Raw genomic sequence first — 142500 nt, forward strand, 5'->3', positions numbered from 1 at the left:
AATCAGGAAGAAACCTGAAACAGAACCACTGGGCTATCTGCTTGAGGGTAGAGATAGAAAAAGAAAGGGGGGGTGGGGGACAATCAGGAGCATAGCAGAATAAATTATACATGTATCATGATGAGCATCATGGTAGCATAGGTGCCTAGCATACACAGCATGTATGGGGTAAATGTATACAGCATGCATGGAGTAAGTGTACATAATACATACAAACTGATATGGTACATACATGATAGATACAAAATTGCATACATAGTCCGATTGTTAGGCTCTATTAAGCCTCTAGAAGATGGGTTTCTTTGGCGTCTCCTTGGGCCAGACACAGAGTAGCTCCCCCAGACAGACACAGAGTAGCTCCACAGAGTAGCTCCTTGGGCCAGACAGTACACGGAGGAGCTCCACCAGACAGACACAGAGTAGCTCCTCAGAGTAGCTCCACAGAGTAGCTCCTCCAGACAGACACAGAGTAGCTCCACAGAGTAGCTCCACCAGACAGACACAGAGTAGCTCCTCCAGACAGGACACAGAGTAGCTCCTCCAGACAGGACACAGAGTAGCTCCTCCAGACAGGACACAGAGTAGCTCCTCAGAGTAGCTCCACAGAGTAGCTCCTCCAGACAGACACAGAGTAGCTCCACACAGTAGCTCCTCCAGACAGACACAGAGTAGCTCCTCCAGACAGACACAGAGTAGCTCCTCCAGACAGGACACAGAGTAGCTCCTCCAGACAGGACACAGAGTAGCTCCACAGAGTAGCTCCTCCAGACAGACACAGAGGAGCTTCTCCAGACAGACACAGAGTAGCTCCCTTAGACAGACACAGAGTAGCTCCCTTAGACAGACACAGAGGAGCTTCTCCAGACATAGAACTGGAAGTCTTTGCCTTTGTCTTTCTCTCTGCACCTTCTTCACAACAAAGAGTTTGTTTCCTTTCCCAGAATTCACTTGTCTTCACTGTTAAATGAATCTGGTTTAAACTATGACCTAAATCTATTTTTGCTACTAGATAAATGCAACATTATCAAAGAGTGTGCATCTATATGAGAGAGAACGTGTGTTGATAACAGCCTGTTGTTGTTGCTTTGTTTCAAAGACACAGGATTAGTAGTAGCCCATTCACACATCAACCCATACATCTATCCATCCATCTGTCCATCCATCCATCCATCCATCCATCCATCCATCCATCTATCCATCTATCCACCCATCCACCCATCCCACATCCCGTCCCGGTTCACTCTTTATCTAATCTCCTCTCCGTTCTGTTTCTCTGGCTTCTCACAAGGAAAGGCCTGTCAGATCTGGGTGCTCCCACGCAACGGTGGGCAGCTGAGCAGCTCCTGGGTTTCTGCTGGACATCACTGCCCAAAACACATGAAAAAGCCCCAGTCTGATGGAGTGCTCCTCATTCCCAGCACACCATTGGGCTGGTGAGATTTAACTTGACAGGACACATAGTGATTCATTTCTCTCATTTGTATGTCTTACCTCAATGTGGAAAATATGTTTTTTTAATTTTGGAAGTGTATTTATGCATTTTGTATTTCTGATGCCAACACTACCAACCAAAGCTGCACCAGGACTGATAAAATGCACTCCTTCATTTGACTGTGACTTGGGATGCAATTTTAAAGACAATATTTACTGATTCTCCATCCATTCATAACATTGCTTCATGTAAAGTCATTGAGTTTTGTGGCTCAAAACCATGGTGATTTAAAATACCTGAAGCGTGTGGAACAGGTGTGTGTGTGAAAGAGAGAGAGAGAGAGAGAGAGGGAGAGTGTGTGAGAGAGAGAGATAGAGAGAGAGATAGAGAGAGAGAGAGTGTGTGTGTGTGTGTGTAAGAGGGCACCTACTGTGGCTAAAAAAAGGAAAAGTCAGGGGTCAACCAGAGGGGTCCCCTTGCTCTCAGAAGACTAATGATAATGCACACACACACACGCACACGCACACGCACACGCACACGCACACGCACAGGCACACGCACACACTGAAATAAGTTTGCATTTAACACATGTTTATAAGAGAGTGTGAGATGTGCATGGAAAACAAAGCTTGAGACAAAGCACACTGACCTGATTTGTTGTTTTCGGTCACACACACACACACACACACACACACACACACACACACACACACACACACACACACACACACACACACACACACACACACACACACCAGTGCACCACCCAATCCCTCATATACTCCCACCATGACTTTTTTCCTCCTTTTCACAGAGAGAGAGAGAGAGAAAGAGTGATAAATAGAGAGGTAGAGTGAGAAAGAGAGGGGAAGTGAGAGAGAGAGAGAAAGTGAGTGAGGGAGAGAGAGAGAGAGAGAGAGAGAGAGAGAGAGATGGTGATAGAATGTGATGATAATGACAGTGTTAGGCAGACAGTGATTGCTGGATAGAGGAGAGAAGAGCTGAGGGGAGAGAGCTCTGCTAATAACACACATGAAGCCTTTCCAGGTCACCGCTCTGCTAGAATTAACAAGCCCAAAAGCACCGCCTCACCCTGCACACCCTCTACTTTTGCGTGTGTGTGTGTGTGTGTGTGTGTGTGTGTGTGTGTGTGTGTGTGTGTGTGTGTGTGTGTGTGTGTGTGTGTGTGATGACTGGTCATTACTAATAAATATGCTGCACATTTGGTAGAATTTCCTTTTGGGTGATATGAGAGACAAGGAGAAAGGGTCATTGTGGAGAAACATCTGCGTACATGCCTGTGTGTGTGTGTGTGTGTGTGTGTGTGTGTGTGTGAGAGAGAAAGAGAGAGGGAGGTGAGGATGGAGGCTTTTATTAGGGCACATTTAAAACTCTTTTGTGAATGTTTACCAGTGTGAAGCTATTGCTATGTGTTAGTATTTCTCTTCCAGACTGACTATCGAGTGTTTGCCCTAAGTGCACGTATTCAACAGCAACGTGATTTATATTCAACACACTGCAGTATATTCACCTCCCCTCGCGCGGACACAGAGGTGCGCAGCTGATCTCCCTCCTCCGTTCCGGCGGGGCCGTAGCACCTCCACGGATCCATGACGTCGCAGTGCAAACTCTCTGCTCCCGAGCGCAGGCCCCTCCGCCTTGTGTGTAAAAAACACAGACGTTTCAGAGGCCGGGGAAGGCCACGCAGATACCCCACTGTTGGGTAATTCAGTGCAGCGATAGAAAACTTATGTGGTAAATGAAGCATGAAATAAGTCGGCCTCCTGCTCCTTCTCTCTCGCTCTTGGTTTCTCGCTCTCGCCCCCCCTCTTTCTCACACCGCTCTCTCTCTCTCTCCCACTCACACCCACTCTCTCACACACACGCACTCACACACACACACACACACACACACACACACACACACACACACTCACACACTCTCTCACACACACACACACACACACACACACACACACATTCAAAGAAACACCTTTCTCCTGGGCCAGTGTAGAATGTGAGAGAGAAAGAAAGGGAGTGATAAAGAAAGAATGCTGTTTTGTCTGCAGCTGTGCATAAAGGTTTGATGCCGTGAAGATAGGAGATGGATAGGCAGGAGAGCTGCGGGAGCACCGAGCGCAGGGAGAGGGCAAGGGGCTGCGGTCACACTACTGCCATCTGCTGGTGACTGGCAGCAATGCAGGTACGCCTCGGGTTGAATCCCCCAGACGCTCTGCTGTGCCTCCTCCATCTGGAAAACAGGCCAGTGTGACTGATAAATATAGCTCCAGAGAATAGAATTTACCATTAGCTATGCTTTCAGCCCCTCAGCTCCCCCCCCACCCACACACACACACACACACACACACAGCACACACAGCACACACACAAACAGCACACACAGCACACACAGCACACACAGCACACACAGCACAGCAGGTGGCCATGTGACTGGCACATCAGCATGCAGTTCGGAAGCAGGTGCAGTCTGAGCAACACTGAGGAGCGTGAGGATTGAGAAGGACTATCTACTGTATGCTCGCCTGTGTGTGTGGTTTGTGGAGTGTGTGTGCCTGTGCATGTGTGTGCGGTGTTTGTGAGGTGTGTGCGTCTGTGCATATGTGTGTGGCGTTTGTGAGGTGTGGTGTGTGGGGTGTATGCGCCTGAGCATATGTGTGTGGTGTTTGCATCCGTGCATGTGTGTGTGGTGTTTGTGGGGTGTGTGCATCTGTGCATATGTGTGTGTGTGGTGGTTGTGTGTGGACGTCCGAAAGAGAAAGAGAAGGAGAAGGGAGAGGATTTTTGATTACAGTATGATTATACTAGTTCTATATGTTCTATTCTATTCTACTAGTATGAATAGTATGCAAGGGAAGAGGGATTTTGTAAGCACAGTGTACAAGATGTGAGCTACACATGGATTATTGCTACACTGCAGCGAAAGTGTCTGATGAAGCACACAGCAAACCCTGAAATTATTTCAATTCATTTCTTCTATTGTACCCAGTGGAACCATCTTGGCCTGTATGGATTGTTAGCTTTGATTAGAGGAACTGCTTGTTAGATGGTTCCTTCATTGTAGCACGTGTTAATGTATTAACATAATTAAGCAGAACTGATGAATAGTCATTAATCGGAAATAAGTCAGATTAACAGATTCCAGCAAGAGAACGCGATGACGCCAGGCTCATGCTTGCCTTCTCGCACGGTGTGAGATATCGTCTCACTAACTCTCACTCTCCAATTCATTTTCTCTCTCTCTGGCCCTCTCAGACACGCACACGCACACGCACACACGCACACGCACACATACACACACACACACACACACACACACACACACACACACACAGACACACACACACACACACACACACACACACACACACACACACACACACACACACACACACACACACACACACACACACACACACACACACACACACACACACACACACACACACACACACACACACACTGTGCTGCTGCCTTCATGTCAAAAATAAAAAAAATTTGCACAGCTAAGTGCTGTAATCTTTTAAGTCACGTCACCTTTGATCTGAGGCGCAGTTCTTTATGTGCTTCCTTAATGACTTCTCTAGCTCTGAACCCAAAGGTCCCCTCTGCAGCACTTCATGGTGTCCACATTACACCACACACACACACACACACACACACACACACACACACACACACACACACAGGTCCTCTCTGTCTCCCACACATGTATACGGGACAAATGCATGAATACAGGCTCACAGAGAGTACACACACGCACAGAGCCTCCCTCTGTCCCCCACACAAGACAAAAGCATGGGAATGCACACGCTCACACATACAGTGCTATCACACACAAGCACACTCATACACACACAGTTAAGATGGTGTGCTCTCTTCGCCTGGGTGTGTTATTTAAACCGGTCCGTCTGAGTGCTCTTGTCTTCACGAGTGAAACCCAGCACTGGCCTCCTTCACCCACACAGGCTCTCTGTTGACACAGGAAGTGCATTGTGCCAGACACACCATGTGCCTGTGTGTGGGGGGCAAGCCCTGTGTGTTTGCGTGTGTGTGTGTATGTGTGTTTGTGTGTGTGTGTGTGTGTGTGTGTGTGGAGGGGTTAATCGAGTGTACTCCCTAGTCTCACACATACACAGCCACACTCTCTTGCAGACAGCCGATAACAGCATCACCTCCCCATTCGATCTGATAATATCACTACACAAACAAGTGAGAGAGGGAAAGAGAGGGGAGTAAGAGAGAGAGAGAGAGAGGGAGGGAAAGAGAGGGAGTAAGAGAGAGAGAGAGAGAGAGGGAGGGAAAGAGAGAGAGAGCGTGAAAGAGAGTTCAGTGGGTGTGACATAGTTAATATACTCAGAATCAGAGATGGCTCCTAAAGTTAACATGCAGTGAGAGCGAACAACAAGCAGACCCAAGATGAAGTGCACTGGAAGTGAAGACATGCTTATTCACGCATTTGTGTGTGTCCCAGTTTTGGCAACTCTAAGAGATTTAAGTGTGATCTCTGCTTGCAGTAAGCCTACATATCTTGTTTACAGCTAAGCTTTTATTCTGACGTCAAGTAGACAGACATAACTATCACGAGATTAACAACGCTCTGAATCTCACTTCACTCTCTCTTGAGAAAACATCCCAGCTAGTGTTGAGTGTCAACACTAAATTCCAGCACGAAATAAAAGTTACTGTTGCTTTGCAAATATTTACTGGTACTTAAAGCAGTCTGTTGCTTTCTTAACCCCTCAGCAGGTACTGAACTGAACTTTCTAAAGAATATTTGGGTCCATCGAATATAATGTGGAATTTTCAAATCTTACTGTTGACAAACACATTATTTTATGTGGTATTGATGTTAAAGCTTCCCCTGCCGGAGGATTCAACTACTTACGAGAGGACGTCAAATGTGTGGGGTCAGGCTAGCATTTGCCAATAACGTACAGATTGCTTAAAAGATGGTTGCAACAAGCTGTCAGCACTGTGTTCATGTTCCCACAGAGGAATGGAGTATTTGGCTCTGTCCTAGTCCTCTCAGTCACACAATCTCTCTCTCACACTCTCACACTCTCAAACACACACACACACACACACACGCACACACACACACACACACACACACACACACACACACACACACACACACACACACACACACACACACACACACACACACACACACACACACACACACACACACACACACACACACACACACACACACACACACACACACACACACACACACACACACACACACACACACACAGAGGTTAGAAGAATGAGCTGGGCTCTGGGGAGGTTGTTGAGGCTGTGTAATAGTATTAGGCAATGTTAAATTCTGTAACCCTGGAGTGCAATGTCATAACAGGAACTCCCCTGGTAATATTTTACCTAGACCTGTCAAACTGTAGACCTCTCTCTCGTCTTAGCAGATAGAACAAGATAATAACAGTCCATCCAGGTAACAATAAAATATACTAGAATGTACTAAAAATGTACAATACAAGTACATTACTAGCATATTATTGTTTTGTATGCTTAATATAAGTGCAAAAATATATCACCAATGCACATTTCTACCACAGTATAATTGAGCAGCCCTTCTCTGAGAAGACATTTACAAAAGCATGAGATGGCACCATGCCCATTCAAGAGATGTTATTGCCGCACAAATGCATACTCATCAGTTAATAATATTTCCTCATAAATTTTTACTTTTGTAGTTCTCTATAAACTAATGTTAATACATTAATCAGTTCAATGTTGTTTTTGTGAACTGGGTAATGCACACAATTGTTCTGTATGAAAAAGGTTTATGATTATGTTGTGTTTGTTGGCTGGACCTTACGCATGTTAAAAAAGTAGTTCAAATGATCAGTACTACTTACATTGTACTATTTACAACATACTGACACTGTAGTTAATGTATTAATAATGTGTAATTAGTTTAACTTAACATCCACTTTACCTTACCTAGCTGCACTTAAGTGACTGTTATTTTGAGACAGAATTAAGGTGTACTAAAATGGATATAAATAGTCTTTCTAATTGCAGACCCACTTGAAACTCATGCTCATAATCAAGTTAAAAAAACACATTATTTTTCTCATACTGTACATCTCTATACACACACACACACACACACACACACACACACACACACACACACAAACACACACACAAACACACACACACACACACACACACACACAAACACACACACACACACACACACACACACACCACACACACAGCTATTGTGGTACAGGCAAAAAAGATGATAGGGCTAGAGTCACTGGTTAAAAGAGATGGGAAACAAGCACATTTCCAGTTTTGAAATAAACCATGAACACCACAAAACCACAACACAAAAAAACTATTATTTTAAAACCAGCCTTTCGGTGTAGTATTTTTGTTTTGGTATGTAAAAACTGAAACTGGAGCCTATGTTGGTCAGAGACCTGCTGTGAGAGGGACAGCGTGAGTCTGCAGCTAGTCTTCATTGGACAAAATGGACCACTTTCATACTACTGGGCCTAGGGCTAAGGTAAACTCTGACACTGAGCTGCGCAGGGCCTCACTGCGGTGAGATGCTGACAGAGAGAACACGAGGATGGCCCGTGGATACTGATGACAGCGGTGTAGAGTCTGCTTTTATAGTCATGAGAACACCTTGGGAGACTGTGTGGGAGAAAAAACCTCCAAGACTCTTAGATACTTCTCCGTGTAAATAACTGTTTTTCAAATCATTTTTGCTTCTGCGTGTGACATCTTTGCCTCTGTGGCATAAAGAACTTCAATCTCTATAGGAATCAGCTATCAGCATAATATACATTATGGAATGATCTTTTTGTATATTAAGGTCTCTCTTTTTCAGGGATCTCTATGTATATTATGGCCTCTCCCCCAATCTTATGGTCTTGTGCAGTCATCTCTCCGTATCTTATGGTCATATGTTCTAGTCTCTTGTGCAGTCATCTCTCCGTATCTTATGGTCATATGTTCTAGTCTCTTGTGCAGTCATCTCTCCGTATCTTATGGTCATATGTTCTAGTCCAGGGGTGTCAAACTCAAACACACAGAGGGCCAAAATTAAAAACTGCGTCCAAGTCGAGGGCTGGACATCTTCAATTTTTAATGGAAAATAAAGATATATTTTTTCATATGCAAACATGAATTTAAGTTTAACATACGCCAACTGAATCTGGGACAAGCAGCCTTAAGCTTATGCCTTTTAGTTATTGCCTATAAACACAGAGATCTAATTTTAAAATAAAATAAACATCAGTGGCATTCATTTCTTATGCCTCTCTTTTGCACCTCACAGTTGCTCCATCTGTGGTCAGTCCAACAAGTTTGTCCCAAGGCAGGCCCATTTCATTTACACATTTGGATACCTCTTCAAAGGGATCTTTCCCCGTAGTTGTGCCATGCATTGATTTAAATCCCAAAAGTTAATCTATAAAGCACAGTCAAGTTCACTCTACGGATAAAGATTGACAGATGGGCAGTATCAGATGTGTCGCTGCTCTCATCCACAGCAAAGGAAATATTTTCCCTTTCCCATCAGCTGTTGTTGTAGATAGCAAGCTCACATACACAATCAGCAATGGTGTTTCTGCTCAGGCTCACATTTAAAAATTCTTGTCTTTTATCAGGGCACACGATGTCGCAAACTTGTATCATGCAGTCCTTGACAAATTCTTCCTCGGTAAAGGGTCAGCCTGCTTTGGCGATCTCACCTACTTCAATAAAGCTTGCCTTCACAGCAGCCTCACTTTGTGATTTGGCTTTTACGAACACAGTCTGCTGTGACACCAGCCATCTTTTTGAATCCTCCTGGAGCGTCTGTTTCATGTCCAGATGTTTGTAGGTGTCTTGGTGTTTCGTTTCATAGTGCCGTCTTAAATGATATTCTTTTATTACAGCCACATCGGCTCCACACACAAGACCAACAGGTTTGACCCTTACATCACAAAACATATATTCTGCCAATATTGGCCTTTTTTGGTGGCTAGACAGGCCGCAAGCTAAACTTTGACTTCAAGTGATGAGGCTGCAGGCAGTTGGGCAAGGGCTTGCGCGCCTAAATTGACGTACGCTACCAACGCGGTGGCAGTGCATTATGGGACTTGAAGTATAAGTGTTGCGTGTTGTGTTGGCTTGTCTCCTCATTCAGAGTCTCTTAGAATGTTAGGATGAAATTAAGCAGACGTCCCACCACTGGGTTCAAAGGTCACCCTAACCCTTTACCAAACACCCACTCTGGTCATCAGCTTTTCCTCCAGCTTATCATTTCAGTTCCCCATCAGCAAACTCACCACTAGATCAATACATGAACATTATCGGTTGTTGCATTACAGTTTCAGCGATCAAATCAGTTTAATTTGATCTGTGTGGCATCTGTGCAGCAACAATCAATCAGAGTTAGCTGGAGTTAATGAGGAAAATAAGCACATTATACCTCAAGCTCTATTAGTGCTCCAGTGGGTCTTGTGTGCAATGACCAGCACGGACAGTGCATACACTGGTACTGTAATGATGAACTCTTAAACAGACAGATAGGATACTGGATGTTGCACTGTGCAATGTATCTGAAATACAGATTCTCTTCATGGAAGGCATATTTATATTCCTGTTCAACTGACACACTCTTCCTCGCATACTCACACACACACACATACACACACAGCTGCGGCAATTTGTGACAACGGGAGATCAATACAGACACATTGAGAGAGAAAGATCCCATTTTCTGACCCGCTACCTTCAAGCTGTCCACACCAATCAGCCGCCTCGCCGTTACCATGGCAACCAGCACTCAGCGGCCACCTTCTTCTGCTCCTTGCGCATTCAATCCATTGAAAAAAAAAAGAGGGAGAAAGAGAAATGTGTGTGCTATTCTAGATTTTCTTAGAGATTTGAAATAATAGCTTGAAAGGCGCTGAAAACTAAAGGGGCTTTTGTGATTTACTCGCTTTATGAATATTATCGGGAAACTGGAAGTGTTCTTAATGCCTGTGAGAGGACCTGACAGAGAGAGGGCGACTGACATTTCATTCTCACTCCACTCCCTGGAGTTTAAGTCATGGTTACAGTATTTTCAAGAGAGACCAAGATGCCATGCTCAAGATCACTATACACTGAATTACAGACAATATGCTTCAGGCAAACATGCCCACTCTTGCTAGGGGGAGGGGTTGGGGTGAAGATACTGTACACATGCTCCTTCTTTTGAGAGTTGTTTTCAATCATAGCATCATGCTAGATGAATGCAGATGACCAATAAACCGCACACAAGAGCTAGAGGGAGTGTGACTAGGACATTGATATGTAGGTTTGGGTATGGACAGACTTGCTTGGCTGCAACTGAAGGATCTCAAATGAAACCCAAGGGGAGCGAAGACTGAATCTGAGCCTGGATCTGATTGATTGAAGTGTGCTTGAATCCCTGTCGGAGATGTTGCCTATAGGGTTTGCCAATGGTGCCGTATGGAGTGTGACAGAAACTGATAGAGAGGGTGTGTGTTCCACATACGGCGTGGCTCAACAGATAGTGAGAGAGCTGGAGTGGCCAAGCGACAGAACAGACCACGTTACAGTGAGCACAGAGCACAGTGGGGGAACAAGCAGAGCAGCAGAGCGAAAAGATGAGTGGAAGAACAGACAGAGCGACTGTCAGGAGGAAGAAAGCAGAGTTCACAAGGGGAGGTCAGAGAACATACACACCGCTGGCAGCTATCGCTACCATGGAAACCGAGGGGGGGGGGAAACTTTGAGCACCTGAGGTGTGTTCACTTTTGGCGAACAAAGGCGAATGTGTTTTCTTTTGAAAGTTTTTTGTGTAAATGTGTGAACATTCCAAGTTGTTCGATTTAAACTGTAACCCTTAGTCCAGCATCCATGTCTGTTTGCCGAGAACTACCTCCTCAGACCGTTTGTGTGTGTTCACAAACGTTCACAGTGAACTCGAAGCAAACAAAAAAACTGTTTAAAAATGTTGGCAAACGCTTGCCTTTGTTTGATATTTTAAACGCACCTCTGGATGACTGGAGTCAAGCACACTTTCCCCGGCATGCTTACCCAACCCGATTCAGCTCACGGCACTACGAGCAGTTGGATGGCAGAGAGAGCATGCTGATGAACACTTGCTCTCTTTTTCGTAGCCGAATATCTCAACGCATCACAAGACTTCCATGCTCCGATTTCTGGGTCGATGCGGTCGGTGAGCAACCTTGATGTCACCAAACGGTTGGCCCACATGCCAGTGAAACGGCCAACCGCCTTAAGAGTTCAAGGATGAAAAGGGCCGAGTTTGAGTGAGTGAGCAATTGACTGTTAAGTCAGTGTTAAGCCAGAGGACAGCAGAGAGAGGGAGACAGAGAGAGATTGAGAGAGAGAGAGAGAGAGAGAAGAGGAAAGATGAGGAAAGGAAAAAAAGAATAAAAATAGGGAAGGAGAGAGAAAAAAGGGCAACATGGTAGCAGCATATATCTGCTCGTTAGGAGGAGTCGGGAGATAATTGGCTGACGAAGCGCTGAGAAGGGAAAAAGAAAAAAAAAGAAAAAGAGCCATCTTGCTTGACACTGTATGACAGCTGTGAGTGCAGAGCATTTTAATGGAGGGCTTTTAGTAACAGCAAACAACATGTAAGGCAAGCAGCTTCTGTGAAATAATGTATGTGAGAGCCGATGTGCATCACAGATAACAAAACCTTTCACAGATATGGTTTGGATATGTTTGTGTGTGTGCACATGTGTGTATGTATGAATTTTGTTAATAATAATAATAATAATAATAACAACAACAACAACAATATTTTGCCTATATTGCACAGTTAACAAATCCAGCTGGCACCTGCACATTCAAAGGCTTTGAACAAGCTTCTCCTGCACTCACACAAACACACACACACACACACACACACACACACACACACACACACAAACTGGTGATTGTGTGCCTTAAGGAGGTTCCATCACCACAGTACAAAGAGGAAAAAGGTGCGCAGCTGATTTCTGTTGGACGGATTTTTTATTTCTTCTTAATTTGTGAAAACACACGAGCCAACAGCCACCGAGGCTTCCCACCCAAAAACAAAAAAGCCCCAAGGTGGAGGCAGATGGCAAGTCATGATAACACTCTTAACTTCAACAAGGTCTAATCAAACCACACACACACACACTCACAGATACTCACACACACACACACACACACACGTACTGACAGCGTAAACACACAGGCTGATTGCTCAAGCTGGTAGCGTACTTGCACTTGGCAGAAGCCGGCACAGTTCTTATTTAAAAAAAACCTGATTAGCATATCTGTGCGACACCCAAATGACAGCAGCTTAAAATGTATAAAATAAACATGAAATAAGAAAGGTGCCAACGTCTGCCTGCGTCAAGGCGCACCCTGACAATGACAGCAGAGTGTTTACGATGCACACACACACAACCACTCTCTCAAACACACACACAAACACACTGGAGTAAAAGTGGTATCTGGAGTTTTGAGTGCGGGCCATCATGAAGAAAAGGTAGTGCTGGACGTTGGTCTTCCTGTTCCTCATCCGTGGTTGACCATTGTGTTCTGCAGGAAGAAGAGAGGACACGGTAGTTATAATGCCAAGGCTGGACATGGCCATCACCTTCGTCTCACATTTACACAAGCTTCTCACATCTCAGATATGCACAGTGAGAAATGACACAGACACACAAGTTGCAGCACTGCAGTCAATCACTGCTTATACATCCATGCATTCATTCTCTCCCAACACACACACACACACACACACACACACACACACACACACACACACACACACACACACACACACACACACACACACACACACACACACACACACACACACACACACACACACACACACACACACACACACACACACACACACACACACACACACACACACACACACACACGCCCCCGTCCCTCCTTTTTATAATACCCTGACACCCAGAAGAGGACGGCCTCATTAAAGAACTTCCATTAACTAAGTGATTTCATTTGGCTGCAAACTCCCCTGGAAGGCGGCGAGTACATTAGTGTGATTCGCTCACAGCGTGAGAAGGAGGGATGAGCATGGGATGTTTAGAGGTGAGTTAGAGGAGAGGAGGGAGACGGAGAGAAAGTGAAAAGGAAAGAGAGAGAGATAGAGAGGGAGTGAAAGGCTGGGACAAGAGCCAGTGAAGAGAGGAGGAAGACGTGAAGAGAGGGAGGAGAGGAGAACCAGGAAGTGAGAATAGAGTGGGATGAAGAGCAGCAGGAGACGAGGGGAGAAGAATGAGAGTTGGAGAGACGAGGGGGAGAGGAGATGAGGACCACAGAGACACAGAAACAGAGAAGGAAAGTTACAAATCTAAAACAGATGGCAAGAGCTAGAGGAACAGATACAAGGATGACCATGAGATAGACACTAGCAGACAGCAAGTGCCACAGAGTGAGTGACACTGAGAGAAAGAGGAAGAGAGAGACCGAGATGATCCTGCATCCTCCTCCTCCAGCACGGCCACGCTGTGACCTGGGCTGATGTGGAGCGGTCGGTTCTCTGTCAGGGGCCGGGCTGAGAGCTGAAGGGAGAGGTGCGTTGCACCGCGCTGATGGGGGCCCAGGCTTTATTGCATTATCAATTCAGCGCGTCCCGTAATGACATGTCACCCGTCCACCCCGGTCCTAACTCGGCCCCACCACCTAATGAGGCCGCATTAGGCGCCGACACTGATGGAGCCTGACAGGGTGTCTGTGCGTGTGTGTGTGTTCATAACATATTTATATATATGTGTGTGTGCATGCACTGGTCACTGTCCTTCCTTGCACGGCTGTCCAGGTCACCTCCGAATGAGAGATGCGTTTAATTATGTGTTCTTCCTCACCTCAGTAATGATATGGAGTTTCCTCTGGAGAGACTGTGACGGAGTACCGTCACTACAGATGAGTATGTGCTCTGACTGCCATACTACCGAGCCAGGCTCTTTGGCGTTGCGGTCGGAGTACAGGTTTGGTACCCTGCAGTCCCGGGTTCAAGTGTACCAGGTGGGGTGACTGCTCTCTCCCTTTGCTTCAGTGAGCCAGAGACCAGGTGCTCACATCACCTCACCATCCAAACTGACTCTACAGACCACCACTGCCTGCTGAGTGGTAACTTATATGCCACTGGTCACTTTCTCATTCCTTCACTAAAACTGAACCAGCTTAATTCCCTTACCTTTACAAGCATGTACAGGTACCTACACTGGTGGTCAAAAGCCATGCAAATGTAAAAACATTGAGCCAGTGTTTTGGTTTGTCTGTTTTCAGGTCAAGTAAACAGAGACAATAATCCAAAGTTAGAGGTAATTAAACACTAATGAAGACATTATTATAAAATACACCCTGAACCTTTAAGAGCAGCACACAGTGACACATACTCTATTTGACTGCATGCTTAAAAATGTGAATGAATCCTAAACACACTAAACATGCAACAATAAAACCAACTTCTCTTCGGTGCATTCTTCTGAAACCCAGACTGAAATGATGTGTTGACTCACTGGCCTCCGTCTTTCTCTCTTTTTTCCCCACCTCCGATCCGATGCCTCCCATTCCCCTAGTGCGTCATTCCCTTTCTCGCTCTCTCTTTTGCCATTGTTTTGAAAACCCAAGAGGGCAGTGAATCTGTGATCCCCCACACTGACTATCGTGTCGTCACTGAAGGTGGGTGTGTATTTGTGTGTGTATTTGTGTGTGTATTTGTGTGTGTGTGTGTGTGTGTGTGTGTGTGTGTGTGTGTGGGGGGGGGGGGTCATGAGGGATAGATACAGAAAGTGATTATTATTGAGAGATGTGTGTGGGATGGAGGTCAGGGAGACGGTGGAGAAGAACTAAATGGCGTCTTTAAGGTGTGTGTGTGTGTGTGTGTGTGTGTGTGTGGGGGGGGGGGGTCGGGGATAAGGGATAGAAGAACTAAATGGCGCCTATAAGTGCTGAGCTGAGCTGCCTGCCGCAGCATGGCCCTGTGTGCAGAGGGCAGAGACACGCGCACACCCAGAGACAGAGGAGGAGAGAGGACGGTAAATATCACCACAGCACAGCGCTGAGAGAGAGAAAGACACGAGGGAGAGAGAGAGAGCGAGAGAGATACAGAAACAGACAGAGAGAAAGACAGAGAGTGAGAGATACAGAAAGAGAGAGAGAGACAGAGAGAGAGAGTCGTGACAGAGAAATAACAGAGCCTGAAGGCTAGAGTGCAACAATTGGCGGCTGAAAGGCATCTGACTGGAACATTGTGCTTTGTAAAACTATATGGGCGACAGACACTTGCTTGTGCTGACAGCATGACTTCAGGACCTTTATGGGCAGCTCTGAGAAATAAATGTACATGAGTGGGTGAGAGTGTGTCTATGTGTGTGTATGTATGTGAGTGTCTGAGTGTGTGTCTATGTGTCTCATGAGTGAATTTTTATATGTGTATGTGTGTGTGTGTGTGTGTGTAGTGTGTGCGTGTGTGTGCGGTATCATGATGGAGCGTGGTGGGGTAAAAGGGCAATGGTAAGTGGGTGAGTGAATGAACATGTTTGAATGAGTGTGAGTGTGAGTGTGTGTGTGTGTGTGTGTGTGTGTGTGTGTGTGTGTGTGTGCTTGTGTGTGTGTGAGTGTGAGTGTGTGTGTGTGTGTGTGTGTGTGTGTGTGTGTGTGTGTGCTTGTGTGTGTGCTTGTGTGTGTGAGCCATCCTGTCCCATTCATGGACAGTAACAAACATGCTTATGGATAGACTGACAGATGGTGCACCATTGTGAAAGCTTTCAGTAATCACTCGGCCCGGGAGTGACCCTCCAATCAATACTTTGGTACACAGGAGAGAGGCTCTATTCTGGTACCGCTGGTTATTTTCAGAATTACCTCCTTCCAGATTGTGTGCTGTTCTCTGCCATACAGAGTCTGCTTTTAACTGGAGTGTGCAGCACTGTGTGGTCCTTTTGCAAGGGTGGGTTTCTACGAACAGAGGAGTCTCAAGGGTCAATCCCATGTGGCTCGCTGTTCCACGGGAACCATGGAGACGGCTAAAACTTGCTTTGCGAGTTCAAGACACCTGCATGAAGACTGCACACTCGTCAGTGCAGGATCCTATTAAAAGTGCTGGAAACTAATTGGACTGAAAAACAGACATCTCCTGGACCAAACTCCCTTCGTGTGGACTTGGAAGGGAAGGCGAAAGAGCAGCAGACGACAAAAGGCTTTACACTCCCTCTGTTCGACTGACATTTTCCTCTTGGCCTGCAGTCAGCGTAGCCTATAAGCATGACAATGGCACTGCCAGGGCAGGGGACAGGCAGTGCAGGGCTGGAAGCTTCCAGAAGGAGAGGGGAGATGTGCCAGCGAGGCGAGGCAGGTCAGAGGGGACGCTGCGATACCCTTTAGGAAAGCGAGCCGCCGAGGGAGGGAGACCATTCAAACCGGCGGACGAGTAGACACCGTTCACATGAAAACACGGAGGGAAAGAGAGACAAAGACGGAGACACAAGGACTGGGAAACAAAGTGATGAGTAAATGAATTTAAAGTCAAGGAAAGAAAAAGGGAAAGAGGAAGAGACAGAAGCGCTAAAGTGATTCAGCTGAACTAAATATAATGGCTAAATGCATTTCAGTTGATAAAGAAGCGACTAGAGAGCAGATCTGCATAATGGCAGCGTTGCAGAGGTGTGTAACATCTCACTGCTCCCACACATCAAGAGTGCAGAGCTGCTTCACCAACCTCTACCAGCCTACCCACACCCCCTGTCACCACCACCAACCAGGATCCCAATCACGTAGCAGAGCCAGGCCAACGCCCCCCAGATAGAAGTCAGCCGAAAAGCTCTGCACTTGTTAGCTGGAGCCTGGGCACTGGGTAGATCGGACCAGGCTCGTTAAGGGGAGCCTGGGCGCTGGGTAGATCGGACCAGGCTCGTTAAGGGGAGCCTGGGCCGCCGGGGCCGGTCACTGACCACCGGAGCACGACAGCTTCTCTCCATGGGTCTGCCGCAGTGTGGAAGCCGGAATTGGGCGCTTGTCAGCCAGATGAAGAAAGGGATAGAGAGAGAAAAGCTACAGGGAGGGGGAGAAGTGAGGGGTGACTTAAAGAATGGCGCTTGCGAAGGGCAAAGGGGACGGTAAAAGAAACTGTGGCAGACTGTGTTGACGTCGCTGGTAAACCTCTTGGCGACACCCTAGCGGCAAATAAAGATGGAGAGAGATGTTTCACATACACCTCCTAGCTTGTTCTCGCTAGCATGCTTCCATGCTAAGACAATCCATCCTGCACCAGGAGCGTTCTGTAGTGTCGGACAGCTAGTAGAAATCTCCACTGACATACCAAAGCGCCTTTTATTAAAATGGACACCAATACTGTGGTTCTGGATAAGATCATGTGCTAAATGAACACTGTGGAGTTAAATCTATCAATGCCAAACGCATAACCGCAGAAAGCTATTAGAGTTGTTCTGGAGGCACGGCCCCAGCACGGTGATACCTCTCTGCAGCTTAAGAAGCAGAACGTGAGAGCACGAGTGATTAGCCGCTGAGGGACACTCCGAGAAATCAACTCTTCCTCCGCCTCGGCCGGGGCGCCTATCTGATGGGCAGCGGTGCGGCCGGTGCGCCCGGCGGCTGGCTGGTGAGATTACGGAGAGTGGAGCGTGGGTCTCGGGGCACGGCGCCAGCTCCAGTTGGAGGGGCGCCAGCTTTGCGAGCGCTCTAGGGTGCAACCAGTCACCCACTCCCTAGTGTTTGTGTGTGTGTGTCTGTGTGTGTTTGTGTGTTTGTGTGTGTGTGTTTGTATGTGTGTTTGTGTGTGTGTCTACATGCAACTGCACACCTCTTTGTTTGAGAGGTTGCCTGTGTGTGTGATTGTGTTTTGTGTGCATGAGGACCTACAACACACACACACACACACACACACACACACACACACACACACACACACACACACACACACACACACAAAATCGTGTGAGCACTCACACTTTTAATAAAAGCCTCTGCTTTGTACTAGAGTGCGAGATGCCTGAGTGAGTCTGAATTAAAAAGAGCCTTATGTTTTAGAAGGGAACAAAGTAGATGCACACAATGAACAGAGCGCATTCACCAAGCTCCCAGACGCATTTACAATACAGATTCAGAACACAGGCCACTGCCTCTCAATATCCTGACAGACGAATCGTGTTTTATTAAGACTTGTGCACAAACACCAAGGCCAGCTCCATTAGCCAGCCTCTCACACACACCTACACATGTCCCACACAAGCCTACTTTACATGCATACACACACACACTTACACTCACACCTACACATGTTCTGCACAAGCCTATATTACATGCATTCATTTTCACACACACACACACACACACACACACACACACACACACACACACACACACACACACACACACACACACACACACACACACACACACACACACACACACACAGTTACACTTTCATGAAAGTGCCTTTTTTCCCTTAAACGAGCTTTCTCTTTCAGCGTGCCAACTTAATCCGTTGTTTGTGGGGTTTTTTTATTTCGTTTTTTTTTCGGTTGCTGAGCTGCTCAGCTCTTCCTAAAAGGAAATGGCAACAATGTGAAAATTGGTTTCTTCATTATGGTCTTTGAACGAAAAAAAGAAGGGGAGAGAAAAAATAAAAAAACAAATTGTTTGAGGATTAATGCTGTGTTTGAGCAAAGGATTGAGTACGGACCGGCACAAAAAGAACTAGATTACTGAGGCGCGGCGTCTGTGTCTGCACGTGATTCTCGGGCCACTAATCATCCACCGCTAATCTCTTTGGTTATTAAATGTTCGGAATATAACAAAGAAATATCAGAATCCTCAAGCAAACGGTGGGCCGGCTCCGAAACACGAGCCAATGAGGTGGCGGTGCTGAAGAAGGGTGAGCAAGGGCTGCAGGTGGGATCGAGAGATATCTGCGCTTAACGTACGTCTCTCTCATTCTCTAGATCTACTTTTATCTTTTTGTGGCTCTCACCACTGATTATGTATGCGTATAATTGAGTAATCTGTTGACGATTAAATGGATGTTCCGTCTTTAAATGAATTTTTACTGACCAATTTTCCAGATCATCCAGAACATTTTGAAGGATTCAAAATATATTACTGGAAGACCATACAGCTGGGATGAAAATGAAGAAGCATCGTCTTGCATAGTGATTATGGTGGAAATTAGCCATTCTGAATCAAAGCCAAATGAACATGCGAGCACACACACGCACACACACACACACACACAGACACACACACACACACAAAAACTGACAAGCAGATCATTGTCTTGATAAGCTGGATCCCTTCTTCTAAACGACCAGTTAAAATGAAGAGAGCTGCATAATGTTTCCTCTCCATAACAAAGCCTGAGGTGATCACAGGTGAAATGATACTCTAAAGTATAAAGTATATAATATGAAAGGTATTATTTAAAAATATTACATCTTTATTACAAATGCTGACTTTAAATTTACCTTTCATGAATAGATGCATAGTAATCAGGACATTACTACAAGCCTACTGATCTCAGCTACGTATATAACTTGACAAACTTTCAGGTGTAAATTATTGTGACATCCCTAATCTAAGCATGGATCAGGAATGACACTCCTTGCGGATAGCACTTATGAGAATGACTGATGAGAAATCATTTAATCTGACCTTCTTTATAGCACTCATTAATGTCATTTGCCTCCAAAGACAGATTACAATGAGTTCATAAATCAGACAAACACAGATGCACACACACAGAAAGAGGGAAAGACGGGTCTCTCTCCCTCTTTCTCTCACACACACACACACACACACACACACACACACACACACACACACACACACACACACACACACACACACACACACACACACACACACACACACACACACACACACACACACACACACACACAAACACACAAACACACACACACACACACACACACACACACACACACACTCTCTCACCTTTTTTGCAGTGTTGATGCAGTTCATGTACTCTTTGGCCAGACTGGAGCAGAGCAGGGTCTGGTGTTGGTTCTCCTTATAGCAGTTCAGCACCTGAGACTGCAACCCAGGGCAGATGGGAAGCACATGTCGTGGCCTGGGAGAGAGACAGAGAGAGAGAGAGAGAGAGAGGAAGAGAGAGAGAGAGAGAGAGAGAGAGAGAGAGAGAGAGAGAGAGAGAGAGAAAGAGAGCAAAATAAAAAGAGAGAGAGAGAGAGTAAGCAAGGGCCTTAAAGCAAATACTTAACTCTACAGGCATTCAAATCTCATTGAAAAACAAATCATGGCATCCAATTCAAAACCAAACAGTGGTAAACAGCCAATTACATACACATAAACATACCCAAACCCAACAAAACCTGGCAAGTGTAAGCGCCTTCATGTCATATCTATCATTGAATCTTTAGCACCATACCATGTGCCATAATTTCACCTAAGATAACCTGTTACTCAGACATTCTACCAGCAGATAGTCGAGACAGACATACACACCCACACACACACACACACACACACACACCCACCCACCCACACACACACACACACACACAAACCAGGGATATAAATTGTGTTATTCCCAGTTATTTAAAATGGCATTGCGTAGCATTTCAGAGAAAGGGGTTTGAAGCAGAAAATTGCCTGTGCAAGTCAGGAGCTCTGTGTTCAATTACAGGTGAGATGTTCCCATTAAAGCATCTCAGCTGAAATACTTCATTCCTCTCTGACTTGGAGCAGAAACAGGGAACTCACAGCTGCAGAGTCATGAATCAGGAGGAGGGGGAAAATACTGCAAAATGTGTAGCCTTTAATGAAAGATTGAAATTCCAATCATTACCTTTGGCAATTATTTTACTCTTTCAGCAGCTACCTCAGTCAGTCACTCACACACTCACACACACACACACACACACACACACACACACACACACACACACACACACACACACACACACACACACAGACACACACACACACACACACACACAGACACACACAGCATAATCTTTAAGGCTTACTGCAATATTACATTGGTATGCTGGGCTGAGCTAGGTGTTATACAGAGAGAAAAGCTACTGAGCCACGTCGAATCTGGTATCAAGAAAAGGGAAGAGATTAAAAACAACGCCAGAACTTCTGCCAGGGGTGAAAGAACATTGTGAGTGCAATCCTTGCCTTTTTTAAAACAAGAAGTGAGAGCAGAAGTTAGCCTCTCTGAACAGGCAACTGGGTCTTCAGAAACAAAATGGCTGCCCTTTCCACCGTAATCAAAACCGAGCACATTCTCTCTGACAAAGAAGAATGCAAGCTTCTCGTTTTAATTAACCTTCATTAGGCATTCCTACCCACAGACAACAGCGGTTTGTGTTCTGACCCCACGTGGTAGCAGCCATCTGAGGCACTGAAAAAGCCCTTCAATCTCGTCAAAGGCCAACTTCTCAGTGAGCGGAGCCGTGCTCATCCCTTCTGTTAATACAATACCAACTCATTCCTCTCTGAAATGAATGCATTTACATCAGTTCCAGATCAAATGATCAAAACGTTTCGGAGACAGACGGAGCAGAGCTTTTCTTTTTCTTCCTACCTGCCTGCCTTTTGGCTTCTATGCTGCGAAGAAAACGTCTATGTCTACAGAGCGTGCTTCGAGAGCGAGAGCGAGAGCAGCGTTTCGGGCCTGCTTCCACTCGTCTGATGACCTGGGAGCCTCGTACCATGCCACTGGGAGCAGCAGGATTACAGATGGCTGCAGATGTAAAAAAAAAAACAAAAAAAAACAAGAGCCTTGCACAGGAGCAGGTTACATCCAGCAGATAAGGGTCCTGTGTCATATCTGTAGCCGATAGGCTGGTTTTAATCTGCTAACTCGATGTTCCTTGCCAGGCCCGGAAAAAATCGAATGCTGTCCATCCAGAACAGGATTCCTGTTTCACCAGGAGAACCACAAGATGGATAGATAACACAAAGAGAGGGGGAGAAAAAGTAGAGGAGTGAAAGAGAAGAGAAAAAAATACGGAAAGGCAAAGTAAACCAGCTATGTGTGGAGAGAGAGAGGAAGAGAGAGGGGGGGGAGAGAGAGAGAGAGAGAGAGAGAGAGAGAGAGAGGGATGGGAAGTGCCAGACAGGGAGGGAGACAGGAGGAAAGACAGACAAATAATGAGGATCAAGTGACGGGTATGTGGGATAACTAGTATTTATCGATTTAGATCCCATCAAAATGTCAAAGCAATGAGGCATATTTACATGTCAGTGAGCAACCCTGTGCATGCCTGTGTGTGTGTGTGTGTGTGTGTGTGTGTGTGTGGGGGTGTGCGAGATAGAGGTTGTTGTGTGTGTGAATGTGGTTTTGTATGGGTATGTATGTCTGAGATTGTGTGTGTGTGTGTGTGTGTGTGTGTGTGTGTGTGTGTGTGTGTGTGTGTGTGTGTGTGTGTGTGTGTGTGTGTGTGTGTGTGTGCGAGATAGAGGTTGTTGTGTGTGTGTGAATGTGGTTTTGTATGGGTATGTATGTCTGAGATTGTGTGTGTGTGTTTGTGTGTGTGTGTGTGTGAACGTGGGCTTGTGTGTGTGTAAAAAATAAGTGTGAAATAAGAGTGGAGGACAAAAAGACAATGTACAGGAGACAGAAAGGGAGGGAGACATAGAGACAGAGAGAGAGAGAGAGAGAGCAGAAAAACAGAAGAGTGAGTGAGCACGAGAGGCAGAGAGCAGAAGGGAGAGGGAGAGGGAGAGGGTTTGTGCTCACCACTCTGATGAATGTATGCTGTGGTATGGCTGGACAGGCTGTGTCCGCTATAATGAATGCTTCTGTTTTTGAGAGAGAGAAAACAATGGCCTGGCTTCCTAATTGGCTCCAGTTGTCTATCCGCTCCAGCTATGAAAAGTACACCACAACAGGCCAACACACACACACACACATACACACACAGACAAACTCAAACACGGACACACAGAAAACAAACACACACGCACACGCGCACGCACACACACACACACACACACACACACACACACACACACACACACACACACACACACACACACACACACACACACACACACACACACACACACACACACACACACACACACACAAACACCATGTACAAACTGCACCATATATCCAATCACTCACTGCACCATGAACAACACCTCCTAACTCCAAGCATATAAATGACACATGACGTCTAACATGCACCAAAAACATCTTTCAAATCATGACTCTGAAATTCATGAGTTGAAAAAGACACTGTTCAGCTACCTGAGAGGCCGTGTACACCTGGCATTAACATGTTTCTTAACATGTGATCCGATCACGAGCGGCCATCTCTAAGTACATCAGTTCACACCTGGCATTAGAATGTGTCTTCACATGCGTCTCAAGTGACCACTTGTGATTGGATCTCACTTCCCTGCTCCCTCCAAATGCACAAAGGGGCAGTGCCCCCTAACTATATTCACTGTGCCCCCTAACTATATTCACTGTGCCCCCTAACTATATTCACTGTGCACCCTTAATATATTCACTGTGCCCACTAACTATATTCACTGTGCCCCCTAACTATATTCACTGTGCCCCCTAGCTATATTCACTGTGCCCCCTAACTATATTCACTGGGCCCCCTTAATATATTCACTGTGACCACTAACTATATTCACTGTGCCCCCTAACTATATTCACTGTGGCCTCTAACTATATTCACTGTGCCCCCTAACTATATTCACTGTGCCCCCTCATGTTTAAAAAACAAAACTCAAATAATTTTCATAATGATGTGGATTAATATCTATAGTATTGACATGCATATTCACATAACAATGAAACCTGAAGATCGAATAAAAAGCTGAGCAAAAAGCAAATACACTGGGTGAGAGGTAATCAGATTACGTGATAACCGTTTAGACTCAACGTTGGTATCTCCCAGTTAAAAACTGGTCTTTGCACAGCACTAATCCTAACATAGGCTGGTGTTGTGCAAGCACTCTGATCAAATGAAATCTGAATTACTGTTAATGCCAGTTGTTTTCCTTCTCCTGACACTGCTGATAGATAGATATATAGATTGATGACAGATAGATGGGTACTTAATTATTCCCGAGGGAGATGTAGGTCACCCAGTAGCTTATGTAAGGGATAATGTATAGAACGCAGGTCATTGTCGGGAAAATAAGCCCCGACAGGGCGAACAGCACCCCGACGCGAAGCGGAGGGGTGTTGATTCACCGTGAAGGGGCTTATTTTCCCGACAATGACCGGCGTTCTGTACATTATCCCGCTTATTATACGGCTAAAACTAAAACAATTACTTAACACAGTGTGTCTTTTTACAATGTATTTGTTTTTGTTACTATACGTAGTGTTAAAAAGCAGAGAAATAGTTCGCCAAAGACGTTGAACTTCAAAGACAGTTGAACATTCTTTAGAACACAGCTGCTCAACCGTCCGCTGAAACTCCCTTGATAAGTTACCGTACTACTTGCGGAGTGCTACGAAAGATGTGAATCAGAGGCAAAAAGGCCACTTTCCTTGACAGCGGTCATTAACTGCATAGCAACGGTCAGTTATCGGAAAATAGTTGACCGCAGAACGTTGGGAAGCCCCATTCAAGTGAATGGAGCATTCTACAGCATTAAGAAGAGCCGTGTAATAAACACTTATATACTTTTACAACTCAGAGACATACAGTACATACATTAATGTATGTTGATGTGCTGCTCACCCACTAGCTACGGATGTCTCTTACACCTCACCTGGATTAAACATTAAAAAAAGACAACGCTTGTAGTCCTGTTCAAGCAATGGCTTGTGAATAAGATGCATGTTAATGCCAGGTGTGAACAGGGCCCAAGACTATGATGAAGTAAATCCAGCTCTTTCAGTGCCATTAAGTAACTACGGAGAACACACTCCTCTAGACATCCTTAAGCAAATCAGCCAAGCAGGATTCAAATGATGATCTCTTTAACAACCTCTATCTCGCACACCCACACGCACGCACACACACACACTCACACACACAGAGCTGGACAGCCATCTGAATGTGCCAAAGGCCCTTCCTACTGCAGGAAAGAAATGAGCAGAGATGAGTCATTTTTCACATGGCAATTTATTAAAGGCCTCCTAAATCAACTCATATTCAATTACAGGATGAGGCCCCACAATCCTCCCTCAACGCCTCACATTTAAATACATTTATTACACGGCTCTTCAGAATGCTGCAGAAAGTTCCATTGAATTGAATGGGCCATCCCAGCGTTCAGAGGTCCGATATTTCTTGATAATGACCGCTGAAAGGAATTAATGACCGCTGCCGTTGGCCTGGGGTTTTGGTCTCTCTGATTTACATCTTTTATATCGTTCCGGAAGTAGTCCGTTCACTTATCGCGACGGAAATTCAGCAAGTAATACGCTTCATAACACCTGAAGCTTTCAAGTTTTTTTTGCATGAACAACTATTTTGGTATTTTGGCAAGTATAATAAGCGGGATAATGTATAGGCCACTGGTCATTCTGGAAAAATAAATCCTGACCGGACAAACAGGACCCTGGCACAAAGCAGAGTATATATTATCCCCAACTTCACAGGGAAAGTGGGGAAGGAGAGAGAGAGGGGGATTAAACATGGCAGAAGATAATACAATTGAAGTGAGAGAAAAAAACAAATGGCTCAAATATGATTACAGACCCAGATTACGTGGTGTTTGAAAATACCAAAACAAAAAAGAACCCTACACGAATGTTGCCCATCATTTCAGGCTAAGTTTTATTCATCATTCTGTTTCATAATGACTTTGTGAAATAGAGGCTTGAGTGACCTGCACCCTTTCATGAACAGCGTTTCTGCGAATCAATCTGTGTACTACTTCGGCTTGCCAGAGGAGCTTAAGCCAGAGTGTGTCAAATTATACAAGAAGAATTTTGTATATGGGCCATTCTACCGAATTCGTGTAATATGCAGTCCCTCAACAATAAAAACTATTTACAAAACAATTAGGTATTTAGGCATAGATATTTAATTAGAAAATGTTATGGTCTATATAAACCCAATGCATTACATGAGATAGTGATAAGCTAAATATATACAAAATCATCATTTATAGGGTACTTTCTATTGGGAAGTAGCTGTCCCCAACCCTGACATCTAAATTTCAATGCCTTTAAATAACACTTTTCAATTTTTTTAGATTTTTTTCAATGATTTAATTTCAAAGATCTTTATGATTGGGTTGAAACAGAACTTGGAATATTCAGATTTATTGTGGGTTTAATTTTTAAATCAATTTTCTATACTCAAAAAATCATGTCCCTAGTTTTCATGTCACTACCGAAACACAAGAGTTTTAGTCCATTGGCTGAGCCTGTGTTTTAGCCACGACTCTGCATTTTTGACCATGCAGTGACACTGCATCTCTGACCCTCATGGTTGAATGGTAAGTAGCTAAATCCCATAGTTTTTATATAAATGTGTTCCAAAGTCTGAAAATCGATGTGTAACCTTAAGAATTGTCACTACCGAAACGCATGTTTTCTTCAATTAAGTAAACTTTTTTGGGTTTCATGGAAAATCTTTTGTTTGTATGTGTGTTCACCTCTTCAAATATGTCTTTGCATGCAGTGTGCTTGTTAGAATTCTTTATTTATGCTTAAAATTAGCTAGAATTGTCACTACCGAAACAGTCACTACCGAAACATATGGTAGTGACCTGATGATTTCAGTAGTGACAAAATGAAATGGTAAGTAGTTCAATCCGATAATTTTTTAAATAAATGTGTTGTGTGGACTAAAGGGCGGCCCAGAGCACCTTTTGGAAGATTTTGGGAGAGAAATTAACATCCATCCAACAGTGCAGTCACTACCGAAACACTGGATGTCACTACCGAAACAGTGCAGCACTACCGAAACACAGGATGTTTTGTAAAAAATTAAGTATATTGAGTAATCAACTAAAATGTTATGATACTGATTGGATTAATGTATGTTCAATTTCATTAATCAACAACTCTGGAATCAATATGATCAGTATTTTGCATTTTACAAAGAAATATTGCACTTAGATTTTGATGAATTGTATAAATTGAACTTGAAAATTTGGTAAAAAATTCATTTTTATGGATATCATTGTGAAAACCTTCAAGAAATATTTGTAAAAATACTCTTCAGAGAAGGGAAGGAAACACAATCTGAGCAGGTCAATAATAATACTTTTTTACTATAGTAAATGTGATGTTTCGGTAGTGACAATTTTTGGAAGAGGAAAAACATTCCAACACATTCTGAAAATACAATATAAAAATTGACTGTTCTTTTACTAGATAAGTGTACTTTAGATATGGTACAATATACATACGGACAAAGTTTTGGGAATAAAACATCAAAAATCAAAAAAAAAATCAAAATATTTCCGACCTGACTTTGCACCAATTCGGTAGAATGGCCCATATATGAATCTCTTTATATTGTTCTGATGCTGTGCTAATGTATTGTATATTAACATTATTTATATGTAGTAGTTAAGACGAATAAAGCATCAACAACTAAAATTACTATAACTATCGATCAATGCTGAACTTCATTATTTGTTCATGGTAACTACAGCAGTGAATAATGTTAATGTAAAAGTGCGAGATTCTGGATGTTATGTGTAATTCTAGTGAATATGAACAAACCATCTAGGTTTATTACTGGGTGTTCATGGTCTGTTCACACTAACTAGTCAAATGACTAGCATTCGTTTTGGAAACCCTCATATTTTGCATGACCAACCTTTATACTAAAATCTTACCATAGCTTAAGTGTTGAGCTGTGACTCCCTAAGTCACTGTAAATATCGCTGCCCTACATGGAGATCTGTTAACCAGAAATGTAGGAGCTGCTGTTACTAGCCATCGCTCTAGCTAGCCCACTCAAAGTCTGCGTCTCCTAATACAGTGTCTCTGACCGTAGGTGGGTGAGACGCCTATAGCTCCACCTGTACATGTCATGCTACTGGTGCGTAATGTCAGTGTTAGTGCACAATACATTCAATGTCACACTTTATTTTGGACATACCAGCTGCGTGCTGGCATACAATTATCGCACACTTGTGACAGTATGATACGCCCCATGTATTATTGCCAAATTAATCAGCTTTGCTTTTATTTGTAAATAAACAGAGACACCATAATGGTATGCTCGAAACTGGTTTTTTTTTCTTAAACATAGCACCACTATGAACCAATATGAAGTGAATCTTTGTGCGTCATTAAAAATCATTGTCTTACAATATTTGCCATTAAGCCAACTTAAGTAGTAGCCCTAGTTCTAAAGTTATAAAATATGCATATGATTAACATTATGCTATAATACAATGCTATAGGACAGTCAAATTTGGCATCTAAATGAGACATAATCAAGATGCTGCTGCACTTATTGTAGTCTTTAAAAGAACGGATAAGACGAAGCTGACTTGCTGACCTGCTTAATTCTGCACTCAATTTGACAGGTCTGAAAGACATCCTTACCTTTAGTTCCATTGATTTAACCTCATTTGCCCTTATGCCAACCACTACAACTACAAGGCAAACTTTTATGAAGGGGAAAGAAAGAGAAAGAAAAGAAGTGAAAAAGAAAGAAGCAGACCAAGTGAGACTAAGAGAACTGACCACATCCTTAAGGCGAGATGAGGACACAAAGACAGGCAGCATGAGACACAGCGTGAGTGAGGGAGGATGGGGCACTGGGCAGGAACTCTTTGCCTTGCCTCGCCTCGCTTTCCCCTCAGTCCAAAGGGGTCGGCGTTATCCGCTCGGGAGCTTCTGCCCTGATGCACCGGTCCAGGCAAAGCCCTGCAGTCGCTGTCTGCAGGCCGAGTGACTCAAATCTGAGCCCAAACCTCCCTAACAACCCCCCCCCCCCCCCCCCCCCCCCCCCCTAAACGCTGCCTGTATTCAGGCACATACGCCGCTCGAAAGGTCACCAATTATTCAAATACAATAAATCCAGTAATTATGCGCAGGATGATGTGGAGCGTGGGGCAGGAGCGAGGGTGGCAGAGTCGGGTGGGGAGAGGGAGGAAGTGCTCTCAGGAGGGGAGAGCTGGGGCAAATCCCAGCCTGCTCCAGTGTGCCGCATCGCCCTTAATAAAAGCCACGCCGATGGTCACGCCTCACACCTCGCTCGGAACAAGGAGGACAGGGGGTGAAAAGAGGATGAGAAAGAGAGAGAGGGAGGAAGGAAGGGATAGAAAGAGGGAGGACGAGAGAGAAAGAGAGTGGCTCTGAGGGGGAGACTCCATCTTAGGCACAGACATTGAACACTTTTGTGCAGTGGCAGTGGTGGCGTCGGGGTGAATCATAGTTATTCTGAGTGACAAATCTGTGTCGAGTGAAAGCGATTCCTCTTCCCGTCACCCCTGCAGACTCGAGAGCTCCGGTGGAAGGAGAGGTGTCGCCGCCACAAGATACATCCTGCCTCTCGTTAGGGGCGCTCGGTAACGGGAGCGGTTTCTGTACCGTTTATCAACAATGATTCAAACCGAAAAAGATTTCTTGAGAACACGCATTGTCAACATGACAGCTTTAAATAATAATAATAATAATAAAAAAAAAAAGGTTTCATCTCGGATTCAAAATTAGACTGTGGCTGGCTGAGCAGTGTTCAATGGAATGTTCTAGTGATTGAATGTATGTATATAATTAAGTATATGTGATTACGTTTGAGTGTGTGTTTGTGTGTATGTGTTTTCCATAGAGTTAGTACTCGGACCAATTGTGTCTTCTACTGTACAGAAAACAATCCTTATCCTGGCACTGACACACAGATGTATTTGTGCTACCTTAGAAAAGACAGAGAAAATGTGAGTGTGATCTTGAACATGAACTGTGCATTACTTACTGAATATGAGCTTCAGCTTTGTCTGCAGCCTGGTTGTACTGATCAGCTGTCTGCTGGTAGAAGTCCATATTCTATATAGAAACACACACACACACAAAAGGAGAATAAATGCACATTGAAAGGTGAGTGATGACTGGAGTTTGTTTTGTTCTGAGTGCTGTCACTTAAACACTGTTGACGAAATCAGTGAGTGACAGCAGCATTTTTCTTCTTTAAGTGGATGCAGTGGTTTACGTCACGGGGGAGACTTTACATGCAGCCTAGTGACATCATGGGTTGTAGCACTATGGACATCCCCCTTAACCACCCCCCTCCACCCCCCGGGAAAAAACCCACACCAACCTTTTCCCTTTCAGTTCTTCCAGGGTTTTATAGACTTTTGCCCAACTTCATTCCCTCAGTTTTAAACAGATGTAGACAATATGCTATAGACTTGACATTAAAATGTTATGGGGAGAGTAAGGGGCTGAAGATGGGGGGAATAAAAACATAACATAAAGGAGAAAGAGAGAAAGCGGTGGTGGCGTGAGCGACAGAACACAGCTGGACCTTCACCACAACCCTGTTAAATTAAAGGCAATAAAGACGAGCGTGTGCCTGTCGCTTCGCGTGCTCGTCGCAGGGCTTCCGCAGACATCCGCGCCACCCCATAAACTTTTATTTAGTGCGCCGGGCGCTGGCATTTAGACAGCAATTACAACTCCGGGAAGGCGGAGCGCTGCGAGACGGACGGAAGAGGGGCTGGGAGAATTCCACAGGGGGCCCCCCGTGCCCTGCTGCTACCCGCCGCAGAGGAGATGCCACTCCATTAAAAATGCCACTGACCCTGCTGACTACTCCCCCAACCTGCAAGGACCACGGCAAATGCTACGAAACTGGCACACAAAACAACGCAAGCAATTAGGAAAGGATGCCGCCAAGCTGCTACAGTGTAGCTCTAGCAAATGCAAACGCACACACAATGATTAAGCATTCAGGGATAAAGCTTGACGAGGGCTATTTTTTTTGTTGCAGAGCCGTCTGCAGCCGAATTGTGAGGAGAGGAGGCTAGCGTAGGGTGGCGCGTCCAACCAACACAAGCGGCTACCCCGGCACACCGCCCTGTAGAACCTGATAATGTAATAATTTCCTGATAACGTAATAACCCTGATAATGTAATAAAAAAATCCCTCATAAGTCCCTAAAAGATGTAATAAAACCTGATAATGTAATAATATCCCAATAATGTAATAAAGTGCATTTCCCAATAATGTAACAATCGCCATACCAATAATGTAATAAAATGTTACATTAATTGGAAGTTATTACATTATCAGGTTAGCCTCAATTTTGCAGAACCTGATAATGTAATAAATTCCTGATATTGTAAAAACTTTGGTCAGTGCTGAAATGTTGGGACACCAGTTATTCAGACCAAGTAGTGATGCTGTGTAGACAACCACCCACTATTGTTTTGCTCATATTTTGATCCCAATGGTATAGGCCTTTAGCCTCGCAAGCCAAACCTGTACAGCAAGAAGCTGTACAAGGGTCTGACACAACACGATTTTCAGTGTGGGCGGGATTAACGGTTGTCTGTTAAGTTGCCTCTGCACGCAATGCCACGCAATAGGAATGGCGCTACAACCAATCCGAGCGACTGACGAATGACAAAAGACGATTTGATTGGCCTGGTACAGTGTAATTTTTAAGGGACATTGCCACACAAAATCAAAAGAGAATTTGATATAAATCAAATAGCGAAATGTCAGCTATTGATGATCAATGAGGACTTAGAAACTCTATGTTCTATGTGCCCATTAGCTGCCGGTCTATAACATACCAAAATGTTCTCATTATTTCTGTATTAGTTGATTACCACTGAATATCCCTTTCACCATTGTAAAAATTGTGCATTCGCAATCATATAAAATATATACTGTATCTGCTAATAGTGAAGCAGCAGGTCTCTGGACAGCTTCACTGTTTGGACCTCTGAAACTGGAGACCTGATGCTACAGCACCAACCAAAGTTATTACAATATCAGGTAATTATTACATTATCAGGTTTTGCAAAATTGAGGCTAACCTGCACTTTATTACATTATCGGGGTATTATTACATTATCAGGTTTTATTACATCTTTTAGGGACTTATGAGGGATTTTTTATTACATTATCAGGGTTATTACGTTATCAGGAAATTATTACATTATCAGGTTCTACACGCCCTGCTACGGAGACAGCCCAAAATGCCCTGCAGGCATTACCATACCCGCAATGTTCAGCCGAGGGGGCATTTGCAGCGATTAGTTATTTTCCAGTCTTGCTGCTGAATGTGCTCGTTCTAGTCAGAAACTGCAGGTGACAGGGTGGCAGAGGTGAGGCTCAGGGTGTGTGTGTGTGAGTGTGTCTGTGTGCGTGTGAAAGTGTATGTGTGTGTGTATGAGAAAACCAGAGGGAGAGCCTGCGGACCTACTCGCCTCGCCTCTGCAGGGGTTGCTGGGTAATGGCAGAATGCATTCTATACACAGCCTCCCGCAGGGAAATCGTAAGCGGGCCGACAAACAAAAACAAATTTCCGAAATTGCTTATTAAAACATTTTCCTCGATATCCCAGCGTGCTGCATCCGACAGCAATTTATTTTATTTTTGCATGCTTTTAAGGTTTTTCTAATACTGCTCTGTGTCTCGCTCTCCCTCGTTCTCCCTTACACACACACACACACACACACACAAAAAACACACACACACACACACACACACACACACACACATTAAACAAATACTCAGTCTCGACTCGAGTGCACACAAGAAATGTGGGCAGGAATTAAACCATGCGTTCCACACACAAATAGGTGCACTGTTGCTCTCAAACATATACACATAAACACACACACGCTCTAACTCAAACAGTTCTGCTTTCTCCCTCAAGACACAAATATTCACAAATCCCTCAACACACATACACACACACACACACACACACACTCCTTAAGATGGTGTAGAAGGCAGATAGAGTGTGAACCGGAGGGCGGAGAAGCGTGGAGAGAAGAGACAGGAAGAGAACGAGACAGACAGTGAGAAAAAGAGAAACATAGATACGACTTTGTGTGTGTATATGAGAGAGAGAGATTCGGTGTATGTGCATGTTAGGGAGAGAGGGAAAGATTGTGTGTTTGTGTGTGTATATGAGAGAGAGAGAGAGAGAGAGAGAGAGATCCGGTGTGTGTGTCAGTGTGTATGTTAGAGAGAGAGGGAGAAAGATTTTGTGTGTATTTATAGACAGAAGGAGATATTGTGTGTGTGTGTGTGAGAGAGAGTGTGAGTGTGAGTGAGTGTGTGTGTGTGTGTGTGTGTGTGTGTGAAAGTGTGTGTATGTATTCGTGTGTGTGCGTGTGAGTGTGTGTGTAAGAGAGAGAGAGAGAGAGGATGCGATAGAGAGGGGCTGTGGTGGCGGATTAGCTCGGTGCGGCTCCCTGCTCCAGCAGTCTCGGGCTTCAGATGGGCCGATGTCAGGGGAGTGCTTTTCACGCTGGAGCAGCCGCACACCCAGGGATTACTGGAGTTTTTCCGACGGTGTGTGGCAAAAAAAGACACTTAACAAAGGGAGGCAGGGGGGGGATTAACGTCCGTATGCTGATTTCTTATTTATATTTTTTTCCTAAAAAAGGGCCACTGTTGAGTCAGTCAGTCACATACAACATCCTCACAGGCACACGCATACATGTGCCACGCGCGGAGAGTGTCAACCAATAAGACGACACTCAAGTTGAATTAAAAGAAGAGACAGAATGCTTGTGTGAGTGCGAGGGGGGGTGGGGGGATGAATAAATCCTTATGTGATGCCATGTGCTTGTGTGGGTGTCAAAGTGTTTCAAAGTGGTGGTTTGAACAAGCACATTTGTCCAAATCTGCCCAGGTTTGAGCCGGTAAGTATGAGCTACATGCACAATCGTGTGTGTGTGTGTGTGTGTTTGTGCTTGCTTATGTACGTATATGTGTGCTTAATGTGGGTGTGCTTATGTGTGCGTTTTATGTGCAGGCTTTCGTGTATGCATGTGTGTGCTCATGTGTTTGTGCTCATACGTGTGTGTTTGCATGTGTGTGTGCGTGTTTGTGTGCATTTATGCGTGTGTGTGCATGTGTGTGTGTTGGGGCATGGAAGTGCCCTGCTCTGTAATCCCTTTGGCACACCAGCCTGTGTGTTTCCTTGATGAAGTAAACAGAGGGAGCTGAGATGCTGCGGTATCAAAGGACAGCAGACGCCAGCGCACAGACATAGGTCACGGGCCACACACTCTTAATATGTTTACTCAGAGCGATCACAGGGCAATTACGCCACAATCTGTTCTTATCTGCTCCCCTATGTTTATAAACACAAATACAGTATGTGTGAGAGAAGACACACAAACACACACACACACACACATAGAAATATCAAGATGAGGCTGCAAAAGCTGTCACATGTGAAGCTTCAAAGGAACACACAAATGTCGGCCCCTTATACTCAAACTCACAAACACACTGTATGATTAACATTTTACACATGATGTACAAAATGTGTTCTATGTGTACGAGATACATATTTACAATATTTAAAGCATTCCAATAATACATAGACAGCCAAGTACTTCTCGGTCTGATCATTTTTGTTTTATCTCTTTAGATTATCTCTCCAAATATAGTGTTGATTGCCTTTCCCTCATTTATGCAATTGTATTCACACACAAATAAACCCATGGCACCTACATCATCTCCTAAACTAAAGACAATGTTAGGTGCAGTGGTTAATCAGCTGTGTAGAAGAATGCCAACCCTCAGTGGACTTCCCAGAGGATCACACACACAGTGTACACCAGAGTGATTGAAAAGATTGATGGCTTATAACAAAAGCGAAGGAGCAGAGAAAGTGAGAGAGAGACAATGAAGAGGACAGAGAAAAAAAAAGAGAGAGAGAGCGAGAAAGAGAGAGAGAACATGGCAGCTAACATGGTCCACTGCGGCGTGTAAACATTTCCCTCCCATGTTAAATAAGCCATAAGTGTCACAGCATGATAACAGCTCGGGGATGACAGCCCTGCAGCCAACGGGAGTTGAAGAAAAAAACTCTAAATTACAGAAAAAGAACACGTGTGTGTGTGTGTTTGTGTGTGTGTGTGTGTGTGTGTGTGTGTGTGTGTGTGTGTGTGTGTGTGTGTGTGTGGGGGGCGACGTCTCTCCGAACGTGCCTGACTGCGGCGTCCATCCGTGATGCATGCAGTCTCTAGTTGGTTCCAAGCACATTATACAGACTTTTCCCTCCTGCCTCCTGTGTTTCACAAGCCATCACAAGCATACTGCCCATTCTAAATGTTGTCATGGCTACTGGCACAGCCATCCCCTGTGAAACAGATGAGGTGGACGCCACGTGCAGCTCTGTCTGCAGCAGTACCTGAACAGCAGCCACAGAGCCATCTTTACCCTGAGCCCCCATGATCAGAGCTCCGACTACTGAATCAAAATGGCGTTAAAGCCAGAAGCGTGTACTGATGGAGCTCTGACATCTTCTACAGGATCTCCACTAAATGAGACTTGCTTTTTGTTTGTTGCCTGTGTTCTTCTCATTTCGTTTTCACTCTGCTACCTTTTCAGTATTTCTATAGCTCCTCACTGTCTTATGCAGCCCTTCCTGTGCAGAGGACTGTCCTCTCCTCCTCTGTCCACTCCTCCATTCCTTTATTGATCGCTCACTCCTACCTTTACCCCTCTTCTCCTGCAAGAGCTTGTTTAGAGTAATCTTCTGCCTGAAAGTAGCTAAGGACCAACACATTAGACAGCCAATGTGTGTCATGGGTGTGCGGGGTGGTGGGTGTGTGTGTGTGTGTGTGCTGTGCGGATGGTGGTTAGTATGTGTGTTCTGCATTGTGGATGTACGTAAGGTGTGACATTTGGATGTGTATGGGCAGGAGTGTATGTGTGCAACTGAGTGTGTGTGTGTGTGTGTGTGTGTGTGTGTGTGTGTGTGTGTGTGTGTGTGTGTGTGTGTGTGTGTAACCATCATGGTGACTATGGCTGTCCAGCAAGTGCAGAATAACTCACCCACTATTCATTTACTTAAACCGCACATTACTAATATTCGCATGTGTACTGGGGCACTGAGTGGATGTGTGCGATTGTGTGTGTGTGTGTGTGTGTGTGTGTGTGTGTGTGTGTGTGTGGAGACAAGGTGGCCCCCCCTGGCAAATAGTTTTGTTACTGTTACACATTCAAATCAATTTTGTATGTCCTTGCACGTTCATGTAAAGATGATTAACTACGATGACCAGATTTGAGTTTGTGAAAAAGAGGACATTTCATTGCGGGACCCCACCCCCTCCCCCGCAATGGAGTTTTTAGTTTTTGGACATCTTTTTCACATGCAGATGACCCCCACATGCAGAACCCTAACCCATCAGAGACCAGATTTTTCTACCGCAAGCAAACGCTATCATGTTATTGTTGTTAATATTAAATTGAAAATTGAGAGTGAGAGTAAACAGGCTTTGTCGACTGAATAGTGTTTGGGGACATTCTCATTACTTGAAACTTCTGGCTCTAGAAAAGCTAGGCTCTAGCTGGCTAAGGGGAAGGAAGGGGATTGGTCGATTTCGCTTGTTGGACATTAGGCCTACTTGGTGCGTTATTGAAATCAACTTTTATCTGAATATATTACACTTAATAAAGAAAAGTATCCAATTGTAGCTAGGTATTTTCAATTGGGCGATGTTTTACCTGACAGCAACGATATGCCTATTTATCTTAACTGAACTTGAAGCCTGTATAGTGAGTTTGGGAGACATTTCTACTACTTCCTTCCTTCTGGGTGGCAGTGAGGTTATGGGGGCATAAAAGGGCCTATTAACACAGCAGCAGAGCGAGATGGAAGCAGAAACATCATTTCTTAAAAGCCCACAAACACATCTCTCCCCCATCCTCTCTCTACTTCTTATTTGCTCTCTCATTTCTTATTTCTTTCTCCGATGCACCCTTTCACACACACACCCTCTTTTCGAACTCACTCTTCTTTTCTCCCCCCCCCCCCCCCCCCCCCACGCCCCTTTCTGAAACAGCCACGAGCCCTAACACAAGGCTTGATGGCAGGGCAAAGTGCTGCTGCGTGCAAAAGATGGAACCAAATTGGATTAGCTTCCAAATCAGAGACTTGGGATATAAATATGTAAATTAGAAATAGGCTTAAAGGACTAAAACAGAAACAAAACAAAAAAAAGAAAATAGAATAGAAAAAACAAGGACAAGAGAAACTTTAAGCTGGCAAATGAAACGGCATGAGAAACGAGTGGAAGGAGCTGGGAGCTGATGTCTCCACAGCAGTCTGCGGTCTGCAGGCTCCTCCATCTCAGAGTGGGCTGAATGAAAGCTCTGAGCTCTGAGCATGTGGAGCAGGGGTCTAGGCCGGGCATTCACACAGGAGGCTGCTTTACCCTCCTTCTATAGAACGCAGCTGTGAGGATGTACACCGTGTACAAAAAGAAAAATCTGAAGAATCTGCTTAGCTGAACCAAGCCGTCTGCGTGTGTGTGTCTGTGTGTGTGTGTGTGTGTGTGCGTGCATGTGTTTGCACTGCGGACTAACCTTCCTCTCCAGTAGCAGCAGCTGCTCTTTGTAGAAGGCAGAGAGTTGCTGGAGTTCTGCCTCCTTCTTGTTCAACTGTTTAGCCTGAGAGAGCAGGAAAAAAGAGACAAGTCAAACACCAGTGTGCGTGCGTGTGTGTGCGTGTGTGTGTGTGTGTGTGTGTGTGTGTGTGTGTGTGTGTGTGTGTGTGATAGAGAGAGAGAGAGCATCAGAGCAGGTAAGAGAGGAATGAAAGATGGGCAGAAGGAGAGAGAGTGCTCGCAGGTGAAGGTCACACCAGCTGTTCTCTGCAGAAGATATGTGTTGCCTTCATATAATATTGATGGCCTTATTTGCCTGCCAAATACAATGGCCACAAATAGGAGAATAAGGCAATAAAATGCAAAGCACATGGTTAATTCAGGAGTGCATGTTTAACCTGACGTGACTGCTTTGCCCGAGAACTATTTGTGGGTTTACAGGCGATATATATATTACATGCCAACGGATCTAAACAGGCTTGATCGGGTTGACAGTAAGTGCCAGGCCTTTGGCTGATCTCATGTTGGTAGAAGCACACACACACATGCTCCCATAAATTCTGCAAGACAGATATGGTGCCTGATGGGTCTCCATCCTGTTCTGCAGACTTTTATGGGACCTGCTATGAATGTTCATAAATCTATGCTAAGAGATGCTAAAATGGGAAAAATCTAACATGAGTTTAAACAGCCAAGCATGGGAGGAAGGGGTCAAATTGATGTGACTTCTGGCTTGGATGTTTAAGCCTCACAGCCTTAACACAAGAGGCAAATTATGTGTGCTGATAATGTAATGATAGGCGTGGGTTGTTTTCACGCCAGCGATTGCCAATCCAGGCCAAAGATTATACTGAAAACAGGCCTGTTTACGGCAACATCACACCAGGCAGGGAGGCCAGGGAGAACTGACCCTCACCCCAAACCCCACTCCCTGACATGATCATTATTCCCAACCACACAACTCATTAGATGGATGCAGACCATAGAGAGAGACGGTTCCCAGACTGCTGGGATAGGTTGGCGGGGTTAGAGCTCATGCCTAAAACATGTTATGATACCATTATATCCATTATACCCATTACAAGACATGTGGTTAGCGATTGCTACTGTGAAACTGCCATTACTGTCCCATCCTGATAATAATGGTGTTATTTAGCAGCAGTGATGCTGACAGCACTAATTGCTATCTCAAGGCTCTTGCTGCTATGTAATGGCTGCTATGCTAGAGGTGGCTACTGCAGTGAGGGTAGAGTGTGTGTGTAGCGTGAAGCTTGAAGGACTGATACCTGCGACAGGTCAAGGCTGGAGCTGAGGCTGAGGCTGAGGCTGAAGCCAGGGTGACATCAAGCAGCCGCCTGGTGAGAGCTTTAGCGCCATGCAGAAGCAAGTAGGGAAATAAAAAAGCATAGAAAATATAAAGCAAACATGGAATGAGAAGCATAAAATGGCTATTAGAGCACAGCATGGATGTTTGGATGGAAGGAAGGCTGTAAGAGGGTGAGATAGGAGAAGGACAGAGAAGGGTAAATGGTTATTAAGCACAAGCATAGACAGAGAAGCTCTAGGAAATGCTGTTTTTTGCAGCCATCTTGTGACACTTAGGGCCCCAATTTGATATATGTGCAACGCGGGTTTTTACGTGCAACAAAAAAAGGCATAGCGTAAAGCTATTTTGATTACTAAAACACACTCATTTGGCAATGTCATGTGACACACAGACCTTAGCACCTTACAGGGTGGACCGACAGCTCATTTGTAAGTGTCTGATCAAAAAGGTAGGTGTTTCATGAAAAGGGATTTGAGGAAGGAGTAATCCACTTCCCTCTTTGAAATGTAACCTCCATCTTGGTATTCATCGTCTGGCAGGCGCCTCTAATCTAATCTCTACACAGTTTGACAGCATAACAATGACCACCCAGTTACTAAACTGACTGATCATTTACCTCAACAAAACATTTTCTCAGTGGCTATGTAGGCTATGCAATTACGCTCAACACCTTACAGAGTGTGAGCATTCTAGTATCGTTCATCGGGGCCTTCACTCTGCAATAAGAAGTGAGAAAGAAAAGTAATATACTTTTGTATTGTACAACCTAGTTAACAACCAAGCTACCCAGTTTAGACCATTAATTAACGTGTTGTTCTCCTATTTACTGTTATAAAATAGCGTTACACACAGCTTGTTGCCCTATGAAATTAGGGCCCTTGGTTCACAGGGCCTTGCAGTGTCCAGTGAGGAGCTCTGAAGCAGGAGAGGCAGTGTGCTGTTTCCGTTAAGTGCACAGATTTATATGAATGGAGCGGCAGGAGGCGCACTGATCTATGACCTTGGCAACACTCTGATTGTTGTCATGGCATTCAGTTGGTTACCATGCTCACCAGACACAAAAATGCGCACGTGCCTGGCGATTCACAGGTTGCCGGACCCCGTTGGAATGCAGAGTTTTTAACATGTACTCCTGAATGTCACCGTTGCCATGGAGCTACTCCAGTGCTGTTACGTGACCGTGAGCAGATTATCGTGACTTCCAGCATCATTAAAATGTTCACAAGTGTTCAGTGAGATAGAGTTGAGCACAATGGTGTGACAATGCCTTGATCACTGATTGAAGCTTTTAAAGCAAGGGGAACAATTCAAACACCTGCAAGTCACGCACACACTTACTGACGGAAAGACCTAAATGTACACTCAGGAGGATGATGAGAGGCATATAGCACATTTAGAGCAGGGGGGTTGCTTTGTGGCACTTTGTTTGTGTGTGTGTGTGTGTGTGTGTCCTGAGCGGAAGCATGTCACATGCAGTGTACACCACAGGGGAGCTTTTAGCAAGCGTGAGGACCCGCACATGCATTATCACACACAAACACACACACACACACACACACACACACACACACACACACACACACACACACACACACACACAGACAAACACACACACACACACACACACACACACACACACAGACAAACACACACACAGACAGACAAAAGCACACCTTAGCCAAGAGCATCCAACCAAACACAAACACTCACACAAACTTACTGTTTCACATTTGGCACTACACTTTTCCCTCTCTCACACACACACACACACACACTGACCTGCAAACTCTTAGCCACCAACACACCCTCACACACACACACACACACATTCTTGAATTACATTCAGTGCAATCATCCCCCCTTTCTTCATTCTGCCAGTGTCTGCAGGCAGGAAGAATCCCCTCAGTTGGCCAGGCAGATGATATGTAATTTTCTAGCTGAATAGCTCTAAAAGTGTTGTGATGTAGGTGTGGTGTGTGTGTGTGTGAGCGCGCTCAGAGATGTGTGTGTGTGTGCACGCTCCCATTCTGTTTTAATGCACAATGAAAACATGACATTTGAATACAGAGAGAGGGAAGTAAGATTAACAGCGAACAGCTTCTGCTTACCCAAGCATCCAATTCTGCAGGCTGGGAAGAGAAGGAGGAGGCAGAGAGAGGAAAGGGGGGGGGGGGGGATGTAAAGAGAGTGAGAGAAGGAGAGAAAACAGCAGAAGAGAGTAAAGGAGATGATAAGGACAAAGAGTAAAAGGAGGGACAGGGGGGTGAGAGAAAATAGAAAGAGAGGAAGAAAAGGTAGAGGAACAGATATGGAAAGAGAGGGGCAGCAGGAGAGATATGAAGAGAGGGAAACCAAGGAGTGGAGAGATAGACCCCCAAATTGAAGCCATGAGAACAGCAGAGAAACAGTCACCACAAAAACAAGCAAACCAAAGCCGAGACCAGAGACAAATCAGAGGAAGTCAAGAGATGAAAGAAAGAAAAGGGGGGAGATGAGGACAAGGAAAGAAGAAGATGATGAAGAAGATGACGAAAAAGACGTAGAGAAGAGGCAGTTGGTCAGGCACTGATTCATGGGCGCGGGGCGGTTAATGTGGCCGGCGGCGCTGGCTTGATTTAGCGTTGATAAAACATAGGGACGAGATGGAGCAGGAGCGTCATTCCTCATGATTAAACAGACGCCGCCGCCGCCACCACCACCGCGACTCTCCACCACGCTCCTCTGCCGCCTAATAAATAGCAGAGCATAATGTAATCTTCAGCCCAGAGATTTCTCAGCAGACAAAAAAGAGAGGAGAGAGGCTGCGCTAGCCTTATTATCACTAGCTAATGCTCACAGAGAATTACAGAGAGAGGGGGGGGGGGAGGGAGGGAGGGAAGGAGAGATAGAGAGAGGGAGGGAGAAGGAGCATCTGCAGTTGTTAGCATAACCAGTGAGCAGGAAAAAATGGACAGACTGGCACGCCGCCTTGTTACAGTGCTCGCGGCTAACGTTGTGTTGAGGAAAAATGGGATCATTTAACTGTTGGAGTGTGTCTGTGTGTGTGGGGGGGAGGGGGGGGGTGGGGGGGGGGTCAGTCTGCAGTTTATTCTATGTAGACACACGCGCCAGAATCCCAATGACATTTCCTCTGATTGTGCAGTGGGCACGTGCTTGACAGGGTCATTCATACTCGCTCCACTGAAACACTCTTCACCGCCCAGACTCGGCTAAGTGTGATGGAGAAGCGCACACCGCCAATCAACTCACGGAGAGCCATGAGCTCAGCAGGCAGGCCGCAGTCTAGTCAGGATGTGGCTGGATTAAAGTGGGGCCCTTTGTACAGGTCCCTTCATTACTCAGCCCCTCCAGGATCTTGCCAGGGTTTGTTGTTATTATTGGGGGCAAAAAGGGACTGAATTTGCTTCAAGACTTCTCAAACATTGCAGTTAAAATTTTGGTGATTTTGAGTTAAAAAAATCAATCACAGCTAATGTAGAAATTCCTTGACAGAAAATTCATTGCAGAAAGATTTCAATAATAAGAGAAAACTGCAATCCGCAATTGCAACCAAAGAGAAATCCTTGGATTGGCAAAATGGCAAGTGCCAAGTCAGTTAGGTTCTCTTGTAAGAAACAGACATGGTCTGTGAATCTGAGCCCCTGGCCAACTGCACAACAACCATTCCATATGGAAAACTGTAAAATGAATATGTTCATTATACACAATAACAGTGTATTAACACACATAAGTATGTTCCAAATCGTATGGACTAAATTAGAAAAAAATATGCTTTATATATAACCTTCCTTGCATGTTGAAGTGTGTTGTGCCATTTTAGTATGGAGTATATGTGCAAGCTCTTTATCACATATTTACCATGCGGGTATTATACCTGACCTGTGTGATTTGTATGTTTTTTTATAGACCTTTTCCATATGGGATGTTGCAGATAGTCCACTGTCAAGGTTTTTGCTACACCCATCTTTTTGGGGTATTAGTTCGGCTAAAAAGACAGAAAGAGAGGCCCACTGCTGCAATTATGATGCACCTGCTGGTCACTTCCTAGGTTTCCATCCTTTATACAGTTAAAGTTCTTTATGGAAAATCTTCTGTTCTTAAAGTAACAAATGTGCTGTCTGAATGGACTGTGCAGTGATAGTGATGTACCGTCTACAGTCTCGACATGCCTGCCCAACTAGAACACCCACCTGAATAACCAAGAGATGTCACACCACTGACACAAATCAAGCTTAAAAACAAAGACATACAAGTTTACACAGAAGAGAGATGTTGTCGGTGTATGTGTGTGAGTATGAGTGAGAGTGTGTGAGTGAGAGTGAGTGAGTGAGAAAGAGTGACAGAGAGAGAGAGAGAGAGAGAGAGAGGGGGGAGTACCATTACCACACTGGGCCCTAGTTTGAGGGTGACAACAGCAGGCAGAAACAGCAGCGCATGTGCATGTGCACTGTTGCACAGACAAGGAGATCGTTCAGAGAGAGAGGTAAATGTGTGGTCAAAGGCACTAAGTGGGCAGAGCCAGAGCGGGGTTAATTAGGGAAAGGTTCAGTTTAAGGTATGGGGTGAGCAAAGCCAGGGCGAAGGTAATTAGGGAAAGGTTTAGTTAAAGCTGACCAAGAGCATTGCCTAGCAATCCTTTTAAAGTGAACGCGTTAGACGAGATTACAGTGTAAGAAGATGGCAGTATCGCCAGGAGTTCTGGACGTTTGCCGCTTACATGGAATAAGCCGTAGTGATTCTTCTATTCTTCAAAACAATTAAATGTGTTGACACATAATTGTAGCTTGTCAGACATCTTTTCAAATGCCCTAGCCACATACATTTGAACAGACTATTGTAGATTATTATTGTTGTTGTTAATCAGGGTATGTGTTTTAAGCCTGTAAAAAAGGAAGTGTTTTGCTCACTTAGATTCCCTGACAAGCTAACGTTATTTTAGTTGACATCAATATAGCCTCTCACATGTCCATTCTGGAGAATTTATTTAGGCATAGAGTATAAAATGTCCACACTTAATACATATATAATTTAATATTTTTTTAAACTATATGGCTCTTCAGAATGTTCCAAAAAGTTCTGTTGATTTGAATGGGCCACCCCAACGTTCGCAGGTCTGTAATTTCTTGAAAATTCACTGCAGTGAAAAAATTATGACTGCTGTCACTAGCAACAGTTTTGTGCTTCTAATTCACATCTTCTATCGTTTTGGCAGGTAACCGTATAATAAGCGGGATAATGTAAAGGCTGGCGGTCATTATCCCTAACATAACACTAGCACTTGATGCAATTCATGGGAGCAGGAGGTCAGCCTTGTTTAATATGGAAACCCGTGTTTTGCTTAGAAGGCTACTCTCACGCCTTTCCACAAAGGGATAGCCTACATACTGTGTGGTGATGTAAAAGAATGATCTTAAACTTTTACTGCAACAGCATATCAGGTTCATCTCAGGTAACTAGGGTATTCAGCCTTAATTCGATTTAAATGTTCTCCTATAAGTGGCTTTTTTACTCAAATTATTCTAGGAACAGATTGTAGGCTATTTGGTGGAGTCAATGCATCCAAAACCCCAGCCAGACCAAACAGGTGAGCAAAAGCCTGTTTAGCTGAGCACTTAGTCGACGTGAGAGTGCAGACATTTAAAAGGTATTCATTTGTGTAACACAAGGCTACTGGTGGCTGTAGATGTACTAACAATATGGAATATGCCCGAGACAGGGAAAGAACCTGATGCATACAACGCAAGAGCAGCAGTGAGCAGTAGCCTACATGAAGGGGGAGTGCATAAGATATTGGAGGCTGCGAGCTATGTTTATGCTGATGAATTTGAACACCTGGACCAACCTGAATGCAATCTCTCTCTGCATTCCTTTGCTGCCAAGACAAGAGATTTGTTTTTGTGGAAATTGCACTGGTGTGGTACGGCATTTCCTTTTCTGCCTTAGTCTAATTAGAATACAATGTGAATACAAATAATAAGAAAAAGTAATTCATGTGTATTTACATCAGGGATGACATTCATACTGCTGACTGAGCATTTAATACAGGTCAGACAAATTAGACTCAAGTCTGGAGTTTCCCCTTTAAAACAAACATCTTATTCTTTTTAAATAAGCCTGCCAGGATGTGTGTTAACTTTGAGGATCTTCAAGTTTAATTGGATTAATAGTATTAACCCATAACACAGGTTTGCTCCAGCTTCCTCACTAATATAGCAATATGTAGGCATTATGCACCACTCTTCCAATGAAGGAAAGATAGATAACTCAGACTTGGAGCAGTAATGGTTTGTGATTGGTGCCTGCAAATGTTCTCTGTCTGAGAAAAATACAGTATGTACCCACACCTATATCCAAAATCCATGCCTCGGAGAAACTTTTAATTTATCGCGACAAACCCGCACGGATGGAATAGGTCGTTTTTCCCTCACCCGAGATTCTGCCTCCAAGCTAGGGCCCACTTAATGAGCCCAATAAAACAGACCCAATGGGCCGAATGTAATTCCAGTGGAGCTCAATCCTCAGTCATTTCTGCACACTAGACTTATGACACTGGACTAGTATAACCTCCGCTTTGCGTCAACATATATGCCTTAAAGAAACACAGATCATATCTGTTGATTGAGGGAGTGTGGGTGTGTGAGAGAGAGAGAGAGAGAGAGAGAGAGAGAGAGAGAGAGAGAGAGAGAGATAGAGAGAGAGAGAGAGAGAGAGAGAGAGAGAGAGAGAGAGAGAGAGAAAAGACAGAGATAAAGAGAATTACAGACACAACAATATTAGCAGGATTGGGCAGTCCAAAATGAAAAGCTGAATTTGGAACATATTCCAGTCTGTTCTGCATGTGTGTGTGTGTGTTAGGCATGTTGAGATGAACCGCTTTGTAGTAAATCTCAGTTTTAAAACACTTTTCTCAGCTGCCTGAAATGCCTCGTTGGAATTCCAGCCCTTCCCCTTTGTGACAAGATGACGCAATCTCGTAACACAGTCCTTATTGTCCGTCTAGCTGACCAATCAGAGCACACTGGGATCTGGGAGTGGGGGCTTAGACACAGGAGCTCTAACAGAATGTTTGGGTGAATGGAGATGTACAACATGAGAAAAATAACATGAAAATCACATTGAAAATCAGTATAATAGGTCCTCTTTAAATAACATAAGATTAATATCATAAATTAGGTCTACATGACAGCTAAATGTCATTTTTGACACATTTTGCCATTTTTTCACATGGCATAGGCTATCCTAACTCCCATGCAACCACACTTCACAATCATTTCTTTGTAATGCAGGCTAAATAACTTCAAAAATCTGACTAGCCTAACGCATTTTTAAGACTGTTAGGTGACTGGTATGTACAAGCAGGGTGTTAGATAGAAGATATACTTGCACCATTGCTCCTTGTTGGGTTTCAAATTAAAGGTCCTCTATGTAACAGTCTTTAAATTAAAGGTCCACTGTAAAATGTTTTGTTTACATTTCGTTACATGAGGGCTATTGAACACGATCATTTCCTATCACATAGAATGTTTGAAATGGCAGTTTCATATCGTAATTAAAGCAAAAGCATTCTTCTTTTCCTTAGCTGATCTGGCTCAATGCATATAGCCTTGTCAGAGGGGAATTTATTCAATGGTTTAGCATTCCAATGGGCCTTAATGAAAAACAATAATTGCTCAACAGAAGACCTTAGCTACTCCCCTTACCTGTTTTAGCAATTTATGCAGAAATAGTCAATTTAGTTCATTTTGTTAATAGCAGGAGACATGAATTCACAAGACGGATGTGCCTGAGGCAGTGCAGCCATTGTTTTTTTTTAATGTAATTATGAGCTAAAACCGATTTGTACATCTATGATGATGAGGAATCTGAGGAATCTTCTGGATAGGCCACAACCACTTCGGGGTTATATCCAATCAGATTGTTTAATATTAAACAGACACAGATAATAGCCCCACCACCCACCCTGTTACCTAGTGAGGATTGCGGAGGAACGTGCGGTCCCTGAATTGTTCAAATAGAAAATAATCAAGATAACCGTGAAACCGTTGTTATTTCTTTCACAATTAGACTACCCGTGACACGTCATTTCATCTCTAATGCGTATGTGAGTGTGTATGTGAGTGAGTGAAAAGGAATGAGAAGAGCCACACACACACACACACACACACCAGTTATCCTCACTGCTGGTGTTGGACTCCTCATTTGTCCGTGAGGACTAGAGCCACTGGATTAAAATCCAGCTTTCAGCACTTATCCACTCTGATTGAGGCTTTATCGTTTTCACAAGGGCCTCCAATCTCCCTCTCATCCCTTCTCTTTTCCTCTCTCTCTCTCTCAACCTCCCTCTCCTCCCTTCTCTTTTCCTCTCTCTCTCTCCCTCTCCTGCCTTCTCTTTTCCTCTCTCTCTCTATCTCAACCTCCCTCTCCTCCCTTCTCCTCTCTCTCTCCCTCTTATCCCTTCTCTTTTCCTCTCTCTCTCTCTCCCTCTCTCATTCCCCCTCTTGCATGTATATTTCCATTCGCTCTCTCTCACTCACTCACTCACATCGAAAGTGAACTTTTTAAATACTGCTTCATCAGGTTACAAGCAAACAACATGCATATACCCACTCATTTTATACACACACACAAACCCACACACAATATAATTATGTCTTCTAATCTACACTATCAGCTGCTTGTGCTAATCACTGCTGGACTGCCCCTCAGATACACAGTGACTGTGTGTGTGTGTGATATGAGAGTGTAAGAAGGAAAGCGGGGGAGAGAGAGAGAGAGAGAGAGAGATATGGACAGCTGAAGGAGGGATGAGCGCCTTTGCTTCAACCAAAAAAACAAGAAGCTGTTGTGTGTGTGATTACAATTAATGATAAAGGCTGGTTATCAGCAGGCAACTATTCAACACAGGCAGGATTACCACTTCCCCAGGGGCCTTATTAAAATAAAGAGAGGGATGGGAAAGAGAGAACGAGAGAGAGAGAGAGAGCAAGCAACATAGAGATGAGATAAAAAAAAAAAAGCCAAATCTAGAAAAAAAGTCTCATGTCTCATTAAGTACCAACACAGACAGACTGTGGCCAGTGAATGACTTCAAGCAACAGGCTGTCTTAACAGCTAAGAAGACAAAGAAAAGGATGTATGATTCTTTGCACCGAGCTTCTTCTTTTCCTGTCGCCAGCCCAGTCACCAGATATTAAGATGGGTATAATCTGGATTCCCAGCCATGCCTACCGGAGTGTTTGTGACGTGCAGGCCAGCGCCAGTCTGAAGACACACAGCGTGACCTGAGGAGAGGCTTTGGCCCGCGTGCCACTGGGGCCTGTGGCTCACTAATAAATACGCCACATCTCCTAACAGCCCGAGCAGCAGCCAGTGTTTTTCCTCATGTCAGCCCCGCCGGAGAGCACCAGTCTGAGCTGACACCATTATGTCGCTGGCAAGCAGAAAGCCGTCTAGTGTCCTGACCTTGCACCCCCCCCAACCCCCCCTTCCGCCCCGCTCCCAGAACCACAACCACCCGAACAAAACTTGTGTTGACGAGGAGTGCTCCCGTTTGCGATGCTGCTCGCCCTGAAGTGATCTCTCTCTCTCTCTCTCTCTCCTGCTCTCCCCCTCGCTCGTTCTCTTCCCCCCTCCACCCCCCACACAGTTCCATGCTCACAGCTCTAACGAGCAGAGCAGCGCGCGGCGACGAGCCAAAAACATTCACTCTGCATTCATTTAAATCTCATCAGCCTGGATTTTCCCTCTTCTCTCTCTCCTACTCACACTCTCTTTCCTTTCTTCCTTATTCTGTGTCTCTCCCGCTCGAAAACTCACGACAATGCTCTGGTTGCCACAGCTCAGCCATGTTACCATATTCTTCAGGTTTCTCCCACCATCACCTCTTGCGCACGCACACACACACACACACACACACACACACACACACACACACACACACGTGCACAAGCAGGTTCTGTCAGCAGCCCACATAGCATTGGAAGATGATGCCGATGAGACAGATGAGGCCAACCACTGGAGAACCTCACAGGAAAGGGGGAATGTGCACTAAGGTTGTCCATAGGACTAACCAATGGTCGGTAAGACCATTGTTTGTGTGTGAGTGTGTGTGTATTTATATGAGAGAGAGAGATAGGGAGAGAGAAAGGAGAGGGAGGGAGAGAGAGAGAGAGAGAGAGAGAGAGAGAGAGAGAGGGCACACAAGGGGGAGCAGGTGTTGTATTTGTTTCCAATATAAACTCCTCATCCAGTGTTCACAGTAGCCAGCCACAGTATGTCTTTGAGTGTGCTCTGCAGCTCATGTGGTTTCTTCACCCTGCTACCCTCAGCACAGTGGCGTGGCGGCCATGGAACTGGGTGCCTGGTGAGTATCATGGTGGAGAAGGCAGCTGCTCATTATGGCCAGGTTGCATGAAGAGGCAGGCTCTGGAGCAGCAGATAGCTGCCTCGACACTGGCCCTCCTCCAGCCCTTGGCCTGCTGTGTGTGTGTGTGTGTGTGTGTGTGTGTGTGTGTGTGTGTGTGTGTGTGTGTGCAAGTAAATGTTGCCATGCAGAAAGTAACTCCAGTGATAGATTTCCCTAAGGCCGAGAGCCCTCCTCACACCTTGAATAATCTATACACCCAACAGAGCAAAATAGAGAGTGAGACAGAGAGAAAGAGCGAGAGAGAGAGACCTAGAGAGAGAGAGAGGGGCACAATAGGGAGAGAAAATGATAGAGTGCAAAGAGAATAGCCCAAGCAAAAGAGAGAGGAGGGTAGCCAGGAGAGAAAAATGTAGGGAAGAACGCAAGAGAAAGCACTACAAGAACAACTCTGCATCATTCATTGCCACAGCATACTCCTCCACCAATCAATAGGGATCCATAAAGCTTGTGGTGAGACGTAGCGGGAGTGCAATAAAACTTCTCCTGTAGCAATGCTGCCATCAGGTGGATAAAACGTGCCACTGCACAATATTCTCCCCTACTATGAAACACCATAAGGAGAAGAATGTTGTGTTGCCATTCCAGAATATGTTCTACATGAAATGGAACTAAATGTGGTATTCGTTATTTCAGTTCAGAACAATAATTAAAATCAAGAAGGAAACACACTATAAAACTCATTGAATAAGTACATAAATAGTCTGATTACTGATTAAATTAATGTAAAAACTTTCACTTTGCATTCTTTCCGTGGTAGTCTCTACAAGATGTTCCCCTTCCTTATTCTACTTGGTCTCACCTCAGTCCATAAACTTTCAAGGCACACACACACACACACACACACACACACACACAACTTTGCATATTGACACCCATGTATGTAAGGGAAAGATGGAGATAATCAAACAGAGTAACAGGGGCCTCATTATGTCCTCACATCATTAAATGTTTTGGTGGACCTAGATAAGAACACAACAAGGCACACGCTCGATACTCATTACTCTCACTTAACACAAAGAAAGAGGGAAGGCACGAAACCAATCAATCGGCAATGAAGAGAGAGAGAGAAACGCTCAGATGGGGGAGTGAAGGAGACGTCTGCAACAAATCAATCCTGAGGCAAGAAGACTTTAGCATTGCGCTGCAGACAAACACTGAGATAGTTCAAGCTAACAAGCATGCCTCCTCATATACTTAATGAGTGTTTGGGGGAGAGTTTAACATTTTAAGAGCTGTCTCTGTGTGTGTGTGTGTGTGTGTGTGTGTGTGTGTGTGTGTGTGTGTGTGTGTGTGTGTGTGTGTGTGTGTGTGTGTGTGTGAATGTGTGTGTGTGTGTGTGTGTGTGTGTGTGTGTGTGTGTGTGAATGTGTGTGTGTGTGTGTGTGTGTGTGTGAATGTGTGTGTGAATGTGTGTGTGTGTGTGTGTGTGAATGTGTGTGTGTGTGTGTGTGTGTGAATGTGTGTGTGAATGTGTGTGTGTGTGTGTGAATGTGTGTGTGTGTGAATGTGTGTGTGTGTGTGTGTGAATGTGTGTGTGTGTGTGTGTGTGTGTGTGTGGGTGAATGTGTGTGTGTGTGTGTGTGTATGTGTGTGTGTGTGTGTGTGTGAATGTGTGCGTGTGTGTGTGTGTGTGTTTTTGAAAGTCTCTCACCAGGCCCAGTGCTTTCTCTTGCTCATCCCTGGTCTTGGCACGCTCTCTCAGCAGGGCAGAGCCCACGTTCTCCTGGCCTGCCTCCTTCTCCCTGCGGGCGATGCGCGCCAGCTCCTCCTGCACTATTGCCTGCTGCTGCTCGAACCTGGCGGCCACAAGCACACAAGCAGACACCACACCACCTCAACCTCATGAAATCTCATCAGGACCGCTATAACAAACCACAGAGCAAGTGTTTACAAGAGACCACATAAGGTATGGTTTAGGACCACCATATGAGGACTTGTCAGGATGACATGGGGTTAATCCAACAAAGCTCCTTTCTAACTTATTTATTATACGGCTCTTCAGAATGTTCCAAAAAGGACCGTTGATTTGAATGGGCCATCCCAACGTTCTACCTTACATTCATTCCTGATAACAGACCGCGGCGAAAACTATTTATTTCTAAACGGGACTCATGAAACGGCAACTAAATCATTAAAAAGAGGTATGTTGGAGGAATGTCTTCTATCGTTTTTAGCAAGTAACCGTATAATAAGCGAGATAATGTATTGTCCGTCGGTCATTATCCAAAAATAAATCGCTTCAGGACAGACTTCACAGTACTTCCTGATGCTGATCATACCAGCCATAACCATAACAGATTAAACCAGAACAGCTCAGATGTCACCACAGACCACAAAGACACCCACAGCTGCCAGAAGCACATCTGAGAAATAACCTCAGGCAACCAACTTGTTATCAACACACTCACACACACACTGGTAACTGTTCTTTTAAAACAGCAACAGAATAAATGTACACAAGGTTCCCCTCGAAATACCACAGACCCCAATTCAGAGCTGATCTGTTGAGAATACGGTAGGCCCTCATTACCACACAGAGAAACCTGATAAGATGACTTGTGCTGGGCACTTACACCCTTATTGTGCATAATGTGTCTAGTTTAGCAGATATACCCTTGCTCAGCTGTTTCAAAAGGTACACAACCTCTAATATCGTTTCAGGCCATATTCAGAGAAAGATTATTTAATGCTATCTAGGCCTTCAGCCATTGTTAGATAGCAAACTGTAGTGACACCTAACTGTATACACAATTCCATGCAGGTGACATAAAAATTGCATTAAATAAGTTCCTGTGTACATGCCATTAAAAGCCACCACTAAGAGACTTCCGTATTCGCTTACTCGTTTTGTACTGCATTGTCTGGGAATTGAACCTTCAGGTACCCACTGTTAGCCTGGCCATTACCAGCCTGTGACTCCATTTCATTCCGTCTTTCAGTCTGGGCCAACCCAATGCATTTTGGTTTCCGAGATGGGCGGGTGCTTATCTTGAGGTTTAAAATCATTGGAGTTCCCTTAACCAATCAGCAACGTTTAGTAAGCATTCGGTAGATTAAACTCTTCCCAAAGCCAGTTGGGAGAAGAGCTACGACGTCCTTTCCAATCATAAAACTTACAAGAAAATACTCTTGTTCTCCTTTTAATTTTCTGATGTTCTCGAGAGTTGAGACAACTTTTCCGATAGCTTTTCGTGTCTTTTCCTCCAAGGCGAGTTTTGCGTCACAGCTCTGAACTGTTCGCTGATTGGTCCTGCAAAATTTTGAGTTCTGGAGACGATTGTCAATGGGGTTGGGCCAGACTGAGTATGAGCTTGAAATCAATTCAGGCGGAAATACGTAGGCTGGTGTCACCAGGCTAACCCACTGTACCACCAACACTGTGTGGGACACCTGTTACATATAGCCAGTTAGCTAGCTAATAAAGCTATCTCAAACTCTTTAGAAAAGTCAAATTAAGTATTGTACGGCTCGATATGAATGTACAGCTGGAACAAAAGTACACCTTGTGTTTAAAGGCACCCAGTGCAACTTTATGTAAACATTCAATGAAAAATAAACATTAAATTTCTAGTCTTTTTTACACGTAGTAAGTTTCAATAACTCCATACCATTACATATCGACATTCAAGGGGCAAAGATGAGACGTCGTTGTGTGGTGAGAACTGATAGAAAATCGTAAACAACAACAATCGCCGGTGGGGAGAAGCCATTTTTCCATTGACTGGAAGCCTGCTTTATTTATTGTAGGTTACAAAAAATAAAGAAAATGGCGGCGATTGTTGTTGTTATCGATTTTCTATCAGTTCTCACCACACAACGACGTCTCATCTTTGCTGCTTGAATGTCGGTATGTAATGGTATGGAGTTATTGAAACTTACCACATGTAAAAAAGACTAGAAATTGAATGTTTATTTTTAAGCCTCGAAAGTTGCACTGGGTGCCTTTAAGAGATAATTGTTGAAAATATGAGCTTTGTAGAAAAATGATTGATCATCTCTTAGTAGACAAGCAAATTAAATTAAAAAATAATTAAAAATTAGATTCACATTTTTGTGTGGTGATACAAAAAGCAAAAAGTACTCAGTCTTCAATTTTTTATGTCCCTGGTAAAATAAAATTAATGTAGGCCCAGGGACAATCAGGAAATCAGAACTCACCTCCTCCGTAGTTCCTCTTGCATTTGAGCAGCAGATGGTCCCGGCGGAGGTCCTGTGAACACCAGTCATTCTAGTCACAGAGGCTTTTATTAAAACATTTGATTTGTTTTAAGAAGATTTTTTTTTTTAGTCTGACAAATGTATGTGATTATACACAAACGAAAACATGCAAACCGACGTGGAGGTTTTTGGCCATACCCGGGGCGTCAGGTTTGCGGCTCTCGGGTTTCGGCGGCTTAATTTCAGGCATCGGGTCAGGCTCCCGCATCCTTTGCATGACATCTTCGGAGAGCTGATATCAACAGACAGGTTTCACTTAACAAACCGCACGTCCTGTGTAGTGTATCCTATCTGCACTTCACATAACCATACTATCTACATCTGACCCAGTCACCACTTGTGTCTGAGGGTCGAGTGGGGACAGGGAGTCTGGCAGTGATGGAATGTAAGGGCAGCCAAACCCATCATCCCACCGGCTCGAAAGCTGCGAAGACGTTTGAAGCTGGACTATTTAATTACAAGTGAACTACTGTTAATTGATCAAATTCGTAATAATCCTTTACGTGGAAAGATGTGACAAACTACTGGGAAGAGTTTACCTAAAAGGACAAGCCTATGACCAGTCACGTGATAGACTAAACTTTACTCTTAAATATTTAAAATCCAAAGCTAGTGTACCCTCAATGATGTTGACAGACATGCCTTGTGTCACATGTAGCCCATTTCACTCATGACCTTGCTGCCTGTGGTTTTCCAATGGGCCTACACTTGAAGATTAACATTCCTACACAGCATGTGACCTAGGCTACTATCCGGCCAGGAATGAAACCACGAATTTCTACACAATCACGAACATACACATTATGCATTAATTGATTCATTTCGGCGACTGATATTTCAACATGGCTTTTGATTAGGCCTGGTGTACTGCTTATATGCTACAACACGTCACTTGGGCGTATATCGCCGCGTAGCGGGTAGAAGTGTTCCCTACCAGTTCATTTGAGGACACTGACATTATTAGCATGCTAGTCTGGCAACAGACGTCTCATTTTCATTATCATTTAAATTAACTCAACTGGAATAACAGTTACTTCCCTTAATAATTCCATATAGGGTGAATACAAAATGTATCTTACGAGTCACGAGTCATTAGAAGTTCGTTCCACACTCAAGTCTTTTTAAAGCAGCTTGAGGGTTTATTAACGTTACCTTGACTCCTTGCAGTACTGTCACTTTTTCTTCTTCGTCCAGACCGAATGACACCTTCCTTGTCGTGCTTTCCCTGCCTCCCATGTCCGTTGATATGTAGAGCAAATAAGCTGCCTCAGTGAAATAGTGCTGTCTGCTTGAAATTTAAATTAAAGTCTTTCAGTCAGAGCGACCGTCTCGCTGAGTGCTATTCGGCGGTCAACTCTGATAAGGTCACTTTTCAGTACGGGACAGTATACTCGACGCGTATAGGCTGATAAAATAATAGAAACCCAATTGAATTGTATGTGTAATCACATGCTCACAGAGAAACCTGGGAACTGTAGTCTTCCTTACAGTCTTCAATCTTCCAGATCTTTGCTTATTATTTTTTAAATTAGACAGCATTTATACAAGACAAGTGCGCTTGGGAAAGAACAGGAAGCTCAAAACGTTTCTTTTCCGCCATACGGATAAGCATCAGTGAATTAAAAAAGAAAACTATGCAGTACCATCAACTACCAGTAGAGATCGTGGCCTCTCCAAAAATAAATAAACTCTTCAATTCATATTCCTGAAACTCATTCTCTGTTAGTTGAAAATATTACAAATACCTGAATATTAAAACTGTGTCATATTCAATTTACCATAAACTAATGCTTTCGTAATTTACTGTCTAACAGACTTATCTTGACGGTAATCATATCCAGCAAGTTTACTAAATGTATCTTTTGAGCCTACTTCTACACAATTCTGCAGTTAGGTAGCCGACCTTAGCACATACCTCTAACATTGTCATATTAGATTGAACGAAAACATTAAGTAGGCAAAAGAAACTGCAGAATAAAGAATGCCTAGATAAAAGGCCATCTAAGGTGAAATACTGGTAGTAAATGCAATATTGTAAATCTTGGAATGGGAAACAAATGCCCCAGAGTAAATTGCATCACCTGCACCCCAAGACAAAGTCTCCTAAATGGCATTGGATAGCACAATCCTTAGTCAGAATAACGAATCGCTCCCTTGTACGTTGCTTTGGACAAAAGTGTCTGCTAAATGACTAAATGTAAATGTAAAAATTAAACACCACAATATTTGTTTCCCCCCAAACACATCTTGGGAAAACCTATTTTATGAATGAAAAAACAACAACAGATGTTTCACCCACAACATTCAAAATATATACATTATTTGGTCACAAAAATACCCCTTTCTTTTTTCTGTGTCAAGTGAAACAACTGAATAAAACATTTGAGATACATTAAATATAAAATTAAGAGGGTGTTATTAGCAGAGCAAACATCTGAGCTGATGGCAAGGTTAAAGAGACATAAGAGAAGCGGTGACAATGTGATTCTCGCTGTTGGCTTAGAAATAAAAGACAAGATCACTAGAATAAATAAATATTTGGAATTTAAAAGCCTAGACACGCAAGCATTCCACATGACAAGAGTCCATCCTGGAGTCTGACATCACCTGTTCCTTACTCCATTGGAGGGTTTAGAGCATCACTCCCTTCATTAGGGCAGGAGCGGGCTCTCTGGTCTGAAGGGTGAAAGAGGGCTCAAGCTTCAGCATTCGACCCAGAACTATACTGTATTCTAAATACAGGGAGTAGCTGAACCAACAGTCCCTTCCACTGTGCAGTTGAAACTGTAGCACTGGTTGGCAAAAATCTAAATACTACAAGTCAGATGTTCAGGCTTAATTCTGAGAAAAAGGGAACTGTGTCTCAGGATCAGTGAATAGTTACTGTACAGGCGATTTAACACTGGTGTGTGAACTGACATTATTGTTTCTGGGAGAATTATTTCTCAGCAGTATGGGTTATTTCTGGGATCTTGACTCTATCATAAGCAAGCAAGAGACCATGCTAGCATACTAGCTGCAGAGATTTGAGCATCGACGCTACGGGTATGGATTTAGGCAAGAGTATGGGTGTGTGTGTGTGTAAGTGTGTCTCAGTTTCAGTGTGCAACATCATACTGGGAATGGTCCCTCTGATTACCATAACATGGCCGGACGAAAGACAGAACACAACATGACTCCTAGCAGTCTACAGTCAAGAGGCAGCCGCAGTTGGAGACCAAAGACATCCCATCGTGAACAACCTAACGAACAAACAAACAAACAAACAGGTAGTACGAACGCGACATCGGATAAAAATTGAACTATGCTGAAAAAAATAAAATCTCAGCTTGCCTGTGCTTGGGAAAAGAAAATGTGCATACGCACATCTACAAACCAAAAAAAAGGGTGCAAGCAATACTTTAGGTAGTAGTGGACGTCAATCACAATCAGCCTCTTGGTTTGGTATTTATCACTGCAGCTCTCAATACTACAGAAATACACTGGAGGGAGGGCAGACTGCCAAATAATTGTTCCCCTCGAGCACCACGCATACTTCTGTCCTTTCTCCTCCCCTGCTTCTGCCTCTCCACCGGTGCTCCTTTTTTCTCTCCCTTCTTCCTGCCTGTGCTATGCTGCCCAGTCCTCTCTGTTCCCTCCCTCCCTCCTTCCTGCTAGCTCTCCTTTTTCTCTCCACCCTTCCTCTGCCTGTCTCTTTCGTGTCCGTCATCCGCTCTCCTTCTCAGGCGTTGATCGCCCTCCAGCGGTCACTGTCGATGCTGTTGATGCTGCCCACGCCGTACGGTCCTGATGCCACGTCGTCCAGGTAGGACCCGGAGCCGTCGATCTGGGTGCTGGAGAAGGAGCTGTGGTCCAGGTCCTTGCGGCTCATCCCCGCCGAGGTGTGGGGCAGGTGCACGTCCGTGTCGTCAGGCTCGTCGATCTGAGACTTGTAGGAGAAGAGGATCTTGGGTTCGGAGCTGAGGGCAGACAGGAAGGAGATTTATTAAGCACAAACTAAATTAAGACAGACTATCAGACCTCAATCGGAGATGCACATTTTATTATATTCAGTTAGGTAATTTATATGAAATGAGACACCAAATATAGCTAGACTTTTCTTAAATTGAAATGGATTGTTAAAAATGTGTCATAAGAATTGAAATGACACTAAAAACAAATTCCAAATGTCAGAGATCAAGAGATGCTGGCTTTTCATTTGCAAGCTTTGCCTCTGCAGACATGAGTCTTGTTTCAGGGCGAAGACAGATGTGTAGCTAATGCCAGAGCGATGAGCTATGATCTCGCTCCCATCCAATATCCCTCCATTTATTACCAGCCCAATCTGCTGACAGGCTGGGAATAGTAATGTCTGCGGGAGGCAGGCTGTCGCGCTCTCTACGTACCCGAAGAAGCCTTTGAGGAATGTCACATAGATAAGGGGAGCGAACATGGAGAAGTAGAGGAATGTGGTCACGTCAACACAGCTGCCCATAAAAAAGGAAGAAAAAAGAGACAGAATCCAATAAGGTTTTAATAAGACATGACCTGATTTATAGCAGCAAAACAAGAACAGACGACACCGGACGGAGAAGGAGACGGCCAAGCTTGTCATATTGAGCTGTAGGGCCTCAGGTTAAAAGTGAAGGTAAAAGTTTTTTTTTTTTTACTGAGAAAGTTTAGCTGAGCTATGGACCTGCTGCTCATAAATATAAACACAAACATTTCAAGGTCCACTACTCCCTAAGTCTTATCTTAGATATATGAGGAACAATTATAAATACAACATGCATGCATGGTGGCAGTTGACCAATGTGAGTTATTCAGTCAACAAAATCAGGAGCTACAGAGCTGCACAAAGGCCTAAAGAGAAAGCTAGCCAGCGTCCACGGCAGGTAGAACTGGTGGTCTTACCAGAGGCCTTCAATGATGTCTGCACAAAGCAGCGCGCTGCCAAGGCCCTGGACCAGGTTAAGGGCAGCCAAGATGCCAGCGTACACATAGAAGCTCTTCTTGGCTGGAAGGGAGAAAGACAGAGAGGAAGATGAGGATATTTGAGGGTGAAGTCTGTTGGGGGAAATAATTCTTTCAAAATAAATCTGGACTGACTTGAATTTATGGGTAGAAAAAACATCCACGGGTCACAGAGGGGAGAACAAATGAGGGGGGATGGGAAAGGAATGAGATCTCAGCCAACAGATAAGTCAAGATCCTGATTTTCCATCATCTCCCAGGACCTCAAGTGGGAGCTGAACATCAGCTCCCTCACCAAAAAAGCAAAACAGAGGATGTACTTCCTGCGGCAGCTGAGGAAGTTCAACCTGCCAAAGACAGTGATGGTGCACTTCTACACCTGCATCATCGAGTCCATCCTCTCCTCCTCCATTACCACCTGGTACGCTGCTGCCACTGCCAACGACAAGGGCAGACTGCAGCGTATCATCCGCACTGCTGAGAAGGTGATTGGCTGCAATCTGCCATCTCTACAGGACCTGTTTGCCTCTAGGACCCTGAGGCGGGCAGGTAAGATTGCGGCCGATCCCTCCCACCCGGGTCATAAACTCTTCGAGGTTCTCCCCTCCGGCAGGAGGCTGCGGTCCATCAGGACCAAAACCTCACGCCACAAAAACAGTTTTTTCCCTACTGCTGCTGGTCTCATCAACAAGGCCCGGGTCCCCCACCTGTCTTGGACTCTTGCCCCTCCCCCACTCCCCAAATCTGAGTTATGTTAACTCACATCTCATTTCACTCCTTTACATTGCACATTCACTTTTGCTCACCTGCACTGCTTTCTTTTGCATTTTACCCCTTACTTCACTTCTTTATATACACTCTATTTATATATACATCTGTTTACATACTGTGTTCTGTAGTACTTATGTTATGTCTAGTACTTAGTGTGCTCCTATGTTTTTATGTTATGTTATGTAGTAGTACTTACTTATTGTGTGTGTATGTTTTGTGTTTTTATGTTTTTATGTTTACTGTATGCACCTATGCACCAGAAAAAATTTCAAGTAGGCGCATACCTACGTGACAATAAATCTGTTTCTGATTCTGATTCTGATTCTGATTTTGCAAAACTGTCTGCACAGCTCGTGGTTAAGATATTTCACACGAGGAGGGCACGGTGGCGCAAGCCGATAAGTCCCCGCATTTACGGGCTTCGTTGCCCACGGGGACACAGGTTCAAGTCTGGCCTGATGTCATTTCCCAGTCCTCACCCCCACCTCGCTTCCTGCCATAACACTTCACTGTCCTGTCCAAATAAAAGCCTAAACATACAAATCTTAAAATTTCACACGCATACTCACATGGCAAGTATATCCTCTCCCTGATCGAGGTTTTGGGAAGGATGACTATTAGAGAATAAACCTAAGGCACAAAAAATATAAGCAAAAATAAAAAAGGGGGGCATTCACCCAGCATATACAGTCCACTGCATTAGTAGTGTAAAACTACTCAGTGTTTGCTTAAACTGCATTGGATAATTACCAGGAAGAAGAAACAGGAGCTGGCCAACCAAAAGTGGCGCCCTCCGTGGCCATATATGTTAAAATCTTCAGCAGAGAGATGTTCATCTGGGTAAAGAATCTCCAGAGTCCCCTGAGGGCCAACAAGTAACATAACTCGTGATGTTATGTTTTTCATACTTTGACACCAACATGGTTACTGACGCCATGGAAATGTAGCAATATGGAGGATCAGAGACCTAGTCTGAATGTCTGGCTTTACCTGTGTGATGGAGTAACCCAGCGCCAGCACTGCAGTAATGGCCAACACACGTTTGATACTGGATTTACTCTCAAGATGACCTGGAAGCAAGCGCAACAGAACCATTGAAGGTAAATAATAAGCTCTTAGCATGGTAGCATTTCAGAAACAGTTTGCTTTCATATTAGAATCCAAATTATTACATATAGAAAAATAAAATATAATATTTTATATATATATATATATATATATATATATATATACACACACAAAACACACACACACACACGCACGCACACGCACGCACACACTCTCTCTCTCTCAAAATATAATATAAAACACAGAATTCAGACCACTTCAAGCTCAAAATAAACCTTAAAACTAACATTCAATTCTCAATGTAAAACTCAAGGCCTACCAAATGCCAGTCCTAATATGATAACACTGAGCTCTATTGTCAGGAGGAAAAAACGCGTTATCTCCCACAGCACCTGTGAGAGGACACAGAAAAGAACAATTTACTGATAGAGCAGCTTATTTCAACACATCCGCACTGGAGCATGTATGGATTGCTGCCTTGGTTCTTCATCCACCACATTCTACATCTCTGTGCAGTGACTTAAACATGCTCTAAATGACATTTCCCAAAAGCATGACAATCTTCCAATGACTCATTCTGCAGTTAAGAGCTGTGTAATGCTTGTCCAAATTCAGGCCAGCATTGATTGCTCAGCAGACATGTGGAATCATGTCACAGATGTTTTCAACAGGATGACAAGTGGGTGAGTCACTCCCTTCTAGACTGAGACATAACATGTGATGCATTTATTAAACGAAAATTCTAAAAAGTTCTGCATCAGCATTGCGAAAACAACATTCTAAGTCAAGAGTCAGCTAATTCAACCCCCAGAGAAGTCAGTCAGCACTTCGACAGGGTTCTCACTTTGACCATCTAAACAGTGCCGTTTCAAACCTAATGCTTACCTTGTCTATGATGGTGGCAGCACTGGATGCACTTACAGTCATTGACACTATTGCACGGGTGATGCCAACTGCTGCTACCACAAATACCTAGGAGATGAGAATTAAAATACATTAGAAAAGGACCTTGTACTGAAATGGTTTGTGATTGTTAAAAAATATACTCAACCAATAAAATCTTTAATATGGTCTTAACTTGTGGTCTGTAGTATCTACATCAAATATGCAAAAGAGCTTACTATGATGCCAGTTTGTAATAACAGTATGAGGCTGAGTACACCGCTGGACAGGAACTCACCAGTATGTAGAAGGTGATGAAGATGGGACTGGAAGTTAGGCGGATCTTGGCACGTGCCGATGGCAGCTTCCAGAGCAGGAACATGAAAAAGGCCACATTAGGTACCAGAAGCAACAGGTCCCAGAAGCGCACTCTGCACAGAAAAACAGGGGTAAATGTCTATTCTTTTCATGTCTCCACAGGGGTTAATAATGGCATTTAATCAAAAATATTGCAATACTGCTGTTCTACCTTCATTCATAATGGAGTACAATGACGATGCCAACATTGTTAAATTTAAACGATTCTGTTGAACTATTAACATCGACTTGAAACAGTAAATGGTCAGTAGTTTATGTCCTGGAATGGTGCGCATTAATGCTTCAGTTATTTCTTTTCAATTAATACAGATAAAATATAATTCAACAAAAGAAAACTTAATATCCAGACCTCTTTCGACAAGAAGGTCAGTTAGTGACATAGTAATTACACACAAAAATACACCCTGTATTAGGTCAGCTGTTAAGTAACGACCTGGGAAATTACTAAAAAGGGGAAGTCAAAATGGGGGAACAGAGACTACCACAAATTTCCCATCAACACAACTCAGTTGATTGTACATTAGTTGTAGCACTCTAATGTTGTTAGCAAGTACTGGCTGCGCTGGTACCAAGAAGCATTAGGACTTGATGCACATACTATGGTATTATGAGTGACAGAATAGTCCAAAGGTCTAACAACTCTCTGGATTTTCTTAGTTGCCAGTAAACACACACACACACACACACACACACACACACACAGTCACACACACACACACACACACACACACACACACACGCTTACTTTGAATGCAGTAATAGTCCATGTTAAGTTTACCTAGAGTCGCCGATGTCTTCATAAAGGACCTGAAGGCACCTATGTGGTTTGGTGACGTTCGTCTCCGTCGATGGGGGCCAGGTGGGAGCCACAGAGGTGTTTTCAGGTGTAGGGATCACTGTGAAATTGCCATACACGGCAAATCTCACCACCTCTGCGCCAATGTCCAGCATAATTCACTCAAAGCCTTGACAGAAGAGGTCATCATGGTAAATACAACAGTAAAAGGCCTCACTGCTAGACCTACGTGCTTAAGCATAGAAACTTTGTCTTGAGTTAAACAGAGACACAGACCACAACTTCAAATGTATTTACAACTCAGACACATTCATCATTTGAACTAAGCTTTGGCGTGTAGTTTGTCATTCAAAAAAAAAAAAAGACTATTTTTTTGTCCAAAATTATTAATTTATTTTACAAACTACGCATGAGAATGCATGCACGAGCATTTAGTTACAGAGGCATTTGCAAACGGCACCTTGAACGGGAGTGTCAGGCCTATATATTTATTTTGTACAAAGATTCACAGAGAATAAGGTACACACTCGTGGCACTTCCTCATACTCATTGACAACTTTTTGTTTGTCTTTAGCTGTCGTTAAACGAGGACATTTCGCAGAACTAGACACGTATTGCCTAATGCGGTGTACAAAACACATGAAATGTCAGCAAAAACATAGCCGTGAATTCAGCGCCGTTCACAGAGGCGAGGAGCACCGACGGATCAGTAATTACGACCAGAGAAGGGCTTTAACGACCAGCATAATGATAGTGGGTTTTAACTAATGTTAGCTGTCAACTTCGACTAAATGACGACGAGTGGCTTGCTAGCTTGACGTGGTGACGTTACATAATCAAAAGTTAGCCAACCGCGAATCGATATTATTCAACGTGAGCTAGTTGGTGAGGTTCATAACATGTTACTTATTATTACCCCTAAACAAATTATTATCTATACTTGCTGGCGTTATCTTACTGCAAAACTAGCTGCACATGCATTAATAGTAGCATTGAAGTCCTTGGTTTATCATGTACACTTATTAACCTTCACGTCATGCTAGCTAGCTCTAATACCCCCATCAAATCAATTTTATTTATATAACAATTGAAATTACTCAAGCCGTTTTACAACAATTGCAAATATTAACGTTACTACAACATTACCGTTAGGCATATGTTAGTTCTCGCTTGTTACAAGTAATCGGCAAGGTTCAGTTAGCCATCCAGCTAACAAATATTGTAAAGTGGTAATGTGGTAGTAAACATTTTAATCAGTGTATAGTCATACTTGCGTTTGGCTTTATTTACGTTACTATTTGACAAGCTATTCATACACTGCTAATGTGGACTAGCCATCTTTCTAGCTGGGTAGCAAAATCAACCCGAGTTTGGTGTATACACCGAAGTCTGAAACACACTAGCATTAGCCTGTTATCCTTAAAACCAATGTGTCTTTTACCGTTCAGTTTATTGGACTAAACGGCCCTTACCTTGTGATTTAATTCAGGAGCAAGTATTTTCCGCAGCTATGACAGCCGATGTAAACGCATGCGACATAGCAGTTTCTTGTTTCTGTTCCGCTGTTTACAGCAGAAATGGACAAAACAAAACAACGACCCAGCAGTGTATAATAGCCCGATAAATTCCCAAGTCACCTGACTGCCCACAGAGAAATATCCAGGCACCGCCTACCTTTTACAACATTATAGCCTGCCGTGTGGGTCTAACGCACGAATAATACCATATTTTAACTCTTGGGGAAATCGATGTATCAAATCACATACTCAAAACGTGTACCACAATAAAAAATACTTACATATTTACAACAATAACATTCGCATTTTTCGTCAAATGGCCTAAAGTGGCGCAGCAGCGTCCCTTAATTGCAAAGCATCATGGTAGTCGTAGGCTATAACGGATAGCCTTTGTCAGACAAGTTGTTTCAAAAGACCAAGAACGTCATGGGCCCTTTATTTTCATTGCTGATGCAGACAACAAATTACACAAACTGTATTTTACTACTTCACTAAATGTACCATAAATAGCTATACTATTATATAATTTAATAGCATTATATCATGGCTTCTAAGGACATCTATAATCTCCATCTATTCCCTCCACACCCTCCCACCAAACATGGTACAAAGAACTGGTCAGTGGTATTTGAATGTTTTATTATATAATTGTAAAGTCTGCATACATAGCCTTCAAACTCAGTTTACATCACAGACATTTACATAACATTTTGATTAATTTAAATAGGTCCTCTAATTTGAAATAAAAGACAATATAAACCCGGACCACTTTAGGTGTTTCAATAAAATAGCAATAATAAATGACAGCATGTGGGTTAACAACACACAGTAATGCGTGCCTTTGGTTGACCCGACATCATTCTGATAGCCAAGTGCACAGGTTCAGTAAAGGCAACTTCAGAAGTATGTAGGTGCGTCTTCGTAGCATCAATATTACTGACAGTATAAAATGACACAGATTGATTCTTAAAGCTGACGCGAATCTGAACTCTGCGCAGAGAGGGGGTGCGTTTCAGCTGTGTGGCCCGTGTCTGCTCATATACCCTCAGCAGGTTATCACAATACATTAGGCACCAGCAGCTAGGGCTGCTCTCCAGGGCACTGGCCAGTCCACTACGGGGCAACCCTTCATAACACACCCCCACCACCCACTGGCAGTTCTCCATCTCCAGCTCCCAACAATGCTCCCCGCCAGCCATCCCAAACGACTCCCCAAACGACTGGGAACTCAGGATCTGTAGGAAACTGCTAAACCTTTTAGCATGTGAGGGATATGCTCGTTTGGTGGTGGTGCTGAACGTCACAGTCTTCAGGTCTTCAGAGAGAACGAAGCTAGGGTGGGCTGTGTCTGGGTCAAAAGTCACCTCTGACGGGTTCAGGAGGTTTCGCAATGCTCTTTGCACTGAATTGAGTTCTACCCGGAGCTGAGCATTCTGCCGCTCCAGCTTTCCACAAGATCCTGCCATGTTTGGGTGGGTGTCCTCTGCACTGTTCGCTGTTCCTTCCAAAGGAACTCCCATAAGCCTTATGATCAGAGGTTCAATTGTCAAGAGACCTTGACTGAACATGGCTTCATCTTGCTCCTCTAGAAGCGCATCACCTTGAAGTTGTGCCTGCTTTAACTGAGAGAAGAGGTCGGAGACATGTTTGACATGCCTGTCAATGGCCTCCTGTCTGGCCTGAAGTCGGGCCTCAATCAGCTCTGTTCCAGTCATGCTGTACTTCAGGATCATGTCTGTCATCTTTTGAAGCAATCCAGTGACTTTTTCCCGGAGGTCAGTGTAAACAGCTCCTACCTCTGCCTGTTTCTCAGTCTCTCTTCGTAACAGGGCCTCTGCAGTGGCAAGCTTGACCTGGAGATCTTTTGCCAATCCAGACAGCCTGATCCTGCCTTCATCAGTTTCTCTTTTCAAAGCAGGGTCACCTGAGAGACAAGCTGACTGGGTGTCCAGTTCTGCTCCCAAATTGATGTAAAAGATTGATGTAGAAGAATTTTTTTGGTCCTCATTGGTCTTGGTGGAAGCAAAGTCAGGGTATCTTGTGCAACACTCACCAGTCTGAATGTCCGGTTCCTTACCACCCTTTGGCTTCTGGTTTCTTTGTAAAGAATTAGCTGGGCCCTTTTGACTCCCAATGGTGTCTTTGTAGCTTTTTACGATTCTGCAAAGCGTGAGGTTCTTTGGTTCGGTTCCAAGGCCCTGGAACCTCTCGTTGCACTCGGGGCAATAGTGCCAGCCACTCTCACGGTTTGTAGAAGTCATGGCCCCCTCTAGACAGGCCCCACAAAATGTGTGTCCACAGAGTAGGGTAACTGGTTCAGAGAGAACACACTGGCAAACTGGACAACTTAATGCCAATTCTAAAGAGCTCTTAACCTCGTCGCAGGACATGGTGTATTTTGGCACCGTCTACAAAGAGGTCTGTGGAAGGAATAGAAAAACAACAGAGAATAATAGATCCACAAGTTTAATAACTGACGCTGCCACATGGTCTGGTTTACAGAACACCCAGGTCTGCTCTTGTAGTTCAAAACATGTTATTAGTGTAGTCCTTAATCTATTACAGAGAAACAAAGAGCTTAGTTTGTCATAGCATAAAGGTCATATCACCCACTTTCAACAATATGTGATGTGTAAGTGTGTGGGCATATAAGTGGCATTTGTATATGTATTCTGAATTGATAAAACTATATCATGTCAATCCGTTTTACGGTCAATCCGCAACTGAAATTTTGAGTTTCGTTTTCCCAGCAAGCGTGACCATTCTGCAAATATCGTTAAATTGCGTCATGTGTTCTGACAAAGAAAGCTTTAACATTCATTAACAAGCATAAATTAATTTTAAATATATCAAACGAACTCAAAAGAACAAATAAAGAAAAAGCTGAACATTACTTTTCTTTTCTCACTCTTGTGTCCAAAGGTTTCTCGTCCGTTGGCCGTTCACTTCCTCGTCCCTCAGGTTGGTCTCCTCCTCATAAATCAATAAAAACCTCATTGCCGTGTTTTAAAGGGAGTTGCTTCATTACGACACAGCTGCAACATGATTACCTTACTAGACGAGCTACAGGTTGTAACTGCTGAATGTATTACTTTCAGTAAAACATGATTTGTTTTGACATGAGATGCTCACATTCTAACAAGCGAAAACATACAAAACATGTAAGTGAGGGTTTGGCATATTTGTTTTGTATTAACATACTAGTCCAATCGCACACCTACACACTTATGCAAAGTACACGCTCCACATCTGCCTTTACAATCACCATTTATTATTTTCAAAATAAGATAATAATTTTAAAAAGGTAAATAGACAGTCATTGACTCAGTGACACTGAGCAGTAACAGAGATCTCCATTTCCACATTGGAATGTGTTTCAACACACACAGACACACACACACACTTTTTCTGGGTCAGTTCCAGTCCAAACCCTGTCAAGCAAACCTGTCCTGATTGAGTTTCCACACACATAATGACAATGGGGACATTAAAAACCATAAGAATATTGATCATGTTTGGAGTTGATGTACTGCCCTGGCTGAGAAATGTTAGCTTAGAGAACGTCCAGCTCCCTTTCACATTGCGTGAAGCTGTCTCCAGGGTCATCACCACCCAACATTGCTACCTTTTCATATGAGAGTGAGAGTGAGAGTGAAGGTAGAGACTAAGCTTATTGTTATTTGGTAACTGAACATTTTTACATGGGCAGCTTTTAGTGTTTTGAGAGGATCTGGTCAGTGGGATTGAAATGAATAAACACACACACACACACACACACACACACACACACACACACACACAATATCACCATATTGAAAGGATATTGTCGGAGTAGGCCAAAGCTATGATCCAATGCCATGTTCTACGGTCTCCTACCACTATTTACAGTCACTATTTAAAGTGGAAAAGCTTGTCAATTAGAAAGCCCTTTTGGTCCAAGTTTTTAAGTTCAAGTCAGCAACCATTTACACCTAAAAATAAATAACCACCTTCCTCACTTGAAACCACATAAAAACATAAATACATGGGAACACATTCTTGCTTGTTCACGAGACCACAAACAGACAATATTATTTTAGTATTACATTCACGAAGACTACGTTAGCATATGATTGAAATTGTCCTTAAAGACAGTTCTTTTTTTGTCCAGGGAGATGCTTTAACATATTACAATAACTGGGTAATGGCAAAAGCGAAAGTAAAGCCTTGCAGAATGAAAGGCATCATAACTTCTTCTGAGGTGCAAATAAGAACCACCCTGTTGAAATGTCTAAGGCATGTTGGGATGTGTCTGTCCCTAACAAAGTGTTAAAATCAAATCTCATGTATTTATGCATTGTCTCTGGAGGACTGACAAAGGAATTCTAGAAGTAAAAATATATATAAAAACCGTGAAATCCATTTCTTATAAAATTAATACAAGTAAACCCCAGTTTGTCCCATGGTAAGGCAGTCACAGGATCACTTGAGTGGTAATTTCTAGCAGTTTTGTTGAAGGCAACTGGGAAGACGAAGACAGCAGTCCACAAAGAGACAGGATTGAGCTGGACATTAGGGAGGAGTGACGAGAGTGGATAGGTCTAAACTGAGTCCAGGTCCACAGGAGGTAGAGGCTCCCTCCAGTAAGTGAAGTGGCTGTACTCTGGGCAGTGGAAGCTGACGGACGTCTGGCCTTTGCAGATGACCGGGAAAACATGTTCCACCAGCTCACTCAGATGAGCATACCTAAGGAAAATAAAATATAATTTGACACATACAGTATGTATATTTATATGCACACGTCCACGTCCACACACGCACACACGCACACACACAGGGATGAAGAGGGAGGACACACTAGATGGAAATGAAGCAATGACCAAATGTAAGAGCTGAGAGGTTGTTGTTCATGCTTTTGCTTTAGTGGTCACTTACGAGGAAATGTTGCCTTTGCTCTTCTCCCGAATGAGCTCTCCCTTTGGATTTACAGTGAAGATACGAGTCTCTGGTACTCCTACTTCCTTATATGCATACGCATCCTGCACAGAATGACACACACACACACACACACACACACACACAGAGAGATCAACAACCCCATACAATTGAAAGTTGGCTGGAAACAGGTAATAAGTCATTAAGTGTGTTTCTTAATAAAAACCAGACGAGGACTCACATTGGTTCTGTTGCCGAAGGCTGCATAGAAAGGCTGCCGGTGTGGATTGAAGAGGTCCCTGATGTCATTAAGACAAGCGATCTTAAACACCTCTGGCTTCTTCTCGATCACTTCTCTAAGAAGCAGAACAAACACATAAGATCATTAGAAGAGCATTATTACTGTGCACATCCCTTTAGTATTTATATCTTTGCATTTGTTTATGTTCATACTGGCCAGAAAAATACAAACAGATACAATATATGTCTTAAAACACGGGTCAAGATGTGTCCAATGCACAGGAAAACACTTATAATATGATTCCATATCTATTCATCATTCTTTTAGAATTCTGTCATTGTTGTGTCGATCGAGATTATTTATTATATTTTCACAACACAAGCAACATACAGCACCAATCGTGTATGTCAATATGTGTGTGTGTGTGTGTGTGTGTGTGTGTGTGTGTGTGTGTGTGTGTTTGCCTGCGCACATGTACCTGTGTAGAGCAGAAAAGAGGCTGCTGGGAGCTAATAGAACCGGCCCCTTTGGAAGGACAACTCCTCCATCGTTCACCCACTGCAGGTAGCCTTTAGTGATGGCTGCCATGCCGATAGCCCTGGCAGAGCAGTACAGAAACCTATAGCCGTTCCTACAGGAGAAGACCAGGCACATGACTACCGCATACAGTGTTGATATTCGGCAGGTCTGTGGATTTGAACTGGCTTCAAGCATTACATAGTGATGGCTCTTACTTGTGGATTTTGTGGTAGAGTTTAGCTATTCCATGATGAGTCCAGTCTTTGCCAAGCTGAGGCAAAATGTGCCCAAGGGCATCAGACCTTAAAGAGGAGCAGGTACCACACAAGGTTTAATGTTAGATATTTTTGTTAAACTAGGTCAATAGCAAACTCTTAAGAGATAAAAAAAAAACAGCCATCGATCACATTGGGACCCACTTCCACTACTTTCAAGCACACGTTTAAGTAGTAAGAAGAAAATGATTTGCAAATGTGGTATAGACACGTCAACTCACTTTGTGATAGTTCCATCGATGTCTGAGATGATGACCCTGTCGTCCCAGTGCCACAGATAGATGGCAGCCTCACAGCGGCAGGTGCCCTGGTACTGAGTGGTCACGCTGAAGACCACCTTATTGGCCCCCTCCCTCAGGTTCAGACGCCCCTAAAAAATAACACCAACTTTTCAGAAGTGTTTCAGGGAAACTAGACAATGTCACGTTCACATCCCACCGGCAATCGCATCTCCAGCCTCTCATACCCTAAAGGCTGGGTGAGAGAACGTTTAGAATTTGTATTCCTTGCTGTTCAAAGCGCCGTCATTATTTATGACAGGGGTTTGTGGGTCATGTAAGGCAAGGCGAGTTAATTTCTATAGCACAATTCATAGATGATGGTAATTCAAAACGCTTTACAAATGATAAAGAACATAGAAAATAAAAGAATAAAAAAGGCAAAGTGCTTAAAAACATTTTTAAAAAGGGGGAACACGTCAGATCAGCTTAAAGAATAGAAAAAAAGTGGCGCTAAAAAATCAAAAAGCATCTGAGAAGAGTTGGGTTTTAAGTCTAGATTTGAAACTGGCTACAGTTGGAGCAGCTTTGATGTCTTCAGCAAGTCGGTTCCAGAACTGAGCAGCGAAACAGGTAAAGGCTGCTTCACCATGTTTAGTTCTGACAGTAGGAATTATCAACAGATTTCTCTTCAGTGATCCGATAGATCTAGCAGGTGTGTACTGCTGAAACCCATCTGAGAGGTATTTTGAAACTTTCCCATATATTTAGTGGTAGGGCTTCCTGAGAGCCAGTGTAAGGACTGAAGTATTGGATGTGGTCCAATGTGGTCAGTCGTGTGATGAGGTACTTACTATCTGCTCTGTGGTGAGGCGGAGGGACTTGCGGTACATCTGGCTGATGCACTGCTCTGTGCTCAGGGTGTCAGATGGAGTGGGCGTCCCGCTGGTCCCAGACGGCCTCTCAACAGGGGACTGCTCCTCAGAGTGCTGCCTGGGGAATGACAGGACGACTCAGGGAGTTAGACACTACACTGTCATAGGTTTCAGGAGGGGTCTCATAGCCACATGGCAAACATTAAAACTGGAGGGTTTACTCCACATCCACGTTTAGGGGTGGCTCCAAGAGTAACAGCCTCAGCCCTGGGGAATGGGGGTCATTCCCAGCATCTAAGTTTTTAATTTTTAATTTTAAACAACTTCCTTTTCAGGTTTAAATTCCCGTTCATATTATAATTTATTTACTTTACATACGACACACTTTATACAGTGGTTTGCGGAAGTATATTATACATAATTTTCCCAATCAGTATTGTCATTGGGTCACATTAACGCTGTAGTACATTTCTGAAGGCTAAATAAATAATTTAAGAACAAAAATATTCTGCTTGCCTAAGTATTCACCCCCTATACATTAGTACCTGGTAGAGTACCCCTCACATTTCAGTCATGTTAACTTGACAGGTACGATCAAAAAGACCAAAGGCTGAAAACAGATTTGTGTATTAAAACTTTCTTTTCCCCTTCTTCCCTCTCCAATTAATCATCTCATGACCCCTCAGCTTTATCTGGTGTCTCTGTATATAAAATCTATCTAAAATAATTTAAATTGCTCCATCTTCAGCCGATACTGATAATATTATATCAGTCAGAGGGACCAAACCATTACTTTTACTTTAATATTTTAACTACATTTTGCTGCCAATACTTTTACCCAAGTAGGATTTATGGGTAAATGATAATGATTTTCAGGGGGGTTGAATACTTTTGCAAGCCACTGTATATTTATATATACCCTCATATTCATATGATTTCGGTTCATAATATCATTTATATACTTTACACACTACAAATGACATGAAATGTAAAAAACTTGAGTACATCCACACTCACTTTGGAGTTGAGGGACCGGTCAGAGGGTCTGTTGATTCAGTCTGTGCTTGCTGTTCTTGCTTTAACCCGGCCTGCCACAGACAACATGAGAGGAGGGTGGGGGGGTAGAGAGAGAAATGGAGATAGAAAGAGAAAGAGAGAAAAAAAGAGACCGAGAGAAAGAAAGAGAGAGAGCGAGAAAGTTAATGGGGAGTGAAACTAAATATCATCTTTGTGGACTTTAGGAAGCGGCAAGGGGTGGAGCATATACCGCTTCACATCAACGGATCTGAAGTGGAAAAGGTCAGCTGCTTCAAGTTCCTCTGGGTTAACATCAGCAACGATCTCACCTGGTCTACCCACACTGACAAGGTGGTCAAAGCTGCCCGGAAACGCCTCTTCTTCCTGAGGAGACTCCTCACCAATTTCTACAGTTGCACAATAGAAAGCATCCTGGTAGCATCTCAGTGTGGTGCGGGAGCTGCACAGCCATGGAAAGGCTCTACGCAGTGTGGTCAGATCCGCTCAGTTCATCATCAGTAGGAAACTCCCATCCCTTCAGGCCATCTACCACACAAGATGCCTCCGAAGAGCTGGCATGATCCTAAAAGACTGTCATCACCCATCCTTCAGACTGTTCACCCTGCTGCCACTGGTAGGCGGTACGGAAGTATCCGGTCTCGCACCCGCAGACTGGAGAACAGTTTCTATCCTAAGGCCATCAGACTTCTAAATGGACAATAATGCACTCTCGTCACTTTACACTTGCCACCTCACACTCGCCACTTTACTTTACACAGGCTCACTTTCACTGCTGTTTGCACTACACTTGCAATATTGCACTACCCACATACATGAAGCGTCTCTGTGTTTCATGGTTAGTATAGGTCCTAGGTTAGTTTAGGCTATTATGTGTATTATATGTTCAGTATAGCTCTAGCAGTAAGTGTAAGACATGTGTATCTGTTTAGTATGTGTATTTATGTTTAGTACCTATATTGTATATTTATTGTTTATCTAGGTCTACTATTTTGTCTTTCATAGGTATATCTTATGTTTAGTACTTATTGTTAAGTTATGTGATGTTATGTTATATCATGTGGAGTACTTATATGTTATGTTATGTCTTGTTATGTTATTGTAGTGTGGTACGGTGTCCTGTCCTAAGAATTTCAGTGCCCATACCGACTCTGTTGTTCTGTGCATCTGCCAATAAAAGACTTGACTTGACTTGACTTGACAAATGTCAGATTTGCATTATCAAAATAACATGGGAGATGACCGCAGAAGCCACCCCCCCCCCCCCCACCAAACACACACACACACACACACACTGCGCAAACACACACACACACACACTGCGCACACACACACTGCGCACACACACACACACACACACACACACACACACACACACACTGCGCACACAAACACACACTGCGTACAAAGACACACACAGCACGCACACACACATTGTGCACACACACACACACACACACACACACACACACACACAAACACACACAGCACACACACACACACACACACACAGGCAAGGTGGCCCGCAGCACAGGCTGCCTCCATCCGTCTGTGTACCTGGCCGGTGTCCATGTCCTTCCTCCTCCAGGAGAACCACCACAGGCCAGACTTCTTTGGCATCTTATCTTTCACCAGCTGCTCGATGGTGCTCTGAAAAACCCCACCGTTAGCATTAAGGTCACGACACTCCGGTAAACACAACATTCCAGGCAACTCAGGTGTGAGATTTCAGCAGATAAGAGAAGGATATGTTTATGATTTTATAAACACATAAAAGGCCCACCTTTGGAAGATTCCTCTGGAAGGCTTGCATGGACAACACCATAGGAGCTGCCACAGCCCAGTTATAGTACCTGCAGAATGACACCCATCATGTTATTAAAATGTTTTTGTGTGTGTGTGTCTGTGTGTGTGTGTATGTATCTCGGTGTGTGTGTGTGTGTGTAGAGTCTCCATTTTCTCATACTGCACTCATTGTATGCCATTAATAACCAAATAGAGCGGTCTTACAATCTGTTCTGATTGTGAGCTCACTTGTTGTTGATGCAGATGACAAGGTTTGGATCATCTATGATTCCTGGGTTGCTCACAAAATGCTGAAAAGTGACAATGTGCTCCATGAACTTCTCTGTGGGGAAGAGAAATGAGTCCCTCTTGAATTATGGTCGGTCATATATGTGATACTACTGTCTGAAACATGCTGGTTTTTGAAGAAACCCTGTATCCAGGACTTGAAATACCTTTATATCCCATTTAAGGTGATGGAGACAGGAGGTGTACAGATGATTTAACTCTATGTATTAATAAATGTATAAATGTTTGATCGCTCGCTCTTGACTGCCTCTCTTACCCACACGTTCCATTCAGTTACTTAATGTACTACTTCACCCCCTCCATGAATTCCTCCTCTCTCCTCCCAAGGGGTTACCTTTGTTGATCTGGCTGTTGCCTCCGTTTCTCCCACACAGAGACAAGGTGACGTCCAAGGTGTCAGCGGGAGCGTCAGACAGGTAGTCTGAGCCACTGTCCATGTTGGCACTGCCAAGCGACTGGGGGGACTGGTTCCCCGACTGGGGGGACTGGTTTCCCGACTGGTCAGCATCTGGCCTGGAGGCTGACTCAGTCTCACTGTGTGGAGGAGAGCAAAGGAATGAGAGGGGATGAGAGGCCAGTATGGCAGCACTTAGCTCAGTCACAGTCTCATGTTGCATTTCAACAACTCTCTGAATCCTATGATTATTGAAAAGCTCATTACTCCTGACCATGAGTAGAGTAAAAATAGTTTTCTCATCTAAGCCTCAAGAAAGTGGACAATAACACCCGAAGGAGAAGGGCTGGTGGAGAATCACACAGCAAAATGAAAAGATGCCCTTTGCTCGACAGCCCATAAGACAGTAGTCACAAAACTCTGCTTATATCATAAGAGGATACATCCTGTGAGAGCTCATCAATACAGAATGTGAATACTTTTCCTTTCAGGAGTTCAAGTGTGCTACCGAAAGGTGCTAGATTTCTCACCTCCTGGGGAAGTAGAGAGCCGCCACCTCAGGGTCCAGCTTCGTGAGATCATCCAGGTAGATATCGGAGGGTCCCAGGTGCTGACTGCGCTTTCCTATGCCAAGGCAGGGGGAGATCACTCATTTCTTTACATATGATCTGTTCATAGTTTATAAAGCTTGTAAACAATTGCAGCTCAGTATCAAACTGAACAAACGCAGGTAACAAATACAGTACATGAATGTTTGGTTTGTGGGTGGCTGCTTTTAGATGAAACTGCTTCTCAAGTAAATTAATATCAATATATATTGTAACTATCAAGAGATCAGGGATAATTTCCCGGACATGGATTATGTTAAACCTGGTTTAATTTCAACTCCTAGAATAAAAACATACAATAAAGAATCAGTGTGCAAAAAAAAATACAATAAGGAAACCATCTTTTCTTCTACTAACTCCTGTGACCAACCTTTCCTCTTGTCCTTTCCATCTGCTGATTTGGAGGGAGGCTCTGCAGAGCCGGAACGCTCCTCTGATTGGTCCAAATCTTCACTAGTCTCTCTCTGTCCAGAACAGTCTGCATCCTGATTGGCCTGCGATCTGACACTCTCCTCCCTCTGGTCGTCCTCTTCCAGTCCCTCGGCACTGCGCTCTATCCCACTGTCTACCTCACGAGAGCCGATTCCCTCTGCAGTGTCCAGGTCTGCCGGCTCTGGGGATCCACTGGTCGGGTCTGTTGCGACATCTGGGCTCGGCATGAGGTCTGTCTGGCCTGAGCTGGAACAGCTGGAGCTGCTCAATGTGGCAGAGGAATGTTGTGTGTTTGCTGAAGACACTGCAGTGTTGTTCTCAGCGTGTGTAAAGCTCTCCGAGTCAATTGCGGCCTCCAGTGACTCTGTACCAGGCTGGGGGTGCTGGAAGTGCTGCGTTTCCCCGGGCGGTAGTGTCTCCACCTGGGCTGGCGTAGGCACGAGGCACAGTGGGGTTTCCGGAGCTTGGCTCGGGGTGGAGTGGGTGACGAATGGGAAGGACCCGGGGGAGTAGGAGTCCGTTAGGGGTGTCCTGGGCCTGGGTCTCACCACAGTAACAGGCACGAAGGAGGTGGCGGCGTTGTCTGAGAAGTCCAGGTCAAAGGAGTCCTGCCGGTGGATGGTTCGGAAGTGGGAGCTTTCGGAGGGAGTGATTGGGGATGTCGGGGTGCGCCGGGGGTCTGCTGAAGACCTTTCAGACTGGCATACCTAGGAGAGGATACAAGAGAAGACAAGACTGAAATTATATATAAAACATACTGTATATAAAATATATTTGCCTATATTTGTCATTTGGTAGTGATTTTGGTCAGATGTGGTCAACTAAAACTAGTCAAAAGGGGTGACTAGAGCTGAATACTTCCACCCTTATACATTTGAGATCTTGTATCAACATCCTCCCATATGTCTTTTTACAATGAAGCAGGGGCGGAGTGGCCATCGGGAGCACCGGGATTTTTCCCGGTCGGCCGGTAGGCCAATAATCTCTCGAGAACCAGCCTGCAGGCCGGCCTTCGCAGCCGTCGCATCAAATTCATGAGCGGCCCATTTGAATATACGTCAAATCCTGGTCCCGGGAAAATCTCTAAATTCTCCGAGAGTTACAAAATTAAGCAGTCCAACCAGTATTTATAGCACTATTTGTCTTTGTACATCACACCTATGGTGTGTGTCAAACTCACTCCCATCAATCCAACCTTCTGATTTTTGTTTAGCCTCCTATATTGATGTAATTCTTTTTATTCAGACGCTCCATTACTTTCATGACCACAAATATAAATTGGCCAGCGATTTAATTCATTTTTTTTTTTGTTGAATGTAGAATAGTCGGTGCAAAGCATCATGGGAAATGCGTATCGTTCTGCCTTTATCAAGTGAACCTAGGGAGATAAATTAGCGGCTATCAGGGAGAGATAGCAGGTGAAGCGGGCCTGATGGAGGGACATAAGAGAAAGGAGAAAGGAGGGGGCAAAAAGGCCAGACTGAAAAAGAGGCGGATGCTGGAGGAAAGTGCATCAAAATGTACAAGAATTACGGATTTATTCAACCAGCCGTCAACTAGGTGCGAGTGAGTTGACATGACACATTGTTGCGAATTAGCATAACATTTGAGCCAATACGGGACGCGATTTGTTCCGTATTTCCATAAGTATATACAAATACACTGTCAATGTCATGTCTGTCACCCACACATCAACTATAAATCTAACAATAATGATCAAAAGCCGCCCGTTTGTTTCTGTAGTTGATATATGGGAGGTGGAGAGGATGCGGGTTGGGCCAGTTGTGGGCACGTTGTGGGCACGTTATGGGCCGGTGGTGGGCCGGTGCAGTCAGAATTGTCCCGGTGGATTTTTGTGTCCCACTCCGCCCCTGCAATGAAGGACTGTACCTAGATGTTTATACTGCTGGATAAACTGTCTTTCCCTTTATAATGGAGGATCAAATAGGTGGAGAGGAAAAAACGAGGAGGAGAGAAGATAGTGGAGGAGAGGAAAGAAAAGAAAGAGAAATGCAAGGAGAGGAAACATGAGGTGAGGGTCCACCATGATCCATCACTGATTCTCATCTTGTAACTACAACCTGGGTCTTTACACTCCGCTGTTAGGGGCCGTGCCTGAGTTTGTGAGTGAGTGTGTGTGTGTGGATGTGTGTGTGTAAGATACCTGTGGGAAGCCCCCCCAGATCCATTGCATCTGCGGCCCCACAGACTCCTGAGGCTTGACCAGCAGCTCTGAGTCACTCTTGGGGGAAGAGGGCCGACTGTTGAACACAGCGCTGCGGAGACCAACAAAATAATTTTGTACTCAGAATCAGGATGACTGCATACACACATTTAGTCAGTAAGTAGAGCGACAAAAAGCAGAATGCACCCTGTCTCTGCCTCTCTATTTAACTTGCAAAAGTCAACATTTCTCCCTCTAATCATATCTAATTTATTTGCCGCTGAACGTCCAGTGTTGAGCTCATATGCAAGTTCTCGGGAACAGCTGCAGTTTTTAAAATGGTAAATCATTGTGTTGTGCATGCAATGGATTAATCATGAATGAAGACATTTCCTCTTCCTTACCTCTCGTTTGGGGACACTTCCCCATCTGAGTGATGGTGGACGTCCCACGACTGAGATGGACAAGCGGACAGATCTTCAAAAGTATCTTCGGAGACGGAGAAGTACACAGACTTACTGTTCAAACAGAGATCGAACAGGAGGATTAAAACAAAACTGGCAAAAACCGACCCAGGGAGTGGATGACACATATCACTGATCTAGCATCAGTGTTTCTGAAAACACAAGCAGAGAATTGGCAACCAAAAACGGTACCAAGGGTGCAAGCATAAACACCATCTTTACTTTAATTTAGGAGCAAAGAGCAGCTAGATCTAGTGTATAATCAAAATGACCTCTGACCTTGCAAGGAGGGCTGACTCCTCTTCCTGTTCGGGGGGCTCGGAGGAGGAGCTGTCATCGTCGTCTCTGCGGTCTGAGCGAGCGCGTTTCCGTCGGCGTTTCTTGCGCCGAGAGCCAGGGGCCACCCCAGACCCCGGGGGTTCGGCAGTCTCGTCCAAGCCCTCCACAAGCTTCATGGGGATTGGTGAGGTGCAGAGGTGGGCTGGTACCCTGGCCTGGAGGATGATGGGAGACAACCAAAGAAGAGAAGGCGTGTTAAAGAGGCGAGTGGAAGAGGAAAGAACACAAGGGGTGGTAATGTGGCAACATCTTCTGAGCGATGAGGCTTTGTCCTAACTGCAAGTAACCTCACTGTTGCTGTCTACAATGGAACTTCCTGACACTTTTGATTCTTCGGCGAGAGAGGCCCCACGTCAAGTCAAAAAAAAGAGGCATTTGTCAATGTTTGGGCCAAAAATGCTGTGTCACAAGACATCGCTATTTGATGCTCGCTGCCATTTAGGACAGCCTCGTTGATTAAAATTTGTCATCGTCACGCGCACGCATTGCTTGCAGTTAAGACACAGTGTGAGATATCGCAGACAAACAGGGATGTGTTCTCCGCCTGCTCCCTACCTCCAGGTCCTCATTCTCCTCCACAAAGAAGGCTTCCCCATTGTCCCCCAGCTTCATGTGCAAGTCCACCGGCTCGCCATTGATCTCAATATCCACCTGCATGGCAACAGGACAAGTTAATAATGGGGGCTACGGAAGTACATGAGAAAACATTTACCATGAAATTCTATTTAAAGATGCTGGAAGCCTATGGAAGGTGGCAATACTCCTTCACCAGCAGACTTTTCAGTTTGCTTCTAAACTTCTTCTGAGCTATTTCAAATTGTTCTTCTTACAAACACAATAATGTGCAATTGTTTAAGCAAATTAAACACATACATGGTTAATTATTTATGAATTATTAAAGTACCAATTATTGTTAGTTATTTATAAATACCAATCAACACACTAAAGCAAGACTTCCTCGAATAAGGAGACTCGTACCACTTTCTCCTTGGAGCGCAGTACCCCCAGCTTGCCAAAACGCACGTGGAAGGGTGAGCACTGGAAGCTGCCATCAGGCTGGCGCACCACGATGACATCGATCCCACCGGTAAGCGTGGCCGGGTTGAGGCCGCGGTACAGCTCCTTCACCGTCACGAACACCGTCTCCGCCAGCTGGCCCACGTAGTTCATGGTCTGGGACTGAGGAGGGGAATGAAAGTCAGCAGTGGAAGACAGCAAAGTGCAAATACTAGGGGTAGTCAGTAAACAGTTACAATATGTCAGAGTAGGTACTAGAGACATTGTGCAATACACAGCTCTGCACCACATCCATACTCACGAGCCAAAGAGAAAACTCAATCCAGACAAGAGGAGAAAAGGGAGAACAACAAGCCGAGAGAGACCAGAAACAGGCTAAAGAGGAAAAGTAGTAAGCCTCCTTGTCTGCCTCTTACAGTTGAAATACCACAATGTAATCCGTTTCATCACACTCACTGCCACAGTGAAAATTCCACTTTGCCCTATTTCATCACGCTCACTGAACTTAATGCTTGGAGGGCAAGGGACATTTGTTATTTAGTTCACGTAATTAAATGTAATAATGAAAATAAACATTCAGCAAGTATCTTACTAGCCCAATTTTGACATAATCAAATCACTCCATTCACTAAACGAAACAAAAAAAAGATACTAAACCACAATTTATGCAACTAATAGCAGTGTAGGTGCCAGAGTAGACCAAGACTACAGAGGGATAAACCGCCATCAAAACAAACCTACAACACAGTCTTTCTGTATCCAAAGTCTACAGTGATCCAAGTATTGATCCAGGAGGCGCTACGGTTAAATAATAGTAACCTATATTTCACTTGGGCATTCGGAAAGCAGTGTTTCAGCACTCACCTGCGTGAGGTATAGACCTTTGGAATATCAGCAATGAATAAAAGTACAGGAAGCTACACCTACACTGTGTAATCACTGATCAAGGTCTATGTGAAGTCCGAGGTTAACGCTTCTCATATAACCTAACCTGGTGACATCATGACATTACTAGACAAACAACGGCAAACCTCGAAATATGGGCGTCCGGTCACCTTGAAGTTGGGTTAACCTATAACCCGATTATCACATTTCAGCGGATGACACAGAGAGTAATCCTATCCTCAAATCCCTGAAATATCTGTTTCAGGCTCCATTTGTAACAGCAATATTTTTGGCCTGAGGCCCAAGCCTGCCAGTGCTCCACCCAGATGAGAAATGACACAATTTAGAAGAAAGTTCAGAGGCACAATTGGGTTTGGCTTAATGCATTTTGGCCAGGCTGATCTCCAGAGAAATCAGCTTTCCCTGTGGCACTGCAGAGTTCTTTGCCTCTGGTAGGTCTGAACAGACAGAAAGGGCAAGAAAAAAAATCCTTGTTGAAATGTCAACAAGCCTGAGCAGGCTGTTGTTCTCCCAGGAATATGGTGACTTTGTAGCTGTAGGTCTTACATTAGGAGGCACTGCCTTCTGAATCACTCTCTCCTCGTGTTAGGCCTTGGAGAGGGACTGAACGATAATGATTTCAGAAAACAAGCCTTGACAGGGCCCACTTGACATCATACTTTGAGCCCATTTTAAAGGGAGAGCACGTACTTCCAGAATGACATACAGAAAAGGAGGCACGTTAATTATTGTTTGGACCTAGTTGACAATTTTGGCTTGACACAATTTGTGTAAAGAAACTGCGTAAGGTCAAGTAAAAAAAGAAATAAGATAATATAAACCATGACACTTTAACAGGATACATCACCACAGAGACCAACATAACCCTGACTACCCTTTGTGCTAGCTTTGACTTTGACACAAACACTAATCCTTAGCTCACGGAGCAAACATCCATTTTACCTCACAGACAAATCATTGCATGTTCAGACAAACACTTCATAAATGTGCTATTTATAACCTAATGGACCTCAACAGGCTCCAGGCGGCAAGGGTTATCTCTTGCTTATCCTCTGTGATACAACATGTTGTCCAGCTGCACTATCGATTCCAGCTTTGGCTTGTAGCCTAGATGCTAACGCTGCTTGGTCATACCCCATGTGAACCTCTGGCTCTTACCCATAGAGAGGGCTGGAGGTAGCCTTTCCCCATGTAGCCTGATCCCCTTGACCCTCCAGCTGCCATCGAAAGCCAGGCCCTCCTTCATCCCCCTGCCCCCCCACCCAAAGAAACCCTCCTCTTTCTTTCCCCTCGAGCCTCCCTCCAGTGGCCGACAGGTTTACCCCTCCTGAGGCAGCATCCAGAGGTGGTCCACGTGAACACCACGGTTTCAGGACCTCAGGTCCAGGCTGATGAAGTTTAGGGCTGGCCTGAGCCCACTAACTCCAGGGAGGTACGGATGGCTCTCTCTGATGGTGCTCTGTGACATGTAATCCACAACTGACTCTACAGCGATGGGATGGATACTGACACTGAAAGAGAGTCCCAGCACATTCAACGCCGATCATCCCAGCCCAGCACGAGAGACCCTTTCATTCATTCAAACACACACACACACACACACACACACACACACACACACACACACACACACAGACACACACACACACACACAGACACACACACACACACACACACTCAAATACACAGTCCAGATTTCTCTCTCTATATCTCTCTCTCTCTCTCTCTCTCCCTCTCATTCTCATTCTCTCTCTACCTCTCACACACACAGGTTGACACAAAATGCACCACATGATCCACTAACAATTCCTCACAATCTGACACAAAAAAAACTCTCTCTCTCGCTCAGTCACTCTCTCTTTTCTGTGAAGCAAAGAGAAGCAGCCCAGACAACAATTTGTGATGTTTTTACAACTCTTCTGACCTTAACTCACCTCTCACATTCCCTGACCCTCTCTCTCCCATTTCCACACGACACCAATATGGCATAATGGCAACAAATAAACCACTCTGTATGCGAGTGGGAAATGGGCATCAACCTCTTTGATCACTACAAGGTAAACAAGCAGTAAGCCCATCACTCTCTGATAGGCTACTTGTCAGAATTTGCCACATGCAAGAATCACAATGTTGTTTGTGTTGGTGGGGCTCAACAGCTGGCCTGACAACCCTAAACACTGATTTCATTGCTCCTAAACACCAGGTAGTTCTGTCTGGTGGGGATATTAAATGCAATGGGTTTTTTTAAGTCACCAAAAACAGTGGGGATTGTTCTGTTCTTTGTGCTCAGTCAGTTTTTTTTTTTTGCAGTACAGTGGGTTGATCTTTTTTTGGTACTGATACATTATTTGTTGTAGAATCTGCAGTGGACAGCAGTTTTCGTGTCACAAAGCCCTGAAATGCACAATGTCAGCTCATGTACCCAGGCAGGGAGTACAGACAGGGAAAAGAGGGCTGTGAGAAAGGTATGGGGTGGATAACAGAAAAGCTGCCGTTTCTACTGGGCATTTTAGATTGTGAAGAGTAGGGTAGGACGAAAACACTTAATATACTGCTTCATCTAGCAATTGCTGTATACAAAAAGGAAGCCTATGTTCTGTTAACGGTGGATGTTTCAGTCAAAAGTAGTCATCATTAGTCTGAGCCTTTTGCCAATTCATCTTACCATAGAGACACCACAATTCATGGTGTTCGTCAAATGTACGAGGGTTGGGTGGGGTGAATGCAGATAATTCTAGCTTCTATGAGTTTCTTCTACATTGTTTGAGGTCATTGTTAACATGCTGTGAAACTCAAACCATTTCAAATGCAATGAAAAAACTAATTGTATCCTAAATTAACACAATACTAAGACATATTTGTGCTTTTAAGAAAGTTATTCAAGTCATTTTCTCCCTCTTCAGTTACAGCCATTGTTAGACATTATTCTTTATCTGAGCCTCCAGAGCAGGAAATGCCAACTGCACAGAACTGTGTGTACTATGACTTATCACAGGAAATGCATCATGTGGCTTCCATCGAGAAAAGATGGAGGCAGTTACCTTTGGGGGTTCAGCCATCAAGTGTGGGTCCCCACAAGACAAAACTAATACAGGGTGTAAGTCATCTATTAAAGGGTAGACTATGTGGTCGAAAAGAGTGTGTGATGAGAGAGGGAATAAAACTCTTTGCTTATTTACTGAAGTAAATACTATAGTGAAGAGTGCAAGCGATGGATAGTTCTGAGCAAAAAATGGTTATTTATAAAACAAAAACAAAAAAAACAATCAGGCCTTTTTTAGTGGCTATAGTTCATACAGTGCTTATATGGTATGTTTCCTGAATGCCCTTAAATACGGACAGCATAGTAGCTACTATTCAGCCAAAAAAACTGAATAATGCCATTATGTGCAGCATTACTCGTAAAAATGGGCGACCGCCTCTCGTACGTAAATAAAGGAGCAATCAAGTTGATAATTTGATTAGAGCCGTTTAATATTGCATGACACAATCAGCGTACCCTGAACTGAGACTAATTTTGTAAGATAACTACCATCGCCTATCATTTGTTTTGGAGTTTCAACATTGGGTGAGTGTCGGTTAAAACGGACAGGTTTTTTTTTTTTTTTTGCACAGTTCAAAGAATGCCGTTTGTCGTGTTTCAACCGAATCGGCCTGGTTCTCAGACAACTTTCTTGCTATATGACAGACGTTAATCATTAAAAAGAACAACAAAAACTTATTATCAGGGATGCCTTGTTTAGCTTATGTTAGCTAGCATCCACCAATGCCCCAAGCCACCACATCAATAATGTTGGTCACTTGTGAAGTTCATCAGTATGACCAGCTGCTGACAAATGTAAAAGCAAGACTAATTCTACCGAATATATTTAAACCGGCAGGCCGTTTTTCATGATGTACAAAACTATTGAGTTGAGGCCACACTAACTTACCTTCAGCGACAGGGATCACAGATTCGTGCAGTAGAAAAGCTTTCCAAACTTCCGATTTCACAGCGCTTGCTCAAATTGGCGTTTTGTTTGGAGCGATACAGCAGTCACTCACAGTAGATCACCAATCAAACGATTATAAATATATCATATAGTCACGCCCTCCCCGCACTGTTTGTTTACATAATGCCCAGCCATATCTTCAAGGATAAAGAAGGAAAGTCACTTCACTTTGCCGATTTTCCTGTCCCTCTAATTGCAAGCATAGGTACTTTTTCATGTCTGCACTTACACTTACGCTGTAAAATAGTAAACCTAAGCACGAAAATGTTATAAAAGCATAGTAAGCTCTTGAAAAAGTAAGGTCGTCACTTGCCTACACCGACGATAGCATCATATCCTAGCCTACTGACGAATTCATTGATCATTCCTTGATATCCTTTAAACCTACGCGATTGTAATTTTAGGCTATGTAGCCTATATCCTGCTCCTCGATAGGAATGGCAAATATACTTGTAATTCATTTAATTACTTAATGATAACAGTGCGCTTTGGGAATAATGAAAACTTTGCAAATGAGAGACGTGGTGAATAAATGTGTATGTAAATTCACCACAAGGTGGTAGTGTTCTCCACAGTCAGATTACCATTGGTTCATGCAACTGATGTCTAACAGTGTCATCGTATGTTTCCAGCTTCAATGAGTTTCTTCTGCATTGTTTTAGGTCATTTTTAACATGCTGTGAAACTGAAAAAATGCGCTGAAAAAACACACTGTAGCCTATCCTAAATAAACACAAAACTAAGAAAAAATTGTGTTTTTAAGAAAGTTATTCAAGTAATGTTCTCCCTCTTCAGCCACATCCGTTGTTAGACATTATTTTTCATCTGAGCCTCCAGAGCAGGAAATGCCAACTGCAAAGAACTGTGTGTACCAGGATTGTAATTATAGGAAATGTATCATGTGGCTTCCATCTAGAAAAGATGGAGGCAGTTACCTTTGGGGGTTCAGCCATCAAGTATGGGTCCCCACAAGACAAAACTAATACAGGGTGTAAGTCACCTATGAAAGGGTAGACTATGTGGTCGTAAAGAGTGTGTGATGATGAGAAAGGGAATACAACTCTTTACTTATTTACTGAATACTGTGATTGCGTAAGTTGAACCAATTATTTAAAACACTGAAAGATGCCCATGCATGAACTTATTTTTACCGTAAGAAGGACATAACCTTTCACTTTACAAAGAGAGAGAGGGAGATTATTTAACTATTCATGAAAACTCGCCTCTCTTTCATCATTTCTCTTAGATTTCACTTTTGTTCAGTAATTATTATCCCCAAGTTCAGTTTTCAGTGTGTGAAATACTTTAAACAATCAATTGATAAATGCGACACGACTTTTATGGAGTTGCTTTTGCACTGCAGGCCAACCCCAGCTCCATTAAAATGATGGGCAGAACAATACTATTGGAAAATGATCTGTGTACGTTGTGCTGCCAGGACAAGATTTATACCTCGCACACACTGTGAGGGGGACACTACCTTTTAAAGAAGTTCTCTTGTCTGGAAACAACACTATGGTTATGGACTATGGAAAGGATTGCCCTGTCTTCTTCCATCCATTAATTAACATTTACATTTAGTAATTTCAAAATACAAACCACACACACACACTCTCACACACACACACACACACACACACGCACGCACGCACGCACGCACGCACGCACGCAGGCACACACACACACACACACACACACACACACACACAAACACACACACACAGAGACAGACAAGTAGGCTACATTTTCCAATTAATCAATAACATAACGCAAATAGCCTTTTTTTGTTTTGGAGGACCAACATTGGGTGAGTGTCTGTTAAAATGGACAGTTTATTTTCTTTGCACAATTAAAAACATGTCGCTTTTTGTGTTTCAAGCAAATCGGCCTGATTCTCAAACAACTCTATGGTTATGGACTATGGAAAGGATTGCCCTGTCTTCTTTTACCATTCAACATACAGTACAAACCACACACGCACACACACACACACACACACACACACACACAGACAAGTAAACTTCTATTTCCACACACACACAGAGACATATATACACAAAAGCACACACACATATTTTATTTAGTCTTATGTCTCATGGGAAAAGGATAAAAACAAAAACAAACTCACTGCTGTTTACTGACTAACACATACTATACACAAACACACACAGACAGACAGAAATGTCTGAGACACACATAGACACTCTGGCACACACTGGCACACACACACACACACACACACACACACACACACACAGGCATTCAGAGTCTGTTTCTTTTTCACTAAATAAGGCAGCCTGATCTGAGTTCCTGTCATTTCAACTCCATTCCTCTGCATCCCTAACGCCCTGTGGTAGGGAGACAGACTACAGCCGCCACATTCTTTACCCTTATATGGCTAAATCCCTGGACTGGGCCGTCTCTGTTTGGAAAAGCCCGGGCACCCGGTTGGCTGAGGGGGAAAGAGGTGGGGCACATTGCTAAGCTGATGCTTTAAACAAACTTTTGTACCGTAAGAACAACTGCTTCCCTCCCTCTCAACCGTGGAACTTGACAAAGGGCTTGTGGGCTCCTAGTTTGATCACCTGAAGCCAAGGTGAGATGGCTTTTGTTTTTGCTTTTCTTTTCTGTTTGTTTCTGTTCTTCATTTGGTTGGGATTGGAGCACTCAGCTGTCTCCAGAACTGGGGCACTGTTGCGCTGTGAGGGGCTGTGAGAAATGAGCCGTTGGGTTGTGGCTGAGAATGTATCAGGTCACGCCCGGGTTAACACTCTGGGCTGACCCGAAACCTGTGGTCTTACCACTATCTGTCAGGTTCTAATGGAAGACAACTGATCTGAGCGTTGTAGCACACTCCTTCTCTGTCAGGTAGTATGTGCTCCCATGGCAAAGGGTGGTTGGGTTGGCTGGATATGTGAGGGCTAGTCTTCATCATCACTCAGGATTACAGGGAGGAATTCCAGCACCCCTCTGACCCATATTAATAGGCCTTCCTCATATATGTCATCCTTTGTAAACAATCTTTCCATAGTGAACTGAGAGAGAATAGCCTTCCATTTGGGCTTTGAATTGCATTCCATGTGCGCTTCATCTTCTTTCCTCGTCTGCTTTGTCACTAAGGGTTTTTAGGTGTGTAATGTATGAGTAAGTGAGTAGATTTTGTAACTGTCTGTCCAGTGAGTACTGAATGGTTTGATGTCCTTCAGATGTATGTCAACAGTATGTCTTTGCATTGGTTCTTCAAATCCCATCATGTTGGGCTCCTGACAGCATCATAAATGCCATCTAAGAGAAAGACCATAAGTTGTGAGAAAAGAATCTTTTGTTTTTGCTTTCAAACCTAACCTTTTCTAACCTGGTGACATGGAATGGAGTTAGATTCTCTTGTTGGCCGGTTGCTCAAGCTTCATGTTATCATTTCCTGCAGGCTGAGGTTCAGAGAGAGGTTGGAGGAGAGGAGAGACTGATGAGTAAGTCTGATGATGTAACCGTCTTGGCTGGGAGATGGTGCTGTAAGAAAGGGTTCCGAGCGTGGAGGGAAAGACACTAGATAAGACATATGGAGGTGAAAAACTGCAACTGATTCCTGAAGGAGATTGATCCTGCTAGGGGGAAGGCAGAAATTATGTAACTTGTGTGTCTGTGTCTGACTTTTGAAGTTGTAATGAAAAACATCAAACTGTTTCCACCTTCCAACTATGCAGTGTGGTATTCATTTAGATACTTTTTTGAGGTTTTGAGGTTTTGAACAGTCTTGTTTTGAGTGGAGGAAAGAAGGAAAAATCTAAGGGTAAAATCTTTCTTGATCACTGTATGTTGTTCTTGGGATGCAATAGGAGGAGCACTCGCTTGAACGGGCAAATAAGTATTCATGCTTGCTGAGAAGCGGGAGAAGGCTAAGAAAACTCAAAGCCATTTAAGGGCTGCTTATCAGGTTAGGCTTGAAAAAAAGCAGGACCCTGTTTACATTTCTGGTTTCGTTCACAACACAGACACACAGGCACACACACATTCAATCACTCACACACAATTGTGTGAAGTATCAGTACAGTAGCTGGCCAAGTACTACCGCTCCTTGTCAAAAGCAAGCACTACAAAGATTGCACTCAAGCGTATCTTACTCAAAAGACTGGCAAGATAAAGGTGATGTGTTTACACGTTCAGTTTTGTGAACTGCCGTTTCATTCCAGTCCTGATGTTCTGTGACTTTAAAGATCTGACTTGAGTGGTTTTGGAATGGCTGATATTTGACTACTTTATCAGCCTTAGAGGCAAAATGAGGTCAAATAAATGAGCGAGCATTTGTGTTTCACACTGACGATCAGCCACAAAGAGACAGTGTGCCTTTGTTCAGAAGTGTGATCAAAGAAAACAAATTAAGATAAGAAAATGAGCTCAAACTAGATTGGCCCCGTCCCTGGAGCGTTGCAGTACGTGAATGCACTTCCACTTAGGAAAGAAAAAACGGAGACTTCACAAGGCACGCCATAATCTATTTTCTAAGCAAGACTGTAAAACCCACTGAGCCCATAAAGAGACATTTCAGTGAGTTTTGTCATGAAATTCTCAGAAGCCTTTGTTCTTATGATCCTGCAGATGGTTTGTTCATTAATATGCCATTTATTTGTGTTAACAAAGTTATTTTCTCACCTAGGTGTGATATTTTCTCTTTACCCTTAAGCTAACAGTGTGCCCTCAGAGTAATGTCATTGTAATCACCAATTCCTTCCTGTGCTGGCGATGATAATCACCATGTAGCCAACACCCTGCTGCAGGAACTGGAGGCATAGACACACACAAACATGCACACAGTCTTGATCGTTTAATGCTTGTTGGGCACGCAGAGGGTTTTCTCAAGTTATTACATCAGGGTTGTTAAGTGAAATTAGGAAACCACTCAAGTCAAAAGATAATGACTTATCAAAGTGGCAGGGAGTTAGAAGCATTCTTTCTGACACCTCTGGAAGCCGTGTGAATGAATATATAACCTTTCGAGTAACTGGAGCACTCACACGCTCTTTTTGTGCCACTCAGGTCCCACCAAAACAGCATCATGTCTAGCAAACGCGCCAAGGGAAAGACCACCAAGAAGAGGCCCCAGAGGGCCACTTCCAATGTCTTCGCCATGTTCGATCAGTCGCAGATCCAGGAGTTCAAAGAGGCCTTCAACATGATCGACCAGAACCGCGATGGCTTCATCGACAAGGAGGATCTGCACGACATGCTGGCCTCACTGGGTAAGACCACCAGACAGGAAGGAATGCGAAAAGGGTCAGGATGTTTAACAGACCCAAGCAACCCCTGCAAACTAGTAGGGTGCTCCAGGGGCTTTCAAAGTGGAGATACCCCACAGTGATAAGAGGATGCCTTAAATACCCAAAGCCGTCCTGACATTCCAACAGAACAAAGACACAACAGAGCATGAGTGCCAGACAATAGGCCCTTGGGTTAAAGAGCACCCAGAGCAGGATTAGATAATAATGGCTTGGATGGAGGAGAAAGAGCCTAGGGATTAATGCTTGATTACTTTCAATAGACTTACTTAGATACCACCTTTCATGTCGCATTGCCTAAGTCTTACAGAGTTCTAAAGATTATGTCCCTAAAACGTAAAAAAACATGTGCTTTGCATTCCACAAATGCTGTATAATTGTGTTTAGAGATTTATTATTACTATTATTGTTATTATATTATTATTAGATTTTAGCAACTAGATGTAGTTTCTTTTTGTGGTGTGAATATGCTGCAGCAGTGAAAAAAGTTCCCTTAAGTGAGAGGACAAGTGTAGTCAAAGGAAAAGGATGACACTTGATTTTTGAGTTTACATTTGGCTCACTGGGATCTAACTTCATGTGTTCTCCTTTGTAGGTAAGAACCCATCGGACGAATACTTGGAGGGAATGATGGCTGAGGCTCCTGGCCCCATCAACTTCACAATGTTCCTCACCATGTTTGGGGAACGCCTGAACGGCACAGACCCAGAGGACGTCATCAGAAATGCGTTTGCCTGCTTCGACGAGGAAGGGTCTGGTAAGTGAGCTGCCTGTGTGGACGCAGACCAGGATGTGTCTGACAGCAGCACACACAAGAAATCACACAAACGTGCACACACACACACACTCGCTCACTGCTTCTCTTCTCTCTACTTGACCAGGCGTCATCCACGAGGACCACCTGAGGGAGCTGCTGACCACCATGGGAGACCGCTTCACAGATGAGGACGTGGACGAGCTCTTCAGGGAAGCGCCCATCGACAAGAAGGGCAACTTCAAGTATGCCGAGTTCACCCGCATCCTCAAGCACGGAGCCAAAGACAAGGACGATGAATAACTTCCCAATCTGACGGTCCTCCATTACAATCATACAGTGCTTCACTGGGCTGATGTCTCACCCCTTCAATTCATATAACATATTGCAGCAGCACTTGTAATTGGCATGACATTCATTTTATAAATGCATAGGTGCCTGATACCATCAGGTCTACGCACGACCACAACCTTGGAACATTCCATGTTTTTTTTTTTAAAGTACAATAAAAAGCATGAACTTGTGTTAAGAGTTGCATTTCATATTGCAGACATTTGACATTGGTTTTGGAGCTCCTAGAGATGTAATACTTTGTAAGGCATGTCAGGATAGTTGCTTTTTAATGCCTGTGGCAGTATCTCCAGACAGAAGTGGGAAAGGACCTCTGCACCTGTTGAAATGAAGAGGGTAAATCATATGTAGGATTCTTTACGGGCATAAAGCTAAAGCATGTTTTTCCAAATGACCCAGTGAAGTTGAAGGCATTTGAGTACACCCATACCCTGGTGGAAATTATTCTTTATGTCTCAATAGTATTAATCAAGTTGCTTCGAAGCAATTAAGTTGTAGTTGGCCATTTAGTTATATTAAGTGTTGTTCACCATAGAAGTGCCTAAGCTAAAGTAAAAATCTCAGATCCTTCCCTAAATGTAATAGCTGCTTGCTTAGCCAATGCTCCAACCCTCCACCAAGTTAAGAGTCTTCCCCTTCCTCCTTGGTGGAGGTAGAAAATAGTTTTGCTTGGATGACATTCCTTTCCTATGTTGTAATTGTTTCAATGACCGATATCCAGAGCAGCTTGAACATGAATACTTAATTTTGAAATAAAAAAAGGGTTCCACGAAACTTGATGTGCTGTGGTACCTATGTGAAGGCAGCATAACCAAACAATAAAAGATACTCGATTAGACTTTGCTTGGGGGAATAGTCTTTGAGTACGACACATTATGCACTTAGATTAACCCAAGAGTCAGAGTTACGAAAATGAGTTTTATTTCTCTGAAATGTTTGTAGAAAACAAAATGAAACAAAAACGTTTAAGGCATATATTGCACTGACTACTCCAAGTTTCTATGAAGGCAGGGAAGGTTCCCTTGATCCCAGTTAAGGCACTAATGCCAGTTTCACTGCCTGAACTTAATCCATGATGCACTGAAATTAAAAATATACAACATATCCATCATAATGCATTTGGTCATACTGGGAAAAAAGCTACACGTTTCATTTCTGTAGAAGCATTATGCCAACAGACAAAAAAACTTGACCCAAAGATATAGATATATATACACATATACACATGCATTTCACGTTGGCATCTAGGACCCATTCTCTGAACAACTATAATCAGGAGTTTAACCATTAGTCATTCTACAGCGGTGAAAAAATATAAACATTTAAAAAATATATTCATATATATTTATCCAGTATCCAATGGTTTCCAGTACATCAGTAACAAGGAGGAATGGTCACAGTGGATTTGAATAGTGGTAACACCAGCTTTGTGTCACTGTTGCTGTGCGGGGCTAGGGGAATGGTCCTCAAACTGCGAGACTTACTTCTGGTCCTGAGGAAAACTCACCATCTCCAGAGGATTAGGCCTACACTTTTAAAACATGCATTAAAACAAATGGATTTTTAAAACCCTATGTGAACAGTGGTCCGTCAGTCATACGTCAAGAGGCTTGAGCCCTGCTGAGCTCACCTCCTACAACCTTGAAAAGACGGATGTTCTGGACACATAAAGGTTTTTCTTTTTGTACATACATTCAGTTAAACTATTTAAAGCATACACAGAATGATAGAATTAAGCTTTCTCCGGAGAAAGCCGCAACAGGGCCGCTCACAAGGGCCAGACAGACAGACAGACTGACACATGGCTCAGGGGAGCCACGGCCACCCTTCACCTGTAGTGCTGGCTTTATACAGTTTCAGTTCATGTAGAGGGGCCAGGGAACCAAAAAAACTAAAACAAAAAAAATGACTGGACATCAGGAGAACCTAGGAGAGCACGCCACACACACTTAAAACAGAAAGACCTTTGATTTCCTATCTGTCGGACAAAAAGGAGAAACAATACTGAAATATGCATCAAATGCAGGGGACCATGTATTTTACCAGACCTCGAAGCAAGCTTACTAGGCAGAGGCAGACAGACAGACATCTTAAAACAGATCAGTCAGAAGGGCTCTGCCGGAGAAAACAGAGCAGCTACAGAGGGTGCTAACCGAGGACACGTCACTTATCCGTTTCATTGAAACTACGACCACAGAACAAATAGAATGGAATGGAGGAGGAGGAGGAGGAGGCCCTCTAGAGGATGAAAGTGGTACATGCAGAAATGCCCAGGGAGAAGGGAGAGATTGGTATGCCAAAGCCAGGTTACAATCTGATCCAAGTTCTGACAGCAACCGCCAGATCTGGGCCACATTCGTCCCAGAGTCAAGTGATACCTGGGTTTACGGGTTTGTTGACACTAAAGCAAAAAACAAAACTCACACTAATACTTGACAGTTGAAATTGAAAAAGGATGGTTAACATTCTCAGATGTCTACAGGCATATTTGGTGCTGACGTCTAATACAATCAATAATTCTCGACTTGAGGCCAAAATGTTGTTCAATAAAAAAATTGAAATAAAAAGGGGGGAGGGTTGTCAAAATTGTCCAAATTATCTGAATGTTTTGTCAGAAGGGACACCTAAGGGCTTGGAAGAAATGATTGATGCCCACGGATCAGGTGAAGAGCTAGTGTTTTAGCCAAATATTTCAGGTGTCCGCCTTAGTCCCAGCTTAAATCAGTTGAGCACAGATCTCAACCAGTCTACTACATTTCAACCCCAAAATGGCTGGACTGAAGCAATGATCCACTCCTTAAATATTCATAGTGACAGCCAAACAGCCTTCAGGAGAATTAGCCAAACAAGCCCAAACAACCAGCTCACTATCCTAAGCTCTCCACTCGTTCAGCTAACTCCAAACAATCTCAGCTGAATTTACAAACTGAAATACCACATAACTAGGCTACATACAAGTCATCAAGACCACTTCAATGCCATGGATACGGAAATGACCACTGACCAAGAGTTGTTCCTTTACAATCGCTCTCTAACAAACGTGCACGCGCATAGACAGACCGAAAACAGACAGAGACACAGAGAGACCGACACATGCAAGCCTTTTTCTATACTCATAGCAGAGCCTGATGGTGACTTGGGTGCTGACAACACCACAGCCTTCAGTGGCTAATAGAACATGGTCCCTTTAAATCTGACACTTTGCGGGCACTGACATGCCATGATGGAGCCGAGTTATGTCCTCTGCGGGGCAATCCATTTCCGCCATTCCCCGTTCCTTCTTTTCCAGCTCTCCCTACAAGCTGCAGAGGAGGGGACTCCGAGGTGGTGCCAAGGCTGAAGACAACAAAGGCAAACTAAACCCAAACAAGAATCAGCTCTCAGACAGCCAACCCTGCTTCCAGCCACCTATTAAGAGGAGATTTTCAGATTTCCTTTCTCTACGCTGGAAATCCATTTTAGTACAGTTTTTCCACACTTACGATAAGATGGACTCAGTGTTCTTTAGGTCCCATGTTTTCGTTTTTTTCCCCTTCCATTTCAAAGCCTTAACTCAGTCACTATACCTGTACATCTCACACCTGCTCTAGCATACAACTGCAGAGATGTGTGTAGAGATGATAATCAGTGTGGTTGAAGAGTCAAGTTGGTTCTTTTGAAACCAGGCAAACAAAAAAAACTACAAAAAAAAAAAATTGGGCCCATGTGATCATGATCTGACAGAAATAAAGTGCAGAATGTATGACAACAGAAACTCAATCACGCAGTCATTCAAACACACACACACACACAGATACACACATTCATTCATGAGTGTTGCTGGTGACATTGGTGTGAAATACAGTATCTAACAGAGAACAGCATTCAGATGTGTAAAGTCTATTGCGTGACCGCACTGTGGCTCTGCTATGCTGGTAGGATTTGCTTGCCATGTCAAAAAAAACATGACTTCACAAGATGGTCCATTCACAGTCCAAAATGAGTTACAGTGAGGAGGAAATTAAAAAATGCCTAGTGTATTGTATTGTGGATTCTTCCAGCGATTCCCGTCTTGGTCCAATGCATGAGGAGAACTTGTAGTGTGTCTAAAGAATCAAAGTCCATGCATGTTTTTGCTACCGAGTTCTGGTTTCAGGAGTGTTTCTGAACTGACCTGCTAACTCCCACCACTTCCTTCATGAAAAAAAAAAAAAAGAAAACAACAAACAAAGTAAAGAAAAACGTTACAAAGTCCTAAAATGTCCTGATAAACCTTTGTGTAAAAAGCACTTCTGAAGAGGCCACCTGTTAGGGCATGCTAAGAACAGGAGCCCAGTCTCTCCCCACTGTGGGGCTTAAGATAGGAGACAACTACCTCACGCTGGCCTTTACTCAACAAGTCTCTGAAATGGCACAACTGCCTCCTCTGAGGAAAGAAACATGCGAGGCCCTGCCATTGTTTTTCAACCAGTAGAAACCCTCTTAAGATGCAGGGACACATGTGGCCAGAGGCGACGCCAGAGGAAGAGGTGAAATGTCAGTTAGAGACAGGGGAGGGGGTTTTGAGGATTGGGAATGTTAGCGACTCCCTGGAGTTTTGTTTAACTGTGTAAAGTTTTCACTTTCCCCCCCTCTCCCTTCAAACACACACACACAAACACACACACACATACTGATGCTCTTTAGTTGACCTTCTCAGAGACAGTGTGCAGGGAGTGGTTCCACACTGCGGCTGTAGCACCAGGGGTGGTGGCAGTGGCTGCCTGTCTCACATCGCTACGCACCACACTCCACGTACCCACTTGGCAGCCGGCAGATCCCGCCATGACCTTGGCGCCCCCACCCTGCATAGCTGGGGGGAGAGGGGACTGGGAACCAAACACTGGGACAGACACCGGATGCACGGTCTTCTCCAGGTGACTCAACTGGATGGTGGAGTCCCTGTTTGGGGTGAGAGCAGGGCTCTGGTCTGGTTTGCTGGCTCTGACTATGCAGGGCTCTGGCTGGGCACTCTTGATGGTCGTATCAGGGGATACTGCCAATGTGGCCAATGCTGTCAGCGCCGTCAGCTTCTCCTGCTGCCTCTTCTGGTGCTCCTGCTCGGCGGCCCGCTGTAGTGCAGCCTCCACCAGCAGCTTCAGGTCGCTGAAGTCCTGCGAGGGGCAGAGCTCCGGCGGGGTGGGGGGAGGCGTGTTGAAGAGACCCCCTGTTGGGCTCGCTGTGCCCAGGCTGGGAATGGAGGTGGTGGTGTGAGCAGGGGGAGGTATAGAGGTCACAGCGGAGGGGATGGAGCTCGGGTGAGTGGCGGTGAAGGGGGACTGCTCTTCGCTCCGGTGCCCTGGATGGGCCTCCTTCAGCAGACTCTGCGTATCCACCTGCATGAGTGCTCGCACGGGCCCGTCCCTCCCTGGCAGGCAGCCGGCACCGGTCAGGATGGCCGTGGCAGTGTTGCCCAGGAGGCTGAGGTCGAGCGTGGGAGCGGGCCGGATGACGGAGGGGCGCAGGGCAGGGAGCGAGGGGGGCGTGGGGCTCTCTGGGGAGCTGGGCCCTCCTGCTCCGCTGCCGCCACTGGAGTGGCGTCCCTCTGACTTGCCGGCGCGGCGGGAGATGGTGAACTGGGTGGGGTCCTTTCCGTCTTTACGCAGCAGGTCAGGCAGCAGGCGTCTCCGTGCGTTGATGAACCAGTTACAGATCTGAGAGAGGATGAATGGCCAGTTGGGACATTGTTAAAAATATGAGTGACAGTTGAGGACATAAAATTAAAGCACTTGTTTCAATAGGATATATTTTAACTTTGTTTGGTTTATTTCTCTACAAAGCATAGAAAACAAGCCCCATATCTGACTGCTGACATAATCTATTAGCAAAATACCACAACAAGGCAACCTTCAGCTTATGAGGAGGGAATGTCTGGTGTTCACTGACAGGCATGCTCCCTCTGCTGTCATTGATTTTGTTATTTTGCGTGTCACGCTGTCTGCTTCACATGCCCTCTGGTGGCAGAGTTTGGCACTGCAACACACAGACAGCTGGCCCTAATGAAGGCTGTGCTGTGATCTGCCCCAGACTCAGAGAGCAAAGGCCCCAGCCGACTGCATTCCAACGCACTGACAAAACACCAGCAATTCACTCTCAAGGACAAGCTGCCTGCTTTCGCTACTTGAGCGTCTACTGCTCAGAGTGGTTGGAAACAAGGATGGCACCTTTAGTGTTTCAGGCTAGTTTGCCATGCAAGTTGGAACACGAGCTGATTGTTTTATTCCTTTGCTGGAAGATTTTCACTTGGTTTACTTTGATGACGCATTTATGCACTGACCTACTTCTTCCACCTGAGTCAGCAAAAACTATTGTACTTTCGGACATACCTTGGATCTGAATGTTCATTCTCAACTGGAACACACATCATAACATGATTAGGCTTAGCCATGATTCAAAAGCCAGTGTGATTGTCTGCTCACCTGAAGCACGGAGAGGTTGGTCTGTCCGGAGAGGCTGAGTTTCTCCTGCTCAGAGGGGTAGGCGTTGAAGCGGTGGTCGTACAGCCAACTCTTTAGGACCTGCACCGCTTCCTTGGGCAAGTTCCCACGGCGACGGCGCTTCCCAGAACCCCCTGCTCCGGTCCCCCCACTGGACAGGTCCAAGGGGTAACCCTCATCTTCACCTCCGTCGCTGTCTGACATGGCTGAATATTCTGTCTCTCCACCTCGTTCCTCCTCCAATGCTGGAGGCACAGAAATGAACAACTGTTACCTACAGATAGCAATTGACACTAAAATGGAACCAGGACCCACATCCAACAGGGATAAGGGGCAACTGTTCCAGGTTCAGCTGACATGGTTTACACAAAAATAAATCAAATACCTATTTAACACGGCCAAAATAACATTCCTAAAAATGCATACAGAAGTAAACTACACTAACTGGGACACTTATATTGCTGTCTACATTTTTTTTTTTTTACTGTCACTTTTTAGGGATCCTACGGCGCTGAGGAGTAACAAAAGTTCAGGCGTAAACAGCAATAAAGTTGGTCTTTGAGGGTACTTTGTACAACCCAACTCTACGTAAACAAAGAGTTTGGCTTCCCGCTTCCAGTTCTGAAGACAGCTGGTTGATCGACGTAACAAATTGTGTCGTGCTATTGTCAGGCAGAGTGAGTGAAAAAAAAACTCCGTAATGCGGATGATACAACTTTAAAGTTCTAAACCTATGCTCGGTTAATCATTCGTGTTTACTTCACAGTGGCAAGTGGCGTTCATATAGTTTAAAAAAACAGCAATTTGCCGAGTTGGCCTTGCTTTGCTGGGAGACTGGGAATTGCAGTAGCCCAAAATGTCCCTGTCTGCTGGTGTAACCCGAGCCCCTCCGAAGAAGCCAGAATGTGGGAGTTCCTGAGTCTCATTCTGCTAACAAAGGAGATGGTGTGCGTCAATATACATCTGAAACGGCGAGAATGTGCTATTGCTAGCTTTCTTATGAGACAAGTCTTCACGCATGTTTGCCTTCATGTTGAGCCAGCAACATGTGCTAAAGCTGATATTTTGTTTTTAAAATGAAATTTGTACGATAAAATGCTTTGTTTCAAGTTCGTAAATCTAGACAGCCATGCTGGCTAAAGTCACATATTAAAGAGACCTGTTTGCCACGCATGTTGGTGCGAGTAAACTTATCTCTAGGTTATTTATTATTATTGTGAGTAAGATATAAAAAAACAAAGACTGTGACTTTAGCGAATTGGTTTGGTCTGATTCCGTCAGTTAGCCAAATGGAAATAACGTTGAAAGACTTGACAGATGTTCTTGGTCGGGGTGCGTGGGCTGGGTTGAGATAATCCTTCCCTGTCAAACAGTGTCGGAGGGGGTGAAACTTTCTGAACTCGCAAATTACCAAAGATAAAATTGGTTACACAGCAAATGTATATCTGAACATATTTATTTTACAAATATGTGAAGACGGCGAGTATAGAAACTAGTGGGTTTATTATTTCTACCCAAATTCGTTTTTTGTTAGTTTGGGAATAGGAGTTGTAGTTACTGGGTCGCCATCCATTGTTTCTTTGAATCCGTTAGCAGGCTAGCTAGCTAAGTTTTGCTAACAAAGTAACCGTGGCTTACTTTTGTTCCTCCACTTCACTGGCTAACGTTACCCAATGTCTCCAGTTAAATGACGCCAATATATAAATCTCAAAATGGCCCTGTATACTTGTTCAAAATAAACTTGTAAAACAAACTATGCATCACATTAAAGTCGAACGTTTTTCGCCACACATGCTGATTCTAGGGCCTGGAATTTCCAGCAGACAAGGGAAACTTTTCAAGACAAGCTACCATGAGCTAACGTTAGCTAGCAAACAATGCAACACGCTAGCCAAATGCAGAAGGTCGACGACTGGAAATCCCCTCTTTCAATTCAAAGTAGCGAGCTAGGAAAGCAATTCCCTTCTTTGATGCTACGAGACGGCCACGGGGTTTACATAACGTTAACAGCAGCATACAATCAAATGTTACATCTTTCCCTGCGATACGGTTATATCAATACGCCAGATTTTGCGAAGCTGTGAGAGCATCATAAATAATCACTTGGTGGAAATCCAACAGACTGAAACGTTTTAAATCTGTTAGCGTGGTGCCCTACATTCCTTAAATAAATGTACAAAGAGTCCTCATGCAAACGCACAACCAAAGCCAACACGACTGTTCGCCGTTGCTCCGCCAGATGGACACCATGCTCGCTTCCAAAGACAACTAGCTGGTTAGCTGTCCCTCCAAATTCAAACACAAACACACACGCTGCATTTGCTCACGACAAAAAGCCACATTCCTTTTAAAACCAACAGGCGAAATCCTCACCATAGGCTGAATACAGCTTCAACGAAAAGAGAGAAATGTAGCCAATTTGTACCTACCTCTTTTTACTGGTTTCATTGTTTGTGGCTGGTCTGAAATCGGGCCGCTATCTTCGAAGTTCCTTAGGAAAACGCGTGTCGTCCACAAAACGGTGACAACGGGCTTTTCTTCTGCCAAGCACAAGGTGTTGCACACGTTTGACTGACTAATTTTCTCACGACGTAACGTCAACGTTTAGTTTCTGGCGATATTAGTATTTTTCTTTGAGGCTAGATCAACAGGGACGTTGCTTTCCATGGCCATAAGTATTTCCCAAAAACGCGTTTTGTTGATGTATGGTTTGATCCCTTCTACCTGCAGCTATCTCCGCCAGCTTTCTTGGCTGGTCTGTTGGCAGCTGACAGTAGCGTCTAAACCCTCCTCTATTGGTGCCGCGATCCAATCATGGACCGTGTTCCACAGCAGACAAGTCAGTGTCATAACCACTGACTGCCAGAGGCGAATTTCATTCAAAAAGCGTCTAAATGACTTGAGCTGTTAATTTATTACATCACGCATGCTTTAAATTAAGCGCACGTTGTGAATTCTTAAAACAAAGTTATCCACTATCGTCCTTATATTAGAGAACATGCAGTCGTATGTTAATTGAATAAGACATTTATTTCACCAAGATAATGTATACGATTTCGCGTTTAATCGATTGGAAAACAAAAGTAGCCTGCACTGTTTTGTCATTCAGTTGTTGATGACGCATTGTTGAACTCTTTCAGATGCAGGAATTTCCCTGAGCCGCCAAAGAGAAAGCACACCTTTGGGCTAAGTGATTTGGCTCGCACACTGAACGTAAAATACAAAATTCATGATTGCAGGCCTATCAGCACCTACCAGAAGATACTCTATACTCTATTTAAGAACAGCAACAACTTAGTATTAGTAGAGAAAAACAGACCGTGGGCCTATCATCACAAACATTGTATAAAACATGCAGAGTTTCGGTTAGGCCCGGGCCTATGTTGACAGAATCATAATCCTTGACACATCGAAGATCAAATTAGTTCAAAGGACCAAAAGTGGGTAGTGAGAAAGTATTTATATTTTATTTGTTGACCTCTTTGCATACAGATTGGACAAAGTAATGTAAAACTTGTCAATATGTGTCAACTGGAGCACAGACTACATAATGTATTTGGGCATATTGAATATAACGTTACAGTATTTAATCACTTTCAGTGTCCGGTATCCACTCCATTTCTCGCTCAGACCATTGTTGTTTGAGTCAGTACTCACATATAGGCCAGCTGTTTTCCCTCACTAAACAGAAATGACCTCTTTCTGAGAGCACTTTCTCATATTGCTATTTGGTAAATTTGTAAGCTCCCGGGATGAGCACGGGATAGCACAAAAAAGGACGGACCCAGCATAACTTCTGAGCATTGTGAAAATCATACAGACAATAATAGTTTTAATTCAGTTCTTTTTAAAGTTTTTATTAATTACTAATCCAAAAACCCTGACATACACAGTCTAACTTTGTATAGCATAATATATACTGAAATCCTAGTCATTAAAATATGTGCTTGTCTCGTAAAATATTGATTATCAATTGTTATGGAAGTAATAATTAATTCTTTTTTTGCTACAAACTCTTGCAGTAAGAGTACTGGTGGAGGTCACTTTCACCCCCCCACTCCTGTCTCACAGAATCTTATGAGTTGACAAGTAACTGAGTGCAGCCAGGCAAAGAATGGCAGGCTTATTTTTGCATGTTAAACCAAAGGACCAGCAGGAGCAGCCAGGCCTGAATCCCAGCACAGGCGCACACAACGGGGTTGTTAATGTTGTTGTGGCAGAGTAGGCTCTTGTTTATTGCCTAGCCATGTTAAAATTGTGCTGTCAATCAGTCACGCAAAGATCCCATGTGTATTTCAAAAAAAAAAAAAAAAAAGTATCAGTTAGATTCCAAGCAAGAGGAAGAATCCATTGTCACGTTGAAAATAAAAAATGTCTTCATGTCCAGCAATCATGATCCATAGTGTTATGGAGAAAGTTTAAAATGCACATACAAAGGGAAAAAGCTGTTCTTTTCTGTAACTTTCCAACACTGTTGATGAGGAAATCATTTCAATACTGTATGTCAATACTGTTCTGTAACTCCATATATGTAGGACACGGACATAAAACAGTGGTAAACACACATGTGAAACTTAGGAAACATTGGTCTGGTGAGTGGTGATAACATATGGAGAGGGGTTTGTTTTGATTAAACTGAGAGACTTGATATAAGGTACAGTTTTCAATACATAAACTACAAAATTTGGACGTCAGACAAAAACAGAACCCAAGCTGAATAAAATATGTAGTGACACATTGCAACTGATTTTCAAAATCTCCAAACTTAACACTGAATTTGAAGCATGGGTCGAATAGATAATGATCCTCCTCTTCACACAAATACATCCCACTGCATGTCAATTCTAAAGTCATTTCGCATTTGGTGTATGTGCAGAATCCTTGTGGTTTAGAAGTTGAAACACAATGCAAAGCATTGGACTTTGCCAGATGCCTGGGCGAGACTGTAACCTCGCAGTCACTGACTCTACACAAGAGTTCTGGTTCAACAAAATACTGCTCTCATTTCAGTCGGTGGCGCACAGAGGGTGTATTTTAGGACAAAATTATCATCGCACAATCGTCCATAATTACACACAAGGAAATGGCCCATCCATGGCAGTTTAGTGCCGATGTCTGTCATCTGTTACTCCTGCGTGAAATCCCTCTCTTTATTTAAAATGAAGAGGATACTTCAGGGTAATCAAACAATAAAACAAGGCAGTTGATAGTTTGAACACTGTGAAAGTGTTGTCCCCCTACTGGGAAAAAAACGACAAGCCAACCCGATCTATTAGAAAGCCCTTCTTGTTGACGTGCTGTGACTGACACAATATTTTCTGCTACCAGAGTGATGCCCATGCTGGTTACTGTAAGTGGTATTCTCAGGGCCTAATGACCCTCCCTTCCTCTCTCACCAGCACCCTCACAATCATTCGTTGTGTCAAATGATTTGAATTCCATGTGCAGGTATGAACAAAACTGGTATTCTAATGTCCGTGTTGACAAACTTGTCTCTTGTCCCCGACAGCAGCTGTGACAGATTGGGTTGGTGCAAATGCCTGATGGCTAACAACACATACAAAAGTTAACCCCTTGAACGCACTATTTCATGTGAGAGACAATTGCATCTTGATTTCTCAAATCACAAAACATCAAAGGAAAACGGCAGACTGCATCGAAATTATTGCACTCTAACAAAACCCGACCCAATATAAACATTGTTCCTGCTTGTTTTCCATGATGAAACCATTGCCAGGTCACTGTCTTAAGAAACATCAGGCCTAGAATGCAGATGGTAGGCAAGGATATGGTCCCTGGTATTAAACCTATCCTCTCACAAACAAGCTGCCAGAGCAGTCAGATACACGGCCAGGCCAGGCGCTGCTTTGTGGGATAAACATCAGGCCGTTAGCACACAAAGCCCCCCGAGGTGTGAACGATGCGCTCTGCGCCAAAATGGCAAGAGTCTGCAGGAGTCACAGAGGGCCTCATTCACACAGGCCCTTAACAGGGCTCAAGGACCATCAAAAACCGGCAAACACAAAACAGCACACACAATAGCCCACTATCAGGCAGCCATTTTGTGTTTGTTGTCCTGAAGGGAGGGGTGGACGACCCTGAGTTTTTTCCTATGCAAAAAAAACCTACAACTACTACTACAATTACACATACATCCTGTCTCAAGTGGAGAGATCCGCAGAGATGGTTGGGTAAAATAACTTGAATAAGGAAGAATTAATTCCCATCACAAGCTTTAGGAAAGCAATGAGGTGCTAATTTGTCTGATGTGGGACTAGCAGAGAGGGGAGTTAAATAGCCACAGGAAGGATGAGATTTTGCACGTAACTCGACCCTCTCCCTTTCTGCTTGAGTCAACTTGAGTCAGTTGAGCAGGCCTTTCAGCTCCACTGATTCTGACGGGAAGGAGAAGTAACTGCTGCATATGACACATAATTAGGGAGGAAATGATGTGACATCTCGAAATGAACCTTCCAACTAAGACAGGAGACCTTGTAAAAGAGAAAAAAGCCTAATACTGAGAAACACTTTGGATTCAGTTGACAGACTCAAGACATGTGTCTGTGTGGGCAATCTTTTACTTACATGAGTACAACTATGTAGCAATCAGGTGACACACTGGGACTCCTTGTAACCAGACGATGACGCATTGTTACTCCATGTCATGACTTTTTAAACACGATGAGAAAAATCAGAAGCTGGAATTAACAAATAAATCAGATCCAAAACTGTTTTTTTGGATACAATGGCATGGAAATATGTCAGTGGAATCCATCAACCTTCTACATATATCCATTTCATTGAGAAAATTCTTCTGGTCTACAGCCAACTGATGTGATCTAACAATTCTGAAAACTTCTCAACTGAAGACAGTCTACCTCCCTCTAGTGGTCACAGAACCGCTCAAAACAAGGGCACACCAAATCTAGACGGTTGTTTGTTTGCCACTAAATCTTTTCAAAGTTACAACTGTCTTGGAATATCTTGCAACAGACAGAGATTGTGCTACTGAAAAGTAGGTATGGCCTTTCAAAGATAAAATACTACTGCATTGATGGTGGAAAACCAAACACAAAGAAATCAACTAAAACAAAAAACATTGCTAATAAAGGCTTGTAAGGCAAGAGTTAGATCTGCTTATGAAGCTTTCATTGGATTTCTTTTTTTCCTAATGGCAGGACACTCATGTGATGGTAAAAACAATGACAAAAAGATGAGTGTAGTGTAACTGAATTTAATGATTGATCTTTTTTGTTTCAAATATAAAAACATGTGCAGATTGCTTGGTCGGCGTATGGAGGAAAGGAGCAACAATGGCAAATGGGTAGACAACACAATTACAAAAAAAAGAGCAAAATACTTTTGTCTCACTTCATTCAAATGTACAGGGAAAGACTGGCTAAAGGCTGTAGCGAGTGCAAAAACAGTGTTAGCTCATGCACAATGAATGCTATAACCCATCATGGGCGAAATACCTTGAACAATCAGCAAGTTCCAGTAGTGGTTTTTAAAATACACTGAAAAGTGTTCGGAGGGGTAACAAGCGCCCCTGAAATAATATACCATCTGTGTAGTGCTACAAGCCTACCAATAGGGGCAGACCATGACCAATGTTTCAATAAAACATGAAGGTACAGTTCATGGATCATCTGCATGAAAGTATCATGGCCGATGCAACAAAACACATTACAAAAGCTTTGCCTTGACAAATTTGTTTATGAGACAAAAGGGACATGACTAATGGGGGGGGGGGGGGGGGGTACCAGTCCTCGGGCTACTGTAGCAGATAAGACCTATCAAAACTAAACTTTATCAGCTTAAAAAAACTAAATCATTCAACTAGCTAAAAAGCATACTTTCATTCTGCTGCATTCACACTTTTCTTGAAAGCTGTTGGGTACCAGCTTTGAAGATGAACACTGAAATGAAAACTGCTAAGAAGGTGGAGATGCATCTTCAGAATGACATTGACCCAAATCATCTGCAGTGAATGACAACAATCATGGTGATGACTTGCTTTGGCAGACACAGGGGTGTGAATGAGGGAGGGTCACACCTGGAGAGTGGAAGGTCGTGATTGGGTGACCTGGAGTCACAAAATGGCTGTTGCTCCAAACCCCCCCAAAGGGACAAATCAAAACAACAGTAAAACAAAATGGTGGCCATTTGCTGGGGACACCTTTACATGGCATGGAGGCAAACTGCAAAACAGAAGTACCTTACACTCATTCTCCACAAAACTTGAACTTCTCACAAGAAGTGAGCCAGTCTTACGGTGAAAGAAAGTCTAGGTCCATGAAAAAGAAGGAAATGTGATAAATGATTGGCGTTTTCCACCCCAATCTTTTTTGTTTGCATGCTGGAATATCCCAACCGCCAGGGGAGTATACCATATCACGTGGTTTCGAGACAAACCTGAAAAAGTTAACTCAGAGAAAGTAGTAAACCTCCAAATAGAAGAGCTCTATGGCTTCATTCTCCTAGCAAAACAAAGCCATAGGGGCTCTTCTTTAAGGAGCTGTACCACTTACTGAGTTAACATCCCAGGTTTGTCACTAAACCACGTTCACAGAATACCCCCCAGAGCCTGGCTCAAGCTCTCATTACTCCTTTTGCATTTCCAACTGCTTCTCAATTTTCCTTTCCATAGGACCCACCAGACCCCAGACTGAATGCCACAAAGGCCATACACAAAAACATAGCATACAAAGAGTAAGAGAAAGAAGTAGAAGGGAAAAAAAGGAGCAGGAAGACAGTGATTGCGGATGGTCAGACATGAAAAAAGTGTATTCCACTGAGCGAGCATGTGTTACTCAGGTTGGAGTGTGTGTGTGTGTGTGTGTGTGTGTGTGTTTGTGTGTGTCTGTATGTATGTATGTGTGTGTGTGTGTGTGTGTGTGTATGTGTGTGGAGTAAGTGTTGGTGTATGAGTGACTGTCTTTTGCAGTGCTTTACAAGGAGTTGTGTGCAGACTACCAAGCTTGGGTAAAGGGACTGAGTTGGTTGAGAGCCAAAACAACATGTGGCTGCATCCCACTCCACACATTAGAAGATCTCTTATCCAAGATATTAGAACATTTAAATCAGTCTGATATAGTTTTTTTTAAAGGAGATAATATTATCAATAACCATTTTAATAATAATTATATTAACAATAATAACAATAATAATAATAACAATAATAATTGGAGTACTAATGGTGAAGTCTGCGTGAGGTTTTCCTTGGTGGCCGGTTCGGAGAGCGCTATGCCCGATGCCTCCCGTTCTCCAAAGTCCTGTTGCACCAGTCTTGATTCCTTTATATTTTAAGCCTTCCATCCTTCCGTTTTTTTTGTTTTTCCTTTCAAGCAAGTACTGTCTTAACAATACAAAATAAAATAATGGTATTTCCCTGTGACTGTGGACTGGAGGCCAAAGATCTGTTTCGGTATTGTTCCTTGTCCCTCCTCCAATCATTCGCCATCTCTCTCTGTCTCTCTTTTTCGCCCTCTTATTTCATCTCACCCATGTCTTAGTCTTACCCATCTGTTCATCACTCCATCTATCTTGCCATATTTCTTATAGCCTTCTTGCCCTAATGTCTAACTAATCTTAACACTATCCCACTCACAACCCCCTGATCTCTCTCTTGCTCTCTCAGAGTCGCGTCTGGGCCTCAGGGACGTAGATCTCGATGCTGTCAGCGCTCTCGGTGGCGGAGTTCTGCTTGACAGACGCTGCCCTCTTGGCGGCCATCAGCCGCTTGCGGGCCTCCTGCCGCTGCTTGTCGGCAGCGGCATCGCTGCTCTTCTCACGGCCCATCGCCGGCTTGCTCTTCCCGGGCTTCTTTGGCACAGCAGGAACTGGCTTCTGGTTCTCCTGCAGGGGGAGGGGCATGCATCCCGACAGACAGGAGGGGGGAGGGGAAAGAGAGAGTGGAAGCAGGGGTGTAAAAGATAAACAAGCAGTGAGAAAACAGACAGATACTGTAAACCAAATCCACATACATACAATGACACCATTTCAAATAGCCACACTGAAAAAAAGCACATTAGACAAACAAATCTCAGGCCTACTTGACACCTGATGCATGTGTGGGAAAATTAGGCACTCTTTATTCCGCTGGTATAAGGGTTAATGCATTGTTCTCATTTTCACACATCAGATATTTGAATAGTCTCACTCCATTTACCCTGACACTGTATTTTAACCAGGGAGAATAAATATTAACAGCCAGGTGTCTAAAGCAGGAGTGGTTTTCCAAATAAAACGCTTTAAACTGAGTTTCATGACCACAGACTGCAACTGAAGCCATACATTAAAGGCTAACTAATTAAAAGGCTGGTAGCTGTGAATCAATAATTCTCTGGTATTATGATGTAGGTAGGCTGCCGCACCTAACTAAATGACAAGAAACATATACTGTAAAATACCCCTAGGTTATATTTCAGGTTACATTAGTAGCTGTTTGAATGGTACTTTAATCACATTTCACCTAAGCTAGTCACATAGTAAGCATTAAAACCACATGATAAACAGCAAATCACTATTTTTTAGCAAAAGTGTAATTTTACAAGTGTTTGGTCAAACTGACATTGCCTTTGAATAACCAAATGGAGATGTGTACCTGTTTGTCAGGCGAGTCTCTGTCCACTTTCCAGTCGTTTGCCTTCAGGTGGTAGAGCTCATCAAACTTCAGGCTGATGTCCTCTATAGAGAGCTGCAGCAGGTCCCAGAAGCCTGCCAGATCCTGAGCCGTGGGCCTGGGGTTAGCATTCACATTCTGAAGAAAAAGAAAACAGAAAGAGAAAGAAAGAGAGAGAGAGAGAGAGAGAGAGAGAGAGAGAGAGAGCGAGCGAGCGAGCGATAGAATGAATCAGGGCAAGGAGGAAAAAAGGAAGAGAGTCATCATTAGGCATTACTTAATTTCCATTTGTTTTAAATACATTTTTATTGTGACTGTCTAAAACTACCAAAGGAAGACAGGAGAGGACGAGGAGACCAAGTTATCTCCTATTCAGAAAGGCAATATTATAGGATTAAAATAGAATTCAACATTTACAGTCTGGAGATGCTTTACTGATGCAGGGCCCTAGAGGGCGCCATAACACAGACCTTTACAACTAGCTGGGCTTTTTTTTTTTTTTTTTTGTCAGGAAATATCCTGAAGGCATCCTGGGGTCTATAAAGCCTCACACAAGCTTTAGCTCCACTCAGATGCCTGTGGTGTAGTTCAAGGTCATTCCTTTATTTCCCCAGGATGGACCAATGGGTAATAGAAGGCCTCAGCTGCTAGCCTGCCATTGATTTAGCATCCTTCAGTGTATTATTCAAGCGCTGCGTTCGTTTCGCTGTTTAAGCCACCCACTTTCTTGTGTAAAAAAGACGTTTGTGAGTTAGTGTGTTTAACCAGCGAGGCAGCCAGGCAGCTGGATTATCAGTTTAAGACCGAATTTGACAACTCTGACAGGGCTGCAAGGCAGAGCAATTCTGAGGGAGCAAAACTGCAGAGCGCATCATTTTTTTAATCCCTTTGATGTGTGCCTTTGAGAGAGTGAGAAAGTCATGGGGTATGGGAGTTTCAGGTTTCATTTGGAGCATATGGGTCATCTACCTTCCATCCAAAGGTGTGCTTTGTGCGGAGATACCTGCTTTTCAACACTAACGTGGCGGATCATGTTCACAAGGGAGAGGGCTGGCATGCAGTTATGAGATCACTACTACTGATGACTACTGAAGCAACATTCCTGACCTGACGGAAAAGCTAATGTGTACACACACACACAGCGCTCTCACTCACCAAGTTTTGTTCACATAGTCCTCGGAACTGCTGGAACTTCTTTGACATCAGAAGCTGGGCACTACCCACAGCACTGCGCACTTTACCCAACACTGCAGAGAAAAAAAAAAACACACACATTGAGAGAAAATCACACAAACACACACACACACACACACACACACACACACACACACACACACACACATACATATTTTATACAGCCAAGCTGCAGAGTACTTTCTGAACTGAACGCTGCCTGCTCATCCTTAAAGACACAGGCACAGCGTCTCTCCCCCGCCCTAACGCCCAGAGTGGGACTGCTTATGGGAGACGGTAGAGAGGCAGAGAAGAGAAGAGTGGCAGGGAGGGAGAGGGAGAGAGAGAGAGAGAGAGAGAGAGAGAGAGAGAGAGAGAGAGAGGGGAGGATGTAGAGGAAGAGGGGCGAGCCAGGGTAAAGATGTTAGAGGCTCTAGAGCAAGAAAGTCTAATGCACTTGGACATTAGAGGCCTCCACCAAAGCTCTCCCCTTCTCTCCCTCTCCCTAGGGCTGAGATTTTTTGAGAGGAAAAACAAAGAAAGAAAGAAAGAAAGAGATAGCGAGAAAGAAAGAAAGAAAGACAGCGAGAGAGAGTAAAGGAGAGGGAGTGAGGCCACAATAAATAACAGCAGAGAGGGAGCAACACAACTGAACACATCAAAGAGATGGTTTACAGCAAGGGAGCATTTTGAACACATAAGGACAGCTGACGAGAGAGAGTGGATGCGGGGAGTCAATGAGGGTAGGCGGAGAGCGACAGAGGGAGCACTAGAGGACGTCTGCCCACAACAATAGCCTAACCTTCACACAGCCACCTCAAAGAGAGACCAATCCACTGGTGACAATAGTCTGGGTTAATTTGCCAGTGCTCCCAAGAAGGCTTAAACTGAAAATCCCCTGAGTGATTCACATACAGTCTGCCAATGCTGGATGCGCTATTGTGCACATCAGACCGAGGGCCTTGGAGACTGGGGTGAATTCGTCCCGCAATGTGAAAAGAAAACCCTGTTGTTTGCCTTGGCCTCATACGGCGTGTCTAATTGGATAGACAGTAGATGAACAGGAGGAATCCTGGGGTGGATTCGTCACACCTTGAGGAACTTGAACAGGGAGGTGAGAGGATCCAATCAGGGCAAGCTGTGATCATTCAAAGGTAGAGTCCGCGATTCTGGCGAAGGGTTGTTAAAAGCCAATCGAATTACACCCCTCCCTTCCCTGCTGCTGAAGCAACATGTTGATTGGCTGGATTTATTCATGGCTCAGTCCGTGGCACCATGTTTCTTTCCCATTTACGGTGCAGGGAATGTGTACAAACACTGGAGTGTTTTAGAGTGCCCACACTGAATGGACAGCTAGTGGACCATGAGGCGCAAATCACGGATTTTGACAGTAAGTATACTGGATTTGAATCACGGACTTCTCTTTAAGTGGTGATCAAAAGTGATTTACCAAGAAAGCACAAAACAGTTTGCAGGGATGATTCATTTTGCTATCTTACCAGTTGCACCCCCCCCCCTCCACACACAAAAAAAAGCCCTGTTGTTTAGCATAGGGAGGACCCTGACCTACTGGCCGGATGGGTTGCTCTTGCCAGAAATCATGATTTGAGGGAGGTACACTCACTCAGAATTGATGCTGATTTGGAGGACAGAGTGGGCCATTAGCTGAGAGGATATAGCCCAAATGGCCACAGATTACTGCCATAATGGACTCTGATCCGCTGTAGCTGCCCGTAAAAGCACAAGTTTTTAGGGCAGTACGACTTGGTTGGTTTGTGTTGACAAAGCCTTAGCATGACAAGCATCTGCTGGGCTGATTGCGTGTGAGGGGAGATAACTGCACTTTCATATTAAAAGGTGACACAGAGTTAATGACTGCTCACCCAGGTGTCTCTTAGGGCCTCCAAAACCCTGATTAGCCAATCATTTCTGCCAACAGCCTGGCATCAGGAGCATGGCAACAGAAGCCTGCTAAAGGGTGCCCTACTTCCTTAGAACGGCTCTGAGCACCATAAACTTGGCATGTAATTTGAGGTGTGCCCGTGCATATTTCTGTGAGCAATGAGCAATTTGTGATATATTGGTAGAGACAGACAGACAGACGGAGAGAGAGACAGACACACACACAGAGACAGAGACACAGAGAGAGAAACAGAGAGAGAGAGAGCGGGACACATACAGAGAGAGACACACACACACACAGAGAGACAGAGACAGAGAAAGACACACACATGCAGAGAGAGAGAGAGAAAAAGAGAGAGAGACACACACACACAGACAGAGAGAGAAAAAAAAAGAGAGATATATAGAGAGAGACTGAATCTTACTACTGTATGCATATTCATGGAATGCTTCTCATAAACAGCTGATGGCTTACTTGAGGCCTAGTTAGCAAATATTACACACTGACCGCACAAGACACAGAAATCTCAACACTCGAGGTGACAGAAAATGCGTGTGTGTGTGTGTGTGTGTGTGTGAGATCAGAGCGCTTGCAGTGGTGTGGCCTAACTGGGTAAGACCCTGGGTAGGCAGGCTGATGGTCGTCTCCAGTGTGTGTGTGCGTGTGGACCTGGGGTCGGTCATCCTCTCAACATCTCTGCCAGCCTGATGTCAAGGCGCTAATCTGACTTTTAATCAGGTCCACAGTAGATTAGTGTAATTCCTGGGATTACATGCCCGTCTTGTCTAGTAACCGCAGCATTACCCCTGTCATCCAAAAGGGGAAGTTTACGCCTGTATATTTGTCTGTGTCTGTGTGTGTCTGTCTGTGTGTTTGTGTGTGTGTGTGTGTGTATGTGTGTGTGTGTCTGTGTGTCTGTGTGTGTGTGCATGGCTGTCTAATAGAGCTGCTGTCCACACAAATTCGCCCTATTTAAGAACAACAGGGGTTTATCTGAACTACATTGATAAGTGCAATTGAGCAAAGGCAGGCAGGCGGGCAGGCGGGCAGGCAGGCTGCCAGGGTTCATGAATGCCTGCCAGGCTGCCAGCCAATCGATCCAAGTCATCAAAAAACACATATCGACATATTTCCACGGCCTACAGAGTGAGTTCTATGCTGCTCTGTCTGTGAAGTTACTCAGCATAGGGGCTCCTGCTGTGGACTGGGAGTCAACCTGAAGGCTGGATGTCTGAGGTGTGAGTGTTTAGCAGCGTCTGCCTCGCTGACTGCCAGGCAGGGATCTGCTTGGTGGAAGCAGCGCTTCCTGGGCGCTGGGCCTCCATCTCCGATTTCTTCCAAGAAAAATACGTGATTGCCAGAGAAAGAGAGAGAGAGACAGAGAGGGATAGATAGAGAGACAGAGAGACACACATAGATAAAGAGAGAAAGGAAAAGACGGAGAGAGAAAGGGAGAGAGAGAGAGAAAGGAAGAGAAAAAACAGGAGAAAAAAAAAAAAAAAAAGGGAGATAGAGACCGGGAGAAAGGAAGAGATGGAGACAGAGAGAGAGAAAGGGAGAGCACTGGCTGTATGCCGTGGCCATGGGAGCTTAGGATCTCTCCTTTCCTTAGTGCTCTCAGGGAGATGAGAGGCTGTGAGCAAGGCTGGATCAGGCTCTGAGGCCGTCTCAGACTCTGAATACCCCCATCCTATGATATGCAAGCATGGAGTATCTCTGTGTGTGTGAGAGTGTGTGTGTGTGTGTGTGTGTGTGTGTGTGGTCATGTGGCCCCTCCACCCACCAACCAACCCCCTGGAGGTTCCTGCTTCCCCTCCCTGTGTCCCCTCTTGCTGGCTGTCTTACCCTCCTCAGACAGCTGGTGCTCCTGGACCTCCAGGTCCATCTGCTGGCACCAGCCCTCCATGCGGCCACACTCGGCCTGCAGCAGTTTGAGGAACCAGTGGCCATCACGCCGGCACATGGCGGGGCCTCCGGAGCCTGGCCCCGCACCCGCCGTTCCGTTCCCGCTCTCCATCCAGGGTTCTGGTGGGGGCAGCGAGGAGGGGTCCAGCGCCGGGTCCAGGCTCTCGGAGAAGGAGGACGAGGAGCTGCGCGTGGCCGAGCGGCTGGTGAGCAGCTGCCGTGCCGGGCCGCTTGTGGTGACGGCCTCGTCGTCGCCGTGGTCGCCATTGTCGAGGGAGAGCTGCGGCTGCTGGCCGGTGGGGGGCGGCGGCGAGTCGGCCACCTGGCTGCTGCTGTTCACCATGATCTTCTTCTCGCCGGACTTGGGAGCCGGCGCAGGGGTCGGGGCGGAGTCCTGGGATTCCGTGTCAGTCTCCTGTTTGGACGCCATGCTGCTTGAGCGGCTGAGCCTGGGGGCAGATGGACACACACACACACACGCACAAGCAGACATAGACACACAAAAAAACAAAAAACACACACACACACACACACACAGGAACAGTGCAGCGGTCAGTTGGGGAAATCGCTCGATTTCTCTCTGGCTAGCCTGACCGCCAGCTGACCTTGGCAAGCAGAGCGTCCACTTCCCACAGGGCAGGAAGCAGCTGGCAACACTGACAACTGCACAAACTCATTCTTAAAAAACGTCAGTCTAAAGGCCTACAACTTACACCAGGAGGGTCAGCAAGTAGAACTGACCTGGAAGCAAGACTAAGCTTTCTACTTGGACTGCTAATTACTGGACTGGTAACACTACACAAAAACATGTGTATGTATGCACTATTGTGATAAACAAAGAGCACTCGCTATCCTCACTTCTGAGTACAGTAGAGGCCTTAATTATTAATACACACCAGCAGATCTATTCAAATTCCTCACACACCCTGTTCCTATCATATGCAAACTCCATGCAAACCAAAGGGAAATGTTTGTGGACAAAGGGGGACTTTGTGGTGACTGAATTTGCGTCCTGCACATAAATGGGACAAGGGAAACGACACGAAACAGGAAGGAGGAAATACTCACTGCCAGCCGTCCTCAACCTGCGTTCCGATTGACTGAAATCTGGCCAGTGGCGGGGTCTCGACTCTTTGCACTTCCTGGATGCAGTCCACCTGTCGACCAATGAGAGCACAGCATTCAATGTTGACATTTCTATAACTGAAATGATTGATAGCAGAGATTTGCCACAGACTTGGACCATGAAAACAATTAATCTTTAAAACAGCGTAAAAATGAAACCATACTCTTAAGGCTGAGCAGCGCTTGGGATTTTCAATTTTCCACATGCATTTTTTTTCCTTTTCTCAGTTCATAATTTTTCCTGGTGCCCATATGCTTAATTTCAGTTTTGAATATGTTCAAGCCAACAGCACATGGTGCGTTAGCATTCTGCATTAGCAAGGTCAGAGGACTGGGGAAACACATGCATGAGCAGGACCCTGCAGTCTCTCTCTATTTCTCTCTTCCTCTCTCGCCCTCTCGCTTTCCCTCTCCCTCTCCCTCTCTCGCTCTCTTCCTCTCTGGCTTTCACTCTGATGGACTGCCTGCAGTAAATGTTTGACTGATGGGGGAGGGGAGCCGACCGACCACTTTTTTCAACCATCAGTTACTGTTGCTGCCCCTGATCCCATGTAAGAATGACAAACTGCGTCAACAGGTCACACAGCGCTAAAACCCAATGACGTGACTGTACAGAGTTCAAACTTGTAGCACGAACCATTTCATTACTAAAGAACACCCTTCACGCCAGGAAGTAGCCTTTAATAATAACAACAACAACAACAACAATAATAACAATCAGCGCATAGTTTGGCAGCTAGTTTATACAAAGCTTCCCTCTGCTTATTCACTGGAGAAAGAAGACTACAGATGCAGTTCATTCCCCCAAAAGGCAAGGGGACCACCCCCTTTAGGGCAGAATGCTCAGGAACTAATCAGTAAATAATAGCCGAAAGCCTTGAAATAATCACCCAAACTACCTCGAGGCGTTCCACCCAGCATAAGGGGCCAAACAAGCCTCATGTTCCCCATGAAACCAAATTCAAATCCACTGTCAGCTCCCCTATAAGCTTCTTTATAAAGGCTCCACTAACTAATGCAGGTGTATTTTAACAGGGATGGCGCTTTAGGGAATGATGGAATGCTATACCCACTCTCTATACCCACTCTTTGTCCCTCCTGACACTGTCTTGAATTGTTAAAATTAGATGTTGCCGCAGTGAGGTAACCATAGGAACAGGGATGGAGCTTAACTCTCCAGGTGGGCAGATGTGCTGCTCGAGTCGGCCCTCCTTACCTGTATCCCGATGGAGGAGAGCTTTCTTCGAGGAACGGGCACGATGAGGGACTGGTCTGCGCTCAGGCCGCCCTTAGCCGGCTCATTCTGGGCCTGGGGGGCGGCAGGGGCAGGGGCGGGCCGGGGCTCCGGCGGGGAGATGACTGTGGCGGTGGGAATGACTGCTGGTAGGTCACGCGGGCTGGCCACGGGGAGTTGCTGCGGGCGTGGGCCTTTGGCGAGGCTGCTGGCCCGCGTGCTGTCCAGGCTATCCGAGGAGTTGCTGTGGCCCGACTGGCTGTTGGCCTCGCTCTTGCGCTCGTGGCCGTCCAGGTAGCCGTCCTGCGCGGACTCGGTGCTGCTCTGCACAGTCACGGAGATGAACGGCTTGGAGGTGGTGCGCGGCGGGACGGGCGGAGGGGCCACCTTCTTACAGGTGGTTATGCAGGTAGAGACTGGAGGAAAGACAGAGAGAGATGCTCTTTTAGTTTCAGTCTAGTTTGTGTTGCAGAAAAGGTTAACATGAAAACAGTTGAATTTAACGGAGAGAGAGAGAGAGAAAGAAAGAAAGAAAGAAAGAAAGAAAGAAAGAGAGAGAGAGGATAATGAACAGAACTAGCCATCTTCAACAGGAAGCTGAAAGCAACCACACTAATGCAACCACACGGCAGACTTTAATAGGTGGACCCCACTCCTGGCACTGACTGTACACAGCCTGGCTCCATCCTGCCACTCTAAAGGCCTGTGTAATACGATTCCAGTGACAACGCCCAACAATTAGATACATAATGTAATTTCATACTCAGGAAACGCAGACGAGCAGCTGACAGTTGTGTGAAAATGTCTTTATCAGATACAAGTACGCGGACACAAAGTGCGTATGTATGTGGCATCTAAGTAAATCAAGAGATTCATTCATTCTACCCAGTGCATTTTTGGAAAGAAGGCAAATGGCCAGTTGACAGGAAATGCAGACAATTAGCTGCTGGCTGTCAGGACGTCTTACCTTGTTAGAGAGAGTAAGGACAGCCAGTGAGACTAAGTGGGGGAGGTCTCTGAAAGTCAAGAGAGTAGAGGTAGAGTAAGCACTCATTTTTTCTTCTCTCTCTCTTTCAATCCCTCTCTTGTACCCTCTCCTTCTCTCTCTCTCCCGGTGCTCTGATCTGTGAGGGGGGTCTCTTCCGGCTCTCTAATCCTGGCCTCATAAAGCCCAGGCTCTCCCCAGCCATAACCAGCTTACTTCAGACACTACCACTTACTGCAGGCCAACGTACTACTTACATTTTAATGATCCTGATGTGCGCTCTACTCCTCATTACCTACAGTAAGGCTCCCCATTCCAAGAGCTCTAGGAAGCTATTCATTTTTGTTTTTTCTGTTTTTCATGACATCTGCATTCTGCTGGGCCTACTGACCCACAATGATCGTAAAGAGTGGAGAGCGCTTTCAGCCAAGCGCATCAAATCCCGAAAAAAAAACAGGGATGAAAAAACACATGGGGCTTTGCTGACAGGAACTGTTTTTTTTATAAATAAAGCATTGTTCGTCAGCAGAGGAGATTTGAGAAAGCCTCTCATTATGTGAGGCGGCTCACAGCGCCTCCACTCCATTCCATAAATATGTAACCACCAATCAGCCTCCTGTGCCGCAGTCTGGAGAGATGCTGGAGTGCAACGTCAATGAACAGTCGTCCCTCTGTTTCTCTTACTCTCCCCCTCTCACTCTCTCTCTGAGCTTCTGATCTCGCCTCCATCTCCTTGCATAGTGAGGAACAAGGCCTTCACTGTTGAGAGGGGCAATAGGAGAGACACATGTAGCCACCTAAATAATCTCCCTGCGTCAGAACGAAGATGGGGAATAGAGGAATCATGTAATGATTTTCAATGAGAAGGGGGAAAAGGTCCCACTGAGTGAAACTGCTCCAAAATGGAAGCAAGAGTCTGCACCATTCAGGCTCTGCTGGCAAGGGCTTGATATGATACCAATGTAGTCAATGAAGCGGCAAAGTCCCATCTCCACCTCAACACATTAATCCAATGGTTCCGATTCCCAATGTAACCAAGTCAGAAGGTTATCGTTAATGTATCTAGGTCAACAGGAGAACGATTCGACATCACCGCTTAGCTTCCATTCTGATACGACACCATAAGAGTAAAACAGTGACAAATAACTGGTTTTAAGTCTGTGCGGTATTTCTGTCATAATAGCCTCCCAGCTATCTCAGACCGTGACGTTAACTTACAAATTCTGTTGTGCACATACCTTGTTTCAGAATACACAAGTGAGAGAGAGAAAGAGAGAGAAAAAAAAGAGAGGGTCAATGTTTATGGTTTCAGTGTGTGACGCAAATACACAGCGCTGCTCATCTGTTTTTCCAGAACCGCTGTGAGTTTTCCAGCCCTTATGCAGGCACGGGTGGCTGCTGGGAGCGTCAGAAAGAATGTGTGTGTGGACATTGCATTTGTGTTTATGTGCCTATGGGTGTTTTTGTGAGGGGTGCATGTGTGCCTGTGTGATGGGGGAGATAGGGAGTATCATGTTTATGCAGGTAATGATGGACACTAAAGCAGTAGGGGGCTTGGGAGTGGTCCTAGTGTTAGCATACACTGGTGTTAGCATGCAGTATTTGCATGTGTGTGTGTGTGTGTGCGTGTACACATTCCCAGCATGGGAAGACAAAGGCACATTTTGGTGGATTTTGGGTGGAGCTGGCAGATGGCCCACTGAGTGTGGTGAGAGAGGAAATGATGGCACACAGAGAAATCCCACAGGAATGCAAGCACTTTACGTGTGTTTGCCTACATACGAGCAGGAGTGTGTGAGAGACAGAAATCAGAGAGAGGGAGAGAGACAGAGGGAGAAAGGGGAGGCAGCAAACGCGTGTTAAGTGCCTTGAGTACTGAGCAAGCCCTCGGCCGTTTGTTTACCAGCATTAGTTCCCAGGGGGCCTCAGGGAGATTCTTGGCCCGAGATTGTATGGCACTAAAAATACAAGTCCCTTATTTTGACTTGTACAGAGCAGAGAGTCACCTCTTGCCTACATGACACTTTTTTTTACTGGACTCCATAACTCCAACACCCTGAGAAACCTCTGGTATAATGAACTCCAGCTGCATACTAACCATCCAAGGCTCAAAAAAGGTAATAAACAACATTAAAGTGCCTAAAAAAACCTCTTAAACGTGTTTGTTGGCTGTGGTGTCAATGCACGTTGCCATTGTGGTGTGTGTGTGTGGCGCTTCTGCACCCTCTCGTTCCCCTCGCTCTGCTGCAGGCCATAAATATGTGCGGCTTCGCAGAAGGGATTTGTTTCCCCTGCTTTAATAAAACAAGCCTTGAGCAAACATGTGAGAGAGATCCAGGCAAACACAGCAGGACAAAAAGAAGGCTGTTCCACGCTGGAGTGCTGCCGCAGCAACTCTGGAACTCATGGGAGTGACGCAGCTACACACACACACACACACACACACACACACACACACACACACACACACAGCTTAGTTCAGCTTAGTTAACCTGACTGTCTGCTGCTCAGTGTGTCAAGGCCGGAGGAGGGCCGGGGAGCAATACCCAACATACCTGGAGTGGATGCATGAGAACATCACTCACAGTGTTGGGATGCCATCTACATGACGCACGTCAGGGCAAAACCTCACCAATACCAGCCAAGCCTGAGAGAGCTCTGACCTCACCAGGAGACGAGAAGAGGAACTTTCCTGCAGTTATGTGAGGCCTGCCTGCCTGCCTGCCTGCCTGCCCGCCCGCTGAGAAACAGCAGCTGATGAAAAAAGATGTGCGTGCCACTCTAAAGACAACTGGGTTTAGGGCTTGTTGCTGATGCAGCTTTAAGTAAAGAGAACTTAAGGAATGGGCCCCAATGCTGTTCGCTCATAAATTCTTAATTAGGGACCTTCATGACCCTCTGTCGATTGCGTCTTCAAGGTTTCTCTGGTGCCTATGGGATGTCTCCCATACAGAGACAGAGTACATACAACAATCCCGCAAGAAGCTCCTGGAATGTGGTTCCCAGACCGAAATCTGCCTGGAGGTTTTAAATATGAAACAAGGGAAGGTGTCAGAGATAAATGATGATGAGATTCTTACAAGTGTGATGACAGATTGGATTGGATTGAAGTGGCTGACTGTAAGATTGATTACTAACAAATAGGGGAGCTGTCCTCAGGCCAATTACCATACCATTACCATTATACAGTCATGGAAGAAAATGTTGGCACCCTTGCACTTTTGTCAGATAATGCACCACTACTCCCAGAAAAGTGTTGCAATTACAAATGTTTTTGCATTTACATGTTTATTTACTTAGTTTGCATTGGAAAAACACAAAAAATCTGAGAAATAATGCAACAATCTGACTTTAATCCACATAAAACTCAAAAAAGGGCCGGACAAAATTATTGGCACCCTCAACTTTATAATGGGGAGAACACCCTTAAAAATAAAGAAATACAAATATCTGAAATCAATTGCTTCCTGTAACCATTAATGAGGTGTCTTACATCTCTCTACTGGAATTTCGGACCACTCTTCTTTTGCCAACTGCTCCAGGTCTCTCACATTTGAAGGGTGCCTTCTGCCAACTACTGATTTGAGATCATGCCCCAGTTGTGCTATGGGATTAAGATCTGGAGTCATCTCGGACACTTCAGAACTCTCCAGTGCTTTGTCTTAACCATTTCTGGGTACTTTTTGAAGTGTGCTATGGGTCATTGTCCTGCTGGAAGACCCATGTCCTCTGACGGAGACCCAACTTTCTGACACTGGGCCCTACATTGCGCCCAAAAATGATTTGGTAGTCCTCAGATTTCCTGATGCTATGCACATAGTCAAGGCATCAGGTTCCAGAAGCAGCAAAGCAACTCCAAAACATCGGTCCAGCTCCACCATATTAGCCTGTAGGGACCGTGTTCTTTTCTTTGAAGGCCTCATTTCGTTGTCTGTAAACTACTTTACCAAAAAGTTCTACTTTGGTCTCATCTATCTACAGGACGTTCTCCCAGAATGATTTTGGCTTCCCCAAGAAAGTTGTGTCAAACTCAAGTCTGGCTTTTTTAGGTCTCTGTGTCAGCAGTGGGGTCCTCTGGGTCTCCTACCATAGCATCCCATTTCATTCAAATGGCGACGGATAGTGCAAGCTGACACCGTTGTACCCTTTGTCTGCAGGGTAGCTTGAATTTATTTGGAAGTTGTTCTAGGTTATTTATCCACCATTCAAACAATCTTTTGTTGCATTCTGTCATCAATTTTTCTCTTCCTTCCACATCCAGGGAGGTTAGTGACAATGCCATGGGCTGTAAACTTGTTGATGACACTGCGCACAGTGGACACAGGAACATTAAGATCTCTGGATATGGACTTGTAGCCTTGAGATTGTCCATGCTTTTCTACAATTTTGGTTCTCAAATCCTCAGACAATTTTTTGCTCTTCTTTCTTTTCCCATGCTCAGCACGGTATACACAGACACACAACACAAAGGTTGAGTCAACTTTGCTCCATTTTAACTGGTTGCAAATGTGATTTCTGTATTACCAGCATCTGTGGCTCGCCAAAGGTGAGTTTAAATAAAGATTAAAGGAGAATTACATGCCTAAAATACAATTATTTCTTAAGGGTGCCAACAATTTTGTCCGCCCCTTTTTTGAGTTTTATGTGGAATAAAGTCAGATTTGGCATTATTTGTCAGATTTTTTGTGTTTTACCAAAGCAAACTAAGTAAATAAACATGTAAATACAAAAGCATTTGTAATTGCAACTCTTTTCTGGGAGTAGTGGTGCATTATCTGACAGAATTGCAAGGGTGCCAACATTTTCGTCCATGACTGTATGTGAGGGGGTAGCTCCATAGACTCTTTGAAACTCTTTGAAACAAAACCAATGCGTATTTACAACAACAGACAAACGGGCTGGCTCAAGCGGACAGGGTGAGTGTCAGTGCAGACTATGACGAAAGTCAGCACTTACACACAACTCATGACAGACAGAGGTGACAAGCTGGCTCCCGTACAAATTCCTGTCTGCGAGCGACATGTGTGTGTGTGTGTGTGTGTGTGTGTGTGCTTGTATAGGCCTACATTCTTTAAGCATGTGTCTGCAAGAATGTTTGTGTTTGTGTGAGAGTGTGTGTGTGTATATGTATGTTTGTGTGTGTGTGAGAGAGTGTGAACATGCTGAAAGGCGTCTCCTTTGTTCCTTCTCACTCCAGCCTTACCGAACGCCTTTTCAGAAGCTCGCTCCAGGCAATACAAAAAATAAATAAAAAATAGCAGACCTCCCACGCGTCCTTCAGTGAGCTGCCCTATCAAGCTTTCTGATGATTACACCAGTGATAAAAACACTCACTCCACTGCAGCTGGACTCAGACAGACTTCCCCTAGACTCATGACTAACTCCTCCAAATCCACTTCATCATGTATGCCAACAGCCATGGCCTCCACAGTAAATAGCGGTTTACAGGACCAAACCCAATGAGTCACCTCGTTATTCTGAGACACATAATTTCCTTTGTCTGGTGACCAATACTATGACCTGCCAATGCCGATGACAGACTTGTTCTAACTAGGTTAATCCACTTAAAAAAAACAAAAACACAGTGGCAGACACTGCCTGTAGCGTAATTCTGTGAGGGCGTGTTGACGTAAGAGGAGGACAGCTAAGAGTCGGGAATCGAAGCGACGGGAATAGACGCAGAGGGATGAGAGGATGGGCCGTGGAAGGGAGGCGTCCATGACGGGCTGCAGGAGAAAAGCCTGAAGAAGCAGCTCAGCTGGCCTCTCCCCTTTGGTCAGCCTTTGCTTCACTTACCTTGTTTTGAGACAAGGCCGAAAAAGTGTTGCCTCTCTTTAGCGTGAATGTGCACGGAGAAATTATTACTGGTCATATGATTTCGCCCTCCAACGCGTTTAAGACAGTGTCACTTTATTCCCAGGCATGTTGCAGTTCACAGGACCCAGATGTTTGGGGTGGGTGGTGGAGGGTCAAGTGAAAATGCTACGGCTTATTAATGCAGCTCTGCTCTCTGAGCCTTCTCTAGCCGCGTCTCCTACTGCCGCTCAAAATCCTATTAAAGCGCAACTCTGCGAACAACAGCAAACAACGGCCAGGACAAACAAGCTCTTTGTTCGCCTAAGGTTTACTCCAGTGGAAGGAATTAGGCCATGGTTTTTTTTTTTTTTCTTTCCCTTCTTCGTAGGCCATTGAGGCTGTCCCCCTTCAGAGTGACTGTGGCATTTTGTTTAGGGTGTGAAAAGAGGACCTTTATGGCCGTCTCCACTCTCAGCCCCTCACAAGGAGAATGAAGGAGAGAAATATCCAGGATTTTTAGGATTCAACTATAAATGGCTCAAGCAGCAACACAGAGCTACAGCCTGATCAGAGAATACAAAAGTTTTCACTATGGAGTATATGCCACAGCATCCGCCTGCCCAATAACTCCCCAACCTCTCAGACAGCTAACAGCACTACACACACACACACACACACACACACACACACAGGCAGAAATGCTGTGCGCAGTGGCTGCATGGCTGTTGACAGCTCTAATGATTACTACATGAGCTGGGACGACATGGTGAAAAGGTCCTGGAATGTCAGCAGCTCTACAGTGGGAGCCAGCCATGTTGTTCGACTGCAGCTGCCCTCGGTGGACGCCAGAGAGCATCTCACACCTGCTCTAAACCGCACATCCTCAATCTCTAACACTCTCTCTCACACTCTCTCTCACACACACACACACACACACACACACACACACACACACACTACAGAAGTCTTCACAACACACACAGACTACAGAAGTATCTTCACCATACACAGATACTCTCATACAGAGACCCCCAGCCCTGCACAGGCCACCACCCTTTCCAGCATGTGCCAAAGACCAGGTTGCCACACCTGCTCTCAGTTGCATGGTGCAGGCTTATCCAGCCATTTGCACACTGTCATAAATCAAATAAAATGGCTTCCCTCCAGGGGATGACCAGGCGAAATGGGACAAGCCCTCTTCTCGCAGCACTGTGTAAGAGCGAGCAGCCAGCTGCTAATAGCAGAGGAGGAGCGCCACCACAAAAGCCATCAAATCCATCAGGCGTATTGAAACTGTCACCATCTCTGAGGCCTGAGTGTGTTGAGTCCAATGTGCTTTTATTGCAACGGTGTGTCATCTGCCAAGTTAAAAACATCCGAGAGCCTAAGACTCTATAGTATGACACACACACACAAACACACACACACACACACACACACACACACACACTATACACAGTTCCAGGGGTGAACATTTTCAGAGATGAAAGTAAAAGAGAAAAACTGGTTTATGATGGCATAGCCATCAATATTTTATGGACTAGATATTACAAAGGTCAACAGTGGAGTGCGCACATCATTGTGAATTTTGCTGCATCATGCCAAGGACCTTAATCCCTGCTGGTCCTATCCGCCCCTATGCTTCTTTCTAGAAGCTTTCAAAACCACAAGGAAGCTTACTGGAGAGAGTTAGCCTATCAGCCGACCGGACAAAGAATGTCTCTGACGTTAGAGAGACCTTCAAGATCTGAGCCGAGTGAACAAAATAACAGACCCTGATTGAAAAGGAGCTTGGTTTCAGAAGAGTCTTCTGGCTAATGACGCAAAACATCTTGAAACTTTTTATTTTTTTATTTTTTGAAATCTCCACAACGACAAGGTCACAGAGTAAGTGACTGGGGAGGCGGAAGTCAGTCACTATCCTCAATCTTATCAACTCTTCCGCATCAGTGAAGTGCTCTTCTCATCCCATTCAGACGGCCCTAATCACTGTTCTCTATCTAATAACAAGGCCCCTGGGGATTCACAGAAAGCCTTCCCCAAATGATGGTGTACTCTGCAGTACTGGGGAGGGAGGGGGATTTAGACTCTTTTTCAAATTTAGGTCACCAACCCTGTGCTAAAGTGGTTTGAAAACCGCTGGTCGTCCCCCCCCCCCCTCACAGACACCAGTTCAATCTGAAAAACAACTAAATAAATGTGTCTTAGTGTGCAAATGCGGAAGCTTGGATTATCGACTTCTTTATCCTAAACCAGCTATAATGGTCGGAGAATTAAGGCTCCATCACAGACGCCATTTAACATCATTACACCCATTCTTTTTTCTACGACATAACTCACGCATCCCAAGGGTAGCCCGTACATTTGATCACAGTTATCAGCATACATTACGGTCATGAACTATCAAACTCGTTAAAGTCTCCGTCAACCCGACCACCAGCTTAATAAAACACACACTGACATCTGCAGCAGGTAGCAGAGCACTTCAGTGTAAAAATGACTCCTTTCACACTTGCTCTGCCTGGCAGCTCACCATAAACAGTCACAGTTTTCAAGTATTTAGTGAAGAGCCCCAAACCAGCCCAGAGATTAGAGGATTAGCTCATGCCTTACCCCATTCTCTTCCAGGGGGTTAAGAGAAGCACATTTCTACGCTACAAACCTGCTGTGTGAATACTATGTGAATATATCGTGACGTCCAAGTGCCTTAAGCCCCATCACATTGTATACATGGTTTACATGCAAATACAGCTTACTGATACTCAGACATCTCTTAAGGTCAAATTCAATTTTTGCTTTTGTCAGGGACTGCCTCAGATAAGACAGACAGGGGTAAGATAAGTATCAACACTTTCACACCATCAAAAGATGACTACAAATTTTCTCGAGCTGTTTGCCAGTGATAAGTGTCTAGTCCAGTGTACAGTTTACTAGCATCTAGCAGAACATACCACATAAGTGTGAATAAATTAATAACCAAGTAAAAACTACTGCTACATGTAAATAACATGTACATAATATGCTGTCCTATACAGGACTTATTTTCCCACAGAAACGACAAGCACTGCAGTTGTATGGGATAATCCACCCTAAGACTTCAACACAAACGTCCTACACAGCCAACTATATGGAGGCATAAGTGGAGGCCTAAGCCTACATGTTGAAAATACATGAATCTCACTGCACGTATTGAACACTTAAAATGACTCAGCTAAACCAGTACTCCATTTAAAGACTACAGTGTTTGGTTTCTGTGAGTTGCAGATAGGCAACATGATACTATTTTCAAGAGATAAACTCACCAACGATATAGTATACATTAAAAAAAAAGGTTTCAATTTTTGCGGTCTCCTGAGGCAGAGGGAAAACGCCATCTTTTGTAAGATGGCTTATGTTCACTAGCAGACAAGGTGTCAGGCATGCCACAATGCTTTATCAGCTTTTTTTGTTAACACTTTAAGCTTGCACTTAAAACAGCGCTGGTAACCATAGAAATGGTGGTTTAATAAATAGAGAAGAGACTTTTGTCCTTTCTGTCTCTCTGACTCTGTCCTTTCCACCCCTTTGTCTCCAACACTCACTCGATCTCGGATGAACTCAGTCATCCTGCAGCAGGGGTCCAAAGCCATGCCAACTGACAGGCAGTGCCTTTAAGTAGAGAGAGAGAGAACGAGAGAGAGATAGAGAGAGTGTGTGCAGCTGATCCTTTTGTGCATTTAAACCACAAATACAGACCCAAGTAGTAACTGGCACACATCCACAGTCCTATTCCCTGCATCAACACCCTCTAATATTCCCACAACTTCCCTGTCTCGTATCGCCAAAAAAACACACAATAAAACACTACTCTACCGTGCACTGATGCTGCACTACACTGCCATCTGTCTCAACTCGAACACACAGAGACAGCACAGACCCACAAGCGCACAACATATGCCTTCTTCCAAAGCATTTCTCCAGAGTCTGTGTGTATCTGTTTATGAATGTAATGGCCACAATCGCTCAGTAGTAGTTATGACATTAACACTACAATGAATAGGATGGGAATCCCTCTTGTAAATAGCAAATGTTTTGCTGTTACTTTGGCAAAACCGCATTTTACTTTTTCCACAATAACTTATCTGGCAAAGCGAGCCTCTATTGCAAGGTGCAAATGATGAGTCAAAATCCTATCCAGGATTCACTCTATTGGCTTCTTCAAATAACTTCAGGGATCTTGCATTTTCTGGACAATGGCGTGACAAATTTAGCACTACCACGTTATTTTATATAGGATGTTTGCACCATTGACTTACATTTAAGCAAGAGGCTCTCTTGCGCTCATCTCCTGTTCAGCTCTGCAGGTTTTTAAGGGCAATCTGCCCCTAAGTACGTACCGGCATCTCCTTAATGCCCCTCAGAACAAATTAAATATTGAGCAAACTCTAACTTCTAGTGTGTGCTCAAGTAGACTGCTAATAACATAGTCACAACATATAGTATCCAGTTTCATAACTCAGCAACTGCGCTACCATGGTGACTCAAGGCGTCACGTAAGCTGCTACCTCTAGTTTGCGTCGGTCAAGCTGTTACCCTCGGAGCACATGTTTAGTTACTATATGTTGTGACTATGTTATTAGCAGTCTACTTGAGCACACACTAGAAGTTAGAGTTTGCTCAATATTTAATTTGTTCTGAGGGGCATTAAGGAGATGCCGGTACGTACTTAGGGGCAGATTGCCCTTAAAAACCTGCAGAGCTGAACAGGAGATGAGCGCAAGAGAGCCTCTTGGGGAACTAATGCTCTTCTGGTAAGCTACTAATGGTGGGCGGAATCCACAATATACCCAACATCTTCCTGAGGTGTCTCCAACCTAGGCATCAAACTGCTGATATTGCATGCTTTAAGGTCCTACACAGATCATATTAAGCACACGCTCTAATACAAAATTGATTTAAGTATTTCAGCATGCAACGCTGAAGATTATTGTTTCAAACAGAATATCCATATACCGTCTTCTTCCAACATGCTACAATGACCACAGGGAGGGTCCTGTGGAAGAGGAGACCTCCTAGGGTTGCAAAATTCTTAGTGGATCTGGCTCACCTTTTAAATGCCTCTTTTGTAGAGATATTTTTGTCCCTTTGAACTTTGTCAGGGAGATATCTAATCAGAAATCCATTACAAACAGCGGTGATGAACACATGCACTTTTTAACAAAGAAATCACATTTAAACTACAAGTATAGTGACTTAGATACTTGCTATACTAAATACTCACGAATGGAAAGTTCATCTATGCTGTGAACTATTGCACATCTCCAGATTAGCTACTTGGCCACGCTACATGAGTCATTGGAGGCAACTCAGCGTCGCTGTTGGCAACAAGAATAACCTTACTTGTAGAAAAACTGAGACCATTTCATTATGTAGGGTCGCTATGAAACAAAACACACAGACAACCATTTTCGTTGTCCTTTTCCAGTTCTCGTGGACACTGCTTACAACTAATAAGCTTCACAGGAAAGTGCAGTGTTACAAAGTAGCCAACTAAGGATATTGATTTGCAATGGGCACACAATCCAACGCACTCGTTAACAATCATCCAACACCAAGCTTAGTTATTCAAATCGTTCATACAAAGAACATTAATGTATTCGTTTGGTATTGTCGTGAACAAAGCTCATGCAATTTAGAGTAACTGCCAAAGTCCAAATAAGAGAATCGGTTCATTAGCCACCAGGAAACAAGTTTTTAAACTCAAATGGAAACAAAACGCAAATCCCAGGCAGGTGAGATATGTTATGTTTAGCCTCCTCATCTGGGAAAGGTCCTCAAGTGCAAAATACATTAACTAAAAAAGGTAACATGGTCATTAAAAGGATACTGCTCATTCGATACACTCACCATGCTGTGCCGGCACCCTTTATTTATCGTTAGACCAAAATAACGCTCACGGAATCCATTTACGTAACTTCTACAGAAAAGCGTTCTGTTCTCGTTAATATTATTCGTTACTGTTAAAAGCCACGGGTGTCCCGTCGCTGGTATGCTTTGTTGAGTCGAGGAGAACAGACTTCTGTCTCTTTATTGCCGGGTGTAGGGTGCCGTAGGACTAAACGAGGCGTGGCGCCGAGAGAAGAGAGCGCCGCTAAGTGGCTAGCGTTGGGCACTGGGTCAAGTGGGTGCCAACAATATTAATCCGCACAAATAACGACAGTATATCATCCAAAACAGTGGTTAGTTCGTGACCTTGACCCTGTTATAACGCCCGCTAGCTAGGTGACTGAATTGTGTTTGTTTGCCGTTTAACTGACCACTGGCTAGTATTGTCCTCTTTTTCTGTTTTTAAGCGATAACTCAGTGACAGTGAAACTGAAGTTGCCTACTTGTGTTATGGGATCCACAAGCAGAAGTGCTTAAGCTAACACGCTAGCATCTAATGCCTTCTATTAGCCGGGTGGCAGCACGTTTCATCTCATTCTCTAACGAGGTGCTTACAACCACTACCTTGCTTCCTTAATGACAACTGAAGCAAATCAGCTTCTACGGTTAGCTGTATTAGGTCAGACTCTGCAAGGTAAACAACATAAATACCTTTACGAATGCAACATGATTTAGAAACTGTTCTTAGAGAAACACAACAATGTCAACTGACATTAACGAACGAGCAGCAGGTACTTGTTTGAGCCTGGAAAGTAGAGACATCTGTCACGAGCTAAATAGCCACCGAGGCTGAATGAGTGTATTAGGGCTGCGGAGGCGATTACCGATTAATAGGTACAAACAATAGAGTGGGTTGCTAGTAGCAGCCTAAATGGTAACGTTACCAGCATCATTTAGCCACTGGAGGCGGGGAATTTACCAAATCCAAGAAATTTCCTCTCCACGTTGTCTGATGATCAGATACGGCTGTGAAATCTCTTCATTCTTTCGCGGGTCGATTTAATTGCCCCTTCGATCTCACACCCAAAACATGTCTGCGTTTCCAGAATATGCAGGGATTATTTTCAGATGTAATACTGCCATTAATCGTTATTTCCGACACATCTTGGTCACCGTGGTACACGTCGCGGAAAGAAAGGATCCTGATGGATACGCCCTCCATTGCATTTATTGGAGTAATGTTTTGAAGAATTAACAGCAGGCTAGAATCCAATTGGATCATCGGGCTTTCTGTCACCATAAATCGCGTTTCTGATTCGTTGACAGTATGATTGACCCTGCCTTAAAAGCTGCCATGGTCGATGCAACACCCATGTAATACCGTTAAACCCGCCCTGTCTGACGTGACTGTGTATGTGGGAGCGTGCGTGCTCGTGATTCGGTGTGCGCGTGCGTGTCTGCATGTCGGAGACAGAGAGTAGGGAGGGAAGCAGGGAGGGAGGGGAGAGGACATGCTAGCCTTGTGGGAAACACACACGTACACTTCACCTTCACACTTTAATGCTTTACAACTACAATAAAACATAAGCACAGTTATGTTATTTCTCTCCCATATATAAGAACAAATGTGGAATAATGTAATTCTTTTAAGCTTTCAGACAAACCACATTGTTTTTGAGTCTCTCTCTCTCTCTATCTTGCACACAGATACACACATGCAGACACGCTCACACACACACCATTTACCATGTTCGGGTCTCTGCTCATCTGGTATCAAACACTCTGCTCATCCGGTATCAGACTTACCGCTTAAATAATCAGAATAGAAAGAAGCATCCGCACAAATAAAAAATTGATTTAAGTATTTCAGCATGCAACGCTGAAGATTATTGTTTCAAGAGAAGTGTACTGAGTTCCATTCTGAATAATCTTTACCATGATACTGTCTTGCAAAATTGTACAACTTGATGGACTTGGAGACTTCAGGAAACAAAGGAAAAAATCAGGAAACAAGGCTTTATTCTTTACAATGGTGTGCACTAAGATACACCAGCTTCTTTGAATACGCCAGAGAAAGTTTCAGTTTGTGAAGTATCCAGGTGGAGGGTGGCACTAAAAAAAATCACTTGGCCCACCTTACATTGGTCACTCTGAGCCAAAAGAATCTCCAGCCTACCCTAATCAATGCTATCCTGGCAATTTAACTAATGACGTATAGAATGCACTCAGTCGGCGTAACTTTGACACTCTGACACCCTGAAACATTCCATTCTCCTTATCCCTAAGTCGCACAGTCACACACACATGTAAGGACCAGCAACAGTTCCTCAGAACGTACATTCTAACTCTAATAAACAACAGGGCATAACATCATAGGAATATGGGAAGCTGACGACATTAAGTCTGATTTGGACCTCCTTCAAACTGGATATGCAGAAAACAGAATAGAAAATGTAAGAATTTCAGCGGTCAAAGCTCTACCAGTTTATCATCATAATCAGTTTCAGTTCCCCACAGCAGGTTAAAGCAACACATTCAGGATCACAAACAACTTCATTCACTCATCAGATAGGAGTTTAGTTTCTTTAGCTGAGGCAACACTTACTTTTTTATTCACCAATTAACAACCTAGGCTACAGAATCCCACAGTGAGAGAGGCCACTGTGAGCATAATGTTTTCTCAATGTTATATGTGTGTGCATGTTTTCCTTTATTGTACCCTTGTACAATAGACCATTTGCCCTCAACAGTTTTCTTAAAGTTCTTAAACTTATTACAATACCATGAGTCGCTAGAGTTGCCAATATTTGATTGTAGGTCATCCCCAAACCAAAAAAGTACATCCAAATCAGATCCATGTTTCATGATATGAAAAAATCGGTAATAAATGGGTAATAAATAAGTACATTAGACAAAATCTACATTAGAGACTTTGTTTAAAATCTTAATGCTACAAGACATAGGCCTGCTGTATTCTGTGCTCACTAAACAGTGTTCCCAATGGTTTACTACTATAAAGCAAATATTGCAATCTTAATACTACAAGACATAGGCCTGCTGTATTCTGTGCTCACTAAACAGTGCTCCCAATGGTTTACTACTATAAAGCAAATATTGCACACACCATTAAAGATCTTTGTGCGCATATTTCATAAATTGTGTTTTAGTAGATCGAGCTACTTTGTACAGAGCAAAGACATTTTTTTAAAGGCTTTTGGGCTACGCACATTAGTTTACACTGGGGAAATGTATCATATACCAATGTGTGGTAGTATTTAAGAGGAAAAGTAATCCATCTATTTTTTTTTCTCTACTGCATCTCTGGTAATTGGAAATGGCTTTTGTCTCTGCTAACTACCATAATTAACTCTCTGGGCTCAAAGAGATACACAGTCACGCAGCGTGCTGCAGTATGAGGTATGCAGAACATTCAATTTCAGTGAAGGATTTTCTCCACAAAATCTTCAGTGAACCTGAATCAGGATTTCTAGTATTTCAAGACAGCCTGTGTAACAAGACCACAACAAAACTTTTATTGACTGCTGTAGGATTTAGGTGTTTTTCATATACTTTCAACTAGTATGAATCCTCCCTCACAAGAATGTTTCACATTCTCACCACCTTCATTAACTCACAAATGGTCATTACTCCCTGTCTTTCGACATTCACACCTTTTCATATATAGGTAGACCCCATGCCCAGCATGCAATCCAACACCGGAACCAGACCACAGACACACCCATTATGCTAAGATGTGTATTTTTATTGACAATAACTAAAATGTTACTTGTATGCTGAGTGTGTTGTGTTAAAGTGTGGTGAGAGAACGAAGCAAGGAGTATTGAGGAGACATTAAAGCCTTTGAAGACAAGGCCAACAAGGAAAGAAACTACACTATGGATATCTCCTAATATCTCCTTCTCTCTCTCCATCGTAGCGTGTTGTGTGTGTTCGAGGTCTGCTACGGAGAGTTAACCGACACCCTACCCATTAGATCTGCATTCAATAGAGTTCTTTGCTAAAATCACGCAACCGCAACTAACGTCAGAGTTAAAATAGAGGTCTGTTATATTATAATATAAAAGTGGTGTTTTCACAGGAAATCTGTTCTGCATTTCCATCCAGCCCAACAATTTCTTTCACTACATATACAGTGAACTGTCTTTCACAGATCCATTTCACAGGGTCATTTCATTTCATTTCGTCATTTAGCAGACGCGTTTATCCAAAGCAACTTACAAGGATGTATACACATTTTACATTTAACACTGATGGCACACTGCAAATCAGGAGCAATTAGGGGTTCAGTGTCTTGCTCAAGGACACTCCGACAGGGAATCAAACTAGCAACCTTCTGATTACTCAACGACTTCTCTACCCCCTGTACCACTGTCGCCCCAGTGTCCCAGAGTTCCACTGGATTGTACTCACCAGTGCTGGAGCTATAGGTCCGTACGGTGGTGGCAGTTGGGGGTGGCGAATCCGAGTCCACTGAGGCTGTGTCGTCGTCCTGGGAACAGCCAGCCTGGATTGCCCGGAGGTAACTATGGCTACGGGAGCGGAAGCACGTGGGCATGGGCAGATCCGGTGGCTCCTCTGGCCGTGAATGTGAGCGAGCTTGACCGTGGTAGTGGGGTAGTGGGGTCTCTCCGCCAAACTCCGAAAAGGACTCCTCACCATAACGGTGGCCCATCTCCAGGTCGCGCACCTGGAGGGATAGTGACAGGTTAGCATGGGTGACTAGGTTGGGGTGGGTCTTGAAGCTGACATGGCAGGAGCTGGCTGCGTAGCAGGCACAGTGGTGCATGATGGCTACTACTGCTTTGCCTCTGCACTGTATCGAGCTCCTTAGGGCAACTAACTGCAGTACATGCCAGAGCTGACACTGCTCTGCTCTCTACTCTGATCTGCCGGGATGGGGGAAGGGGCTGGCCATGAAAACTCTTTGGGCACTTAAAACCAGAAACAGGTGTATCCTTATGAGGACTCCCAATGTTCTGAAAGTCACTAAGCTGCTGGTTGCACTTCAAGTGTGCACACATATCTAAAATTGAATCACAATCACCTAAGACAATAAAATAGCCTTTTTCAATCAATCAATCAATCAATGTATATGTGTATGTGTTTTAGTCAGTCTTATGTCCTATGAATGTGCCTGCCTGTTTGGGTTGTGTGGGTGTATATGTGTGAGGGTGTGTGACATTGCCCTTGGTTCGCCTGCGGGGAGCATTTGATGTGGGTGCCATAAATAAGGCGTAATGGCCACATGGCAAAGATGATCCGGAGGAGAGCGCCTCTTAATTAGGCTGGCAGAAGTATAATGGATGAAGTGGACCATGTCATGGCGTTATAGCTAGGCAGATGACATTAATGTATACTGGTAATGTATTAAATAAATACAAGTCATTATTAGACTGCAAATAAAAAATATCTAGCAGGGGAAAACAACACCATTAAAAATACAAGTTGTTATAGTATGAAAGAGTAAGAGAAATGCTTGCATATTACAGATTGTTCCTTCTTATTACCCCCAAAAGGTCATTACCCCAAAAGGGGACTGGGAGAACTGTCTGAGTGGAAGCGTTTTTATGACTCACCCAAGTAAAATTGTAGTTAGTGTGATGAGCCCCACACCAATTATGCATTTAATACAGATTCATGTCAGATGGGCACTGCACTTAGAACTATTAAAATAATCTTTACAGGTCTTTTGGGATGACCTGAAGATATCTGATAGAGCCCTTGTAATTACAGTTTATCTGAAGGAGAGGCGTAGGTTTCTACAGAGGATCAGTTGTAGAGATGGACAAGCCTAGCAGGAGATAACACCCATGCTGAGCCAGAGAACGAAGGCTCACTGATTACACTGGGTGATACTAGATTGCATGGGGGACAGCTAAGATACTGAAGAAAAAAACACGGATCTAGAGGACGATAGAAGTAAGGGAAGAAAGGGATGAAAAATATATTGGGCAGAATATAAGGAAAGGCAGTGAAAACAGAATTTCATAACAGGTCACAATTGGACAAGTTTGCGGCTGGCTCAGAGAAAAAAAAAGAGACCAAAAACAGTTGGAGAACTCTGCTTTGGGCGAGTGTTCAAGCATCGCCTATACATTTAATTAAGCAACTTGGATACATGATATAATGACATTGACAGAAGCTTCGGAGTGTAATAATGTTGCACACATCTATCTGTGAGATCTGGTATTGTTTTTTCACAAGAGATGATATGCAAACATTACATAACATGTGAGCAGTGCCTGAAAATGTAGCTGTGCTGTGAATTCCTAAGGCCCTGTCCAGCAGCACAGCGGATTCAGCTGTCAGATGTCATCATGTCACAAACAGAAAGACTGCCACACTGGAGTTCAGTACAAACAGTTCTGAACAGTACATAGTACTGCAGTGTTTCTTCATTTATAAAAATAACATCAAATAGCTATGATCAAGGTTCAGGAGAAATCCAACATATCAAAGGGCGACCATGAATGATCCAACTGTACTTGTTTGCCCTTGACAGATGCTGAGCCAGGGACCATTTGAAAGGGACTGGGGAAGGATGTAATATGATTTGTAATCACCACGACAACCCTGTTGATGAAAGGTTAATGGTTTCCACGGTGAGGATGAATGGGGCTTTCAATCTGCCGGTGTCACTCTTGTGATGGCTCCAACCAGTAGTCTTTAAGATCTGAGCGGCATTTCATTCACCGGCCTTAATTTATCTCATCCACACCTCTTTATCTGCCCTATAATCATTTGTTAGCCTTGGAAAAATATCATGGATAATGAACAGTGTTGAAAATGAAGCTGGTTCATTTAGAGGATTTCTTGGCTTATCCATAATGACTGGTATGCAGATTCAAACATCTGTGTCTTTAGAGGCAGAAGTTTCTCTGTCACAGAGGACAGCATCATGTCTCGTGACACATGCTTACAATATCAACAAGTGGGTAAACACTAGCTTTCATGGTGGATTTTAAGGTTGGATATTAATCTTAATGGTAAAAACTAAAAGTGATTGGTTTTGGTTTTGGTTTTTTAACATATAAAAAAATAACAAAATGGGCTCTAATATGAGGGTGGTAGAAGGCAATGCCACAATACTGTTCACATGTATCCAAATACTCCTGATGGTCAAGTGGACTAAGAGTGGGCACACACACTTTATTCTAAGAGTGGGCACACACACACTGTATCAGAGGTGCACACACACTGTATTCTTAGAGGTGCACACACACTGTGTTCGTAGAGGTAAAGGCAGGTGAAGGATAGCATGCTATGTGTCTAGGCGTCCACCTTATGTACAGGAGTGTTGGTATTCACACAGGGGTTGTTGGCACATTGATGTCACTTTCTTGCTCTCAAAACACAGTATGTCTGGTGCACTGAGTTGACCTCTGACCTGGCTCATGCAGCTGCTGCGGCCTAGAGTGTTGCAGCCCTGGCTGAAGTCGTCATCGTCCCAACGGGGGAAAGGAGACGACCCCCCAATACAGTCCAGGTTATCCAGACTACGATTCCCAGAGAGCTCTCTAAGAGAAGGAAGACAACTGAGAGAGGAGTGGGAAGGACAAAACAGAGAAGGGGGTAGAGGGAAAAGATACCAGGATATGGAGAGAGGGAGGGGGAGAGAGAGAGAAAGTAGAGTTAGGCCAGATCTCTTCATAAACCCACTTGTTGACCAGTGCTGAACCACGAGAGCATGCAAAGCGAACAACCACAGGGAAAGCCACTGAATGTGAGAAGCTCGGTTCCAAGCAGTGAAAATAAGGAGAGTGGGGAAACTGAATGCCGTAGAATGAGGATGAAGAGGATGATATTAACTCTGGTGTTGCACTGCAGTCTGAGAAGAGATGAGTCCCCTGAGAAAAAGGAAGATATTTTATCAAGTGAAGAATGAAGCAGAAGCTTGAGTACCAAATCCTCCTACCTATTCATCCATCCATCCATCTATCTATCTATCCATCCATTCAGCCCCCAATCCATCCATCCAACAGTTTAACACACCGTTCAGTCATTCAATTTTGACATTCATCAATTCATCCACACAGTCGACCCATCATCAAGGGATCTTGACTATTAGAGGCTAAAGGCTGGAGACAGGGCAGTGAGAGGCAGTGTGCTTGGCTCCAAATACTTCCTGCCCTCAACAACTGATTTGCCGCTTTCTTAAAAACTGAAAACATGTCTGTCCACAAAACTCTGACTGAATCAGTTGTTCAGGGAATTAAGTAATGGATTACTCGTCACCAAAGAAGATCTCTAAGGGAGACGCTGTGAAGTGATGGCGGTTGCAGCATTATGTGTGACAGTGGACACAGCTGTGGTGAAAAGACAGCACGTTAGCAACCGTAGCATTGATGTTTCAAAGCACATCTCTGTGGAACCCTTTCCAATTAAAATAGAAACAGGAAATTGTTCAATAACAACAGGTAGAATGGAGACTTTTTCGATAACTATAGCAGGTTTCTATCCAACCAGAATTAGCTTTATCAGAGAATAGACTTAATCAGTGTTTAATCAGGGCCACTGCCCAGTCAGAGCTGAAGCCAGGGTGTTGTCCATCAGAGCGAGCCAATGTGTGGCATGGTCCAATCAGAGACAACTAACGCAGACCAAAGACCAATCAGAGAGAGAGAGAGAGAGAGAGAGAGAGAGTGAGTCCCCATCTCTGCGTCTCAGGTTGCCCCTGATGAGCCGCACTGTGGGCTGCCACAGAGCCACTGACCTGCCCAGCTGGTGCAGAGACGAGACACTCTGCAGAGGGGACCACAGCGCCTCCAGATCCCCCTGTATCATGGAGAAATCCAGCAGCCGGCTGGAGGGGCGGGGGGGACACAGTTAGGACAGGGACGGGTAACAAGGTCAGGGTAGAGGGTAGGTTGTTTGGGGGGGGGGGGGGGGGGGGGGGGGGTTGCAAGGTTAGAGGGAGGTTGGTGGCATGACAACAGGGTTAGGTTAGAGAAATATGAAGGGGGTTAGGTGATGTTACGTGAGGCAGGTTAGGTCATGTGAGTGACAAGGTCAAGTTCAGTGGGTTATGGTGCCCAGAGGTCCAAGGCGTAAAGGTTAATGATGAGGTTCGGGTTGAAAATAATAACAGGGAATGGATAGCTTGTGGTGGATGAAGGCGTTCATCAGAGAGGCAGAAGGAAATACTCGAAGAGTTTGGTGAAAACAAGATCTTATACATGTTGGATGGAGTGGACATACGGGGTTGGGTCATGAGGTGTGCAGTGGTTGGGTGAAAGATGAGTGAACTGAATGAAGATAGGGGTGGAGAATCAAAAATGAGAAATGAGTACAGTGAGATGGAGGAGAGGAGTCCTGGTAAAACGGCCAGCATATATATAATAGGCAGGGCTTTCCATAGCTCCACACCATTTCAGTTTACAGATATAAAAAGTCTTTTGTAATGCGCTATCCGGCTGCTGCCCACAATTACACTATATTTAATTCCAGGCACTCAAACATTTTCCACATTAGCAATAGCATACCCTATACCCTGAAAACATAGTCACACACTTGTCAGATGACATTAGCACAGATAAATGCTTTGTTGAACCTGGACAGGTTACAACATAGTGTGTAAGCACAGTGGGAACGCCCGTCTCAAGTGTGTCATGCTGCTGCCATCTTGTGTTTCTCCATTGAATTCTACGGGGTGGAGCATCCAGTGAATATGGACCCACAGAGGGAACATCATGAGACTCAAAATGCTTATTTCTTCTGTCATTTACCTTCTATGTTAGCACTTTGAGGTAAATCTATCTATTTAAATGCACACAACTCTCTTTAAGTATCACATTCTATATTCTTTTTTATATTTTTTAAGGATGAAATGCAACTTAGTTTGGATACTCAAACTGTAAGGGTTCATAAGGGGCGAGGGGTCAATATATATATAACTTCTTCCCCTTTATCAGTAATGCACTACTTCTAAATAATAATCCCATTTTTTTGCAACAAAAAAAACTAAAATGACAAATATCGCTTGGATAGGTATCGGACATTTTCCTCCTATTTTTTCCACCTCTAGACAGTCACTTCCTTGATTCACACCTTCACCATTACAGATTGCGTGCTTGGCTCTGTAACAGGCTCCCTGTGTGCGTGTGTGTGTGTGTGTGTGTGATGTGTTTCTGTGTGTACACGTCTGTGTGTGTGCGTGTGTGTGTCTTTGTAAATTGTGAGCTTGTGGCAACCATGTGCTTATGTGGGGGTGGGGTGGGGGGTGTGACTGTTTGTGAGTCGAGGGTGTTACTTTGTATGACCACATTTATAGCACACAACGTGAGTCAACGCAATTCCTTTGCATATGACGTTGTGCAATTTCTTGCCTGCTTGGAAGCATTACAATTTAGCACAGCTAGTATAATTGCTCTAAAATACGGGTCTGACCATATGTTTATGCACAGCATGTAAAGCACTCTGTGAACATGCATGACTACCCTCGAGTGTTCAAACCAAAAGTGCACGTCGGCTCTCTGTAACTATTCTCATGTGTGTAACACTGCATCACAGAAGATAAGAGGTAGAGATTGAGGTAAACATGACTGAGCATTTATCTCCAAAGGGACAAATGTTGCCAGGATGGCACGAGGTTTCGACCTGGGCATTTGAGTAGCATGTGGATGGCAGGGGGAGAAACCAGCAGTGTTTAATCTAATGCATCACTGAGCACAGCTTGCTCTCGCCAAGAGAGCGAGTTTGTGTGTATGTATGTGTGTGTGTGTGTGTTTGTGTGTGTGTGGGTGTGTGTGTGTGTGTGTGTGTGTGTGTGTGTGTGTGTGTGTGTATGTGTGTGTGTACTGTATGGCATGTTAGTAGTTTATTTTTGCCGCTCAGATGTGTTTTGTGAAAACATAGTGTAGCCCATGTGCAGGGTATGGATGAATGCAGTGGTGTGTGCTGTCGTGTGCTGCTCCTGAGGTGTGTGTTTAGAGAGCGTTTTGTTCACTCTCCTGCACTGCGCCCTCTCAGCTGACAGCCTCGCGTGGAATTCCTGACTCTCCCCCTCTGCTTGTTTACAACTAACCCAGCTCTTGGCACATGACACGCACCCTGCAGTGTACACTGTATTTGTGTGTCTGTATCTGTGTGTGTAAGTGTGTATGTGTGTGTGTGTGTGTGTTTGTGTTTGTGTATGTGCACGTGTGTGTGTGTGTGTGTGTGTGTGTGTGTTTGTGTATGTGCACGTGTGTGCTTTTGTGAATTTACTGATGTGTGTGTGTGTGTGAGTGTGTGTGTGTGTTTGTGTGTGTGTGTGTGCGTGCGTGTGAGTGCATACGTGTGTGTCTTACTTTCGCGGTGGGAGCTGGTCACTGAGTGACTGCTGTGTAGCCCTTAGGTAGCTCTGGCGCCGTGAAGCCGTTTTTGGGGAGGGTTTGGGGCTCCCCTCTGAGTCCTCGCTGTCCTCCAGGTCGCCCATGGCCTTGACGTAGCTGCCGCTCCGCATGCGGCGACACGGGATCTCGCCCGGCCCACCGCTGCGACCCAGAGTGCTGTTCCAGTCCCCTCCAGAAGGCGTCTAACCCAAAACAGGACACTCACTAGTAAACATCTCACTGGTCTCAGTTCAGGGCCGGCACAAAATGTGTCCCTTTTCGAAAGTGTTTCAGTTATATTCAAAGGTTATATATTTAAAATATACTACTGTTCTTATAATAGTGGTCACATAATAGAAAGTCAGTAAGTTACTCAAGTTGCCTTGAATAAACATTTGTCATGTGAGTGCCAAACATCTAAATGTAACAAATAACAATGGTGTGTAATGTTTAATACCTATAGTGTTTATGTAATTGCCTAGTTTACCATCATACACATTTTCAAAACAGTATGTGACATGCTACTGTTTATATTAAGTTTACAGGCGAAAACTTTTGCAATCATGCCAAACAAGCAGACTGAAAGTGGAAAACAATTAAACTCGAATGTCCCTCAAAAGAATAAAGGTTCAATGTCTTTTTCTTAATCCTAGAGACATGGCAAACCATATTTAGGTTTCCAAACTGTTGACAAATTAGTTGGCATTACTTTATTACAGGAACACCAATAAAATCAGCAGAATGGAGGATTTAATTATAAATAATTATGTTCATAGTTATACTTGAAAATCTTGTTAATACAATAGTTTTTCTCAGATGGCTCTGCTCAATTAACACTGTCAGCTGGATCAACTTATCAAGGATGAGCCACAAGACCACTTATTTTAGGACCCAAATCACCAAACTCTTTTTGAGTTAGGCACACTGCTAGAGTCTCAATTCATGGCACACCCTGAACTTGTGTTGTATGCATTAGTTATATTTTTGTCTCATATTCCCTTGGCTATAGGCCGACTTAAGTGCCCCACTCTCCCCCTTCTTACTATGCAGCTCAAACCTGAAGTCAGGACTGGAAGGACTGGATTATACTTTACCCTGAGCGCATTACTGGACCAACTCACCCAGCCACGCACCTGTAGGTATTGGCATGCCAAGTCCTGGTGGCATGATTTGGACTTGAGCATGGAGCGGTCCAGCGTCGCCGACCCCTTTTGGACCACCTGCCTCGTCTGGCCTAGAGTCAGTGTGGCCCAGGGACCCCCCCGGCCAAAGTCCCCTCCCGCCACCATCCCCCCTCCCCCTCCCCCTCCCCCTCCCACTCCCACTCCTCGACCGCCCCCGCTCCCGTCTCCACCTCCTCCTCCGGGGCCTGGCAGCGTGGACAACCCCTGGTACTTCAGGTCGTTGTTGCTCTTGGATGGCTTGAGCGAGTGCTCGCTAATGGTGTTGTAGCCGTGCACAAAGTACTTGGAGGTGCCCTGGCTGTCCTGCCCGGGCACCAGGCCTGTGCCCTGCCTGCCCAGAGTCATCATGGCCATGGGGTTGCGGTAGTTGCTGACCTCGTCCAGGTCGTCCGAGCTCCAGTAGCCCGACATGTTGGAGCGTGGCCGACGCTTGGCGGCACTGTCGCTTTTGGTGCCCCGGTCTTTGCTCTTGCTGCGCCGGTGCTTGGCGTCTTCCCCTGATGACGAGCCCCCACCCCCAGAGCTGTTTGCGGAGCGGCCGTTGACGCTGCCCTTCATGCCGGAGCTCTCCAGGGACTGGGACTTGGCGAAGAGCTTCTGGACAGAGTGGACCAGGTAACGGATGCGTCCCGGACTGTCGGTGCGCTGCTGCTTGGCGGCCGCGGCGACAGCGGATGTCCGGTGGAACTGCAGGGTGCTGAAACCATCCCGTTGGCCTTTCTCAAACTGATCTATCAGGTTTGGGGGCAAGCGATTCTTCCCACCACCTGCATCAAAGATTATTGGTAAATTCACTTAACACTGGTAAGCTCATTTGAAAGATGCTAAATTTTAATATTCATTGACATTACAAAGAGCCCTTTTCTGTCAACCATGCAGTCAACGGTATATTTAAATGCAATTTTTACAAATCACCTTCTACTCTCCCATAAACAGTAACCACAGAATGTGAAGAAGTTCAAATGTTTCCATCTATAAAACCCGTAAGAGACTGCAGAACTCTTACCCGAGATGGTAGCCGACCCGCTGGTTATCATGGCCGAACGCCCCATGCCAAGGCCCATGCCCATTCCCATGGAGACAGAGGTGCCCATGGTGCCCGTGCTGATTCCCCCGATGCTGTCTCCGCCCTGCATTGAGGTGGGGGAGAAATCTCCCTGCTCGTAGTGCGAGTTGTAGTGAATGCGTGGGAAGGTGCTGCTGCTGGACAGCTGGCTGTTGAGGGGCATCATGCAGTCGGGCGGCAGGCCGCCAGGCACCGGCGTGGTGGAGAACTGGTGCGGGTCCAGGGTGCCATAGTGGTCCATGGCTGTGGGGCTGAGCAGGTACGGGCTGCGGGGGAGCGTGGCAGGCGGGTAGTGGGGCTCGGGAGGGCCTGAGGACGGGTCACAGGAATCGGACAGGTGGCGCGCACGCTGCTGGGGTCCGTACCCTTTCATGATGGCCTGGGGGGACCCCGCTTAGAACATTGCCCTGCCAGGGAGAGATGACTGCCCTGGAGGGAGCATCCTGGAGACACAGAGGGGCAGGGAGAAGAAAGGAGGGCAATTAGAAAACATCTGGAGGCATTACAGGTATTAGATTGTATCTGAAAGCTTTCTACAATTAGCAGCTGTTGTTATTGTTAATTTGATGAGAGGGGATTGAAAAGGATGTTCACAAATAGACCTACACACACACACAAACACACTCACACATGATCACTTACATGTACACGTACAATTATGCAAATACAGACACAAACA

General features: G+C 44.4%; 7 protein-coding genes across 8 annotated transcripts; 1 reads left to right on the forward strand and 6 right to left on the reverse strand.

The window, feature by feature from the left end:
* Positions 1-12459: 12459 nt before the first annotated feature.
* LOC308370981 (MICOS complex subunit mic25a-like) lies at positions 12460-55321 on the reverse strand. Its single transcript, XM_080845744.1, has 8 exons — positions 55096-55321; positions 54082-54175; positions 53884-53935; positions 51377-51521; positions 37953-38036; positions 30361-30431; positions 20453-20588; positions 12460-13039 (listed from the first exon to the last, which is right to left on the reverse strand). Exons 1-8 carry the CDS (start codon positions 55177-55179, stop codon positions 13016-13018), a joined length of 690 nt encoding a protein of 229 aa, XP_080701870.1. The 5' UTR covers positions 55180-55321; the 3' UTR covers positions 12460-13015.
* Positions 55322-56211: 890 nt separating this feature from the next.
* Positions 56212-64387, reverse strand: tpra1 (transmembrane protein, adipocyte asscociated 1). Of its 2 annotated transcripts, XM_080845988.1 has the most exons (11): positions 64264-64387; positions 62774-62960; positions 61916-62048; positions 61621-61707; positions 61055-61127; positions 60658-60737; positions 60418-60528; positions 60237-60297; positions 58837-58939; positions 58329-58409; positions 56212-57902 (listed from the first exon to the last, which is right to left on the reverse strand). In XM_080845988.1, the coding sequence occupies exons 2-11, from the start codon at positions 62944-62946 to the stop codon at positions 57665-57667; spliced, it is 1140 nt and encodes a 379-aa protein (XP_080702114.1). In that variant the 5' UTR covers positions 62947-62960; positions 64264-64387; the 3' UTR covers positions 56212-57664. The 2 variants fall into 2 exon arrangements, with proteins under 2 accessions (XP_080702114.1, XP_080702115.1); XM_080845989.1 differs by lacking the exon at positions 58329-58409.
* A 736-nt stretch (positions 64388-65123) lies between these two features.
* On the reverse strand, positions 65124-66698 carry trim107 (tripartite motif containing 107; the record flags this gene model as incomplete). The annotated part of the gene is made up of 1 exon (XM_080846039.1): positions 65124-66698. The coding sequence occupies one exon, from the start codon at positions 66696-66698 to the stop codon at positions 65124-65126; it is 1575 nt and encodes a 524-aa protein (XP_080702165.1).
* A 935-nt stretch (positions 66699-67633) lies between these two features.
* On the reverse strand, positions 67634-80056 carry LOC308371096 (phosphatidate phosphatase LPIN2). The gene is made up of 19 exons (XM_080845884.1): positions 79859-80056; positions 79436-79531; positions 78821-79035; positions 78482-78595; positions 78078-78189; positions 75852-76620; positions 75404-75497; positions 74814-75013; positions 74420-74513; positions 74169-74238; positions 73943-74035; positions 72368-72438; positions 71330-71468; positions 70479-70627; positions 70198-70284; positions 69942-70094; positions 69464-69578; positions 69223-69326; positions 67634-69033 (listed from the first exon to the last, which is right to left on the reverse strand). The coding sequence occupies exons 1-19, from the start codon at positions 80048-80050 to the stop codon at positions 68889-68891; spliced, it is 3012 nt and encodes a 1003-aa protein (XP_080702010.1). The 5' UTR covers positions 80051-80056; the 3' UTR covers positions 67634-68888.
* Positions 80057-87306: 7250 nt separating this feature from the next.
* On the forward strand, positions 87307-91345 carry myl9b (myosin, light chain 9b, regulatory). Its single transcript, XM_080846545.1, has 4 exons — positions 87307-87391; positions 89830-90032; positions 90664-90825; positions 90950-91345. Exons 2-4 carry the CDS (start codon positions 89849-89851, stop codon positions 91123-91125), a joined length of 522 nt encoding a protein of 173 aa, XP_080702671.1. The 5' UTR covers positions 87307-87391; positions 89830-89848; the 3' UTR covers positions 91126-91345.
* Positions 91346-95834: 4489 nt separating this feature from the next.
* Positions 95835-100237, reverse strand: tgif2 (TGFB-induced factor homeobox 2; the record flags this gene model as incomplete). Its single annotated transcript, XM_080846040.1, has 3 exons — positions 100058-100237; positions 97611-97873; positions 95835-96845 (listed from the first exon to the last, which is right to left on the reverse strand). Exons 1-3 carry the CDS (start codon positions 100074-100076, stop codon positions 95835-95837), a joined length of 1293 nt encoding a protein of 430 aa, XP_080702166.1. The 5' UTR covers positions 100077-100237.
* A 4675-nt stretch (positions 100238-104912) lies between these two features.
* On the reverse strand, positions 104913-142194 carry dlgap4b (discs, large homolog-associated protein 4b; the record flags this gene model as incomplete). The annotated part of the gene is made up of 12 exons (XM_080845748.1): positions 104913-107486; positions 108235-108390; positions 109408-109499; positions 113174-113682; positions 114302-114390; positions 115575-116008; positions 132670-132946; positions 135647-135794; positions 136973-137062; positions 139548-139774; positions 140693-141522; positions 141762-142194. The coding sequence occupies 12 exons, from the start codon at positions 142192-142194 to the stop codon at positions 107265-107267; spliced, it is 3507 nt and encodes a 1168-aa protein (XP_080701874.1). The 3' UTR covers positions 104913-107264.
* Positions 142195-142500: the final 306 nt, after the last annotated feature.

This window comes from Sprattus sprattus (assembly GCF_963457725.1).
Source record: "Sprattus sprattus genome assembly, chromosome: 10".
Lineage (NCBI taxonomy): Eukaryota > Metazoa > Chordata > Actinopteri > Clupeiformes > Clupeidae > Sprattus > Sprattus sprattus.

What these genes read in the sequence shown, in the direction of transcription:
- LOC308370981 (XM_080845744.1), bottom strand. Translation starts at nt 55,179, where the DNA reads ATGGGAGGCAGGGAAAGCACGACAAGGAAGGTGTCATTCGGTCTGGAC. An exon ending in AAGAGAAAGCACTGGGCCTG is followed by an intron (nt 38,037 to 51,376) that starts GTGAGAGACTTT and finishes CTGCTCTCTCAG; the next exon opens with GCTAAACAGTTGAACAAGAA. An exon ending in AAAGCTGAAGCTCATATTCA is followed by an intron (nt 20,589 to 30,360) that starts GTAAGTAATGCA and finishes TCTCTCTCCCAG; the next exon opens with GCCACGACATGTGCTTCCCA.
- tpra1 (XM_080845988.1), bottom strand. Translation starts at nt 62,946, where the DNA reads ATGCTGGACATTGGCGCAGAGGTGGTGAGATTTGCCGTGTATGGCAAT. An exon ending in GGAGAGGATATACTTGCCAT is followed by an intron (nt 58,940 to 60,236) that starts GTGAGTATGCGT and finishes TCTCCCTTCCAG; the next exon opens with CCAAGAAGAGCTTCTATGTG. An exon ending in TTCCTCAAAGGCTTCTTCGG is followed by an intron (nt 57,903 to 58,328) that starts GTACGTAGAGAG and finishes GTCTGCCCTCAG; the next exon opens with CTCCGAACCCAAGATCCTCT.
- LOC308371096 (XM_080845884.1), bottom strand. Translation starts at nt 80,050, where the DNA reads ATGAACTACGTGGGCCAGCTGGCGGAGACGGTGTTCGTGACGGTGAAG. An exon ending in GAGTCAGCCCTCCTTGCAAG is followed by an intron (nt 78,596 to 78,820) that starts GTCAGAGGTCAT and finishes CTGTTTGAACAG; the next exon opens with TAAGTCTGTGTACTTCTCCG. An exon ending in GTCATCTGCATCAACAACAA is followed by an intron (nt 74,239 to 74,419) that starts GTGAGCTCACAA and finishes GTCATTCTGCAG; the next exon opens with GTACTATAACTGGGCTGTGG.
- myl9b (XM_080846545.1), top strand. Translation starts at nt 89,849, where the DNA reads ATGTCTAGCAAACGCGCCAAGGGAAAGACCACCAAGAAGAGGCCCCAG. An exon ending in CGACATGCTGGCCTCACTGG is followed by an intron (nt 90,033 to 90,663) that starts GTAAGACCACCA and finishes TCTCCTTTGTAG; the next exon opens with GTAAGAACCCATCGGACGAA. An exon ending in CTTCGACGAGGAAGGGTCTG is followed by an intron (nt 90,826 to 90,949) that starts GTAAGTGAGCTG and finishes CTACTTGACCAG; the next exon opens with GCGTCATCCACGAGGACCAC.